Source organism: Ursus arctos, unplaced genomic scaffold (assembly GCF_023065955.2).
Source record: "Ursus arctos isolate Adak ecotype North America unplaced genomic scaffold, UrsArc2.0 scaffold_4, whole genome shotgun sequence".
Taxonomy (NCBI): domain Eukaryota; kingdom Metazoa; phylum Chordata; class Mammalia; order Carnivora; family Ursidae; genus Ursus; species Ursus arctos.
Genome location: NW_026623056.1, coordinates 79,746,364 through 79,870,897, shown reverse-complemented (window position 1 = coordinate 79,870,897; position 124,534 = coordinate 79,746,364). Strand labels below are relative to the sequence as shown.

Genomic DNA, 124,534 nt, shown 5'->3' with positions numbered 1-124,534 from the left:
GACCCTCAATCAATTACAATTACACCTTGCAGTAGAAGGTCTGGGAGATGCATTCTCATGGCTGCTTTATCAAGTTTCCAAAGTGTCTGAATACTATACAGTTACATCCTTTTTGTTCTCAGTGTTTCCCAGAAAAATCATGCAACTAGTCACCTATTTTTGGAGTACTTATGTGCAGCAATCCCTACGCTGAATGCCTCACATGTTTCTTGTCTTGTAGTCCTCGCAGTAGCCCTGTGAGGAAATGCTCTTACTCCCCTCCAGCGATGAAGAATCCAAGGCTTGGAGAAGTTAAAGAACTTCCTCATTAATACAAAGATATTTAGGGGTAATGCCAAGATTCAACTCAGGCACTCTGACTTCTGGTGCGACCGTCATACTGTAAACTATAACAATAGTACCAACTTTGGTATTAGATAAGGTCGACCTGAGAATTTAGTGAGCCAGGACATGTGAAGACCCTTAACACAGTGTCTGGCCAAGTAGGAAGAGCTCAAGGAATGTTGTTATTTGGTAGTTGAACCAGGACTCACATCCAGCTCTGATCGATGCTAACATCTGTACTCTTGGTCACTGACGCTGAACAGTCATCCGTGTAAATTCAGTGTTTCGATCAGATAGCATTAGGAACAGCCAAAAAAAAAAAAAAAGCCTTTATAAAAAGAAAAAGGAGGGCTAAACTTTCTTTTAAGAAATAATATCAGTCACACAGATAGAATTCAATGATAGGAGATATTAGAAATGTAAGTCATGCTTCCTTCAGTTCCCTAGGGAAGAAAGTCACACAGGTGTGGCCTGTTTACTGCCTATTCATAAAGAGAAATAGGTAAGATTTATGAGACTGCCAATGGGAAAAGGTTGAGACAAGTTGCTCTCTACATTCTTTTAGAAGAAAGCAGAAAGGGAGGAAAAAAAATGTTTGCAGGAAAAGACATCTGGAGTTCTGCTTATGACCAAGATGGAGTAAAGGAACAAGATTGATCCTCCCGCCAGAAACAGCCAAAAAATCAAAAACGATGTGAAACAATGGCTTTTAGACATTGGATTCTGACAACATAGGTCAGTGTTCCCTGAGAGAGGGGACACACATAAGCTGAGTCCTAGGAGTGCTCTAGACTAATGCCTGGAATGGGGGAACCCAGGGGCAGCCTGGCAGTCAACCTGAGTGGAGGAGTTGGAGATAGAGCAGACGCTGTTAGTCTAGAGAAACCAAGGCAGCTGGAATTCACAGAGCAGGATGCTGAAGAGAGGGAGCTACATAAAGAGAGAACTCCAGCAATCTGCAAAGGTCCTCAGTTTAATAATGATCAGTGCACGTCTGTGAGGAAAATGCTGGAGGATGGGGTAAGAACCACCCAAACGGAGCAGAAGGAGCAAACACCGGAGCTCATGAAGGCTGGGAATATTACAGGCTTCTACAAGCCAGAATGGAAAATTCTCATCACCCATGGGGTATTGGGTGGAATACGCAGAAGGTTATTACTTCAGTAGTGGGGCAAAATCGGCCCGAAACTAAAGGCTGCTCTGGTATCACTTAACAAAGCTTAAAAGCAAGCTTTGAAACAATCGTACTGTTTTCACAGCTGCATCTCAATAAAACTCAAGAATATTTATGAGAATAAAGAATATCCAGCACCCCAACAGGTGCAACTCACAGTGAATGACATCCAATCAAATATTACCAGGTACACAAAGAAACAGGAAAATATGACACCCCAAAATGAAAAGAAAAACCAATCAAAAGAAAAACATCCAGAACTTATAGGGATACAAATGATAGAATTAGTAGACAAGGACATTAAAACTGATACTGTAACTATATTCCATATGTCCAAGAAGGTAGAAGAAAAATTAGATGTTTCAAGTAGAGATGTGGCTTATTAATATGTCCCAAATCCAACTTCTAGGAAAAGAAAACATGATGTCTTAATGAAAATTCCATCAGTGGGATGGGATTAACATCAGATTGGACATTGTAGAAAAAACAAGTAGTTAATTTGAGGACACAGCAACAGAAGCAATCCAAAATGAAATGGAATAAACAACTGGGAAAAGAAATAAACAGAACATCAGTTAACTGTGGGACAACCTCAGCAGCCTAAGGTCCATGTAATTGGAGATCCCAAAGCAAAGGAAGGGAAAGAAAAAACAATTAAAGATATAATGGCTGGAAATTTTTCCAAATTTGATGAAAACCATAAACATACACATGCAAGAAACTCAAAAAATCTCAAGCATAAAAAAGGCATTTTAACTAACTATACAACCCAAACAAATTTAGAATGGACTGATTGCACAACCATAAATGTCAAAATAAGGAGACAATACCTAAAATCATATTCAAAACTATTAAGAGTTTTTATTCAGGAAGTCATGTGAAGTAAGAAAACTCCACCTAACCAATTCAAAAACATATGAGATTATATATAAGGAAGGAGCAATTAGAAATGTGAAAGATAAATGGCTTTTTAAGATTTTATTTATTTTTTTGTCAGAGAGAGAGAGAGAAAGAGCACAAGCAGGGGGAGCAGCAGGGAGAGGGAGAAGCAGGCTCCCTGCTGAGAAAGGAGCCGGATATAGGACTCAATTCCAGGACCCTGGGATCATGACCTGAGCCGAAGGCAGACGCTTAACCAACTGAGCCACCCAGGCATCCTGGTAAAGTTTACATTTATTAAATTGTAGAATGAAGACAAGATTAAATCCATAAAAAAGGATGACTTAAATATGTCATATGATAATGGTGAAAATATCACCATCCCTAAGCTATTGCTAAGCTTTAGATCTGTACTTTAGATGACCTCCTGGCATGTTCACGTTCTCGAAGTTTCCTAACTCGGTACTTCCATCTTATTATCATACTACCCACATCACCCCATCTTACTCCTCACTTCAAACTCCTCCACTGTTGATAATTCTATCTCCATTAATCAACTGCCTTCTTCCAGACTATCTTGTCCCATCTGTTACCTCTGGCTTCCTCAAAACGAATCACCAAACCCTATGGATTTTACCTCTGAAATATCCTTAATATCAAGTAGTCCCCCCACACACTGCCATGTCTATTCTCACTGCCTCAGGCCTTCATTAGTCCTTTAATTTTAATCTAATATAAACCTTTTACTGAAACAAAGCATACAAACAGAAAAATGCACAAATCATAAGTGGACAACTTAACATTTTAACAAAGTGAACATATACCTGTTTAACCACCATATAGATCAGTGTATAGAATTTTTCCATTCCCCAGATGACTCCCTGATACTGTCTCTCAATAATTACCCATTTCCCCCAAAAGATAACCACTGTTCTAAAACCTCACACAGAAAATTCGTTTTACCTGTTTTGTGAACTTTTATGTAAGTGGAATTATAGGGTCTATGATCTTGTATCTGGCTTCTTTAGCTCTGCATTATTTTTGCAAAATCCATCTGTTTTTAGGAGTAGCAATCATATGCAGATTCCACTGCCGTGTATGAAGAATGGACCACAGTGTATACATCCATTTTACTGTTGGTAGGCATGTGGGTTATTTCCAGTTTGGGGCTACTATGAATAAAGTTGTTATGAACATACCTGTAAATGTTTTCTGGTGAAATTACCCACACATTTGTAAGGTTATAAAACTAGGAGTGCGATTTCTAGGTCAAAGGTGTGCAGAGCTTCGGCCTTAGTAGATATTACCCAACAACTTTCCAAAATGAAAGTCGAGTTTACCTTCCTGCCACTGGTACAAGAGTTCCTATTGTTTCACGTCCACCAAAACCCTCGGCATCATCAATTTTTAGAGTTTTTCCATTCTGGTAGTGTGTAATATATCCTTGTGGTTTTAATTTGCATTTCCATGATGTTAAACCCTATTTCATAAATGTATCAACTGTTTCAAAATTCTGATATGTGAGGTTTTGATTGAGTCTTCTGCCATTTTCTATTGGATTGTATTTCCTTAATGAGTTCTAGGAAGATTTTTTAAAATATATATTCAGGATACATGTCCTTGTCAGTTTTCTCTCACCCTGTGGCTTGCCTTTTCAATCTCTCGGTTGGGTTTGGTTTCATTTAATCAACCTTCTAGTGATATAATTCATATACAATTAACTGCACAGATTTTAAGGGTATAGTTCTGTGAGTTGTGACAAATGTATACACATGTGTCTTCTTATTACAATCATATGAGGAATTGGATATCTTAACAATCTTGAATCTTCCAATGCACAAACATGATCTAGTTCATTATTTACTTAGACGTATTTCATTCTTTCTCTGCAGTGTTTTTGTAGTTTACAATACACTGAAGGTAATAGCCAGTTCAATAGGACAAGAAAAATAAATAAAAGGAATAATAAATGGATAGAACCAAAACTTTATATTAACAATTGATATGTCTTTTATGCAGAAAGCTATAAGAAAAAATTTAAACTTACAAGAATTAGTAAATGAATTTAATGAGGTCACAGAATACAAGATTAAGATACAAAAATCAACTGTCTTGCACACATTTTGTTACATTTATTCTTGCTATATTTTGATAGCTGGTGGCTATTATAAATGGTATCATTTTTACATTTTATTTTATAATTGTTTGTTACTAGTATTGAGAAAATTAACTCCTTGTTTTGCTACCTGCTATTATTTCACCCTCAAGAGCATCATGCCCAAAACCATCCATTTACCTCTACTTTGCTGATCACTTACTTTTAAAAACCAGCTCTAAAATCATCTCCTGATTGGAACTTTCCTCAACCTTCCCAGGAAAAATGAATGCTTTGTGCTACATGCTTCTGAGAATATCCAACATGAAAAATAAATTTTTAAAAAATTAGGAGATTTTTGTTAAAATGATGTTAACAGTTGCAATCTTTAGAAATTATATAATGATTGTGAGGGGCGCCTGGGTGGCACAGCGGTTAAGCGTCTGCCTTCGGCTCAGGGCGTGATCCTGGCATTATGGGATCGAGCCCCACATCAGGCTCTTCTGCTATGAGCCTGCTTCTTCCTCTCCCACTCCCCCTGCTTGTGTTCCCTCTCTCGCTGGCTGTCTCTATCTCTATTGAATAAATAAATAAAATCTTAAAAAAAAAAAAAGAAATTATATAATGATTGTTAGACGATTATGACATTCAACATAGAGTTTTAACTCTTTCAAAAACAGAAGCATTCAGCTGAGAAAATATAAATGATTAAGAGCAATAAAATAGTACTTTAAATTTTAGAAGGGAGATTCATCTTTTATGATTCTTTTATTTTCATGATAAAGTTGTTCACTCATGAACCTAGCATTAATTACCAAACTCTAATTTTATTACCTACTATGCTAAAAAATCTTAAGCTTTCACTGTATATTTAAAAATATTAACATTATAAAGATAATTTTTCAAACTTAAACTACAAATTTACCTCTAAGTAAGGTGAAATATATTTTAAATTTAATGGGCTGCCAGCTAAGTGACTAAATGTTTTAAGTGTTTAAAAAAGAAAAATGAGGGGCGCCTGGGTGGCGCAGCCGTTAGGCGGCTGCCTTCGGCTCAGGGCGTGATCCCGGCGTTATGGGATCGAGCCCCACATTGGGCTCCTCCCTGGGAGCCTGCTTCTTCCTCTCCCACTCCCCCTGCTTGTGTTCCCTCTCGCCGGCTGTCTCTCTCTGTCACATAAATAAATTAAAAAAAGAAAAAGAAAAATGAAATATAAAATAAAAAGAAATATTTTAATGAAGTATGAATGCTCTTCAAAGAACCATCAAGAGGAAGGAAGACATAAGTAATGTCATTTTATATTTCTCTCTCTCTTTTTCTTTTTGTTTTTGGTCCTACTTTCTGAATAAAATGTATTGCTGGTATGAATCATGGAACACTACATCAAAAACTAATGGTGTACTGTATGGTAACTAACACAACATAATAAAAAAAATTTTTTTAATTTAAAAATAAATGTATTGCTGGTGATTGCCCTCCTTTCTCTAGGTCTAGCTCTTCTAATTCTTCTAATTTAAATGAAGGGATGAATATAAAGTTCTCAGCACAATCTTTACTCCGGGTAAGTGCTCAAAAAACGGCAGCTATTATTCATTATATAAATAATTTCTAGAAATTAAGACTTCCAGTAAGACATGGCCATGAATAATTCAGAGGTTTTAACTGAAACAATCAATTCAAAAAAATGAGAATAAGAAAAACCTTTAGAAGTGGGGTGCCTGGGTGGCACAGTCAGTTAAAAGCGTCTGACTCTTGCTTTCAGCTCAGGTTGTAGTCTCAGGGGCGTGGGATTGAGCCCCAAGTCTGACTCCAGTGGGGAGTCTGCTTAAGACTGTCAGTCCTCTCCCTATACCCCTCTCCCCTACTCTCTCTCTTTCTTTAAAATAAATAAATCTTGGGGCGCCTGGCACAGCAGTTAAGCGTCTGCCTTCGGCTTAGGGCGTGATCCCGGCGTTATGGGATCGAGCCCCACATCAAGCTCCTCCACTATGAGCCTGCTTCTTCCTCTTCCACTCCCCCTGCTTGTGTTCCCGCTCTCGCTGGCTGTCTCTATCTCTGTCAAATAAATAAATAAAATCTTTAAAATAAAATAAAATAAAATAATAAAATAAATAAATTTTTTTAAAAACCTTCAGAAGTAGTCACTAAAAATATAAATTCAATAACTTGTAGTCATCCTAAATTTAAGTCTTTTGTTATTTTTTTAGTAACAGTTTTAATATACCTAAAGGAAAGCTACTTGTGGTTTAGTTAGATGTTAAATCTAAACCCTGTCATTTACATTACCTGGCGTATGAAAATTGCAAAACTCTTTGTCATATTGAGATATTTGAACAATGTTTATAGCATACAAACAGTGAAACATAACAAAGCAAAGGGTTATTTCAAAACAATTTATTTTTAACATGACCATTAAGGTGCTTAGTATGAAGAAAATAAATAACCACTGAAAGCATGGCTTTAAAGAACAATAACCAATTAACTTTGTATTAAGTATCTATTGCTGTAAACAAATTCCTGTAAACAATAGCAGCTCAAAATAACAATAAGCACTTGGGGTGCCTGGATGGCTCAGATGGTTAAGCTTCTGCCCTCCGCTCAGGTCGTCATCTCCCAGTCCTTGGACTGAAGCTCACATCGAGTCCCACAACCAGCCCCACGTGGGACTCTGGGCTCGGTGGGGAATCTGCCTCTCCCCCCTGCTCGTGCTCTCTCTCTCTGTCTCTTTCTCTCAAATGAATAAATAAAATCTTTGAAAAAAATTACAATAAGCACTTATTATCTTAAAGTTGCTTTGGTCAGAACATATCTTGTGTCGGTGTGTTCCTCTTAGTATATCCCTGAATATGTGAATTTTAAGAAGCACAATTTAAGAAACACAGTTACAAGCGGTGGGTATATCTTAGATTTACTTGAACAATCTTAATATCCATTTTTGGCACAAAATAATTTCACATTGTAAGTATTTTTAAACAACTGTTTCAAAAGGCTTTTTACCTACCACAAGTTTCTTTTGAAAAACAGGTGCTTTGTTATTGTTGAAATGTCATATTTACTTTGAAGGGACAAAGTAAGTGTGTGTATTTGTCAAAAATATGTGCTACATAGCATGGTTCTAATAGCCATTTATCTTTCCAAGAAAAGTGAGAAATTTGTCTTGTTTGTATTATGCATGCTATCTTTTAATACGTATTTTAACTATTTGGCTGAAATTAAGCCAGGAGCTTCTCTGCCTTACAAGATATTTTCATGATTTAATAGTTCCACCTCTGTGATTGCTCGCTAAGTAGACATAAACTCTGCCCATTCCTGCCATGTGATTTTGCAGAATTTCCCATCAAAAAGCAAAGTATTTTTCTCTAACCTTTGAAGCTGGGGTTGGCCATGTGACTTACTTTGGCCAATGGGATATTAGCAAAGATGATGCAAGCAAAGGCTTAAAAAGTGCTCGTGTGCTGGGCTTCCTCTCTCTTTCCTGCTCTTTGCTCTTCACTGATCACCAGATATAGAAACCCAGACTAATCTGCCAGAGGAGAGAGACCATGTGGAGCAGAGATGGGTCATCCCAGCTGAGCTGCCCCACTCCCCAGCCTGCCAGCTTGTAAGTGAAGGTATCCTAAACCATGCAACTCCGTATGAGTCAGCTCAGACCAGAAGAACCACTCAGCCCACCCACAGAATCATGAGAAAGAATAAAGATTGCTGTTTTAAACCACTAAGTTTTGAAGTGGTTTGTTATACAACAAAAGCTGCTAAATACACTCCATCTTCAATACAAAGTGTTACACATTCTATATTTGAAGGTCTTGTTTTTATAAATTAACACAAAAATGACTTCCCATAGCATGTAACTGATAATACGTCCCCCAATTCTCAAAAATAGACCAACGGTGGAAGGAACCTCTGTTGACCTTTCTTCCCTCCAGAAAGCACACATTCTCAGACTTACTGACCCATTGAAGACCCTGGTATTAATCTGTATATTATACACCAATAAAGCTTAGTTTATATTTTTAAGATTTTTTTTCAGTTTTAGTAAAATTAAATAGAAATAGAAACTCTATTATTTTCTTCATTCACCTCTATTTTGGAGCTCAGTGGTGTAGTGAATAGTGAATGTTAGATCTATTTTTCTGCTTTCTTTTCTTCTTCTTGTCTCTTGATATTGAGAAAGATAAGAAGGGTATGGTAATTTCTATTTTTCCTTTCACCAAATATCCGTCCCATTCATTTGATGCTATTGAATTAACATCTGATGCTGTTCGATATCCAGTTTTAACTCTCTTTTGGAGTTTTCACTGAAAGTAGAAAAATAATGTGCAAAATTGTGCTCACAGTTTTGTGAGAATTATGTTGAAAGTCATTTTTTCAGGTTCATCTTTAGTGACCTAGAGTGACCAACCCTTCCAGTTTTCCAGGGACTGTGGGAGTTCCTGGCACTTGAGACTTTGTAACTAAGCCAGGGAAAGTTCCAAGCAAACTGGGATGAGTTGGTCGCCCTCACTGATGACTGTTCAGCTGGCTTTCAAAGGACTTGAGTACTTCGGAATTTCCTTTGCCCAGTGACTTCTCAGTGCGAGAGCTCGCCGGAAACCGAGAAGGGCAGGGCAAAGTAGGGGAATGTTGCATAGTTTTCAGTTTTCTAAATGATTTGAGTAAGAAACATGCCATAACGCTTTACTGAAATAATACCTCAGTACTCTGAGCAGTAATTTCTTAAAGCTGTAAGGTAATTGGGATGATTTGAATGTTACTTGTTATGGGGAAATTTTCTCAGAGAGAAAGGTTGTATAAGGGCAAATAAAATTGGATGGCTTATTAAAATGACCTGGACAATTATGAATCTTCCCTTCCAAATGCAAAGACAATTATTTAGTTAAATGTTTAAATAAAATGTATAATTGCCATACTAATTTAGAGCAAATTTACATTGAAGTTACATTTTTATATACTATATATATTTTTGTAGCAAATTAAAGTTCCTTACATAATTACCTTTACGGTATATTTCTATTTGTTTTATTGGAGTTGAAGCATTAAATTGACTATTTCAAAAGGGAACATAGAAATTTTACTTACAGCTTTTCTTTTATGATGTTTTGGTTGGAGCTATGAATCATTTCATGATGAATCAGCAATATAAGCCCCAATTATATCATTAGTCCTATGAGAAAATACTGTTTTTAAATGGCGACATTTCTGAGAAAACGCTGCAAATAAAAGTGGGACTGTTTTTATATTATGATATTTCAAAATGCAGAGTCCATCTTTTCCATTTATATTCATATACTCAGTGTGCGTGTGCGTGTGAGAGAGAGAGAGAAAGAGAGAGAATGGGAGAGAGGGAAAGAGTGAATCCCGGGCACTAGCAACAGAAACGTGGTGTCTGCTGTTCAGTGCTTTTCAAACTTTTATGCGCACGTGAATCACCTAGGGAGCTTGTTAAAGCACGGTTCTGATTATGGGGTAGGTTTGGGGTCGTTCCTGAGATTCTGCCTTCCTAACCAACTCTCAAATGGCAGTGATGTTCCTAGGCTGCTGACAATGCTTTGAGCAGTGAGTTCTAGGAAGTCTACTGAAGCAGAATGTACCCCATAGCCACCTACAGTTTTATCCTGTCGTGCATAAGCTTGATTGATTGACTGATTTGAGAGAGAGAGAGAGAGCATGAGCAGGGGGAGAGGCAGAGGGAGAGAGAGAGAATCCACAAGCAGACTCCCCCTGAGCATGGACCCATGTGGGGCTTGATCCCGGGACCCTGAGATCATGACCTGAGCTGCAACCAAGAGTCAGCCGTTTAACCAACTGAGCCATCCAGGCGCCCCGTCCTGTGGTACCTTCTTAGTAACATGATTCCCCATCTGAACCATCCTATTTCTTTGTTTGGTGTATTGTCTATCTCAACCAGAGTCCATGAAGCCAGGGACACCTTTTGTCTTATTCACTCCTGTGTCCTCAGTGTCTACAACATGACGAGCTACTGCTTCTAAAGATCTATTGGTTAAATGATATCTTTGCCTGACGACACCGTGTATGTGTGGTGTGGATTACGGGATACACACCATGTATATATCAAGCAGGGTATTGCATGACTCGTAAGTGCACTGCCCAGCTGTGTGACACTGCCAAGTGACATAACATCTCCTGCTTCTCTGTCATCATCCATAAAGTAAGAGTAATAATAGTCACATTTACAGCACTGTTGGGGGGAAAGTGCCTGGCCGTAATAAACATTAGGTAAATATGAGCTCATGAGCTATAATGTTTTACCATGAATAGGTATTCGTATTTACAAAACCTAGAAGCTTCCGAAAGGCAGCAGGCATGTCCTATGTTCTATTTGAAAGAGATCAAGACTGGATGGATTATTTTTAAACCGTGCTTCTCAGAGAGGCAAGGGGTCCGTGTAAATCTCCAAAGTCTCTCCCTGAGGGATGGGTAGATTGAAAGGCACACAGAACCCAGCACTCAGGTTCTGCCCCCCCCCCATAACCATCATCATTCAAGCAAAGCAGCTCCAACCTCTCTTATTATATACTGACATTTCAAACAGGCTTCCCAAATAAAGGGATGTGTTGCTTTTTTAAAAAAAAGTAACTTGAGGGATTCCTGGGTGGTTCATTCAGTTAAGCATCTGCCTTCGGCTCAGGACATGATTCCAGGGTCCTGGGATCGAGCCCCACATCAGGTTCCTTGCTCAGCAGGGAGCCTGTTTCTCCCTCTCCCTCTGTTCCTCCCCACTCGTGTGCACTTTCTCTCTCTCTCTCGCTCTCTCTCTCTCAGATAAATAAATAAAATCTTCAAAAAATATAAAATAAAGTAAAATAAAAAAACTAACTTGAGAAGCACAGCACAAGGAAACCTCCAAATCTTTATTCTGCTCTATAATCTTATCAGATCCTAAATATCAATTCTTAAGTAGCACAACTTACGACTCACAGCACTGTTGGGAGATCTTCAGGTCCATCTTTGCTCTATTAAGATTTTTATCTATAAGGCATTGATTAGATTATGTTACTGTACTATTATATAATGTACTATGTATTGATTATATATTAATATCTATGAAATGAATTACTTATTGAGGCTCAGTAAGACCAGTTTCAGGAAGGTGGAGACCATGACTGCTGACTTGAGGTGGACTGAGAATGAGGAAACAGCCTCTACTCTTCAGGCAAGTGGCTCTGAGGCAAGAAGTTGGCCTCTCAAGTGGGGTCAAGTTCAAAGAAAGATTCTTTAGTGGAAGCTGGTCAGATGCGGGCATTGACTTTTTTTAAAGCCCTGATTACATAATTCATTTCAGCAAGTATTCATGTCCTGTTCAATTGGGTGCTCCTTCTTTTTCTTTAGACCAAAATCTCAGCCATGGCCGCCTAATAGAATCACCTGGGGAGTTTTCAAACAATACCAGTTCTCTGACCAACTGACACTCAACGCCTTGGGAGGGAATCCAAGGCAAGGGGCACTGAACCACTATCCACACTGCCTCAAACAAGGGCACGATCTCCTATTTGTCCATTCATATAGCTGGTGTGACATGGAACACTGTCTCCCTGTCCAAAAAGCTGTTTCCCACAGACCGAAATAATTCAGTCCAAGAAAATATAATACAATATTATTTTCATTTCATTAATGTTTTTCTTAAAATAACAAAAAGGTACATTTTTAAGGTCACACGCAAACATCCAATATCATCCCATATTACCTAGGTACAATTATCTCAGTAACTAACCTCTAGCATTTTTGAATGCTGCTTATTCTAATACTGGTTTTCCCTCTGGCCTAAGCAACTTGAATTCATGCTGAAACTCCTAATTTGAATGTTAAGTTTCCCAGAGCTTTTCTGGCTTCTCAGCACCTTTGTGTCCAAAGACCCAGCAAGCACTTCTGACTACCTTTGATCTCCTTTAAAAGTGTGATTTATAGCCAGACCCTATGATTTATGATGAAAAATATTCCTTCCAAGTTTCAAGTTTCTCTGCCTCCCTTCCTCTCCCTCCTCTTTTCCCTCTCTATCCCTTTCTCCCTCTCTCCCCCTCCTCCCCTCTCTGATTTGTCTCTCGTTTCTGGACCCAGTAAAATGAGAAATATTAACCAACACCATCACTGTTGACTTGAGTGAAACATAATCTTCCTCCAAGTTATGAGCTTCCTGACAGCTTTCTTCAAAGTCTTCACCAGTGTTTTCTATTGGAAAAATTCTGTACCTTTCTCTAGCCAATTTCTGAACAATGTCTCAAACATAATTCTCAGAGCGAGACCTTTAATATAGATTCCTTTCTGTCACTAATTCAGAAAATTCAGCCTACGATAGATTCTAATTCCTTAAAACCTATTTACTCAGAATACAGTAAAATCTAAGCAAAGATATGAGATTATATATACCCCATAATTATAATATTAAATTCTAATATAGAATACCTATATCATATGTTACAGCCAAAATCATTTGCAGCATAATTGTAGAAATCCAGCATTTTATAAAGCAATTCTTGTGAATTTTCTTAAGGAGCTGAGTAGACAATTGCTAATAGACCATCCCAAATCCTATGCCTTTTACTTTGGCTACTAAGTGGCCAGATGAAACTTGAGGCAATAATAAATATAAATCATTATTCTTTTTATAATTTTCATTATGATTTTTAATTACAATTTTCATTTTAATTTTAACTTTATAATAATTATGAAAGCTAACATGAAATGAAACCGTGTCCTGTGCATACGTCATTCTAACTGTTCACGTCTATTAACATTTACTCATTACAATAATCTAAACAGATGTCTGCTATATATTATTATCTCCAATTCACTGATTAAGAAATTGAAGGGAAGTAACTTGCCACACACACCTGCCTAAGGGTGGAGCCAGGAACCAGGCCCCAGCCCTCGGACTCCAGCTTCCTTACCCACCGGGCCACACTGCCTCAAGGAAGTGCCTCCCTTCACTCACTCATTAAACAAATATTTATTGAGTGCTACCTCCAAAGTCAGGGCCTCTGCTCTGATGCACAGTCCTGTAATTAGAAAAGAGTATAATAACACGATATGCACAACAAACAGGAGTGATACAGGAGCGAAAAATGCAGTGTCAAGCAGTGAGAAGGGATGTCTCAATTGGGTCCTAAATAACCAGTGGGAGGAAATCGGCAAAAAGAAGCTGTGGGGTGAAGATGAGCTTCCCAAGACAGAGAGAGTAACATGCAGAGGGCAGGAGGATCCGGAGAGAGAAAGATGTTGAGATAACTCTTAACTCAGCAGTGTGACCGGGACACGGACTGGGGGTAAAAGCAGATGAGAGGGGCCAGAGGGACAGGCAGGGGCCAGATCGTGCTTCCCAGATCTGATGGTGCCCTTGCAAGGTACGAAGCAGATATGATCAGATTTTCTCTTCAGAAGAAGATTGCTCTGGTTCAGTGTGTTAGAAGACTAGAAATTGAGAGCCCCGGAGACCAGACAGGAGGCTGTTCTGGTTGCTGGAGCAAGAGATTTTAATAGTCTGAACCCAGCTCATGGTGGCCGAAGTAGCCAAACGTTGCAGATCATTACTTTATAATACAAAACCACGATGTGCAAAACAATAAAGCACACATGCTAGATGTCTGATGAATGACACATATTACACACACACACACTGCAGGTATTTTAAAAAATAATTATTCAAAAGCACCCAAGAGAGAAACAGCCAAAAACCAAGGAACTATATTTACAAATGAACAAAAAAAGAGGATAAATCAGGAAGAAATCCTCGAGAATTCATTAATTGTAGTTACTGTAAATAATCATGTCCCACAGGAAATCTCCAGGGATAAGTTTTTCCTGCCAATGATAAAGTGAAGGAAATCTGGACAAAAACAAACAAGAGAAGATTGCACAATTTGCTACAATTAAAAAAAGGGAGATGATTGATTTGAGGTATGCAACAGGCAACATCACGTAGGCATAGCCTCCGGAAATAGGAAGGTGCAGGATAAACACGTGCCAGGAGGCTGCACCCACATTCCACCTCCTCCTATTACATGAATTTCTTCCACCTTCCCTTGGCTCATTCCAGCAGAAAGCAGGATTCCTGCGATCAGTCACGAGTCCTTGGTTCATCCCACCCTCTACCACCCATGTCTCTTCATGCCCCTTTTCTCCTAATCTTTGGAATTGTACTTTTCAGTACCAACTAAATCATTTGATGGGGGGGGGGGTCCCATGTTTGTGAATATCACTGCACAACCACACTTTGTATATAAATGGTCAAATTCCCTCAAAACAGGACTAGGTCTTAGCCCCTTTTCCTATGTGGTCCACACTCAGCCTTGCTTGAGTGTCTCAGTGTTGGTGAAATAATGACAGCTACAAAAAGAAGTGGAAGCACCACTTCCTGAACATCTCCAACACACTAGGCTTCAAGACAGATGTTCTTCCTATGTTATCTTACTGCTTCTATCATCAGATCCCATGAAAGAGGTGGTATCTCCATTTTTACCTGTAAGGCGCTGTTTCCAAAAGTACTCAGATCTTGAGTTGCAAAGCCAGGTTTAGAGCCTTGGCCTGATTCCAAAGTCTTACACTCTTCCTACTACATCACGTTCTAAAGTCCTCTGGTCTGAAGTCTTTGGGGAAAAAGAAGGATGATATTTTCTTCCTTCATCTTTTATAAGGACATCAGGAGAATGAAAGAGAAATTGAAAAGAAACCAACCCCAAGAAAAATGGCAAGATAGAAAATATTTTATGAAAGTCACTTCCTTTGGAAAATCCCAAGAACTCTGCTCTTTGTCCATGTGGCCATTTAAGTAAGAATGTATTTTTTAAACTTTCATTATGAATTTATTAAGGTGTTTACGAAGCTATAACCCAGATGCAAGAGCGTTGCCATTCTCGAACGGAGGCAGTGGTGGACCGAAGTGGCAATGGGCTCCACAGATAGACAGATCACCTGCAATCCTGACTTGGCAACTCATGAACGACATAATTTTGGGCAAGTGATTCAACCTCCCAGACCATCTGTGTCACCTGCTATCCTATGACCATACGTCAGAAATCATATATGACATTACTTCTGTGGGGTTTTTGATGATGAAAGCAGTCCCGAGTTCACCCAGATTCAAGGAGAGTGAACAGAAAACACAACTTTCAATGATTAAAGAGTCTCAGAGAATTTTCAAATACCTACATAGGTCTGACCTAATACCTAGTATGACAGGAAGTTAGAGACTCCAGCTAAAATGTCGGAAAGAGACAAGATACCCAGGAGGAAAGGAGCTGGTTGACATAGTGCAAGTGGGGAGGAAACAGGTATTGAGACCAAAATTCTGTGTGTATGCCGTATCACTCTGAGAATCCTCAAAAACAGCTTAAAGCAATTTTCCATATGCAAGAAGAACAGAAACTGAATGCTTATGTGAAGTCCAAGACAAAGAAATCTATCATTTTAAACATGACCTGTTGTCACATCTTGCCTTCCTCAGACTCAATTTCTTTTGAAACATTTAATAAGTAAGAATACATTTGACCCGAGTATCTTTTCAAAGCTAAAATAGAAGGACTGTATATCAAGTGAGAATTTCCATTTATAAAGAGCTTTAGAAATCTCGTTAGTACATAATCCTGCCAAAACACTGTAATGCACGAGGATAATTTACCCCTTCTCAACAATTCTTTAATAGGAGCTGTAGGAAAAGAGATGTCTCACTCGAGATCACAAAATGAACTTAATGAAAGCCTCGTATTTTAACATATGGCCCAAGGTTCCCAGGGCAGATGCTACCTAGAGAGCAATGGAAATTTCCTGAAAGAATATATCTTGTTAAAATACACTTTGAACAGAGCTTTACAACTAAAATAGGGAAAGCAAGTGATGGCATGCCCTCCCCTACAGCTGGGAGCGCCAATCTGTGGCGCTCTTTTTCCTAGAGAGATAATGCCTGTGAGTCATATCAGCTCCGGCTCTGGGAACAGTCCACAGACACTGGGAGCAGGTGGGCTTTTTGGCAGCAGGACACCTATTTCCTGTCAACCACAGGTGAGTAGTAGACTACCTTCTTAAATAAGCCACACCTGCTAGTTCAAGGACTAGCAGGTTACAAACGTGATATCCAACTCGTGACAGCATGCTGTATATATTTAAAGAAGGCGGACAGTCTTTGGGCTTTACTAAAGGAGTTTACACACATTTAAAAAGAGTAGCTAATCCATATATCAAAAATCATGCCAGTTTTCATAATTGTGTACTACCTAGAAAACAAACGGTGAGCCTTTCTTTCAGACAGGCAAACACTGCAAGTGCGAGGATAAGATTTTCAACTGTGGCGGTGGCAGAAAACAGTGTGCTGGGACGCCTGGGTGGCTCAGTCAGTTAAGTGTCTGCCTTCAGCTCAAGTCATGATCTCGGGGTCCTGGGACAGCAGGGAGTCTGATTCTCCCTCCCCACCCCACCACCCCCGCTTGTGCTCTCGTTCTATCAAGTAAATAAATAAAAAATCTTAAAAAAAGACACACACGACTACATGTTATATGATTCAATTTATATGAAATTTCTAGGGAAGACAACAGAGAGAGGCAGAAAATGGGCCAGTAGTTGCCTGAAGCTAGAAGTAGAAGAAAGAAAATGACTGTAAATGGGCAGCTGTGAATTTTTTGTTGTTTGAGAAAAGATTTTAAGTATCCAGGGTTTAATCAAAAATTACCAGTCATACCAAGAACGAAAGAGACCTCAAAGTGACTTAAAAAGGCCATCAATAAAACACTAACACGGAGTCTGAAGTTACTTAAAAATTTCAGTAATAACATACATTTTTACAGGAGAAATTTGATAGAAATGGTGGTTTGGTGGATTTAGAAATTAATCAATCACTTTGGATATATATCTCATTAACATCAAGCTCCTGCTGTGTAGTATTGATGTAAGGAAAGACCTATTTTACGCTTTCGTATTTATCCACGGGGAGTAAAAACACATGTCCACAAAGTACATGTATACAAATGCTCATAGCAGCTTTATTTGTGATACCCCAAAACTAGAAACCACCTAAATGTCCATGAAGAGGTGAACAGATAAATTATGATGAATCCATATGATAGGGCGCTACTTATAATAAAAAGGAACAAACTAATAAATGCAACAATGTGAATGAATCTGGAAAACATTACACTGAGCCAGAGAAGCTGGACATAAAAAAATGCACACAAGATGATTCTATGTATATGAAATTCTAGGACAGGAAAACTTATCTATAGTGATAAGAGAATATCAGTGGATGCCTGGGGCCACACAGGATGGGGGATGATTGCACAGAAGCTGGAAGACAATTTTTTTTCTTTTTTTTTCTTTATTTAAATTCAATTAGCTAACTTATACTATGTCATTAGTTTCAGATGTAGTGTCCAATAATTTATCAATTTCGTATAACACCCACAGCTCATCACATCACATGCCCTCCTTAATGACCATCACCCAATTACCCCATCCTTCCACCCACCTCCCCTCCAGCAACCCCCAGATTGTCTCCTAGAGTTAAGAGTCTCTCATGGTTTTTCTCCCTCCCTGATGATTTCCCATTCTGTTTTCCCTACCCTCCCCTATGGTCCTCTGCCCTGCTTCTTAGATTCCACATGAGTGAAATCATATGATAATTGTCTTTCTCTGACTTATTGCTCTCAGGATAATACCCTCCAGTTCCATACACATCGATGTAAATGGTAAATGTTCATCCCTTCCTGAAGGCTGAGCAACAGTCCACGGTATGTGTGTATATATATGTGTATATATATATATATACACACACACATGGGTATATATATATATATACACACACACACATGGGTGTATATATATATATATATACCACATCTTCTTTATCCATTCATCTGTTAATGGACATCTTGGCTTGTTTCACAGTTTGACTATTGTGGACTTTGTTCCTATAAACATTGGGGTACAGATGCCCCTTCTTTTCACTACAACTTATCTTTGGGGTAAAAACCCAGTAGTGAAATTGCTGGGTTGTAGGGTAGCTCTATTTTTAACTTCTTGAGGAACTTCCATACTGTTTTCCAGAGTGGCTGCACCAGCTTGCATTCCCACCAACAGTATAAGAGGGTTCCCTTCTGCATCCTCGCCAACATTTGTTGCTTCCTGTCTTGTTAATGTTAGCCATTCTGACCAGTGTGATGTGATATCCCATTGTGGTTTTGATTTGTATTTCCCTGATGACAAGTGATGTTGAGCATTTTTTCATGCATCTGTTGGCCATCTGTATGTCTTCTTTGGAGAAATATCTGTTCATGTTTTCTGCCCATTTCTTGACTGGATCATTTGGTTTTTGGGTGTTGAGTTTCGTAAGTTCTTTATAGATCCTGGATACTAGGTCTTTATCTGATATGTGGAAGATACTTTTTGATAGGGTGGAAATGCTCTGTATCTGACTGTGGTGGTGGCCATTACCTAGTTTGTGCGGAGGCCCAGTGGGTCTGCTTTGCATCTTGACTCCATCACTTACTTAGCCAGGTTATTTTTAACCTTCCTGGGCCTCAGCTCCTTCATCTGTGAAAGGGGTATAATAATAATAATACCTATTTCATAAAGTTGTGGTAATTGTTTTAAAAAATGAGTTAATAGGGGCCCCTGGGTGGCTTAGGAGGCTGAGCGTCTGACTCTTGATTTTGGCCCAGGTCATGATCTCAGGGTCGTGAGATCCAGTCCCACATAGGGCTCCACATTGGGTGTGCAGCCTACTTGAGATTCTTGCTCTCCCTCTGCCACCCTTCCCCCACTCTCTCTATTTCTCAAATAAATAAATAAGTCTTTAAAAAATGAATTAATAAATATGAAGATGTAAGAGAGGCTGAGAGATAGAAGTTTCTATATGTGTGATCCATTATTATTGTTAGCAAAGGACAAAGTTATAAACATGAGGATGTTTTTTAAAGATCTGGTTACAAAAGCAAAACTTGGCTTGCATAGGAGTGGAAACTACAAGGCCTTCATCTGATGGACTATTCTGTCGTAATTAACTGCATTGTGGAATCTTAGAGGATCTATTAGTATAACTTCTGGTATTAATAATTCACAAACAATCAGGTAAACATCACAATCAATGCAGAAATGACATAAAATCCAACATCCATCCCTGATACAAAGCAAAAAAGGTCGATTATTACATTTAATCACATCAAAAGCCAGCATCAAATTTGATGGTAAAACTTTCAATTTTCCATTCAAATTTACAAAAAAAATGGTGTTATGCACTACTGCTATAATTCATTGTTCTAGAAGTAAAAGCCAATGTAATCAAATAAGAAAACAAATAAGGAGTCTACATATTGGAAAGGAAGATGCATAATTGTCATTATTTGGAGACTGAATGATTGTATACAAGGATTAAATAAAGTAGCTAGTTAGAAAATATCATTTATGAAAATGAATAATTTTCCAACATACAAATCATAACAAAGGAGAAAATAAGCAAAATCTTACAATAGCAAAACAAAACAAATAATTAGGAATCATCTTAATGGTGAATATATAGAACAAACATGAATATAGTTTCCCAACTTTACTAAGAACACATAAAAGGAGAGTTGACTAAATGTTCCTGTATAGAAAAACTCAAAACTATAAATTTATCAACGCAACATTCCAAAAAAAATCAATTAAAAAAAGAATAAAACTTTGTGAGGTATTTGACAAAACTGTATGAAGTTCATCTGGAAGATCAAATATACCAGAATGCCAGGGGGAAAAAATCCAGATAAAATAAATTGAGAAAGGACTTTGTTTTATCAAATATTAGATCACATAAAACTATAAGAACTAAAACATTTTGTCACAGGACTAGTGTATTCATTATCTACTGTTGTATAACAAGTTTTCCCAAAACATTGGCTTAAACAACACAGGCATTTTACCTCATAGTTCTTTGGAGTCAGGAGTCTGGGTATGGTTTAGCTGGGTTTTCTGACCCCGGATGTCTCCCAAGGCTACCACCAAAGTACCAGCTAGGGCTACCGTCTTCTCAAGTCTCAACTAGGTATGACCTGCTTCCAAGCTCAAGTATTTGGTTGTTGGAAGGATTCAGTTCCTCACAGGTTGAAACCTAGAGATATCTTTCTTTCCTGGCCATATCCCCTCTTCATAGAGCAGCTCACAACATGGCAGCTCACAACATAGCAAACAAATGAGAGAAAAAGAGAGACAGAAAGAGAGAGAGAGAGAGAGTGAAAGATCCGAGTAAGAAGTAAGTCTAGAAGTCATAGATTTTGTAATCTAATTGCTGATGTGGCAGCCCATCACTTTTGCAGCAAGTCACCACATCTGGCCCACACTCAAGAGAAGGGTGTTACACAAAGGCACGAACACCAGGATCGATGGGGGCCATCTTACAACGGGGGTCATCTTACGCATGACCTGAGCTGAAACCAAGAGACGGACCCTCAACCAACTGAGCCACTGAGGGGCCCCATAAGTAAGGAAAATATTAACCCAGTAGAAAAGATGCCCACCTGAACTCATAATTAAAGACACGTAATGTCAAAGAGAAAATGAAATACCATGTTTACCTACAAAAATAGCAAAAATTTTGAAGTTATACAACCGACAGTTGGCAAAAAGTCCAGAGAGGATGTAAATTCAGGCTGTCTTTGGGATAACCATTTGGCAAATTCTTTCAAAATTAAAAGGTGTGTATAATCTTTGCTAATAAGCTATCCTGTGGAATTCATGAAAGCACAGAAAACCATCATTTGTATTGCAATCAGGGCTGTCAGGTCTTGTCTAGGTTGTGCCCTACACTGGGCATCTTGACAAAGTAGCAGGGAGTCAGGGAGTGGGGTTGGGGGGGTGGTGGCTGGTGGTAATCACCTACTCCAATCAACAAATCAAACATCCTGGTTTGGGGCTGTATCTGTTGAGAGAAGTGTATCAGTTAGCATCCTAGTAGGAAATAGTGGCACAATCCATTTGGATAATTTGAGCTCTACCTACTTACAAAGTGTAGAGAAGCTAGAGAGGATAGTGCAGTGTCCCAGGACTAGAAAGACAAGAGCAGCTATCAGAGGAGGGAAGTAGGAGCTTGAGAGAGAAAGTTTAGGGAGGAAACCCAGTCCTCAGCAGGCAGGCAGGAAAAGAACCCAGGGAGGAAATATCCCAAACTCTCCTCACTTTCCCCTTCCAACTTCGCGCAGCTGCTCGCATTGGCTGAACCCATATAAAAGGAAGAGTGTATTGATAGGATCCATATGCAGATCAGCTTCCCAGGGAACAGAGTGAGGCAGGAAATGGTGGAGAGGAAACTGGAGGGACTCGTAGAAGACATCCTTCATAGAAGAGTGTCATTTTCTAATCCGTACAAAGTCATCATGGAGTTGGCCGCCACCTTAGTGTCCACATTTAATCGTTGCATAAAAAAAGAAATAATTTAAATGTTCATTACTAGAGGACCATGTACCAAATTAATGTACATAATACAATGGAATGTTATTGAGTTTTTTTTTAAAAAGTGAGAAAAATGTATAGGAACTGGTCTGAAAAAGTAACCCCTAAGACATTTTATAAGTTAAAGTATGAATGATTCTCTCAGTGTATGGTGTGTACACAAACTTAGATAACATGTAATGTAGAAAATGTTACATTATGTAAGCATATGCTTTTATATGCCTGAGAATTTCTGGAAGGATAGTTGAGACTCTTAAAAGTGGTTATCTCTAGGGGCACCTGGGTAGCTTAGTCGTTAAGCATCTGCCTTTGGCTCAGATCATGATCCCAGGATGCTGGGATCGAGCCCCGCATTGGGCTCCCTGCTCAGCGGGAAGCCTGCTTCTCCCTCTCCCACTCCCCCTGCTTGTGTTCCCTCTCTTGCTGCTCTCTCTGTCAAATGAATAAATAAAATCTTAAAAAAAAAAAAAAAAGTGGTTATCTCTAAAGGGCAGGGGGAGGTAGTAGGAGGACCAGTTAAGAAACTTTAGGACCAGTTAGGAGACTTTATATTTTCATTTTATATTACTTTTATAATAAAATAAAAATAATTTAAAAGGTTACTTTCACAAACACTATTTTTAATATTCTCTACCAGAGATACAATAATACTATGGAAAATACATATAACATTAAGACATGGAAAAATTGCATATACAATATGATTTTTTTAAAGATTTTATTTATTTATTTGACAGAGACAGAGCACAAGCAGGGAGAGTGGCAGGCAGAGGGAGAGGGAGAAGCAGGCTCCCCACTGAGCAGGTAGCCCCACTCAGAGCTGGATCCCAGAACCCTGGGATCATGACCTGAGCCAAAGGTAGATGCTTAACCGACTGAGACAGCCAGGTGCCCCTTGCATATACAATCTAATTATAAAAATATTTGAAAAATATATGTAGGGAGAAAAGGGGCGGAAGGAAGCACCAGACATTATCAATAGTTGTGTATATGTGGATTTATTGGCATGTTTTAACACTTTTATATTTCCTAAATATTTTTAATGAGAATATGGTACTTTTTTAATGGAAAAGGAAATATTCTAAAGTGATGGCTCCAAACTTTCAAAGAAGTAGAAATCCTTTTCAAATAAATGCTTATGCAGAACCCCAATCATAAAGAAGACATTTAAATATTTTCTGGATGAATTTTGAACGTTTAAAGTTAAAAATAGTTGGAAATACCAAATATAACATAGTAAAACATCTTCATTCCCATTACATAAAAACTACAGGGAAGTGGATATTGTTGTCAGTAATCACTGATTTTTTTAAGGGAAGAGGGGGACAGAGGGAGAGAGAGAATCCCAAGCAGGCTCCACGCCCAGCATGGAACCCAACGTGGGGCTTGATCTCACAACCCTGAGATCCTGACCTGAGCCAAGATCAAGAGTCTGACATTCAACCGACTGAGCCACCCAGGCATACCTACTAATTTTTTTTTAATTTCAATAATTTCATTATTGGCACTGTCTTAAACCAAGTTCTGACTCCTGAGTTTTGTTCTTCATCGGACAAAAACTCAGATTACAGGAAAAACCTGAAAGCTGGAAATGTTGACTTTAACCATAAAAATAGGAATTTAGTCCTAGCTCAAGAAGAAGAGGGAGTTTAGTTCTAAAAACTCTCTCCATATAGCCTTCTTATCAGAAGAGGAGAAATGGACATAAATTATATGATTTCAAGAGCTTGGATGGAACCCTAGATTCCTAGAATCTGTAAGAGGAGAAGGACAAAGGAGCATTTGTCTTTTTCTTTAGTGATGCTGATTCCCACCCACTGTGCTCACCACACAGAAGGAAAGTCATGTTGTAAAAATTCTGTTTCTCATTTGCGACCAAATGAAGTATTGGAACACTTGCTGTACAATATAACTTTTAAGGGAAGGTTAGCCAATTTTCTTCTTGGAAGAAGAAATGAAATCATCCAAAAAAAGCACTTTGGGAACTATGAAGGAAATGGGGAAATAAGCTCTTCCTTTTGTGAATAAAAACTCAGTGTTACCGTATCTAATAGCGAATAAACTGAAAATAGCAAATGTGTAATAGAGATCTTAATGTCTGTTAAAATAAGAAAGAGAAGTCAAACAAAATTTGCTGACTACTCGGATTAGAAGTTCATGTGACCAAAAGACAAAATTTCTACTGGACAAAAAGCAACCATTCAAAAATACGCATCCTGCTTTTTGCTGAGTATTTACTCTAAGTAGCAAGAATCATTATAGCAAAGGGGAAATGGATGGATGAAATAACACCGGATAATTTCTTTCTTTTAATTAAGAAATGTAGAATTATAAGGAATTGAGATGTTGAGCATAAACCCAAGTTTTTCCATTGGAAAATGGTAAAACCCATATTCTTACCAGGGGTTAAATCAAAGTTCGTTGCCTACATATGCTCACTTACTTTTTGTCAGGATTTTTTTAAAGATGTATTTATTTATTTTAAAGTAGGAGAGAGAGATGGGGGGAGGGAATCTCAAGCAGACTCCTGACCAAAGGCAGAGCCGGATGCAGAGCTCAAACCCACAACCCTGAGATCATGACCTGAGCTGAAATCAAGAGTCAGATGCTTAACCAACTGACATTTAGTCACCCAGGTGCCAGGTGGACATTCTTCAGACCGATGAAAAAATATTTCCCATTTTGCAGCTTGTACAACCAATTTAAAAGATTTTAAATGTAAAATATGGATTTGATAATGATTTCCAGTGTTATTTCTTTTTTAAATGATTTTTAATAGACTTCATGTTTTTTAAGAACCGTTTTAGGTTCATAGCAATCGAGAGGCAGATGCAGATTTCCCATGTACTCCCTGCCCCAACTCATGCCTAGTCTTCCCCCTTTTCAACATCCCCCATCAGAGCCCTATATTTGTTACATTTGATGAACCTATAATTGGTACATCGTCACTCAAAGTCTATAGTTCACAATAGGGCTCACTCTTGGTGTTGCATATTTCCTGGGTTTGGACAAATGTATAATGACATGTATTCATCATGTATCATACAGAATAGTTTCACTGTCCTCAACATCCTCTGGGCTCCATCTTTTCATCTCCCCCAATCCCGGGCAACCACTGATTCTTTTACTGTCTCCATAGTTTTGCCTTTTCCAGAATGCCATACTGTTGGAATGATATATAGCCTTTCACGTTGTCTTCTTTCACTTAATGATAGGCATTTAAGTTTCTTCCATGTGTTTTCATGGCTCGATAACTTTTTTAAATGCGGAATCATATCCCATTGTCTGGATTTGCCAGTTTATTTATCCATTCACCTCCTGCAGGACATCTTTGTTGCTTTCCGATTTTGGCAATTATGAATAAAGCTTCTATAAACATTCGTGTGAAGGTTTTGGAACGGACAAGTTTTTAATTCCCTGGGGTAAATACCAAGGAACACAACTGCTGGATTGTGTGGTAAGAGTATGTTTAGTTTTGTAAGAAATCACCAAACTGTCTTCCAAGTGACTATACCATTTTACATTCCACCGGCCATGAACAAGACTTCCTTTTGTTCCATATCCTCGTCAGCATTTGGTGTTGTCAGTGTTCTGGAGTTTGGTCATTCTAGTAACTGTGTGGTAGTATTTCATAGCTGTTTTAATTAGCATTTCCCTGATTACATATGATGTGAAGCATCTTTTCATGTGCTTATTGGCCATCTGTACGTCTTTTTTGGTGAGGCGTTCAGTGTTATTTCTTGATGGGAAAAAATATTTCTGTAGAAGCATAGCCTTGAGAGTGGCCAACCTCAAGTTAATATTCCTGCATAAATTTTGCAAAGCTGCCAGGTAGAGGAACTTTTTCCCTTTGGAAGAGAACCAGGGGTTTGCTGAAACCAGCAAATGGCTCGAAATAAGAAAACCCGAGTTTCGGACTCTGCTCACTCTAAGCAGCTTTGGGCAATTGCTTCATCTGTAAAACATCAACAGGTCCCAGGTGGTGATAACACCCTATGATTCTCACCAGGCAACATTACGTACTTATTCTCACAAGTCCAAGTTCGAGTGAAGATTGCCTTACAGCCTTGCTGTGTTTTCTTTCAAGATACTTCCTGTCAAGATCACTACTTTAAACACTTTAGCTCATTCAAGATAATATCCTTCAATAAGCCTGTAAGAATATTACGTCTCTCCTAAGCAAACATTCTATTGAATGGATACCGTTTAGCTACCAAAGTGGCCAGTGCAGTCAGTTCTTATATTTGCTGAAATGTATTAAAGAGTATAGTCGACACATTCTTCTCAGCCGTTTTTCTCTTCATAATTATTAAAAAACATCAGATAAAATTGCGTGGTACATTTTCTCTTCCTGAAACCATTTCTCATGAATACAAACTTTGAATTAGGTAGGAATAACAAATTGTAGGCATATTCTTGGAACATTTCTCAAAATCATTTGCAAGTCACAGTATCATTATGTCTTTATAACATGCAACGACCCAGGTGCACAATGTAACCATTAGTAGTAGTATTCTTATCATAAAACTTGAGGAAATCAGTATCTACAAAAAAGCTCAAAACCTCAGGTTGAAAATAAAACATTTACAGAAATATATTTTTGTGCTTGGTTTTGCATTTGATTGCCACTGTATGGAATGAAAGAGTAAAGAATTCAAGGCTCCATCCCTGAGCCATTGATTTCTACCCTGGCTTGCTTCCTACAAAACGGTCACCATTTTAAAATGGCCCTCACGGTTTGGCGTGCAGAGAGTGGAAAACACGCACACAACTCCCACTTAACTCCGCTATCGGTGCCGGTGACACAAGAGGCTTGGTTCGTTTGCTCCAGGCCGCTTGATGGCTCTGAGAAAGAGCTGAGGAATGGCACTCAACCACCGAAATTCATTTTGTCGTAATGGTGGTGGAGGTGGTTGTGGTTTTGGTAGTTGTTTCTGCAGAGATGGGGCAGAGAGCTAGAAGTTCACTGACATTTATCTGACCAAGATCTGCTATAAGGTGAAAGTACGGAGCTTCTCAAGTTGCAAAAGTGAAACAGTTTACAGCTACTGCCGTCGGGTCAGGGCTATGCTTAGAACGGTGGATCTTTCTGTTGTTGACAGAAACCTATGCCCAAAATGAGTTCACCTTCTTCGGCTGCCAGGACTCATGCTCCTGTGGAGCAGGTCTGAGCTGTTTTTAGGAGCAGGGCCCGGGCAAGCTGTTGAGAAACGTGGCCTAGTGCGCATTGGTTTCCCGACATAGGTAATTAGAGCTGATGGTCCAGTTTCCAGAACTATCCAAAATTACAGAGGAGGCCCGTGTGGGGTCTGGGCTTGCCCGGCTCTGTCATCATTGTTTCCTGTCTCTCCAGTAAAGGCCTGAGGAGACATTTGCCAAGAAGCTCACATGGAGAGACCAGCTTACCCTGGTAGTTGGCGGATCAGAAACAGAAACTCAGTTGCCTGAGTTTTAATCTAGTGTATTTCCCAACCACACTAGGAGACAGTAAATAAACCATTACTATTTTAATCATTTGACTATGAAAATAACACTTCAGTCTTCCTCCGAGATAGAGGAATGCATCGAAATAGCACCCTTTGCCATACGTTCTGGTTTGCGTACAGACTGGCCACAGACGTCTTTTGGGGGCTACTAATTTACCTTTTTTTGATTTACCGGACACCCATGTGAAGGTTCCTGAGGAAAAGCATGTCAAAATATTTGAAATATCCTAGGCCTCCTCTTCCTAATCTTTAATTCACCATCTTCAACAAAGTTGATCTATATTTTTCAAAATGAAAATATAAGAACTCAATGTGGTTGTGAGTTCTGGAAACCATCGTTCCTGAAAGTCCTTACTTTTTTTTTCTCAAGTTTTTATTTAAATTCCATTTAGTTAACATACAGCGTAATACTAGTTTCAGGTGGAGAATTTAGTGATTCCTCACTTATATACAACAACACCCAGTGCTCATCACAAGTGCCCTCCATAATCCCCATCATCCAATTAACTCATCCCCCCCACACCTCCCCTCTCAGCAACCCTCAGTTTGTTCTCTATAGTTAAGAGTCTGTTTTATGGTTTGCTTCTTTCTTTTACCCCCTATATTCATCTGTTTTATTTCTTAAACTCCACATATGAGTGAAATCATATGATAATTGTCTTTCTCTGATTGACTTATACCTCCATCCATGTCATTGCAAATGGCAAGATTTCATTCTTTTTTTTTTTTTAAGATTTTATTTATTTATTTGACAGAGAGAGACAGCCAGCGAGAGAGGGAACACAAGCCGGGGGAGTGCGAGAGGAAGAAGTAGTCTCCCAGCGGAGAAGCCTGATGTGGGGCTCGATCCCAGAACACCGGGATCACGCCCTGAGCCGAAGGCAGACGCTTAATGACTGAGCCACCCAGGCACCCCCAAGATTTCATTCTTTTTGATGGGCGGTAATATTCCATTGTACAAATACACCACATCTTCTTTATTCTTTCATCAGTCGATGGACATTTGGACTCTTTCCATAATTTGGCTATTGTTGATAGTGCTGCTAGAAACATCGGGGAGCATGTATCCCTTCAAATCACTATGTTTGTATCCTTTGAGTAAATACCTGATTTTACAATTGCCACGTCATAGGGTAGCTCTATTTTTAACTTTTTGAGGAAACTCCATACTGTTTTCCAGAGTGACTGTACCAGTTTGCATTCCCCCCAGGAGTGTAAGAGGATTCCCCTTTCTCCACATCCTCCACCACTTTCTTATACCATATACAAAAATAAATTCAAAATGGATAAAAGATCTAAATGTGAGACAGAAATCCATCAATATCCTAGAGAACACAGGCAGCAACCTCTTAACTCAGCTGTAGCAACTTCTTATTAGACACATCTCCAGAGGCAAGGGAAACAAAAGCAAAAATAAATGCTTGGGACTTCTCTGAGATAAAAAGCTTCTGCACAGCAAAAGAAACAAACACAAAACTAAAGGCAACCTACAGAATGGGAGAAGATATTTGCAAATGACATATCCGATAAAAGGTTAGTATCCAAAATACGTAAAGGATTTATAAAATTCAACACTCAAAAAACAAATAATACAGTTAAAAAATGGGCAGAAGACATGAATAGACATTTTTCCAAAGACATACTGGTGGCTACCAGAGACATGAGAAGATGCTCAACATCACTCATCGTCAGGGAAATACAAAACAACTACAATGAAATACCACTTCGCATCTCTCCTAATGGCTAAAATTACCTTTTTGTGTGTGTACTTAAAATATTCAAAAATACTAATAAGCATAAAATCTGACTAACAAGTAAGGGGATTCTGCCCTTGTTTGTGCCACAATTTGTGCATTTCTCACTCTTTCGTACAATTTCTAATTGATTAAGAGAGGGGTCAATTGATGTTCCAGTTTTGTTTATTAACAAAGCACGAAAGAATTATTGCCATTAATGATGAATCCAAACCCTTAAAGAGATGGTGATTATGGGCAGAGACATCAAAAAAAATTTAAAAAGGGGGAAGAAATGGTTCCCTCCCACCTTCACAAGGTCACAATGACACATATGGAATGGAAACACATTATGTTAGAACAAGAAGGGACTTAGAAAATATCTACCCCCGCATTCCTCTTTTTATAGAGGAGAACACAAGGGGAAGCAGTTTGACCCATATCAGAAAGCCCTTGGGAACTGATATAGAACCAGAAGATAGATTTCCTGTCTCTTTCCATCAAACCAGACCTCCATCGCCTCAGTCGAGACAAGTTAATAGTGTTCTAGAAGAAAATCTGCATTCCATTCTACCTTTTTGTGACTAGCATCCAATCTTTGCTTCTGTTTCACAAGATAGGAAGAATAAAGGGGAGATCAAACAAGGGCTATGTAGGAACTATCAGGAAGGGGCTACTTCCTCACTGCAGTGGGTAGAAAAGTAAAACACAGAGTGTCTCGCCAAGTCAGGAAACACAGGATAAACTCATTTTCATCAATGTATCATTTATAGAGTCAAAACATACTCACTCTGTATTTCTTCAACTTTCAGACCCTTTTAAAAGTATCATAATTATACTATGTTCCCTCCTCTTCCAGAATTTTTGATCAGTAGTGTTTTCTTAAGTTTTTTTCCCCCCAGATTAGCAATTAGACCCATTGCTTTCAACAGCAAATTCACCTCACATGATAAGCATGTTGAGCCTATTATTCGAAAATGTAGCTAACATATTGTTTTAATTGAAGTTTATCCTGTGCTTCCTGGCTTTGCAAATACACTATAGAATGGAGACTGAAAGACAAACAGCAAGAAATTATTTGTCAAGAAATGCAGTAGATGGGGGCGCCTGGGTGGCGCAGTTGTTAAGCGTCTGCCTTTGGCTCAGGGCGTGATCCCAGCATTCTGGGATCGAGCCCCACATCAGTTTTCTCTGCTAGGAGCCTGTTTCTTCCTCTCCCACTCCCCCTGCTTGTGTTCCCTCTCTCGCTGGCTGTCTCTCTCTGTGAAATAAATAAATAAAATCTTTAAAAAAAAAAAAAAAAAACAAATGCAGTAGATGGGGGCACCTGGGTGGCTCAGTCGGTTAAGCATCTGCCTTAGGCTCAGGTCATGATCCCAGGGTCCTGGGATTGAGCCCTACATCAGGCTCCTTGCTCAGCCGGGGGCCTGCTTCACCCTCTGCCAGTGTCCTTTAGCTCCCCTCCCGCCCCCCCACCCCCAGTGCTCACTTTCTCACTCTCTCTCTCTCAAATAAATAAAATCTTTTAAAAAAAGAAATGCAGTAAATGAATAATGTAAGCTAACATAGACAAGTGCCTAAAGATTTCTTTTAAAAGATGTTTAATATAGAATCTATACTCTGATCCTTTTGAACTAATTAAGCCTTAAAAATTACCAAGCACATTTTTTAGATTGTGTTGTTTTAACACCTGATGCTGGAGTGTAATCTCCCCAAGAGGAGGCATACATATCAGTTTCATTCCCTGGGAGTCCCCAACACTTGGAAATGTGTCTGGCACATAGAAAGAATTCAATAAATTTTTTTTAAAATAAATGCTGCCGTATATGGATAGAGGATTAACTTGATTTGGTTAGCTAAGCAATCAACAACTCATCTGAACCTTGAGTGGTTGAGCAAAATCCCTAGTGTCTCTTGCTCAAGGATGGGTTGCATAATGAGGACCTCTCTGACCATGTAAGTTATCTGGGAATGATATCAAATATGTCAGCCTAACAAAGACACCTCAGTGAGTTATCTTGGGAATTCATCGTCTTCTGCACATCTAAGGAAATACAGCACATTTTGACAGAGAGCCACAATTCATGATTTCATGATATAATTGACATAATTGCAGCACTTAAAATAAATTTTCCTTGCTTTTGGGTAGATCTCGCCAACCTCTAACACACCGTGTATTTTTTTTTCAAAATGGGTTATAAACACTGAAGAGCAAATACATCATAATTATATAAAGTGTTAGCATGATTTTTTAGAGGAAAGCTTCCTCATTATAAGTATGTCATTATCAATATATTTATTTTGTATAACCCTAATTCTAAGAGACTACTCCTTGGGGCGGTAAGGTGGAAGAAAGGCACTAAGGGACATGATGATTCATCGAGAAACTGAGAAAATGGAAAATGTTGGGACTTCAGGGGCGACAGACGACTCAGGCTGTAGGTTTCAATGCTATCCATACCCACTGCTTTTCTGCTAAAGATGGAAACTCCACCTGCCTGTCACACTTTTGGAAAAGCTTAGGTTGAGGAGGGGTGGGAAGTATATGGTCAGGGGCACCAGAAAAAAAAAATTACAAAGTAAAAGAATTGTGCTCATTTTGAAACAAAACAGTGTGTAGGGCCGCCTGGGTGGCTCAGTCGTTAAGCGTCTGCCTTCGGCTCAGGGCATGATCCCGGCGTACCGGGATCCAGCCCCACATCAGGCTCCTCCGCTGGGAGTCTGCTTCTTCCTCTCCCACTCCCCCTGCTTGTGTTCCCTCTCTCGCTGGCTCTCTCTCTGTCAAATAAGTAAAATCTTAAAAAAAAAACCAAACAAACAAACACAGTGTGTAGGTGGCAGAAAAGCTAGAGTAGAGACGGGCACAGAACCGAAGCAACTTGACTGCAAAAATGCCAACCCCTCAAGCGTCCCCAAGGCAAGCCACTGACTCTTAAGGAAGGGAATTTTGTGCTCAGTCAACCTCTTTGGTGCATAAGTAGAACAATTTTACTTAACAATATCTTCTTTACAAACGTGAGCCATACAATCAGATAACCATTGTTCTCATCGGAGCTTCACCATGGGCCAACTGTGTGGCATTGGGCAAGTAGAAACTCTCTCTAGGCCTCAGCTCCACATCTCCAACATGGCGGGCAGAGTCCCACTTCTCGTTCCTGCAGAGTCCTTGGCACAGGGACCGACATACAGGAAAATATCAGTAAGAGGCAGCTATTATTTTTCATATTTTGCTTGCAGGGATATGAAAATTGCTTTTCATTTTCCTTTATTTTTCCCTTGGTATTTTTTTCCTCTGTTTTTCTTTCCTTTTTTTTTTTTTTTTTTAAAGTAGGCTCCATGCCCTGTGTGGAGCCCAATGCTGGGCCCAAAGCAGCCCCCAAACCAAGACCCTGAGATCAAGACCCAAGCTGAGATCAAGAGTTGGACACTTAACCAACTGAGCCACTCAGGCACCCCTTCCCTTAGTATTTTAAAAATTAACCAATCAACTGGGGCACCTGGGTGGCTGAATAAGTTAAGCATCTGCCTTCAGCTCAGGTTGTGATCCCAGGGTCCTGGGATATCCCCCTCCGCAGGAAGCCTACTTCTCCCTTTCCCTCTGCCTGCCACTCCCCCTGCTTGTGCTCACTCTCTCTTTGTCAAATAAATAAATAAAATCTTCAAAAAAAATTAACCAATCAACCAATTAGTTAAAATAGAGAAATGGATGCATTTGTCTCCATATCTCACTCTTCTGTCATCTTCTACTTCTTGAACCCGTCTTCGTGCTAAGACGCTCTGGTCTCTGCCTAGGCTGATTCCTGCATCTTCTGGCGTTGCGCCCAATCACAGTGATTTTGCAGCTGCAAGAGCACTGTTTCAGCGTCAGCCCAAAGAAGAGCAAAGTGGACTTGAGCAAAGTGGACTTTTGCTTACACTAAAGCCACCAAATGAAATGAAAAGATGAAATCAAACCAATGGAAACAACTCATAGGAAAGGAGATACAGTCTAAGGTAGGAATCAGTGAACTTCAAGGGAGTGAGATCAAAGCCAGACTTCATCTCAGAAAAAGAACATTGTATAAGGCTTCCCAAGTGTGAAAATCAAAGAGATCTTCTCTCTCTCTCCTTCATATGAAAACATTCAAGGATAGGAAAGGTAGATTTATGGGTCTGAGACTTCTGTTGAAAGCCTTGCCTTTCTCATGAAGTTACATGTCTGGCATGTCAGCCCAATATGATGGATTATGTTATTGTTCCCCACATTGGCTCTCTTCCCTGTAAGGTGATTGCACATCCCAGCCCATTTCCAGGTGACTTGTAGTGCTTCTCTGTGGGTGGAGTATACTGCTTTGCCACATTGTCAGGTTTGGCCGTATGACTTCTGTCTGAGCAAATGAAATGCAAGCAAAAGTGATAGTGTCCCAGTTTCAAGCAAACACTTAGAAGAACCACATTTTTTAGTCAATTCTCTATTTTCTCTCTGCCACAAAAATAGCATATCTCAGCTAAGTTCTGCTCTTTTGCTGATCCCTGAAAAGAGGAGACATTTGCAGCAGAATCGTAGCAACCGATTCACAGCTACTGCCGTACCATGCAAGGGAGACACTTGTTGGTGTGAGCCCCTGAGATTCGGAGACTGTGTGTTACTACAGCTAAGCGGACGAACACATCTGACACCACAAAGCAGCAACACTACTGCATTGGGATAAACATCCCATCTCTAAGGGCATCCCATTGCTTAAGGGGTTTGGATTTTAAGCTAAACATGAGCCAGAGATTAGCTAGGATTGGTTCAAGATCTATGTTATCTGTAGTCAGACGTACCGGGGATAAAGAGCACTTGTGCCATCCTGGAAGAGCTGGCTACTACAAGGTAAGCCATCATTATCCTAGGGAGTCGTAATTAACCATTTTACAATTCTGGGAGTGCCCATAACATAGCTCAGCCTTGAAGGAGTCGGTAAGCATGGGCTTATGCCTGTCCCACTGCAACCCATTTCTTGGAATCCAAAGCAAGTTAACTTGTCGTCCCTTCTTGGAGTCTGTGGAATTAATACACACAGGCAGGGCTATTAGAGAGAAACTGCTTCTTTGGGCTCCCAGTTCGGCAACGGTCTTCATGGTTCCACCTCTCCCTTTTAAGTTGTTTATTTATGGGCTGTTTGACAACTCCACTGCTCAGCCAGTGGCCTTGGGGTGCAATTACAAATACTTTAAATCTCAAAGTTAGCATGTTTTTCAAATCAATTAAAAGCATTTAAAAATATTTAGGGAAGAAGCCAAGAGCAACCAAAGTCCTAACCACCTGGACGGGCCCACAGGGACTTGCAGGGCCTGACAAACTCGGTCTTGCCAGGACTGGCAGGGAGGAAAGCACCGTGAGATTCAGAAAATGAGCTGGATGGCAAGAAAGCAGACTGAGCAGAGGGCATGTGTTCCTAGAATGCTGCTGCCTCATCCAGCAAGGCCAGACGGGGCTGGGAAGCAGACCTCAAGCATAGCTGTGGGAGCTACGCCCCAATCCTTGGCAAGCTTAGCTTGGTGGTGGGGTCCGGGCCTCCTGAAGAAAGCCAGCAGGAAGCTGACTGGTGCAATACAGATGATGTCTGCTGTCCCTGGAATGAATTATTCTTCAGAAGATTAGCAGCAAAGAAGATTCACTCTTTGGCTAGACCAACTGGAGGGGATGAGTCACCCTCTAGGCCTTAGGAGTCTGGGAAAAAGGATGAGCAGAAGGAACTCATGAAAGACAAAGCTTGACAGGACCCAAACAATGATGGTCCAAGGATGGGTTACCACAGAGCAGCCACAGCTGGAAGGGATATTGCAACCAGGTTCCCCTATCAGGCCAATGTCCTTCTTTTATAGATAAGGAAACGAAGTCCAGAGAGGTTAAAGGACCCACCTGAGGCCGCACAGCCAGTGAGCACATGGCAGAGGCAGGGCAGGGCTGGAGGCTGAATTTTCCATCTGCAGGGTGAGAGCGTTTCCATAGTCTCCATGCTGGCCTGTTCCAAAATAAATATAAGGGCCTGGCAGGAACCCCTAACGTCCAGTCCAGGTCAGCAGAAAGAAGGTGTGACTACAACAGCAAGGACTTCTGAATCTTGATACAATTACCAAGTGATCAGCCCAGGACATTTCTGCTCAAGGTTTCCATACGGAATAGAGGTATAAGATACTGTTGTATATGGGACGCCTGGGTGGCTCAGTCGTTAAGCGTCTGCCTTCAGCTCAGGGCATGATCCCGGCGTTCTGGGATCGAGCCCCACATCAGGCTCCTCCACTGGGAGCCTGCTTCTTCCTCTCCCGCTCCCCCTGCTTGTGTTCCCTCTCTCGCTGGTTGTCTCTCTCTCTGTCAAATAAATAAATAAAATCTTAAAAAAAAAAAAAGATACTGTTGTGTAGATATTATCTGCATGTGGGGGAGGAAAAAACAAACCATGCGATTTCCCCCAAACCACTGAAATTTCATCTTTGAAAATTCCACAAGTCAACCTTATTGTCAGTGGTAAGGATCCTCCCTAATGAGAATTGCGTAAAGCATGAGTAAGACTCATCACTCTCCCTTTGGGACTGGGGATTGGGAAGGCAGGTGGGTGGAGTGGAAGGGGCTCAGAAGAGGAAGGAAGAAGGGGGAAGTGCTTAACAAAAACACTTACTGACAAATAATGAAAACAAAGAACTTGGCCGGGAGAGTACGGCTAAATTAGGTTTTCATATGATAAGCAGAGTAAAGGACTCATTTAAAATGCTTGTAGGTAGACTGGACGTTCTTTCAAAACACTAGATTGACATAAGATCTTAGAAATACACAGAAAAGGCAAATTTCTGTAGATTTCCTTCCCCCTTGCCAGTTGTCATACTTTCGTTTCCTCCCAAAGCAGATCCTAAATACCTACTCAGCAAAATAGAGAACATGACATCGTCAACAGACACCCCAACTATCAGAAGAACAATGTAACTTCGTTCTGCAAATACTGTCAGTCTCCAGGGGAAGATATTCTTTCCACCATCACTCTGTTGCACTTGGGCTTCACAAAGTGATGAACTTCTCAGGAGGAAATGCTTCTTCAGCACTTGGTAGATTCGTTTTGTCTCTTCTGACAGTACCCATTTTTGTTACTTGGAGCAGACAATGGCCAGAATTTCTCTTTGCATAAACCACACGATAACCCAGACCTCGCTGGAAAAGCTTTCAGGGCTGACTGAGCTGTGACACAACTCAAACGGCAGTGTGAGTTAAAGGTTTCAAAGAATCATCGAGATGAACCGAACCCTACCGAAAGTGATTCTATCACCAGGTTATCTAGTTGGGATTAAAACCTGTCTAAAAATCAAGAGAGAAAGAAATTAGATGGGCACTGGGATTCCATGTAACTCGGGCTTTTCCTCTGCAGAGTAAGCCAAAGCAGACACAAGAGGGCACCTGAGCCCATACTCATGTTAGAAGCAAACTCCTTGTGACTCCCTCCAGCCTCCTACTCCCCCTACCTTGGGTCCCCAACCAAGACCACAAACCTGATCTATAAAGGAACTGAAGTCCACCTACAGAAGGGAAAATATTAAGTGGATTGATTTGAAGCTTCACACACTAATGCATGATGTATCAGAGTGATATTGGTGTCAGGACTGAGATCAGGATGGAAATTTGGTCTTTGCCCAGAGCAATAACCTAACAGCCAACTCCTGATCACCCAGCATGGTAAGGGTCACAGAGAGAGCATGACTCACGCAATCCAAAAGCCTTTCTAGTCCGTAGTTTCAAAATCACCCTTCCCCAAGAAGGGTGCGCAAAGCGGGTTCAGAGAAACCAAATAGGCCAGCTTGAGTTTCATTTCCCTCCATGCAGAAGGAATGATGAAACACCACAAAAGTAACTGCTTTAAAAACCACCTAGATTCCCCAGGTTCTTTTAGATTGCCTTATGGGAAATAGCAGAGCAGACAAATTTAAAACTCGACTCATTTTTTCACCTGCTAAGACCTCACGTAAGTATATGCTGTCGGCTGCATTGTGTCCCCCGCCACCCGCATCCCCAAAATTCATATGCTGAGTCTCCAGTACCTCAGAATGTGATTTGGGGGGGAGGTAAGGCTTTTAAAAAGGTGATTAAGATAAAATGAGATCATTAGAGTAGGTCCTAATCCAATATGACTGGTGTACCTTACAAGAAGATATTAGGACACGCATACACTCAGACGGAAGACAATGTGAGGACACAGGGAGAAGATGATCACCTACGAGCCAAAGTGAGAGGCGTGAACAGAAACCAACCCTTCCGACACCTTGATGTCAATTTCTGGTCCCCAAACTGTGAGGACATAAACTTCTATTGTTCTAACCACCCAGTCTTTTGTACTTCTGTCACAGCAGCCCTGGCAAACTAATACAGTATATTGATTTTTCCACACTAATCTATTCACATAACCCAGTGAATATATTAGTATATTAAAAATTTATCACTAGGGAGTGACTTAAAAACTAAATATAATCTGTCTCTCATAGTTAATGTTTTGTTAACACCCACATTTCATAGGAGACATGTCTGAATAACCAAAATAATGACCTGGTCAGCCTGGAAGTTTGAGCGCTCAAATGCATAATACTTGTTCCAGCCACATGAACATCAACATCCACAGTTCCTTCCTATCATTTCCATTTGACAGGTGGGAAAAATGAGGCCTCAAAAGGATGAACAATTAGTTGGAAGCAGGAAGGGCTTGGGTTTCAACCTAGTTAGCCTGAGTCGGAAATTGTGCTCTTCACAATCATGAGAGGCTACTCCCTGCAAGCAGGGAGCAGAGAGTGCGATATATTCTGAGCTTGAATGGCTGCCAGTGCTATCACTGGCAGAAACAGAGAAGATCCCAAAGTTTTGTTTTGAGGGAAAAACAAAAGTTGTTTGAGTTGGATCTTAGATCTGTAATCCAATGGAGAAACCTAAGTGGGAGGTGGAGAGCCAGGGCACAGGATGGGCAGGGAAAATGGGGCTCCACCGTGTAAGGCATGGAAGTAGATGAGACCTCAACATAGAAAATCCTAAAGAAACACGACAATGACAAGGACTTTGTTCAAGTAGAACCACAATTAAAATGAGAATGAGGGGAGAGGTCACGGTGAAGAAGCCAGAGAGGCAGAGTGGGACCAGAAAACACAGTGTTCTTGGGATCCAGGGTGCAATAATGTTAAGAATGTGGTGGTAAATCCGCGCGAGAGTACACTGCTGACTTGTGCTGTTGGCAAATTGAAATTAATGTTACATTGAACTATTTTGAGGGCAGGCAATTGGTTTGACTCAGCTTTTCATTGTTGGGGTATTTGGGTCACTATATGATAAAAATTAGCATTTAAAAAATTTTAATGTTCATTGTTTATTTAACTATGGGGGGAAATGTAAAGTACGTGAAACTGAAAACATGTTATTATTGGCTTTGCAAATAATTACAATGAACTGAGTGTGGAAAAAACGCCTGTAAAATGACTTTTTAAATTCAGAAAAATTAAGGACTTAATAAACCAACAGAGAGATAGCTACATTTTTTTTAATTTTATTTATTTGACAGAGAGAGAGACAGCCAGCAAGAAAGGGAACACAAGCAGGGGGAGTGGGAGAGGAAGAAGCAGGCTCCCAGCAGAGGAGCCTGATGTGGGACTCGATCCCAGAACGCCGGGATCATGCCCTGAGGTGAAGGCAGACGCTTAACAACTGAGCCACCCAGGAGCCCCGAGAGATAGCTACATTTTGACAAAATAATGGATATGAGTAATGCAAATGTCTAGCGGTACCTAACGTGAAACAAATTGAAAAAATAAAACTATAGTCTAATAAAAAAGAAGTCAAAACCCCATTTCTTGGCTAAATCATTAAAGAAGAAAGGTCTTTGGGGCACCTGGGTGTCTCAGTCAGTTAGGTGTCCAACTCTTGATATCAGCTCAGGTCATGATCTCAGGGTTACGGGACAGAGGCCGACTCCACACTCAGCAGGGAGTTGGCTGGAGATTCTCTCCCTCTTCCCCTCCCCCCCACTCACTCTCTCACTCTCTAAAATAAATAAATAGATCTTTAAAAAATAAAAATAGGGGCGCCTGGGTGGCACAGCGGTTGGGCGTCTGCCTTCGGCTCAGGGCGTGATCCCAGCGTTCAGGGATCGAGCCTCACATCGGGCTCCTCCACTGTGAGCCTGCTTCTTCCTCTCCCACTCCCCCTGCTTGTGTTCCCTCTCTCGCTGGCTGTCTCTATCTCTGTCGAATAAATAAATAAAATCTTTTAAAAAATAAAAAATAAAAATAAATAAAAAATAAAGATAAAAGGGAAGGTGTTTTAGTAAAATATTGTCATTCATGGAAATCACACACATTTATTACCATTTTTCAAAAAATTAGACTAAATCTTACTACTACTTACTCCATGAAATCTTTGAGTTGGAAAGGCCATTCAAGCTAAATCACCACACCATATACATAGGCAAGAATTCCCTCGGCAATATTCCTAACAGATGCTCATCAATAGTCCACACCACTGTCTCCATTAATTATAGAAAGTTCTTCTTAATATTGAGTTTACAGCTATCTCCCCACAGGATCAATCAAATTCTTCCCTTGGGACAGGATAAAATGAATCTGGACCAAAATAATTAGCCTGTCTCTCATTAATTATCTCTTCTGCACATTCCTAATTTTTCCATTGGCTCTCCAGGAATGTAGTGTTCAGACCCCCTCTGTTGACCCATCACTATTTATGTGCACTCCAGCTTAGCAACTGACCCTTAAAATGTGACAGTGACATTTCAGTACAATACTCCAGTTACATCTTGACTATCATAGCGGTTATTAAACAAACAGTCGTTGATCATCTATTAAGTGCAAGACACAGGGGATATAAAGAGGCATAAAACATCATGTCTAGAACTCAGATCTTATGGGAAATATCTGAAGAATAAGACTGTTAGGTTTTTGGCAGTCGTGTAGTATTTTGGTTTCACTGCAAATTCATAGTTCATTGATTTGTTCGTGTTTTATTTTTGGTGTCAAAAAACTGCTGTCAAAAAGGTTTGTATGTCATATCTTATCATTGTAAAACTGACCTTTTGAAGTTGACAATAGGGACTCACATATTTCTCGTCATTTCATAGCCGGTGGTCCAGCCTGGAGAGATCTTTCATCTTTTACCCCCAGCTTTATAAACTGTAAGCTTGTAAGTGTGGTAAACATGGCATTTATGTTTATGCCCAAGTCACTGATAAAAATTTTCACAGGAGGTGTGCCTGGGTGGCTCAGTCGGTTAACCGACCAACTTTTGGTCTCAGCTCAAGTCTTGATCTCAGGGTAATGAGTTCAAGCAAGCCTCCAAGCTGGGCATGGAGCTTACCAAAAAAAAAAAAAAAAATCACAGGAAAACTTCAAGAACAAAGAACTGTGGCATGCTTGGATGCCTGGAGAAATTTCCTTCCAGGTTGACCTCCCTTGATTTATATCCTTTCATGTGATTATCCAACTACCTGAAAAGTCATCAGTAGTATCAGCCATCCCACATGCCTCTATCTTGTTCATAAGATTATTTAGATAGGCTTTATCCAAGGCAAGACAATAATAAAGATTGAAGGGGGGATGGTTATTTGTGCTATTTATAGTTACTTCTATAGAAAAAAAAAAGAAAAAGAAGAACTGCACAGATAGCTAACTGATAAAAAGGCCAAAGGAGGAACCAATCACAAAGACAACAGCAGAAACTGTCTATAAAGAAACCACAGGGCTCCGATGAGGGGGCACACTACACTACCAAATCATGTGCCAATGGTCATGAGAATGCAGAAATCCTTATCCCCTTAGAAAACTCACATATTTCTAGGAAATGTGGCCCTTCAGTCCCCTGGGAATATCGTGGAATAATTTAGGATGTGTGAAAAGAGCACACTGTAGGAGTTTATTATAGGATGCAATAGACACAATGATCACAGACAGGAAGGATACCTGCCTGGGTCATGGAAGATAAAGTCTTCGTGGACTTGACTTGAGGTTTGGTAATTCTTCTTCTAGGTAATATTAAGCTAGTCCTTATTGGTTTATACAAATGAGTTTTAATTTGGAGTTGTTTCTTACTTTATCTTCTCCCATGTGGATTTTGGTCCAATGATGATAACTGGAGGTCCCAGAGCCAATAAGATATATGCTCGTCCGCTATTCTATGGTGATCATGCAATCTAGGAAATCTATGATCAGAGAAAATGAGAGTTTATTTTGACCTTTTCTCAGTAAATGTATGTCAGTCCCTACTGATTACTATCTTCTGTTCCAGGTGTGCATCAGCCATCCATCTAATAAAGAATTCTAGAATTTCTTAAATCTATTTTTTTAAATATTTGCATTGTCAGGCTTCCTTCACCTCTCCAATTCTCCAATGTCTCTGACAACAAATCCTGAAGACTTTTACACTCTGAGAAGTAATTTATCTAATCCTGAAGGCATGACCACATTTAAGATCTCTTGAGGCTCTCTTACTCTTTTTTCCAAATCCCGTGCTTGGTGAGAGAGTGGAAAGAGAATAACTTTGGATTCAGAAATCCATTTATCAAACTTATTCACCGTGTAACTTTGGGCAAATTACCAATGCTCTCAATCCTCATTATGTTCCTCTATAAATTGGGGATACTTCTTCATTCACAAGGTTACTGTAAGAACTAAATGAAAATATGCAAGTAAACAAAAAACAACAACAAAATATTAGCAACTAAAATCCAGCAACGTATGAAATAATTATACAATATGACCAAGTGGGGTTTATCCTGGAAATGCACATCTGAGTCAATCAGTGCAATCCATCATGTTGAGTGCCTGCAGGAGAAAAACCGCATGATCGTGTCAACCGCATGAAGCCTGCTTAAGATTCTTTCTCTTCCTCTCCCTTTGCCCCTCCCTTCCCTCTCACACTCTCTCGGGGAAAAAAAATAAAATAAAATCTAATACCACTTACAATAGCTCTAAAAATATAAAACACTTAGGTATAGATCTAACAAAACACACAGGTTATGTATGCTGAAAACTACAAAATATTGATGAAAATGATCAATGTGTATGGATTGAAAGACAATACTGTAAGTAAATTCTCCCTAATTGATCAATAGGTATGATAAATTCTCGAACTCCAGCAAGATTTTTGTAAATATACACAAACTGATTTTAAAATTGATATGGAATGCCGAAGGAATTGGAATAGCTAAATTATTTTGAAAAAGAAGAATAAAGTTGGAGGAGTTACACTATCTTTTTCATGCATTTACTATAAAGTTACAATAATCAAGACAATGTGGTACTAGCGAAAGTTTAGACATAACAATGGGTGGATTTGAATAGAGGGTCCAAAATCAGACCTACACAAATATGACCCATTAGTTTTGACAATGTTCCAAAGAAATTTAAATGAAAAAGGTAGTCTTTTCAATGAATGATATTGGAATAATTGGACATTCATATGCAAAAAATTGAACATCTTGCAAAGATGACGTGGATGGAACTAGAAGGTATTATACTAAGTGAAACAAGTCAATTGACAATTATCATATGATCTCACTCAGATGTGGAATTTAAGAAACAAAACAGAGCATCATAGGGGAAGGGACGGAAAAATAAAACAAGATAAAATCAGAGAGGGGGACAAACCATAAGAGACTCTTAATCATAGGAAACAAACCGAGGGTTTCAGGAGAGGAGGTCGGTGGGGGGATGGGGTAATTGGATGATGGACATCAAGGAGGGCACTTGATGTAATGAGCACTGGGTGTCATATAAGACTGATGAATCACTGAACTCTACCTCTGCAACTAATAATACACTACATGTTAATTAATTGAATTTAAATTAAAAAATAAAGGAACGATGATATAAAAAAATAAATGTAAAATAGACAGCTATAAAACTTTCACATGAAAACATTAGAGAAAATCTTCAGTATCAAGAATAGACGGTGTTCTTGGACATGGAAACAAAAGCAAATCCATTAGAGAAAAAAATAATAAATTGGACTACGTCAAAATTAAAACCTTTTACTCTTTCGAAGATACCGTTAAAAGAATGAAAAGATAAGCTATTGACTGGGAGAAAATACTTGAAAATCATACACTGGACACAGTACTTGGATCCAGACTGTGTAAGAATCTCTCAAAGTTCCACAGTAGAAAATCAAACAATTCAATTCAAAAATAGGCAAAAGACTTACACATCTCATCAAAGAGATAAGAGGATGTCAAGTAAACACTTGACAAAATTATTTGCCCTTAGAGATTTTAAATTAATTTTAAATTTAATTTTCATTTGCATAATTAAAACCAGGCTTCAAACACACTGATTACAATGGCCAAAATAAAAAATACCGACAATACCAAGTCCTAGTTCAGATGCAGCACACCTGGAACTTTCACATATCTGGTGCAACGCAAAATATAGAAACTGTGGAAAACAGTTGGATAGTTTTTTTCTAAAATGAAACATACATTTACCATATGACCTGGCAATCCCATACTTAGGTATTTGCCCCACAGAAATGAAAAGTTATGTTCACTCAAAAATCCTTACGTGGATGTTTAGAGCTGCTGTATCCACATTCACCCCAAACCAGAAAGAACCCAGATGTTCTTCAATAGACGAATGGTTAAACAAACTATGGTTGAACAAACACGAAAAGACAAAGTAGGGAACAATCAGTACATGTAACAACTTGGAGGAAAGTCAAAGGCCGTATATACCAAGTAAAAGAAGCCGATCCCAAAAGGTTACATAGTGTAAGATTCTATTTTCCAGAAAGATTACACTGTCACCACAGAGAAGAGATTTGTGGTTGTCAGAGATAGGAGTGGGGGCAGGTTGTGACTGCAAAATCATAGCTCTAAGAAACGTTAGAGGGTAAGAGAACCGTTTAGTATCCCTACTATTGTAGCGGTTACCTGAATCTAGACCAGTAGGAAACTCACAGAACTGTACACAAAAAGATAAAGTCAATTTTACCATATCCTAATTTAAAATTTCTTGGTGCTAATATAAAAAGACATACTCAAAGACACTTCATTTCTGCTTCCTTGTCTGTAAAATAGAAGTTTTAAACATACTTTATAGGACACAATAAAATAACTGACAGAAGTGTTTACCAATATGGTTTCTGCATTGAGTAGCCAAGCATCTTCAGGCATAAAGTATGACACAGAGATAAGAAGGGCATGTATTTATTTTAGTAATTTCATTAAAGATGCAGGCCCCCATGAGAACTGGCTTGGATTGAACCCCATTCTTTAAAAGGAGTCACTTTCCTGGACTGACTACCAGAATCTTATTCCTAAATGCCGATTGGGTCTACCCCAGGTGATTTTCTTCTGCTTTTATCTGGGTTCTATGTTACCCTTTGATTCCTTTAGGATCACATGCCAAGTCACGATGGTCAACCATGCACTGATTTACAGGTTTAGAAGGGGTTTTTCCACTAAAATATTAGTCACTTTGTTCCCCATTGTCAATGTTACCTGAATTTTAGAGGTTTTTTTTTAAGCTCTATTTGAAAATAGCCCAAAGTTAAGCTCGTAAAATAGAATTTGTAATATCTTCCGTCTATAGTTGCTGCAAGTGCACAAGTGGGTACCGACGCTTGAACTTGAGAAATTACACATCTAACAAAAGCCATAAAAATCTGCTTTTCTCCTTTTCCCACTGCCTTTGTGAGTACAGTCTGGGAGACATTCTGAGTCTCCCTGACTTTTGGAAAGAAGAGAATAACTTCTGAATTGGAAACTATCTCAGAAATATTCCAGAGTATTCTTGTGTTCCTTCCCTCTCTCTCTCTCTCCCCCTCACACACACACAGAGAGAGAGAGACAGACAGACAGACAGACAGACACAGAGATAGCATTTTTGGTTTTGTTTTTTGGGTTTTTTTTTTTTTTTCAGAAAAAGAAATTACTGTTTAAGGGGAGAAACGAAGCTGCTTTATAATAACTTTCCCCTAATATCTAGTAAGAGATACTACTTCTGAAGCTACAAAGAAAAAGTTTACCAGCAGATTCCAAACAAATGAAGGGATATGACCCAGTGTCATTAACTTTAATAAATAGAATTTTAAAAAGCAGATGTGTCTCACAGAGAAGAGTATGGCATAGCTCCTAATTTCACTCCTTCCCTTTCCTCAGAAGCCACATTGATCCATTAACAAAATCCTGAGAATTCTCACTAAAATACACTCAATTTGAGGGGCGCCTGGGTGGCTCAGTCGTTAAGCGTCTGCCTTCCGCTCAGGGTGTGATCCTGGGGTTCTGGGATCGAGCCCCACATCAGGCTCCTCCGCTGGGAGCCTACTTCTTCCTCTCCCACTCCCCCTGCTTGTGTTCCCTCTCTCGCTGGCTGTCTCTCTCTGTCAAATAAATAAATAAAATCTTTTTAAAAAAATACACTTAATTTGAAAAGAAGTATAGTATATTGCTTATCTTCTTTGTCTTCTGATTATGGAGGCAGTAAAGGAAAGCAAAAGGTGTAAACAACATAGCTGATTCTCTATGAAGAAGATAAAGTCTGTGAGATGCTTGTGAATTGAGGACCAATGTGAATCCAAGGTCTACACATGGAATGTATCCTGACCGGGTAGAGAGAATTCAGGTGCCTAACATTAGAGAGAGCCTCCAAAGTGAAAACAGAGTCCAAACACACACACACACACACACACACACACACACACACACGCACACACACACACACATTACCCTTAGGCTACACTGTACTTCTGGCTAGTGATGAATGGGGTAACAAATTAAAGCTAGGCTACACACAAAATCTAGTCCAGATTTGGGTACTGGTGAGAACCACTATTCAGAGTCTGTGTAAGTTACTGTCACTTATTTCACTATCAGCAAATCAGCAAAACGTGCAAAAATCGGGGTTTCAAGTGGGTGGGAGTATATCTCAATGCCTCCTTTTGCTCCTCAGAGTCATCTAACATCCAATGGTATCAGTATCTTAAAGAAAGAAAAGAATCTGCTGGTTAGCAGAGTAAAGAACCATGGCCGACCATAAAAGTGAATGAGATTTTAAAAAATAATAAATGGCATGACAACAGTGAAAAGAAACTATGGACAAATTGGAGAAGAAAGAAAATATAATATGTAACTAATAAAGAAACTAACATAGAAGAAAAACCAAACAAGAAACAAGGAAATTTTTCAGAAAAGCTTTGAGTAATAGGACAAGAGTCAACAACAACCATTTGACTTTGACAAAATAAGGGCACAATAATTAGAATATAAAGAACACCATAACATGAAAAGAGAAAATACAATTCTTAGAAAATGAAATGAGAAGCAAAACAATGTCATTAAAAATAAGCAAGTTAAGAACAATAAGAAACAAATAAACAAGACTGAAAGAGCAAAAAACAAAATCCACTTACTTAAATTTGGAAAAGGATTTTATGCACATCATAGTAATATAAATCAACATGAGTGCTTAAAGAATCACAGAGAAACCACTGCCAAAATAGGCCCCTGACAAATGCATAATTGGTGTCTAGAAGAAAAATAACAAATACAGAGATATATTATAAGAAAATATCCTTAAAATTAAAACATTAAATCTGCACAGTAAATGAACATGAAAATTTGGTATGGAACTCTTTACATTAATATATGTCCATGTGAAGTTAGTGAACTTCAAAAAATAATGAAGAAACAATCATTCAAGCATCAGAAAAAGCTAATCACCTCCAAGGAGAAAAACAATTATTGGACAGATCTCAGACTTCTGCAGAGCAACATTCCACGCTCAACTATAAATGGGAATAGTGTACAATGTGTCATCCAATATGACGGTCACTAGCTACATATGGCCTTTGAACACTTGAAACATGGCTAATTCAAACTGGGGTGTGTTGTAAGCATAAAGTACATGCTGGTTTTGATGATTTACTATGAAACAATAATTTAGCGGCGCCTGGGTGGCTCAGCTGGTTAAGTGTCCAACTTTAGATTTCGGCTCAGGTCATTATCTCAGATCAAGCCCCATGTTGACTCCTCGCTGGGGATGGAGCCTACTTAAAATTCTCTCTCTCCCTCTTCTCCTCCCTGTTCACACTCTCTCTCTGTCTCTCTAAAAATAATAATAATAATATTTGTAAATCTCATTAATAAAGTTTTATGTTGACTGTGTGTTAAAATGATATTTCAATACAATTGGGTTAAATAAAATATACTATTGAAATTAATTTTATCTGTTCTGCACAATATTTTTAATGTGGCTACTAGAATTACAGTTCTATCAGACTATTTTAACCTACATAGTTTTTTAGGAAAGAATAAAATAGCTACCTAAGATGTTTTAAAGTAATTTGCAGCAAGTATACATTTTTTAATGTAAAAAGAGAAATTCAGCTCTTATAACCTATTATTGAAGAAACTACCTGATGAAATCCAGAAAAGAATCAAAATAAAGAACTCAAAATTGAAGAAGGTATAGTAAAGAGGACTAGTGATGGGCACTGGATCCTTTTAAATATACCAAACACGCAGAACTGTGGTTGCAAAGGAGATATTATATATCTTGATAATATAAAAAGTAATGCTATAATAGGAGTCAATAAACTTTTCCTAAAAAGAGCAAGAGAGTAAATAACTTGGGCTTGCCAGCCCCATGGTCTCTGTCAAGATGATTTAATTTCACTGCTGTAGTTCAAAAGCAGGAATAGACCATACACACACCAAAGGATGTGGCTCTGTTAATACAAAAACTTTATTTACCAAAACAGGACCATGTTGTTCCCATCAGGACTACTCCTTTCACTGCTGTAACTCAAAAGCAAGAATAAATAAGACATAAACAAACGAGCATGGGCAATTGCACAAGTTAACAATAAAATTTTATCTACAAAAACAAGCAGCAGGCCAGATTTGGTTGTAGTTGCCTAACCCTATAACAGAGGGGAGGGAAAAGAAATGTATTATAATAAAATCCCCATCTTCTTAGTGGGTGTTTTAAAACTACTATCTAAAATTGAAATACACTGTTTTTAAAACACATAAAATCCCCTTTTTAAATGTTTTTTTTTAAGATTTTATTTATTTATTCAACAGAGATAGAGACAGCCAGCGAGAGAGGGAACACAAGCAGGGGGAGTGGGAGAGGAAGAAGCAGGCTCATAGTGGAAGAGCCTGATGTGGGGCTCGATCCCAGAACGCCAGGATCACGCCCTGAGCCAAAGGCAGACGCTTAACCGCTGTGCCACCCAAGCGCCCCTCCTTTTTAAATGTTTTTAACATATTTTCCTTTAAAGAGGACTTTTTACAGAAAATAATATCTTTGGGGATTAAGAAATCAGTCTAGGAATATTACACAGTCATAAAAAAGAATGAAATCCTGCCATTTGCAATGACATGGATGGAGCTAGAGAGTACTATGCTAAGTGAACTAACTCAGAAAAAGACAAATACCGTATAATTTCACTCATATGTGGAATTTAAGAAATAAAACAAATGAGCAAGGGGGGGGAAGGAGGCATAACAAAAAACAGACTCTTAAGTAGAAAGAACAAACTGGCGGTTATTGGAGGGGAGGTGGGGGGGTTACGTAGATGGCGGGTATTAAGGAGACCACTCGTGATGAGCACCGCGTGATGTATGAAAGTGTTGAGTCACTAAATTCTACTCCTGAAACTAATAGTACACTGTATGTTAACTAACTGGAATTTAAATTTAAAAACATAATAAAAAAATCAGTCTAAAATTCATTTATTTTCTGTTTCACCTGTTTATTTTCTCTATCAGTTCAATTCCAATAACAGTAAAAAAAAATTTTACATTTTTTTAAAACTTTTTTACTTTAAAAAACTACTCGATTTTTTTCTATGCTACAGATTCATATATTCCATCACTGTTGCTTTTTAACCCTTTTGTAACCACATACCCAAAAAAATGCGTATGACTGCATTTCTTTAAAATGGTCACTGAAACATACTCTTGCCCATCAATGTCACTTGGAACTGAAAAACTTCAGAGTACAAACTAAGTGACTTTGTTAGCATTTCTATCTTGTCATGTTAGGTTCAATATTCTCCAGATTTGACCGATCGGGCTTCTCTGCTTTTTCCCTGAATTACCTGCTATTTTTCTGTATCGTGTCAGCTCCACTTTAAAATTGGCCACTGTTTTTGTTTCTTCAGCTTATGCTCTTTGGTCAACTCAGGTCAACTATCCTGATACTGTGTGATCCCCTCTCATATCATCTGACCCTAAAAATACATCCTTGCAAAATCAAAGAATGTGTTTTTCTTTCCGAGTCATCTTGACAGGTATCCAGTTCCCAAAGTAAAGAATTATAACGAATTTCAGGCATGGAGAGCACTGGGGTGAGAAAATCCTTTCATGGAGGTCTCTGTGTCCAGCCACCGTGCACGCTCCAGCTTTTGTCCTTTAGCGAGAAAGGAGATCATCCAGTCTCTGCAGATGGGAGTGCTGTCCGTCGAACACAACTGAAGTCAAAAGGGACTTCCCAGTTCTCTGAGAAAAGCAACAACTGGAGCTTTATAAGAAAGTGCCAGTAACTCATAAACAACTCAGATATCTTTTACAGGGAGAGTATTTCTAAAACAATAAATCTTTTGCCTGATACTTGTTCAAACATGAACTCAAACCGCCTGAACCCTTTATCAGTTATTGTCTTTCGGTATGATTTCTTTCTTAATCCTTGAAAAATCATACTACAATTCTATGCATGGCCAGAACACCTTAACCAAGGTTGCCGATCATTAATTCAATGCCAGCCATTTAAATTTTAATACTTGTGATAGCTTCTACCATCTATTTGAACATTCATCTAAATACAGTAGTTCAGGCCTAAACAGAAGACAAGAAAAACTTTTCACCTGAATAATCCACATTACCTCTCATGAGTAATCTCATCTCAATACCCATCCATTTTCTGGAAATCACTGTCACTGTAATAGAGCCAGTTTCTTGAAGAAAAAGAAAAACGAAGTTCCTTGTACTGTACTGATTACATCTATTTTTCTGATCTCATCGTGGCTCTTAGGCTGTGTCATCTCGGTCTCTTTGGCTAATTTTTATGATAGATATATTTTACTCAAGGGCCATTCAAATATTTAAAAATAAATTTCTCTTGAAGAGAAAAATCTATTCTGGACTTCAGATAGGATAATTCTCCTGCACTCCTTAAATAGTAAGGTGCGTCATCAGAAGCGAAGCGCCAAACACTCAGGGTCCCTACAGAAATAGTCATTTTGTTTGTTCAGCTGCACATAACCTCACATATCTCAGCCCCATGCATGCTGGGTATTTTTAGTAACCGCTCAAGTTGCTTATCTCTCTTCAGCGTATTCTTTCATAACCCTAAGAAACTTCTGCCACTCTAAAAATTTATTACCATTTTGCTTATAGCCAGTGAAGAAGTCATCGCTTCTCCACAGATTTCCATTAAAGGAGTTTAGATAAGAGAATGAGATCCTATTAGCAACGCAGGAATTACATGCAGTCTTCATCCACAAGGATAAGCGTGGTGGTAACCAACCAAAGCCAATATGGCAGTGAGAATGGCTGGGCCAGTGAGGCATGTTGCTCTGCTGCAGAATGTCTTGATTCTTACATTGTGGTCAGTGGTAAGGACAAGAGTGAGTAAGGGCCATGGTGTACTTATATCGGTATATCCAAAATATTTAGGTGCTTTCTAGATTCAAAGAAAAAGGTTGTACTACTAAATAATTTTTCATCAAGCTTCAACTTTCATTCCAGAAACACGAGGAGAAGGTTGCTATATTTGTTCTTTTTTTTTTTTTCTCACCTATGAATAAGAAAGGCGGGTGTTTAAGCAGCAACATCTGAGATCTAAATTCAATTCTAGAAGGATTTTTAGACTGATCAGCTAAATATAAAGATAATTTACTGGGTGAGGTTGTAAGCTTCCTGCATAGCATGGTTTTAAGATCCTGAGCCATCATTAGAAAACAACTATTTACTTTGGACTTAAAAATAATTGCTTTAAAAAAATCTTGGATCCAGAAACTTCGACATGTCTCTTTCGTTGGTATTAACAGTCTGTCTAATGTTATAGTTACAAGCATGACCTCTGGAGCCACAGTACCTGAGAGCAAATCCTAGGATTGCCATTTATGAGCTTGGCTAAGTTATTTATGAGCTTGGCCAAGTTATTTATGAGCTTGGTCAAGTTAACCTTTTGGTGACTCAGTTTCCTGATCTGTAAAAGTATCTTGTCAAAAAATTGTTGTAAAAATTAGATGTGTGAATTTAATGCTCTTGGCATATGGTGAGCACTAACTGTGATTGCTGCTATTAGTCTCATTGCACATCTGACATTTTACTTCTTTTCGGGATAAAATGCTTTGTTTAAATTTGATTTTCTCAATGCCTTTACAGAAATAGGCTACTATGGAAACCGGCATAGAGGCAAAGACAGAGACACTATTAGATTATGTTATGCCTTACCCACTTACGTTATGTATTCATTCATTTATTCATCCATTCATCTGGCATGTATTGAACACGTATTACGGACCCTGTATAGCACAAGACCCTGGGGACACAAAGATAAATAAAATACAATCTTCAGAGAAGAAGAGAGAGTCCTATATGCTACTAAGCACATTGATGTCTCAGATTTTGGTAGAAGAATGAAGAGCACAGTGGAGGTGTGAGTGAGGGAAAGACAAATTTCACCCTGGAGAAGGGTTAGGAAAATCTCCACTGAGGGAGGGGTGCCTGAGCTGAGTACTGAAAGATGAGCAAAGTTCATCTGGGGTCTGAGTTAGTTTGAGGGCAGAACAGTACATGTAAAGGACACGAGGACAACTTCAGTAGGTAAAGCAGAGTCCCTCCAGCAACCTAGTGGACAAACTGATACGGGTTCTCCCACATGCTAGATAAAATAGCATAAGAAAAAAAAGCAAGCTTGAAAGAAGGAAAAGGAAAACAACCATAGTTTTAAGAAATGAAAGGGACAACCAAATGCAGAGTAGTAGATTGAACTGATGTAGCAACCTGCCAGGAGTTGTCAGCCCTTCTTAGAGAGAGGGCTGAGTGTTAATATCAGGCAGGAAAAAGAAAATAATACAGCCCACGTGAGGTAGATAGCTGGAACTGAGATCTCTGCACTTAGCCTGGCCCATCTAGGAAAAGGGAACTAGAATTATTCTCCCCACAAGACTAGAGAAGTAGCAAGAAAACTTGCCATCTGCCTGGAACTCAGGGTGGGGGAATAATTGAAAACCCCGCACCTAAGGCACATTTGCATGTAAGGGTCCAATTTATATTTTCCCCATCAAAATCCCAAGCTAAGACATTAACATAAAGCTGGTCTGAGACCCATGAAACCACTAGAAAACTGGCAAAACTGGTATTTTCACTACAGAGGACGCTACTCCCACAGGGGAAAAATCAACGCCTACTGAAGATGATCTCACAAGGAACTAAATTAAAACATCACACACACAAACACACACACACACACACACACACACACACACACACGGAAACAATCCACCATAATGAGAGAGAGTCAGTAAACATTGTAAATGGAAAATTCACATTACAAAAACTAGATATAATAGATATGAACAAGACTATAAAATAAGTAAAGTTTAAATAATAAAGGAGATAAAAGTGGGAATAGAGACAACAGCGAAAGAACAGGATGACGATGATGAAAAAAAGACAAAGAACAGAGGTTAAGGCAGCATAGTCCACTTAGATAATTACTTGGAGCTCAGCGTCTCTACCGTGGCAGGTGGGGTGGGGAAATGTGGGGAGAGAATGGAGAAGAGGCATCAAGAGATGAGTCCTGGGGTGCCTGAGTGACACAGTCGGTTAAGCATTGGACACTTTTCAGCTCAGGTCGTGATCTCAGGGTTGTGAGATCAAGCCCTGTGTCGGGGCTCTGCACTCAGTGCAGAGACTGCTTAAAACTCTCTCTCTCTCCTTCTGCCCCTCCACCCTGTTATTTCTCTGTCTCTGTCTCCCTCTCTCTCTCTCAAATAAGTAAATAAATTCTTTAAAAAAGAGAGAGAGAGATGTCCTGAAATGTAGACAGGATAAAGTTATGGAGGGTCCTGTGCCATCCTAAAAAGTTTAACTTTATCCCTCAGCAAGGAGAAGTCTTTAAAGAGTTTCAATCAAGAAAGTGATGAATAGATATTTGTTTTAAGATGCTCTCTTTTATAGTACTTGGAAAATGAGTGAAAGGAGACAAGAATGGAAAATGGAGACACCTTGAGATTTTTACAGTAGACCAGATGTCCTTAGTTTTAAGTTGCATTTATAGAGTAAGGAACATTCAACAGCTCTTATCAGGGTTCCAAACTTCGATTGCCCTACAAACAGCAGTAGAGCTCCAGAAGCTGCTGGACTGCATGGAGCATTTATGCTGTCAGATGGTGCAAATGTTGGGGATACAAAGGTGAACAAAACACAGGCTCTGTTTTCCTCTCCTCCAAGTGATCATAAACTAGCAGGAGAATCAGACATGTAAATAAATAATTATTACACAACATGATGTATATGAGACAGGAATGAACAGAATGGGGGAGGATGGGGCAGAGGAGTGTGGACAAAGGCATTACAGAGAAAGGAACATTTGAGTTGAAGTCTGAAGGAAGAGTGAGAACATTCAATGCAGCAAGAATTTTGTAACCTCAGTGACTCATGAATATAACACCAAAATGATGAAAATTCAGGAACCACTTTCCATGAACTTCACATCTTGATGATATTCTGACATGAGTCATCGTGTGGTAAAGTGAAGAATAAAACTTGAGCCTCAGAGAGCTTTTGATTTAATAATTCTTTTTTTTGGTATAACAGAATAATTTTACAAGTCTTACACACATTCTCTTCTCCCTACAATAACTCTGCAAGGTTGGTCTTATTCTACCCGTTTTGAGATGAAGAAATTTATTCATAGAAAAGTAATTAAAAACAAGACAAACTCACAAGAAATAACAAATGTTAGCAGCAGAGCAGAGTGTGTAATGATGGTAGTGGGTCCACATTTGTTCCATCTCACAGGGAAATTCCCAACTGTTCTGATCCATCTAGACCAGGACACCATAGTTTTCTTTCCCACTTCCTGCTTTGACAAGGTGAATGTATGGTGGCAGAATATGCCACCCCCAAATATGTCACTCTGGCATAAAGATTATTTTGAGTTAAGGGCAAATGAGAAGAAGCAGATATAAGAAAAGCTCTCTGCCCTTTCCTATTCGCCTAAAAGCAGGACATAAACTTACAAAGCACCCCCTCCTCCAAGAAGAACAAGAATTAATCACAGAGACAATTTTAGACCCTTATCAGCCTGGAGGTGGCACCAGAGGAAACTACATCACAAACCTTGCTTGAACTAGTGTTATCTACCATTAGTTTCCCATTTATCTGCATTCCCACAATTTGCTGCCATGAAAACTCAAAAGTCCTTTCTCTGTCTTGTCATTTTTCTAAAATTATATTGTTCCTTTGCTAAGATGCTATATAAGCCCAAGTTCTAACCAACCCTTTGAGTTACTCACCACTGAGTGCTCCCATTTGTAAGCATGATGCACGTGTTAATAAACTTCTGATTGTTTTCTTTTTTTAATATCAGACATGTTTTAATCAGAGAGGTAAAAGAAAATCTACTCATTTGAATTAAATAAACTGTTAAGCTGCTAGATGACTTTTACTGGTTTAACTATTACATACTTTGAGTTTTGTTCATTAAAAAAAAAAAAACAAGAATTTATATGGGCACCTGGCTGGCTCAGTTGGTTAAGCATCAGACTCTTGATCCTGGCTCAGGTCATGATCTCAGGATGGTGAGATCAAGCCCCACTTCCAGCTCTTTGTTGGGCCTGGAGCCTGCCTAAGATTCTCTCCCTTTGCCCCCCAACCCCCATGCTCTCCCTTTCTCTCTCTCTCTCTAAAAACAAAAACAAAAACAAAACCCACAAGGATTTATTTAAAGTTTTAAAATGTGCTAATATGAGGCTATACTAGTGTGTGCAAATATCGAATATAGAACTACAAAATTTTCTTCAAATGTTCTGTATACATACTTGATCGCAGTCCAGCCCACCACAACCATTCTTTAAGATATGCATGGCCACTTTGACCTGCTCTCAGGGAGCCTTTCCTGGCAAGGCACAAAAGACCTCCCCACCCCCCAAAATGAAACTCCTTTCAGTGAAAATGCTGGAGTTCACGGCCAATCCCAGACCAATGTAAAAGTCCTATTTTCCACACCCCTGGGCATTTCATTTGTTGCTGAAGAAGTTCTTGTGGATCACGAAACAGAGAAACCACTGATGCTGGAGGCAGGATTATGCAGTCTTTGAATATATAAGTTTAATATAGTCTCTCTTATGAAAAATGGCTGGAAGAGGTCAGAGATGACTTATTCACTCTCATTTCCTCAAAAATAATACTCTGTATTCTCGTTTAAAATTTTAAACCCCGGCAGAATAGTTCTGGCCCCAGTTGGAGGCCAGTCACACAGCTGCCCCTGCACCATACGGCCCTGGTCACTTCCCCTCACAGGCCCGCAGGGGCCATCCCCCTCTTGAGCTCACATGGCTAGCGACTTCGTCACTGTGCAGTAGGAAGTGAGAGCATCCAGGGCTGTGCTCTCTGCCTCCTCCCTAGGGGAGTGCTGGGGGGAAACCTAGCCCAGAACCTGCAACCCCCATGCCACCAAGACCAAGGGCTGTCCCCAAGCTACTTTTCTTTTATTAGTGTGTCTTTCATCTATCCAATTTATAGGACTTCAGCCTATATACTAGTAGGAAAGTACTAGGAAAAAATATTTGCTCTCCCTTGCAAGTACTCCACCTTTGTCCAGGGCACAAATAAAGGCCCAGTACTTTTAGACGGTGGGTTGTCCATGGGCAGTAACCATCAGTTCCTGAGAGCAAGTGGATCTCAAGCTGAATCCCCCCACATCTTGGTCTTTCCTTCCCTTCCCCGGCTCCATTTGGGCAAGTCTGTCCCTCCACACCTCCTTCTCATAGCCCTGTTGCCCTTCCACTGTGCTTCTCACAGCCTCAGCCCCAAACTTACGAAGTGATTATAAGTCAGCATCTGAAAATGCTTGCGTTGGTGTTTGATGAAAGTCTGGGGACTCCCCGGAGTTCAAGTGAAGGTAAGACACGGAAAGAAGGGGAACTACACAGAAACCAGATTAATATTCTAACTCTGCCATATGTTCTATAGCCTAAAGACTCGATTGGAGTTCAGAGAAGGAAAAGCTAATTTAAATGTAGGATATGTGCCAAAGCCAGAGCCAGGCTGGGATGGAAAAGAGGCATTTAGAGAGGAGGAAGAAGTTTATAAATTTGAGAACTGAATGGGATCCTAGAGATCCTGGAGTCTGTCCTCCTGCCACCCCCACAGTTTAATCTTGGCAGAGAGCCATATAAGCCAAGATCCAGCTTGGACCACATGGAGCTCTGTGAGAGACAAGCCTACCAGAGAACATCATTAATGTCAAGAAACGGTGGGAGAACAGGACGACGCAGAGAAACATAATCTGTGAATAATGAGCTTCCTCCGACAAGCAGAGCCAGTATTACAATTTTATTAAGTACATAATTCCTGCCCATTAAAAAGTCCATTGTCCACGGGGCGCCTGGGTGGCACAGCGGTTAAGCTTCTGCCTTCGGCTCAGGGCGTGATCCCGGCGTTATGGGATCGAGCCCCACATCAGGCTCCTCCACTATGAGCCTGCTTCTTCCTCTCCCACTCCCCCTGCTTGTGTTCCCTCTCTCGCTGGCTGTCTCTGTCTCTGTCAAATAAATAAATAAAATCTTTAAAAAATATATAAATAAATAAATAAATAAATAAATAAATAAAACAAAAAGTCCATTGTCTTGATGACCTGGGAGATACTACGGGAACAGATTATTCTTAAAAATGTACTATTTGCTTGATATTAATTGTTTCTTCCCACTCACAAGCACATTAGACCTAGTGGGACTTAAATTGCTTTCTCTTAGTGAGGAAGCTTCCTCTTGGTTGTAAATTATACATCTTTGCTTGGACATTAAATCTTTAGGCCACTAGCAAACTCCTGAGAAGATTATTTTCCACCATAATATACTCTCGTTCAAATATGTAAAAAAAAAAAAAAAAAAAAAAAAAAAAAAACCCTTGAGTTCTGGGGAAGAACAGCCACGTACAAATAAACTCTAAGCGTAGAATTCAGTGAGGTCAGTAAACCACTCTTACTTTAGTACGAGGGCTGGCAAACGATCCCTGAGGCCAAATCTGTGTGCCACTTGTTTTTGGAAATAAAGTTGCATTGGAGCACAGCCACACCCAATCATTTGTGTATTATCTACTTTCCTGCTATCATGGCCGACTTGACAAGTTGTGAAAGAGACCGGATGGTGTGCAAACTGTAAAATATTTACTATCTGGCCTTCTACCAAGAGTTTGCCAACTCCTGGTTAGACTTAGTTCTGTTACTGCAAACTGTGATTCAGAATACATCCCAATCCTGCCTAGTTCCCTCTCTCTCATAAACATTTATTGAGCAAGCTGTGTGCTAGGCACTAGAGTAGACATTGGGGGGGGGGGGGTACAAATGAGTCTTGACTAAGACGAGCCTCCTGCCAAGAAAGGGGTAATATGAGTAATTTCAAGGTGTGTTGAACACTGAGATAAAAGTGTGCTATGACACTGTGAAGCCAAAATAAGAGAACTTACCGGAAACTGGAGAAGGCGTTCTGGAGACATCAGACTTCAGCCGAGTGACGAAGACCAAGTAGCCGCTAGCCGATAGGAAGGGCTCAAAGGAAACTGGAGGACTTAAGAGCCTGTGCTGGCAGCCCAAAGCCGCCATCTGGCTCTTTCTCTTTGCATTTCTGCTGTAACAGTCTTAGTGGAGATAATGCACACAGCAGGCAGGGGAGACAGGGGTGTCTGGAACATTACAAAATCCCAACTCAAAGACTAACGAAGGAAACAATGAAAAGCTTTCATAGGAAACCTGTGTCAAATGAAGTTTCTGTCTCCAAGAAATTCTAGTCATATTTTTTAAAGCCACTTAAAACTTTCTGAGAAATAATTCCACTTGCAAAAAGCATAAATGCATTTTTTAACATGTAAAAATCTGGGGAATCGCCACTATGCAACAGGTGACGAAATAAAGCTTTTTCTGTCTCATTTTGGGCTGCACCCCCAAAACCAATTCAGTGAGTGACAGATAACCCCCTAGGAAAAATTCTTTGTAAGCTTGTCTAGGTGGCGTGAATTGAAGGGAACAGAGAAGGTCCTACGCTCCAGTGGTACCTTTTGCGCCAGCCCCCGTCCTGCCTTGCACAGTAGCCCTGGGAGGCGCGCCTATGGGTTAGCCCAGCTCATTGCCAAAGGCCATGGCCTGTTCAGGAGCGTACATTTGGTACCTGAAAGGTGTCACACATTAACGTCTTTCCTTTTACCGAGAACACTAGCGGGAATTATTTTTTCTGACTAGTTACTAAAAAGTAAAACCTAAAGGCCAGGACAAAAGCACCAATTCTGTCAGGTGTTGGGGGGCAGGAAAGATCCTGAGCATAAGAGACTGCGCTGGAAGATTTAAGTGGATTATACATTATAAAAAGAAGGCCAGAGGGGGGCCCAGTCCGTTGAGTGTTGGACTTTTGATTTTGGCTCAGGTCTTGATCTCAGGATGATGGGATTGAGCCCAGGGTGGGACTCTGTGCTCAGCACAGAGTCTGCTTGAAAGATTCTCTCCCTCTGCCCCTCGCCTCCCCTGCTCCGCCCCCTCACACGCACGTGCACACACACACACACACTCACACACATACACACACACACACACTCTCAAATAAATAAATCTTAAAAAAAAAAAAAAAGGCCAGAGAACAAACAAACAAGAAGCACAAAGATTGAAGACTTGTTTTTCCATACGTAGGATCTGCGAATGTGTGTCTGTGTTGGTGTATTTGTGTCTCTATGTTCGGCAGGGGCAGGGGTTTCAGAGGGAAGAAAAAGGTACTTTTTGGAAGTACCAGAAAGAGGAAAGCACAAGTGGGCAGAGGTTATCAGAGGTGAACTTTCCCACCTTCCCACTTTTGCTTAGCCATTTTTTGAAATCATCTCAATTCTATAGGTAAGGTGAAAATATATGCTAAGCATGGTGAAGGTCTTTCCCCATATTTGTGTATACGACGCGAACTATTTGGAGGTGATTCGTGGTCAACAGGAGATCAATACTGGTATTTTTCCATTTTGAGCATCATCCTCTGAGGATTAGAAAACGTTGTTTTTAATGTATTTATATTCCTTGCTTTTTATAAATCTTGTGCCTCCTAATTTTGAGGTGCTTCCACCAAATGCCAATGAATTCTCTCAGTTCAGTGAGGTGATCACCATACACTATATCTCAAGTCCTAAAGGGAAGCATTAGAACATCTGTGCGTGACGCTCTACGGGACTCAAAACTTACCTACGCCTCCTTCCAGCAGCTTCTATACAGCTGGAGTACGAACATTATCAAGGATGCCTTTGCATGTTGGTCTTGCCCCCCCAAGGGAGAGTGGGAGGAGGGCTTCTCTTTTTTTCTCAAACTGTCTCAGCTCAGGCTGCTATAACAAAAATACCATAGACTGCTTGGTTTAAACAACAGACATTGATTTCTCACAGTTTGGGAAGCTGTGAAGTCCAAGATCAAGTTGCCAGCCGGTTCAGCTCCTGATGAGAGCCCTCTTCCTGGATTTGTTATCACAGGCAAGTCCTCGCCTGTCTCTTCTTATAAGGGCTCCGTCCTCATGATCTAATCACCTCCCAAAGGCCCTACCTCTTAATACCATCACACTGGGGGTTGGGGCTTCAACATACGAGTTTGGGGGAAGACACATTTAGCACATAGCACATGCCAAATGGTTCTTCAATAGAACTGCTGTAGGGACTGGGGTGTCTGGCCAGAAGGAGTATGACATCTCCCCACCCCGATGCCCTCCCCGCCATCCCTCATCCCTAGACAGCTGGATGCCAGCTAAGTGGGAGCAACATCTGAGCCCCACAATGGCATGGGCCCTGAGTGGAGGTTCTTGGGGAAATCGGGCTGGAGTTTCCTGGATTTGTCAGGAAGGATATAGGCAAGGTGCCTGACTCCCACGCAGCAAAGTCTAACGAGAGCCTGGCTAGAGTTGCCTTGTAGGCAAAGTGAAGGGAGGCCCACCTCTTCAGACTGTCTGGAGCCAGGTGCTGAGCATTCTATGGGTTAAATGGGCACTATGCAAGGTAACCATCTCTAGAAGTCTTGAAAGGACCCTGTGGAAGGGGTCTACTTGACAGGCAAAGCCACCCTTGGAGAGGAAGCTGTGGGAGGTGCTCCATCAGAGGAAGTAGCTAAGCGGTCATCCAGGCACATAGCTTACTTCGTGATTAAAAGGGCTTTGATACTCAAAGCCAGGGAATGAGGCAGGAGGGGGGACCTTTGGTCATTCTCACAATCAGTCCATGAGAGAAAGTGTTGAGTGTACTTCGGGTACCTATCCCCAGAGGGCCCACAACACAAAATTACCCCAGTGGCAGCCAACTAAGACTCTGCCACTCCTCTAACACTTCCCACCCTCGTGCATCCTACCTTGGAGGCACAAGAATCAGCAGGTGGCTGGTGGCAGAGAAAGGAGTGCAGGGAAGAGCAGAGAAGCTGACCAGATACCCCTTCTCCACCGTAGACTTCCAGGCCCCCCAGACCCCACAGCCTTGAGCTATGGCAGATGGGAGAAGGTTTCCACTGAATGAGGGATTTGAAGTTTGGTAGTACTCTGGGCTGAACTTTCTGGTACCTGAAAACAACATCTGTGAGACAGATGGTATCTAGAGGAAGGAAAGGAGAGCTGACAGAGGGCTTGAAAGAGCACTGTTTTCTACTTTGCTCCCTAATACGTCCAGCCTGTTCAAAAATTGATTCTTTTTCTAAAGCGTATTTATCAAGTAATGAAACTGGTTTTCCTATGTGGTCTATAATCCAATCCTGAAGGAAAGACCCAACGAAAAGATGATATTTCAAGAAACACCATTAGCATTACATTTAAAATAAGGAAAGAGGTCACAGGGGGCTTCTTTGCAGGCCACCACCCATGCTGGTTCATCATCTCCAGCCTTTCCTGGCGGTGGTGGCAGGTAGGGAGCGTACACGTCTAAAAACTGGGTCCTTTATTTAGCCTGGTCTCAAATTTCAAATGCCAGTCAGAAAAGGATAAATCAAAAGACTTGATAAAGTCACTCAGAATTAATAGAAATAAGGGCGCCTGAGTGGCTCTGTCAGTTAAGCTGTCCAACTCTTGGTTTTAGTTCAAGTCATGATCTCATGGGTCGTGAGATTGAGCCCTACCTCCGGCTCCACACTCTGCAGAGAGTCTGCTCGAAGATTCTCTCCCTCTAGCCCTTCCTGGACTTGCACTCACATGAGTGCACTCTCTCTCTCTCTCTCTCAAATAAATAAATAAATCTTTTTTTAATGTAATAAAAATAAAAGGAGAAAATGACAGACCTACAGTACCAGCGGTGATTTCTCTTCACCGTGCGCAGGTTTTCCTTGGTCCTTTTTCTGTACACCAGTCAAGCCTGCCCCACAGACTGCAGATGTGAGGGTATCTTGGACTTTATGTCAAGCATTTCTATCACTTATGCAACATTGGCTAGAGGGCCACTTAATGTCGTTATTTTCAAGAGACTCTAAGCAATGGCATTGCAAATATTACAAAATTTGTTCTCATCTGAGGTACAAAACGGTTTTTTTCTAAATCCGTAAACTAGAAAATAACATTAAGAAATAGAAATATTGCTGTAAATGTTAAATTCACAATGGAAAGAAAATCTTCCTAGAGCTGAATTGTCTAACACAGTAGACACTGAGCACTGTAGCTTCTTATTCTTTTAAGATTTATTTATTTATTTATTTTAGAGAGAGAAAGAGAGACAGAGAGAGTGCGTGTGCATGGGAGGTGGGGTGCGGTGGCAGAGGGAGAAGGAGAGAGAATCTCAAGTAGATTCCCCACTGAGTGCAGAGCCCAATGCTGGGCTGGATCTCATGATCCTGAGATCATGACCTGAGCTAAAATCAAGAGGTGGATGCTTAACCAACTGAGCCACCCAGGTGCCTCCCACTGTAGCTATTTAAATTAAAATCAAAGTAAAAATAAATAAATTTTCAGTTTCTCTGTCATATTAGCCATGTTTCAAGAGTTCAAGAGCTGCATGTGGCTAGTGGCTACTACACTGGACTGTGTAAATAGGGAGCACTGTCATCATTACAGAAAGCAATATTGGACAACACTATTCTAGAGTTTCAGAGTCACTCATTTTTGACACTGAGGAAACAACTCCTGTTTTCTCTGCGTGATTAGATTCTTAATATTTTAATCCTCAGTGAATTTGAGCTTTTGTAAAGTAGGAAGATGTGTATATCAGAGGCTTGTAAGAACACAATATTATTCCTCATTTTAGAGACAGGCCAAGTTCCTTGCTAACTTTATTTTTAAACAGCCTTATTAGGGTCAAAGGACAGGCAAAAATCCAGAGTTGCAACACTTTTTCCTAGAAGCTTAATGCCTCTCAGATTTCTTGCAAACCAAAAAAATTCAGCACTGGGGAATTTAAAATGTTGAGTTAGTGACCTCATGCATTTAGCTGGTTGTCTGAAGCCTTCACGGTTTCTCTGCTAAACACAGAACACACTTCTTTGTATCACATTCTTTTCCCATATTTGCAATCCTCACTTCCTTTTTACATGATATGTGTTTTAAAATATTAACGTCACTCTCTTCACTGACATGAATAGATATGAGTGCAAGGGTTGAAGAAAAGAGAACTTTCAGGAACATTTTTGGAGTTCTGTGATCTTATAGGCTAATAAACCTAGAGACCTGGTGTTTGCTTGAAACAAGAACAATTAGGAGTTTTGAATGTTTTAGATTTCACTATACAGCTCTTCTTCCCCACAAAAGAACAAACTTGAGTAAATCTTTGTCAGAATTTAAATTTTCCTCTCACTGCTTTCTCTGGAAATACTTGGATGGGATCATCAAAACCTACATTCATTGTCTAATGAAAACATGGTCAAATCTCAGACATTTTAGCTAAAGTGAAGCCCAAATATATTATTTAATCTGCCATCAGTGGAAAAAAATTGGTATTTAACCTATAGATTCTCATTGAGATTTTTTTTTTTTTTTGAAGGAGAGAGAGAGTGTGTGTGTGTGCTCAGGGAGGGAGGGGCAGAGAAGAGGGAGAAAGAAACTCAAGCAGACTCTGTTTCAAGCGTGAAGCCTGACCAGGGCTCATCCCAGTATCCCCAGAACACGACCTGAGCCGAAATCAAGAGTCGACCACTTAACTGACTGAACTGCCCAGGTGCCCCTTGTATAATATTTATTATGGCTACCACTGCATGATTTGGAAAGTCAGACATCTGAAAATAAATTATGGTGAAAAAGAATGCTATTTTTAATATATGCAGAATTTATATTTTTAACTCTTAGGAACTTTTTTAAATGGAAGGAGATCATTAGTACATTCCCCCACCCTTTCCTACAATCAAAGAAAGACTTAGACCGACATTAGAAAACTAATTAATAGTGTTCAACAATTTAGGTAATGTTATTAATTTTCAAAAGTTTACTATGATCCTCATAGAATTTTCCCAGACCCAGCCATAATGTTAGATATAAAACAAACCACATAGGATAATAGATTCAGAGAAGAGAAAGAGAAACAAAAACTTGCGTAAAAATAATGGCAAAGATTTTGAATTTCCAGGAAGGGAAACATCCCAAGGAATTCTAAATGGGGTAGGCAGTGAAAGAAAGAAATAACAGGGGAAATGCTGTAATCAGTGCTTTTCAGACTTTAAAATGCATGGGAATCACATCTCATCCAAATTAAGCTTTTGATAAAATAAATCTAGATTAGGACCTGAGAATCTGCATCTCTAAGAGGCTTCCAGGTTTTAACAAAGCTGTGGTAGACTCAACTACTATCATCAGTACATAACTCACATTTACACTGATGCTTTGTTAGCTAAGACTGGCCCTCAACTGGTTGCCCTTATTTGATCATGAATGAATGAAATCAGATTCTGTGAAATATCTGGTCTTATACATCAGCTCGAATCTTCTACACCTGTCTCTCCCAAGCTGAATGGCATTAGGTATACCAGTAGTTCAAAGAATTTGGAAAGTGTTGAGTCAAACACAGACAAGTTTCTCTACTGTCAGACTCTCAGAGCCTTTAACACAATGTACATTATGAATCTTCAAGAGAAAATAAATAAATAAATAAATAAATAAATAAATAAATAAATAAAATAAAAAAAGAGAAAGAATTGACCACACACAATACTTTCTTCCTAGTTAACCTATTAATACCTCCCAGAGAAACTTGCCTACAGTGTGAATAGTGACGTATTGACAAGTTCTGAAATCTCAGTGGTTCTTAAGTTCACAGCTACTACTTTGGTCAATGTAATTGGTGACCGATACTTAAGGGTAAGTCACTGATAAAAGAGTTTTCAAAGATGATCAAGGCAACAGGTTAAAAATAATGATGACCTTTATACCAGTCAATCAGATAGAGCTAAGGAGAGAATATTAGTGTAGAAAACACTGGAAAGAGCACGATGCTGAGAATGTACAGAAGGCATGTTATAGAATTAGGATGTTTGAAAACCATCCTTTAACTTGGCACAGGAGAGCTGTAACCTTTAAAAAAAAATGATAGTGGTAAACAGGACAGACTAGTCCTGTGCGTACTGAACAGAAACAGAACGGCTCATCATAAGTAGGAGCAGAAGTGCCCCACCCAGGGACACAGTTTAAAGAGAAGTTTTCCAATCATGCCATACAGGGCCTTGTGCTCATTGCCTTTGCATGCAAGGAACGAGAGGAAATGTTTTCCAGCATAAGATCTGGGAAGACTCATCTCATCTCTGGCTGCCATGACAACTGGGAGAGATCTTCTAACAGTATAAAATATGTGAAACCCAAAGGTTCAAGAAATACTTTTCTGGCCTGTCTTTAAAATGGTTATGTTGAAATAAATAGTAGATTGAAGTTTTGCCTAGATCAAAGAAGCTTCAACCAAACTGACTTTCTCTTTTATACAAACATAGAATTGTATGCTTTCCAACTTCAAGAGGAAGTAGCAAATATACTCTTATGATAACAGAATCTCCCTGATATCAAAGACCCATCCCATGAACCTGGGATATAATGGTTCTCAAAATGTAATTGTATCGGTATCACCTGGAGAGCTTGTTAAAACACAGATTGTTGGGACCCACCCTGGAGTTTCTGTTTCAGCTGGACTGGGATGGAGCCTGATGATTTGTATTTCTAACAAGTTTTCAGGTGATGCTGCCATTGGCGGTCCAAGAGCCACACTTTAAAGAACAGTGGAATGGAAGGAGCCTAGTGATCACTTGGGCCATCCCCTTTCCCTCACAGATGAAGAGTCTGGGGCACATAAAAGAAATGATCCCCTAAGATGGGGTCATAAACAGCCCCCTTGACCACATGTCTGTGTGCCATTCCCATGCCGTTCCCGTGCTCTCCTCTCCACTCCTGTATCAGGAGTGAAAGACTTTGATGTGGGCAAAAAAAGATGACCTTATGTCCTGTTCATCCACCCTTCTAATTTATCTTTGCTTTCACTATCTCTCAACTATTTTACGACTCTGGCAGTGGTAGAAAACGGATCATAATGCAAATGATTATTTTCTGAAGAAATGCAAGTGACTAGGGATCTGTGAAATACAACTGGTTGTTGGGCTGTCAGTGCTAACAAAATATGCATCATATGTAAAACTAGACAGCATTCTCAATTGCCTGTGCTTGTGTGTGTGCGTGTGTGTGTGTGCGTGTGTTCTTTCAATACCCTCTTAAATTTCTAACATCTTACTGGGTCCCACATTAAGTAATGAGTTAAATAAAATCCTTGTTACATGCTTATTTAATATTTGTATTGATTTGAGTATCATGATTTTACCTTTTTTAAAAAAAAAATTCTCTTTTAAGCTCCTAAAAAAAAAAAAAGAGTGATTTTTGAATGGCAGAATAAGGACCTACAAAAATCTGCAATAAAGCTCGGGCAAAAGTCAAAATCAACTTTTTCCATATTCCAGACATTAACTAAAGAATTACAAAATTCCAAGTTGTGTCTATCCAGAAAGATGGCAGAATCTTGGTAAGAACCATCTTTCCCTCCCCAGCTTCATGGTAGCCTTGAGGACCAAAAGCTTCGTAACTGTAATAGCCATGCAAACCAGCAGTCTAACTGAAGAGGGTAGATGGGTTTGGAACTTCCCAAAAGCCCCATAACTGTCAACATTTGACCGGCTTATGGCAAGCTTATTGAAAATCCCCATTTTCAGGACGTGTCCTTATTTGACCTGACTCAGAACATGCTCTGTTAACAACATCCCTGATTCTAGGGAATTTGAAAGAAAAAAGAAAAAAATCAGTGGCAATTGTTTTAACATTGTAGCTGCCTAAGATGATGTGACTAAGAGAGGCTAATCAAAACACCTGAAAAGAATAGGGCGAGGTGAGGTCCATAAGGGACTTTGAAAAGCTCACATGCTTTCTTGGAAATCTAGTAGAAAGCATGCAGGGCTGTATGCCTACACAGAAAAGACTTAAGAAAGTCCTAATCTCTCATCTTTAGCTTGCCTTGACGCTCAAGGCAAAGTTGTGAACTGCTAGCAAGATCACTGCAGATATAGCCTAACGCACAAAGGCTGGGAGAGTTATTCGTTCAAAGCATTTATGGAAATCTCTGTCTAATCATTAGCTGACCACTAAGCTAACCAGGCAGAGACTTCAATGGCCACATAGGACAAAGAGCACAGGCTTTACAGAAAGAGCGCAGGAAAGTCACTAAACAAATGAATAAACAAACAGCAACAATATAACAAAAACAAAAAACAGCCACAACAACAAACTCTGGGGAAAGCATCTGATTTCGAGAGTTGCCACAATGTATTGTTTAAAACAGAAAAATACTAGACACATAAAAAAACAGGAATGTATAGCCATGCAAAAGAAAACAACCAGTCAGTTCTCCCTAACAAAGTCCAGACTTTGGACTTCTTAAATAAAGACTTTAAATCACCTCATGAACTAAAGGAAATTATGTTTAAAGAATTAAAGGAAAGCATGAGAATAATTCAAAAACACAATCAAGCTAAGCAAAATAAGTCAATCAGAGTGAAAGACAATTTTCATATGATCTCACTGATAGGTGGAATTTGAGAAACAAGGCAGATCATAGGGAAGAGAGGAGAAAATGAAACAAGATGAAACCAGAGAGGGAGACAAACCATAAGAGATTCTTAATTTCAGGAAACAAACTGAGGGTTGCTGGAGTGGAGGGGGGTGGAAGGGATGGGGTGGCTGGGTGATGGACATTGGGGAGGGTATGTGCTATGGTGAGCGCTGTGAATTGTGTAAGACTGATGGATTAGACCTGTACCCCTGAAAGAAAAAATACATTACATGTTAATAAAAAAAAAATACACAGAAGAAAATGACTTGAAATACTGAAAAATAATTGGCACTTGGTTTTTAATCTGGAAGTCTTTGACATTTAATAGCATCTGGTAAATATAAGCAAATGAATGAATGAATGGATAAGAAGCCAAATAAGTTTGCCTATTTTTTATGTGTTTAAATCAGATTTATTATTGAACATTATATTATTTTTAATAAAGTATTGAAATGCCATGGCAAAAAAAAATCAAGAAAACAATTCCATTTACAAAGGAAAAAAATTAGAAATAAATTTTTTAAAGCACAAGATTTATATACTGAAAACCTACAAAATGTCAGTGAAAGAAATTAAAGAATATCTAAACAAATGGAAAAACATCACATATTCATGGATCAAAAGGCACTATTATTGTTAAGATGGCAATATTCCACAAACTGATCTATGCATTCAACCCAAACCCTCTCAAAGTGTCAGCTGCTATTTTTTTTTTTTTTTTGCAGAATTTGACAGGTTGATCTTAAAATTTATATGGAAACAGAATATCCAAAGCAATCTTCAAAAATATTAAGGAACTTGTAGGGATTATTTTTTTCGAGAGAGAGAGTTCAAGCATGAGCAGGCCAGAGGAGGTGGGAAGATGTGGGGGGGGGGGGCGCAGGGGCAAAGGGTGAGGGAGAGAGAATCTTAAGCAGACTCCAGATCCAGTGCAGAGCCCAACACAGGGCTCCATTTCATAATCCTGAGATCATGACCTGAGCCAAAATCAAGAGTCAGATGCTTAGCCGACTGAGCCACCCAGGCATCCTGAAACTTGTGGGATTTAGACTGCCTAGCTTCAAAATTATTTATTACAAAGCTACAGTAATAAAGTAGTAAAGACAATTTGGTACTGGTGTATTTCAATGGATAAACAACAATCTTTTCATTCTCTTGGGTCCTCGCTTCCAAGATAAACAAGAAAAGTAGGAATAGTGGTCATGCCAGAAAGGGCTCTGGCCAAGTGCAGCCTGTTTGCTGCACCAACTCTGCCTTTTTTGTGCCAAAGGACAAGACCATTAAGAAGTTCATTATTCAGAACATAGTAGAGGCCACTGCCGTCAGGGACATTTCCAAAGCAAGTGTCTTCAATGCCTATATGCTTCCCAAGCTCTGTGTGAAACTACATCACATCACTGTGTGAGCTGTGCCATTCACAGAAAGGTAGTCAGGAATTGCTCTCATGAAGCACGGAAGGACCCAACACCCCCGCTCCAATTTGGACCCAAGGGTGCAACCCCATAACTTCCACCAAAGCCCATGTAAAGAGCTAAGTCCTTAAGGACTGAAGAAAAACTGTTCTCTGGAAAAAAAATAAAATGGAGGATATACTTTAAAAACACACACACAACAACAACAACAACAACAATAATCTTTTCAACAAACAGTGTTGGAACAACCAATGAAAAAGAATAAAATTGAACCCCTACCTCACACCATATATAAAATTAACTATATGGATAACAAATATTATCTCCCATTCTGCAGGCTGTCTTTTCATTCTGTTGAACATGTCCCTAGTAATCAAACTGGAAAGCCAAATGTGTCTTCCCCACAAAAACAATACTATATGTATGTCAGCCACATGGGGGTGGGATAGGCTTGGGTGAGCTAATCTAGGAGCAGTTTTAGAGGATGTGTAAGAAAAGGCAACTGCATTCCTACTTCCAAACAACTAGCTTATAAACAAATTTAGATCAGACCCATTCTTCTGCTCTTCAAAGATTTTTTTATGTGTGTCTTTTCTATTGCTGTTTTTGATCAAATCGATGCTATGTTCCTCCAGAGAACTCCTGAACATATGTTCTGAAATTTTACCTCCTGTCACCCAGGGTAGAGAGGAAGATGGAGCAGGGGTTTTCCTGAGCGTGTGGCAATCGTAATGACTCATGCTACTTCCTTATTCTAACCCTTTCTATGAGTGGGGTGGAGAAAGCTCACAGTCAGGCCTGGAGGAAACCATCTTTACTGAGAGGGTGTCCTTGGTGTAGTGATTGCTTTTTGTTTTCCTTTTGCCACAATAGAAAGCAAGGAAATAAAAATGCAGAGCAAGATAAAGAGGGTTTAGAACCGTAAGTACAGGACAACAAGAAAGAGTCATCTGTAAAATAAATGCAACATATATTAAAATGAATTCCTCAGTTTATGCCATCGAGAAAGTCAAACTCGGCATATTTCTTCGTGTGGTCAGGTGCTAAATGACTTTATAATCATACAAAGCCAATAAAGAGAACAGAGGTGAAGAAGAAGGGGAGGAAGAAAGACAAAGTGTGGGTAAGTGTGAACATCGTTTTCCGACGTGGGTAGTCCGATAGTGTCTCAGTTCCCCAAACACTGTTTGTTTTGTAATTTCATTGCATTACTCTTTCAGATGTTTTCTCTCTGAATGGCTAGAAGTCAACAGTTCCAGACTCTAAATCTGTCTGTTAAAGCAAAGCACTCAAGTCCTTTCCAATTCACTCATAAAAAGAGTAATAATTGAGGGTTTTATACCTTAAGAGATTTCTCGAAGCATTGCACAGAGATTAAGCATCAGCAATTATGTAAAGCTATTCATAACTTAAAACTGAGGGGAAAGAAGCCAAGTCGTTGAGGAAACCAGAGCCAAAAAAGGATTGCTGTTTAGTTCACTGAACCATGCTGCTTTTGAGATACTATAATTCAGATCATTCAGTGAGACTTGTTTGCTTAAAATTTCCTTTTCTTTTTTAAAAAAGAAGGACTTAGAGTAAGGAAGGCATGAACTGCTATTCCATAAAATAGGTATAATTATACCCCACTGTATGTGTTGGTATGAAAATTAAATTTAAAAATGTATAGGTAAAAGACCTAACACTGGCTCATGTTAAGGAATCAGTAGGACTTGGCTGCCATAGTTTTTATTATTATTGCTGGTATTAGCACGGCTATTACTATGGAGGTCGATCTGTGAGTGACAGGGAGGTTGCTGCTAGTTAGAGAACTGATCCAAATCATTCAGAACGCCTATATTGTATTTCATGGCCATATACAGAAAGTAGAATAATATTTCAGTTTTTGCATCATCGTATAACTAGTTAGTGCCTGATTCTCAAAAGAATCCTTAATTTTTATGCTATTGTTCAAGATGAATTTCAATGAAAAATTCCTGTGTGTGAGTCTTGGACCCAACAACTAATTTATTTACCAGTTAATTTCTAAATCTTGAGTTATTTATCATTATAAAGATGTCATATGCCCCAAAAGCACCCTTTAAAAAAATTTTTATTTATTTATTTGAGAGAGAGAGAGAGCACAAGCATGGGGTTGGGGAGGGTGACTCCCCACTGAGCAGGGAGCCTGATGTGGGGCTCAATCCCAGGACCCTAGAATCATGACCTGAGCTGAAGGCAGTTGCTTAACTGACTGAGCCACCCAGGCGTCCACCTTCCAAAAAAAAGCACCCTTTAAAGAAAGACTACATGAGAAAAAATGGGACAGACTAAATTTACTAGCATCATCTAGCTCATCCATCTGGGTTATCTATGCCTTTGTTTGCCTTTTAGAGACAGAAGTTAACTTGTGGAAAATTTATTGTAATGCAAACAATTCCTGTCCATAAAAATACAAATTGTATTCTTGTGGCTATTGACCAGTTTTACCAGTCTTGCATGTATTTGAGAATTCATGTCCCATTCTTTGACTATAATACGTGTGGTTCTCTTTTAAACGGGCTACAACAACTGTTGGTCCCTCATTAATTCCTGAGTTAAATAAAATCTTTGATACACGTTCATTTTATATTGTATGGAAGTCATAATTTTATCTTCATTTAAAATCTCTCCTTCAGCAAGCGTAAGCATCAAGTTTATATGACTTCCTGAGGAGCACATCTGAAATTCAAGCATAGAACCTTCCCCACGAATGTTCTAGTCAAGGCAGAATTACGCCCTTCTTCCTGTTGCTTCTGGACAGTCATTGTCAGAAAGTCAGTCAGTCAAAGACGGCTGTCAAAGCTTACCAAGTGAAGAAGCGTGTCCTGGGCATTTTTAAAGAGCTTTTTCTGTACAAGAAAAGCCTGCAAAGCTTCTAAGGCAATGTACAATGAGTTGCTGAGGGACAAATACGTTAAGTATTAACCCAGGGAAGTGAGATCCCTCTAGAGGGCTTCCTGGAGAGAAAATCTGAAAACCAGATTTGGGTTCAAAGAGGATTCAGCTCACAAGAATGTATTCAAAACTAACACTCTCTGAGGTTTTAAACTAGAATTTGGTTAATGTCTTATGAGAAAGCAAAGCATTGAAGAGCATTTTGTTTTCATATTTTATCATTATAGTTGTTTAAAATACAGGACTAGAGGGGCACTGGCTGGCTCAGTTGGAAGAGTGTGTGGCTCTTGATCTTGGGGTCATGAGTTCAAGTCCCACGTTGGGTGTAAAGATGACTTAAATAAATAAACTTTAAAAATAAAATTAAAAATAAATAAATAAATAAAAATAAAAATAAAAATAAAACATAGGAAAGAACCATTCAGATTTTCTCTAGGAAGTATGCTGCTAAAATTTCAGGGCTTTCTTGTTACTTTAATCTTACATAATTACAGAATTGAATATTTTACAACTATAATACCATTACACTTATGTAAGTAACATTTTATATAATTGAAATAATTATGTGGGAGGAATTTAGTCAACCCAAGTACGTAACCATTCACATAGGTTATAGAATTATAAAGACATTTAAGACATACTTCTATGTGAATGTGTAGTGTTTCTAACAAAAGTGGTATCAAACTATAATCATATAAGTAGCTAAAGATTATAAATAATGACCATTTAATGAATATGACTAATTATATTAGTGGGTGTGTAATAAAAAAAGAAGCAAGTATGAGAATGTAAGTATGTGTCATCAACGTGGAACATTTAATAAAAGATTACAAAAACCTAATGAGAGCCTTTTAGAAATAATACACTATGTTTTTAAAACTAGTAATACTTCTTTTATTGTGAGTATTCTCCACACATCGTCTATTATTAATCTGATTAGAAGATGAGAAAATTTTGTCAATCACTACTCAAGCATCACCTCCCCTACAAAGCCATTCTTGATGCCCATAAGACAGAATTAGAGGTTCTTTCCTTTCTATTCCCACAGGGTGTATGCCATAAGGCTCAATAATTGTTATTTATCCATGGATCTGTACTTATAGGTGTGATATAATGGAAACAATATAGACGTGAGAGCCAAATCAGATTCGAATTCAAAATAACTAAATTGCTACTTGAGTGATCACAGATGAGCGAACAAACATGAAACTCAGCAAGAGGCACGTAACAACATTTACAGTATGATTGTATATGCTTATATACACAGCAGCATTATAATGTTATTGCATATGTTTATATATGCACAGTAGCCTTACAGTAGTGTCGTGATTAAGAGTAAGGAAATTGTCGGGGTGCCTGGCTGGCTCGGTCCGTGGAATGTGCAACTCTTGATCCCAGGGTTATGAGTTCAAGCCCCACATTCGGTGTAGGGATTACTTTAAAAAATAAAATCTTAAAAAAAAGGGTAGGGGAAATTGTATATGTTGCCCCCTGGAGCATAGCAGGTGCTCGATAAAGGTTATATAAACGTTTCCACCTCTTACCTAGATGCTAAGTAAGCTTATTTATTAATTTCATTATATATTTACCATATAATCTAAATAAATACTGTAAGAGAAAAGTGGAAAGGCTAAATTATAAATACTTTCGAAGTTGTTAGTATTTCCCATCTTGTTTTGGTAAGTCATTGTTAATATTCACTTTCTCCTCGACTTGGCCAGAGATGCTGTTTTGACACCAGTGTTTGAAAAAATGCAAACGATTGAGCAATTTATGACCCTTGCAAAATGTCCCTGGTGCTTTTTCTTTATTATTGACAGGGACAGACTAATGTCCAGTGCTGCTCAACTGGGTAAAGATGAAACTTTTGCCCAGGCAGAAAGATCCTGCCCTGCCTGTTCATGAAGTCTAGCCAAGGCAAAGGGGCGGGGGTGCTGGGGATGCTGAGGCTCTGACACATCAGAGGTCACCAGACCCGGCCCAACCATCTAGCTGGATTTCTCACCACCCATTTCACACCTTCTCCCCGGTGGTGATGGCAGCCAGTCTCTGAAGCCTCCTGCCTCCACTGCATTTCTTCCACGCTTCGGCTCACATCCTTTGCAACTCATTTTGCCTAGAAAATGTTTTCTGAATCATCTTTCTCTTAGATCCCCATATCACCCCCTAAAATACAGAGGTAATATGATCTCTTATAGGCCATGTTCCTCTCTTTTAGGGTTGGTAAATTACAGGAGAACAAGTCACACCTTTATTTTAATAAACAATGCATAACTATTAGCATTAGTATGCCCCCAATATTCCATGAGATGTATATGGACTATTAGTGGTTTATCTGAAATTCAAATTTCCCTGGGCACCCTGTATTTTTTTTTACTAAATCTGGCACTCCTGCTCTCCTGTCTCGTACTACAGTATTGTATTATTTCACTTGTCTTGTGTCACAGCATGAGTCACAGCTGTGACCTAAGGCTCTCGGAGGCCAGGCAGAGTGTCCAATTGCTTTGTCTCACCCCCACTTCTACCTCAGTCTTCCTGATGCTCCGTCACCAAATGCCCAGCACAGGGCCTTAAGGGCCACTGAGACAGCAGCAGAAGGGAACCCATGCATTCGCTCCTTCTTTCAGTTAGCAACTCCTATACAGTGCCTGGCACTGAAGGATGTTCTGGGGATGGGACTTTAAACAAGACACAACCCTAGTCATAAAGGAACTTCCAGCTCCTTCAGGAAAACAGACGTGGCAGAAAGCAACCTCAATCAGTACAATATGTTCCAAAATCGGGCGAGTTGAGAACACGGGAGGAAGGCACGAAATCCAGTCTTGAGGGGTCAGAGGTGTCTTCTGGAAGGAAAAGCAGCTAGGTGGAGACCTAGTAATGAGCAGGCGTGAACCAGGTAGTGGCAGAGAGAGAAGGCATTTCAGGTCCAGGCAGAGAGAAAGGTGTAAACAAAGGCCTAAGTTAAGAAAGACCCTGGCATTCATGCTTAACTGTTTAATCAAATCTGCCTTTTAGTTCAAGCTTGTTTGACCCACGGATGCCACTGTCTTTTAAGCCTCAGGCTTCTTCTGAATAGTTTTTTTTCTCAAGGAATTCAGCGATGACAGCTCTTTTTCCTCTCTTATCACCTGCGTCTTCTCCAAGCTGCAGGCTGGTTTCTCTCTCCTTGGTATGATCTGAGCATCTTCTTCAAGAATGTAGAGCCGGGGGCATCTGGGCGGCTCATTCGGTTAAGCATCTGCCTTCGGCTCAGATCATGTTCCCAGGGTCCTGGGATCGAGGCCCACTTTGAGCTCCCTGCTTAGCGAGGAGCCTGCTTCTCCCTCTGCCCCTCCTCCCGGCTCATGCCCTCTCTCTCTCTCTCTCTCTCTCTCTCTCACACACACACACACACACACACTATCTCTCTCAAATAAATAAATAAAATATTTTTAAAAAATAGAAGTAGAGCTGACCATGACCAGCCCACCTGGGCTGACCTCACACCTCTCCCCCCTCCAGCCTCCCCCTCTCTGCTCCTTCCCACATTCTTTCCTATTTCCCCTCAGCTTACTCCTTCCAACTCTTGTTGCCCCGTGGTGATGGATGCCCAGACCCAGAGCTACTCTCTCATCCACTTTGAGTTGTTCACCCTCATTCTGTGTGTCCTCCCTAACCCAGCCTATTCCACACAGCAGCGGTGCTGACCCTCACTCGGTTCCAGCCCTAAAAGGACAATCATGAGAGAAAATAAGTCACGTCCCTGGTAAGACAGCTAACAAGTGAAAGAAGGAAGTTCGTAGGTAAAACCCACTCAAACAAGGCTTCTTCCTCACCGATATTCTTTGTATGAATCAGCTCTTTTTGGTTATTTTCTCTTCCCTGGCTTGTGCTTCGCGCTCAGTAAACTGTTGATGTAGGAATTTACCTTTTGTTCTCATTAACTCTTCAGTTATGGCCAGGCGGTAGAAGGAACAAATAGAATGTTAGCTTCCTCCACTACGTGCGAAGCCAGGAATTTTAAGTGCTATACAGAATTTGTGGCGATAGGGTATCCGTGATGGTTGACTTCATGTGACCCCGGGGGGGGGGGGGGGGGGGAGGGGCGGATATGTGGTCAAACATTAGCTTGGATGCTCCCATAGGGGTGTTTTGGGATGAGATTAACTGTTGAACTGATAGACTGAATGAAGCAGATTGCCCTTTCCAAGGTGGGTAGGCCTCACCCTGCAGCCAAGGCTTGAATGGAACAGAAAGGAGGACGCCCTCCCGAGTAAAAGGGATTCTTCCTTCTGAAAGCCAGCTCCTCTAGGTCTCCAACGGGCCTGCCCTCAGGCAGGAACCACACCACTGGCTCTCCTGGTTCCCAGGCCTTCAGACTCCGACCGGAAATACACTGCCCCCTAGCCTGAGTCTCCAGCTTACTGACTTGCCCTGGAGATTTGGGAACTTGCCTGCCTTTGTCATTGCCTGAGCCAGTTCCTTGGACTGGTTTTGTGTCTCTGGAGAGCCCTGACGCTTACAGTAGCACAGGAGAGAAAGCAATCAGAAGCTACTTTGATTAGAATATGTGCCTTTCATTTGCCTTATAAGTCTTCCGCGATCCAGGTATATCCCATCTCCCTGGGAAATCAGTTCACGCTTCACTACATGTGGATGATGAGATTCGTATGAGTCATTTTTCCATATTAAATGCCAAGGGCCTTTGTCAAATATTCCTAGTTTATTTGATAGGAATCAATCCCCTTCATACACACAGCCCCACGAATGTTCTCCACGTGTGTATACATGGTGAGAAAGCAGCTCAGGATACGGCCTCATACTAGAGGCAGTCAGAAGACAGGGAAATGTCTGTGAGTCCTGCTGGTCAGGAAAGGGAAAAAATCTTAAACTAATTAATGTTTTCTCTTTAGACCCGCTCATTTCCGATAACGTTATACAAAGTAAAGATTTGGGAAGAAAGAGAAGATTCGAGGGCATGGAGGGAGAGGATAAAGTGGGAGCTTTGTGGAGACTTCCAGGACATCACAGTGATAATCATGCAACGCTCAGAGGGGCTGGCTTCATAGATGTGCCACCCGTACAGTTGCCCAGGATCCACACTCAGAAGGGCCCTGTGCTGGCTCTACCTGCTCTACCATCAGTGTCTTGAGATTCTTAATTTTTGAACCAAGGAGCCCCAAATTTTCATTTCATACTTGGTCCTACAAATTATTCAATTAGTCCTGACGCTACATAAAGCTTTAAGTTTGGTAACCAATTACAAATTAAAAGTAAGTATTTATTCGACTTTCCACCTAGTGATTATTCCGATGGTCCTATACTAGGATCCCAGGATAATAGCAAACCAAACAGATCTCATACCCCTGTTTCTCTCCCAGGGATGGAAAAACGAGGAGGCAAGAAATGACAACAACCCTCAGGAGTTATGTACAATTGATCTTTGTACAAAGCTTGGGAAGAGATGCATGTTCTTATTAGCAGTTCTTACAAGAGCTTGGATAACTGCTCTGAAAATCAAGCACTAGACCTCTAATAATGGGGTAACACCTTCACCCAGCCAGTGAAGTGGCTTCAAAATCCCCAACCTATGACCCAGCATTCGCACTACTAGGTATTCATCCAAAGGATGCAAACACAGTGATTCAAAGGGGCACCTGCTCCCCAATGTTTATAGCCTCAATGTCCACAGTAGCCAAACTACGGAAAGAGCCCAGATATCCATCGACTGATGAATGAATAAAGAAGAGGTGGTATATATACAGTGGAATATTACTTGGTCATCAAAAAGAATGAAATCTTGCCATTTGCAATGACGTGGATGGAACTAGAGGGTATTACGCTAAGGAAAATAAGTCAGTCAGAGAAAGACAAATACCATATGATTTCACTCATGTGTGGAACTTAAGAAACAAAACAGATGAATGTAGGGGAAGGGAAGGAAAAATAAAATAAGACGAAAATTGAGAGGGAGGCAAATCATAAGGGATGCTGAACTCTAGGAAACAACCTGAAGGTTGCTGGAAGGGAGGGGGATAGGGGGATGGGTAACTGGGTGATGGGCATTATGGAGTGCACTTGATGGAATGAGCACTGGATGTTGTATGCAACTGATGAATCACTAAATTTTACCCCTGAAACTAATAAAAAAAAATCCCCAATCTAGGAACTGAATAATTTGTCATCATTGTCAAAACCTTTTGTCATCCATTCTTCACCCTTGACAGTTACCTGGTGTAAGAAAAAGAAAATGCCAAAAAACAGGGGTGTATTACTCACTATACAAAAGTAATCACCCTTACTTCCATTTCAGGCATTAAAACAGACCAAATACCCTATTTCCATGTTTTATACACATATATTCATATCCATACAAATGTGCATCATGGCACAAAGTGACAGAGCTTTCTATTTGTAGAGATATTTGTATTTAACATACTCTGGATAGATATTTAAAATGAAGGAATGTGGATATGATTCATATTTTCCAGGGACTTTGAGCTGGTAGGACAGAGGAAGATCCTGCTGCCCAAATTCATACGTGGAGAGCCTGACCTGCTGATACGGCCGTGCTCTTGGTCAGCTCCCCAAATAAAAGACTGCACCCCCATCACTGCTGACGCACACATACCCTGAAGGGTTTCAGTTTCCTTCCTGTGGCAGAATCTTCTGCTTACACCCCCACACATTTCACTCCATATACTTGCTCTTTTTCTTCCATATTAAGTTCCAGACAATGGGATTGGATTAGTCAGCATTCCCCAGAGAAAGCGAACCAACAGGAGATGGGGGGGGGGGGGTTATTATAAGGTATTGGCTCCTGTGATTATGGAGGCTGACAAGTCCCCAGATTTGTCATCTGTAAGTTAGAGTCCCAGGAAAGCCAATGGTGCAATTTCCATCTGAAGGCCAGCAGGCTTGAGAGCCAGAAAGAGCCAATGTTTCTGTTCTGGTCTAAATGCAGGAATGAGCCAATATCCTCACTCAAGGCAGGGAGGCAGGAGAGGGATTTCTCTCTCACTCAGAGCTTTTATGTTCTATTCAACCGATTGGATGAAGTCCTCCCACATTAGGGAGGACAATCTGCTTTACTCAGTTTACTAATTTAAAAGTAAATCTCATGTGAAAACATTCTCACAGACACACCCAGAATAATGTTTGAGCAAATATCCGGGCACCCTGTGGCCCAGAAGCATCTTGTGGCAACTTCCAGGATAGCCAGCCCACCCTGCCGGCCCCTCCTCTTCTTCCTTTTTTTCTTTTTTTTTTTTCTTACTAATTTTTTAAAGATTTTATTTATTTATTTGACAGAGAGAGAGACATCTAGTGAGAAAGGGAACATAAGCAGGGGGAGTGGGTGAGGAAGAAGCAGGCTCCCAGGGGAGCAGGGAGCCCGATGCAGGGCTCCATCCCAGGACTCCAGGATCACTTCCTGAGCCGAAGGCAGATGCTTAACGACTGAGCTCCTCAGTCTCCCCCGGCCCCTCCTCTTCCTCGCTGTAGCCATCTCAAACCATAATAATGAGCTGCTGCCATCTCAGGCCATAATAATGAGGAACATCCCTCAATAACAGCAGAGAAATTTGAGGCTCTGAAGATTTTATGAAGCCGATCAACCCAGGACTCTACTTCCCCAATTTTTCACATCCTAGAAGAAAAAGATCTTTCCACTGTTTTATTTGGTGGTGGTGGCTGGGGTGGGGGGTAAGCATGAAATCTGTCCTTCCAAGCGGATTCTTTTTTTTTTTTTTTTTTACTCAATTAATGAACATATAGTGTATTATTAGTTTCAGAGGTAGAGTTTAGTGATTCATCAGTTGCATACAACACCCAGTGCTCATAACCTCAGGTATCCTCCTTAATGCCCACCACCCAATTACCCCTTCCCCCTACCCACCTCCCCTCCAAAAACCCTCAGTTTGTTTCCTAGAGTTAAGAGTCTCTTAAGGTTTGCCTCCCTCTCTGATTTTGTCTTATTTTAATTTCCCTCCCTTTCCCTATGTTCATCTGTTTTGTTTCTTAAATTCCACATATAAGTGAAATCATGTGGTATGTCTTTCTCCGACTGACTTATTCTGCAGCTCATTCTAATCCTAACTGACGCGCCTCCCTTTTTCTCCCATTGCACACTACGAAATAGGATTATGGGTTGGACAAATTAACTAAAATTCTTAGCACTAGAAAGAAAGAAAACCATAAGACCGGTGTAGCCCACCAACTCTACAGCGAGGGTAATAATAAAACTTCATTCAACGCTGTAATCTTTTGTGCGTCTTTCACAACATTTCATTTCTTTTCAAAAATAACCTTGTGAAGCAGAGAAAGCTGGTATTTCTATCCTCATTCTTCTCTCTGAAAAATCCAGGATTGCCCCTGCTTGGATGATAATTTGGTTTTAATTGATTCCTCATTTTAAATTAAGCAAAACCATGGCATATCAAGTGGACAATCTAATATCTTATTAAATAGAATGCTATCACTTTGCAAACATTTATGGGGAGCTTTAAAACCTCTTTATAAATGCAAATAAAGCCTTAAGGCAAGATTTTGAGATACTGCGTGATGGACATCACAATGACTGCTAAATTTATTTATTTATTTATTTGTTTGTTTATTTATTTATTTATTTATTTTTAATATTTTATTTATTTATTTGACAGACAGAGAGACAGCCAGAGAGAGAGGGAACACAAGCAGGGGGAGTGGGAGAGGAAGAAGCAGGCTCCCAGCCGAGCAGGGAGCCCAATGCGGGGCTGGGTTCCATCCCAGGACCCTGAGATCACGCCCTGAGCCGAAGGCAGATGCTTAACGACCCAGGCGCCCCGAAATGACTGCTAAATTTAAACTGCATTTCAGTGGAAACCTCTGGTCACTGTGGAACAGAAGGATCTTGGGCCTGTCATTTGTTTGTTATACTGGGTTTTCAATAAAGCAAGTAAACACTCTTGTTGGGGTCACAGTGCACAGTAGCATTAAAGGCCAGGAGACAGGAGCCTGGCTGGTTCAGTCAATGGAGCACACGGCTCCTGATGTTGGGGTTGTGCGTTCAAGCCCTATGTTGGGTGTAGAGATTACTTTAAAATCTATGGGACACCTGCGGGGCTCAGTCAGTGAAACATCTGTCTTCAGCTCAGGTCATGCTCTCAGGGTCCTGGGATCAAGACCCGCATCGGGGTCCTTGCTCAGCGGAGAGCCTGATTCCCTCTCTGCCTGCTGCTCCCCCTGCTTGTGCTCTCTCTCTTTGACAAATAAATAGGATCTTTAAAAATAAATGAATACAAATAAAATAAAACCTATAAATAAATAAATACATACATACATACATACAGGCCAGGAGAAAGCCGAAAGCTGGGAGAACTCTAACTTTAACCCAGTGTAACTCTAACTTATTTGACCATGAAACAGTGTTTTCTTCTCCTTTTTTTTTTAAATGCTTCGCATTTCAAACACTGATGTTGCAAGAGCATGGTTTCAGAAATCCTGTACCACATTTCTACTTCCAGAGCACTTTCTTCTAAACAAATGGTAGTTAAGGACAAGGGTGGGAGGGGGCAGGGTACGCTCACGGAGCCATCGCCACACAACCCTCCCTAATTCGCATTGCCAGATTTATCCAATAAAAATATGAAGTTCTCAGTTAAAACTGAACTGCAGATAAACAGCTCTTTTTTTTTTTAATGCAATGTTTGGGACATACTTATGCTATATATATTTATCCATCCATTCATTGTTTATCTGCTTTCTGAAGTTCAGTGTTAACTAAGCCTCTTGTACTTTGTCTGGCAACCCTGCCCCTGATCCATCCTCAGGGAGGAGGAGCTGAGGGTCCTCTTGGTTCATATTCCTGGATACCGAATGGGGCTCTACAAACTAGGAAGGACGCTGGGTGAAAATCACAAGCCTGGCCATCCTGCTTTTTTTTATTTGCTTCTGAGGTATTTCTACCTTTTTAGCTTGTGGGTCATCTGTGCAAAAGACCTTCCATGGGCCCCTGCAGATCCACTGTCCTGGCTTTTCCACCCTGCTATGTCTACCCCACCCCCCCCAGGCCCTTCCCCCCCCTCCCCCCCCCCCCCCCCCCCCCCCCCGCCCCTGGAGCCTGGCTATCTGGACCACAGCAACAAAGTTTCGCTTTGCCCTCTGACATGTGATTGGGTTTGTCCTTTGGGGGTAACCAGCAGAAAAGGGAAGGATGAGAATTTCTCCCCCAGGCCCCTCCCTGCTAGCCCTGGGTAGGCTGTGGCCTCCCACCCCCACCAAAACACAAGTTCTTGCAAATGTGATGGGGTGAAGCCTCTCCTCCAGACACAGTCTCTGCCAGGTCCTAGTCCTGCTTCTTCCCCCCGTCATTTTCGAAGGCCTAGGAGAGAATTTCCTGAGGCTGCCAGTCCCCAGGGCTTCACCAGCCCACCCCATTTCCCTTAACCCTGCCCCCAACTTTGTAAATATTCCCTTCTTAGGTCTCTTTTATTGGCTCCTTTTGAATGTATTCCATAGCAGGACATTGATTATAAAGGTAGACTGAGATTTGGGGGATACATAAATTCCTCACCTGCACCTTAATCCTAAATCTCAAACTGAAACCAGGTTTGCAGAAACTCCTGCTTTGGGGGTTTTAGCACCACTAAGCAAGTTTCCTTGCTTCCCATTTCTGGATCAGGGAGCTAAAAATCAGTGAATGCCACTCAGTAAGCTTTATAGTTATTGCTATGTCAACCACTATTATTATAATCCACACCCTAAATATCTGTATTTATAATATTGCAATGGTCATGTAACAGTTTGGGGATGCGGGTCAGTGTCTTCAAATGCCACCAACACTCATCTCTCTCTCTGAAAAGAAGAACGTATAACCAAATAGAGATTTGCATGTAGACTGCAGTGACTCCTGGTAAGTCTTGAGCCTTGCTTCTTGCCTGGAATCTGAGATCTGAACCACTGTGTTCACCGTGTTAGTTCCCAGAAACCACAAAACCCTAAAATTTGGTTGGGAAACCAGATGTCAGGATACTTAGGGTTTGACACAATTATAAGTTAAATGAAAAACGAACCAAAAAAAAACCAAAAAAAGGCAAGAAAAGAAAGAAACCATCCCAACTTACCCATGGCCGATTTCTTGCTTTTTCCCAGCTATTTTTAAATTATCAAATCACCATAGTATCTATGGCATTCTGCAGATTTCAGAGTTTGTGAGTCATATCCTTATTTACAGGAATGATGGGGAAAGTCAGTATGTTCAGTATTTACTCTGTTTTTGAGAAGTGGGCTGGGAGGGGGGCAGGGGGGACAGTCTGTTTCACACATCATTTTACCTTGTCCTGTTATCTCTTTATCTTTCCCTTTCCAAGACTCAGATCTGAGGGAACAGCCACTGTCCAGACATGTTCTGTGACAGACAAAATCGGTTCAGAGAGGCCGATCGCAAATGCCAATTCTTCCTCTCATTGCACTGTTCAAAAACTTGGTTCCTCCTTTATTCACCCTGGCTCGGTCCTTCCACTCAGAATTCTTGTCCTGAATGCCTTAGTCCAAAAGCAACCAATAAAAAGTTTTTAAAAGACAAACTCCAGAGGGAGCAACTGTGTTTTCTGGCTTATGTGACTCAGGCCACCCCCTCCCCATCATTATCATATTATCTACACTCGCAAAAGCCGCCCACACACAAGGACTGACTAGGAAGAAAGGTTTTCAAGGTTTCCGAGAGCAAAATGAAACAGATATGATTTTAACACTGTAACTCAAAACCTTTTTGAGCATAAGACATTTCTTTTTCAGGGAGCATCTGTTGGTAACCGTGAGAAATAATACATTCTGTCTACAATATAATACAGACAGTTAGAACTGGAAGGGTATTCAAAGACTCTAATGGTTCATATCAGCTTAATGGTTATTTCATCTCGGCCTATGTGCATTTCGAGTTTCTATGTTCACGTGTGATATAATTTCACTCTCGGTTCTGACTATTATTGTTCTTTAAAATAACAAGATGTGTGAAAAATATTGTCTTAGAAGTTCTAATCGCTGAAGAGTATACTCTTGTCAGTTCTAGGTCTGGCAACTTTGCAACACAAACATTTTTTAAAAGGTGGGTGGTAGAAATATTCATTGAAAAGTAGGATTATTAGCGTCACCCAATTAAATATATTAATGGTGACTGTGAAGGTAGACTCAGTCTGTCTTTTATTCTGCCAGGCCACGTGATACTATTAAGAGTTTGTTATTGTCTAAGCAGAAAAATATTCATTAAAATGACTTATCAAGTAAAATGTATGTAATAATCCTATATAACTAACCCTATCATCAGTCTTTCTGGCCAGCTAGCTGATTATATATACAGCATAAATAACATTATATAGCACTCCCAACAACTGAAAGTGAAGTAGCTTAAAAAAGAAAAACCCTTAAAACATGTCACTGTAGAAGATGATGTGTTCACATGGTGCCCCCTGTGCTTAAAATTCAGTGGCTTCCTATTGCCTTCGGGATTAGGGCCAAAATTCTTAATGTGATCTTCAAGTTTCTGCCCTGTTCTACAACTTCATCTCGTATCACGCTCTCTTTACATCTTCATGCTTAGCCATAATGGCTTCCTTCAAGGCTTTGAACATGCCACAGGGCCTTTGCACGTGTTTTTATTCTGTCTAGATGCCTTCCTCCACCTGCCTCCTTTGCTTCTTTAGCTCTTACCCATCCACCAGATCTTAGTTCAGTAGTCACCACCTTAAGGAAACCATCCCTGATGCCTTATCTCAGTTAGATTCTCTTTCTTTTGTATATTCATAAACTGTGTTTCTTTTCTGCTTGCACTTGCTTACCTCGTCTATATGGTCTATCTGTTATCTATTGCTGCATGACAAATCACCTTGAAATTTAGTGGTTTAGAACAACAAAGATTTATTATCTCTTGGTTCCTACTAATCAGGAACCAGGAGCAGCCCAGTTGGGTGGCTCTGGCTCAGAGTCTCATGATGTTGCATCAAGATGTCGGCCAGGGGGTGCCTGAGGGGCTCAGTCGCTTAAGCATCTGACTCTTGATTTTGGCTCAGATCCTGATCTGAGGGTTGTGAGATCGAGACCCTCATTGGGCTCCATGCCAGGTGTGGAGACTGCTTAAGATTCTCTCCCTCTCCCTCTGTCCCTCCTCACCTCCCTCTCTTTAAAAAAAAAAAAAAAAGAGGAAAGAAAGAGAGAAAGAGAGGAAGGAAGGAGGGAAGGGAGGGAGGGGAAGGGAGGGGAGGGGAGGGGAGGAGAGTGGAGGGGAGAAAAAAAGATGATGTCAGTCAGCTGCAGCCATTTGAAGTCTTGCCTGACGCTGGAGGGTCTGCTTCCAAGTTCACTGGTGTGGCCTCAGTCCTCCTTACCATGTGGACTTCTCAATGGCCTGCTTGAGTCTCTTCAGAACATGGCAGCTGGCTCACCCCAGAGCAAGTAATCCAAGAGAACAGAAGAGAAGAAAGCTGCTATGTCTTTTATGACCTAGTCTTAGAAATCATATATTTCTACTTCTCTATTCTGTTTTTTAGAAACAAGTCTTCAAGTCCAGCTCACACTAAAAGGCAGAGAAATTAGGCTCTACATTTAATAGGGATTTTTTGATACTTTTTAAGACTAACCCAAGACTACATTTGGGTAAATGTCTACCTCCCTGACTAGACCAAAGGTATCTTGAGAGACCCATGTTTCTCTCATTCACTGTTGTGTCCCTGGCATCTTCGGAATGCCTGGCAAAGTACAAGTATTCAGGAAATAGTTAAAAGAATGAATTAAATGAAAAAGGAACAAAACTTTGTATTTCAATCCCAGTGCTAGGGAACTCTGGAAAAATTCTGCGACATTAGTCACTGGTTTTGGAGAATGGGGTTAATTCGAGCTACCTCTCAGGTTGTTATAAGAATTAAACAATACAGCCTGTATAAAGCACCCAGCATCATCTGGCACAGAGGGGCTCATTAAATGTTACTTCTTATCTTCTTTGCTTCTATTGCATACGCAATCCATCCCAGGCCACACAGATTCTACTTCTCACATGCCTCCATCCCTCCCCACATGACTCCACTTCAATTGCTGCCTCTCTCCTTCTTGCTCCCGCCTTTCTACTGCCCTTCGGACGATTCCTCATGCCTCTGGTCTCTGTCTCATGTGATCCATCCATGCAGCGCAACCATCTGAATTATCTTCAAACCCTCCATGTTTCAAGACATTTTTGCCCAAACTCCCCCCACAACCAGAGCCCAGTGGAACTGCCTGACTGAACTGTCCACTACCCCCCCATATATACTCTACAGGAGGACGACTTACTCTCCCAAAGGTGGGGCCCTCACTCTGTGCTTCCCAAGCACTGTTCTTCTGCTCGTGCCGTTCTTTTCTTCTTTGAGAAACTACTATAAACTTCATTTATCTTATTGCATTTATGTTTATTCATGTGTTCCAGGAGCTAGAACGTGTATGCTATTTCTGTTACTAAATTGGAAGCATATCGAAGGCTGGGACTATGTCACGCATTCTTACATCCTCTGTGGTTGTTTCTCTGCCCTGCACTAGGAAAGTGTATAGGAAACTTTTGTTGAATTGAATTTGAATTCCAGATGGCTTTTATTTCCTTATTTGTACTGACTTAATGATACATCTCAGCCCAGGTACCAGAGTGTGATAGAGCAACTGTTCTGCCCATACCGATGATGAGAGATCTGATTTCTAGCCACATACGACCACATTCTTTTCATGTCTACATAAACTAAATGACCGACAAATAGCAAATCTTTAGTAGAGCAATTGCAGGAAGTACTATGGGTTACATTTTCCTTTCATTCTGGTTCTAATGCAAGAATCTTCACCTTAATATTAATATGACCTCTCTGCTCATTTTTAATGCTCTGTGACATTTTCACTATTGCTAGTAGCAAGAATACGGTAAATGTATTTGAAGATAGAAAATTCTTAAATGATTCTGTGTTGTATCAGTAGTATGCAGCAGTAAGTAAGATTGGGGGATATTTGCCAAATGAAGGAATAGATGAGGCTGGCCATGTAAGAAATTTCACGTGTAGATTGCTCTGGTAATGCTTCAAAAGTAGATGATGTTTTCATATTTTCAATGAATGAAAGTCTGCTTAAAACACACACACACACCTAGGGAAATTCTCGCTTTTGAGTCATGAATAGATACCGTTTGGAAACACACGGTGAAATTTCAGGCTGAGACTGGTACAGACATGAAAACTATTTTTTCAGTGTCTCCTTAGTATATTACCAGTGGTGTTCAAAGATTTTGACCCTGCAACATTATTTTCATTCTGATAGAGCAAAGATATTTTGGAACTATATTTCCCTGCCCCACCCCCCCAGATTATCTATAAGGGGCCATGACTGCTTGAATTCTGTAAATATATGTAACTCTCTTCAGATGGGCAGTGACCAAAAACTAATTCTTGTGTCTAAACATTGGTAATGCACTCTTCATCCTCCCAGTCTATTCATTCTGGATTTATAGAAACTTAGTGGACAATCCCTCCTTTATATTAGTATTTATAAGCCTTGGGGTTACTAAAGAAGAAGGTTCTACCAGGATAATAGGGACTTTCATCTTTGGTCAAATGTTAAAGCAGCTTCAGGGCAAATAGGCACATGTAACATTAAAAACTTTGAGATCTATCTAAAAGCTTTATTTTACAAATGAGGAAACTGAGGGTCAGGAGATCGAAGGACCTCACGGACTCTGCACCACATGGTAAGAAACTTGTGACCCTGCAACGTGCTTCCCCTTGGCATTTGTCCACCTGCACAGTGACTCGTCTGTCCTGGGTGTATCAGACTTGTCACCATTGGCGCATTGGGCCAGACAACTCTCTGTAGTTGCGGTGTTGTCCTTGCATCTCCGACCTCGAGTCTCTAGATGCCAGTAGTATCTCTTCATCCTGGTCATGACAACAACAACAAAATGCCTCTAGACGTTGCCACATGTCCCCCCAGGGGTAAAACCACCCCCTGCCCATAACAGCTGGTCTAGCCCAAGCCGTAATCAACTATTCCCTTTTGTGTTTTCTGGCAAAATACCTTAAGACACTGATGCATCCTATTGAGTATTACAACTCTGAATGGTTTCCAAGAAAAGGGACTTCCCTGCTTTATTTCACACATACAGTCTTTCAAACTAAGTACACAGCCCGACCCAGGGTAGCCAACCCCAACTGATTTTTAGCCCAAAGGAAGCTCAGAAAGGGACAAAACACAGACTGACAGTTTTGATTCATGTTTAATGAAAAAGAAGTTACATGAATAGAAATGGACATAAAACAAAGAGATCGATCGGGGAAATATGGTGATAGGTGGAACGAGGGAAAAATCATCTTATTCCTGAATTTATTCATATGTTCCTATCTGTTATTACTGATCCAAAATATCTCCTTAAATCCAAAGCAAAGTCATAGTTAGAGAGTTACTGATGTTTTCATGGGAGCTCACCAAAGTAATGTCCAAACAACACTTTCCCATCCCCCCCCATGCCCCCAGAGCGCACACAAGCAAAGGCAGAGATGTTTACTGGCTGGTAACGTGGCGTGAAAGACATGCGGTCTTATCAGCTTTTTATTACAACAGCAAGTTAGCACTGGTAGATGTGCTTTTGGCACAAACACGCTTTCTGCTAATATTTTCCTGAGAAAGCTTTTATGATATGCAACCATTTATTCTCAGGACAATCAGTCATTGAGGGATTAAACCTAACTCTGGTGAACATAAATATGGGTGCAGACGTTTCTGACTGCGGGCTGAGCACAGCTGAAATAGTCAAGACGTGAAATTTAAAAATACACAGATATGAAAGTGCAGTGAGCCTCTCACTAGTTTGTTTCATGGCTCAATTCTGTTCATGATTCTTGGCCGAGTCAGTCAATATTCTATTTTTATCGTTTTCTACCCTGAAGTACAGTATGATCACATCTTTCTCAAGAAGGAAAAAAAAAAATCTTTGGCAATGAATTATTGATCTCGGAAAACATAGATTGGCAATAGGTTTGCTTTGATCATCTTATTGAAAATAAAATACCCCTTCTCTCAAACTGGATCTGGCAAGCATTAAATTCATGATAGACGTTTGCCACATGGGTAATAAAAAGAAACCATAAAATCTTACACACTATCCCTTTAAAATAAAAATCTTTGGGCCAGCACACAGCAGTCACCAACCTTCTACGCTCACATTGAATCGCTTCAAGTTAGGATGAGCCCTGTCTCTTCTGATACTGTATTCTAAGCTTTTCCAGCTGCTCCACACACTGGGACTGAGCCAACTTCAACGCCCGGTTCTCCTCCATCAGCACCTCGAATTCGCGAGCCAGCTGCGCGGCATCCCCCTTCTCCTTCTCTGCCTGGTCCAGCTTGGCGATGAGCTCCTTTCTGAAGATTCAGGGGGCAGGTGAGGAAAAAAGCACACAATTTAATGCAAGCAAACTAAAGGATGCAGTAACAGCATAATGGAAACAGAATGTTTCCTTCTGCTTTTCTGAATTTCACCATCTCTACTGACTTCCAATGCCTTACTTTCAGCTTTTCCGGCTTTGCGAGTTTTAGCCACTTTATTTTATTCCAGCACCTCTACCAACATGTCCAAAATACTAAATATAGAGCAAAAAAGCTCAAGGAGTCCTTCGACGATCAAAAAAAAAAAAAGTGATTTTTTTTTTTAAAGAGTACAACAAATTGTAAAAGTTATAACTAGTTGGGGGGGGGGGGACCCAGAAACTCAGTTTATAATTTAAGATCGGATCTATTGTCTTATGGGTAAAACTATAGTTTGTCCTTTACCTTGTCTTTGTCTTCCAAATTCAATTACTGTCTTCCTTTGTTTTCTCCTTCAGGGCTTAACAAATCTCATTTCGGCTTCTTTGAACTAAAAAATCCAACTCCTTCCTGCAAATATTATTTTCCATGTCCTTCCCTACTGCTTATGTATATCTTGCAGCCCTATTTAACAAAACAATGTATCTACTTTTCGTGCTGGCCCGACGCTAGAATTCAGGAGGTAGGGTAAGGTTATTGGAAGGGAACTTGTAGTGATTAGGTCTTAAACAAATTCAGTTCTCAGTAATTACATGTAAATAATGCACTGATATAAATACACATAATAAGGAGCTGAAGATTCCCAGTCCAGGTTTAGATTTACTGAACATGACAACTCAAAACAGGTCCACTCCCTTTATGTGAGTCGGGAATCCTAAACTAGATCTAACCAAATTCTTTGCCTATAAGCATGTGTCAGATTTCTTTCTCTGTAGGCAAAAGCCTAAGACACCTGGAAGTCCGCTTTAACCAAGTGATCAACCTTGACACCACCAGTAAGAAGATAAATAGGTATCGCCGGCACCAAGGACACATCCTTTTTCTGGTATTCCTGCCAAAAGTGCATACACTAGACAACCTCAAATTGAGGGAAATTCTACAAAATTGCTAGCCTGTACTCTTCAAATTGCTAGCCTGAACTGTTCCATATTTAAGGAAACTAAAGAAAAATGACAACAAAGTGCAATGTGCAATTCCGGACTGGAAAAAAATTGCTGTGAAGGACATTGTTCAGAAATTGATGCAATTTAAATGTGGATTGTGAAATAATAGTACGGCTTCAACGCTGAAATTCTTGATTTGTAATTATCGTACTGGGGTTAAATGAGAGAATGTGCTTATTCTTAGAAAATACTGAAGTACTGAAGTATTTAGAGCAATGGGGCATAGATAGATAGATAGATAGATAGATAGATATAGATAGATAGATAGATAGATAGATAGATGCCTCATCTCCCTGAAAGAGGGAGAGAGAAGCCCAGTAGTGTGCAGTGTTGATGGAGGGAGAATAAAGCACAACCAGAGAAGTGTTTAATAATTAGTGAATCCAGCAAAGGATATATGGGAGTTCTTTATACAATTTTTGCAACTTTTCTAAGTTTGAAACCATCAAAAATAAAAAGTTACCCCAGGGCACCTGGGTGGCTCAGTTGGTTAAGCAACTGCCTTTGGCTCAGATCATGATCTTGGAGTCCCAGGATCAAATCCCAAATCAGGCTCCCTGCTCAGCAGGGAGTCTGCTTCTCCCTCTGACACCCCCCCCATGCTCGCTCTCTCTCTCTCTCTCTCTCTCAAATAAAAAAATAAAATCTTTAACAAAAAATTTACCCCAGGAAAAAGACAAAACACAAATCAGAATTGAAGTTCTAGTATATTTTTCCTTCACCCAATGTACTGCTTTGTGCACCTGCTTTGATGACCACTGAGCAAAACCAGGCATTGGAAAAAAAAAATGCCCAAAGGGGACAAAGGGAAGATAAGCTGGAACACTGCTATACATATACACAAGGTTCCTTTGGGCTCTTATTGATCTTTGGATTTTCCATGGTATCGAGAATATAAAGGTTCCCAATAAATACTTGCTGAATGAATAATTAAAGAGTAAGATACCTCAGAGACAAATCACATGTGTTCTAAAGATGAGGAAATAGAAATGCAAAGTGCTTAACTTAGTGGAAAAAGTCACCCAACTAATAAGAGCGAGCCAGAAATCAAACCTATCCTTCTGATTAAATGTTTAGGGTTCTTTGCCTCTAAGCATAGTTTAAGCAATAAATGTCAATAATTAAATATTAGTAAAGTTCCTTATGTAACTGTCCTAAAGAAATTGATTAGCAAAACGTAAAACTCAAACGAACTGTGTCACACGCATAATTCACATGGAAATAGAGTTTTGCTTTCAAATCATGGCCTGGAAATTGGCAGTACCCGGTATAAGGATAGCTATTGTCCTGATTCCATATATGAACTCGCTTAAAACTCCTGAGGACATCTGTTACGCGTTTTGACTGGTAAGAAAAGATAAATCACACAATCACATATTTTACAACTAAAAGGAATGATCATGATGGTCTAGTCTGGTTTTCTTGTGTTGGAGAAAGTCAATAACAATTTCTTCCGTACTGGAATCAAGAGGACTCCAATGATAAGTTTCTAAATTAGCTTGGTGTATCTGATAAGCAATTACACAGACATTCAATGAACACTGTCAAAATGTGTGTTGTCTTCTGCCCAAGACCTATTTATGTAGATGTGTTTATGTTCGTCCATTAGCAATTCATAATTAAACCTGGCACATCAAGTTATGGAGACAATCTTATAAATAGATGATCTGAGGAACAAATCAATAACTATAATTGGCGAAAATGTGGTCCTGCCTTTGATTTTGTGTTTATCATTTCTAGCATTCCCTTCAGCGTCATGTGATAAGGGGGTAGAAGACCATCATTACAGGAATGCTATTTCTGAAATCAAGAACCTATAAGATAGTTTCCAACATGATGTACTTCAACAGTGTACTTCATGACCTTGGGTCCATCATAGATCATCTGCCATCCCCATCCTAAGCCATATGCCTGGAGAAGTTTTTATTTGCTATAACAAATGGGGGAAGGGAAAGCGCAAGTGAAGAGAACTTTGAAACTTTGTGGAAACTAATGCCGAAATTAAGGAGATTCTTTATGTTGCAGGAGGTTGGGACATGAATTCATCATTAGGACAAATATTTCTGTTTCTGGAAAGATCACTACCATTATTCTGGGGACTTTCAAAGTTGACTAAGTCTTTTACTTGGAAAAGACAAAATCTTAGATGTTTTGGCCATAATGAGCTAAAGAGTTTTGGGTAATAATGTGATAAAATACAGTCTTCATCATGGGGAGAAGTTTATTCTAAATAATGATTTGGACTGCACTATTGGTGGTTCTTAAAAGACATGTGCTCTAGGACAAGCCTTGATACACAGGAAAGAAGGACAAGCCTTGATACACAGGAAAGAAGCAGCAGATGCTTCAAGATGGCAAAAAAGGATGTGAAAGTCTACCTTCATCGTATGTGGGTGGGGGAACAATCAATGGTATTGAAATGGAATTGCAAAGCACAGTCTAGACTGTGGTAATTGGAGCCCTACAAATGAATAATCCATAAGGAATAAATATATCTCATCATTTGCGAGGCAAAGGACAACACTTTTTGCAGAAAGAAGTGAGATTTGCTCTAGAGTTTCTCTTGGCACAATCAATCTTTTGGGCCAGACAACTCTTTGCTACTGGAGGCTGCCATATTCACTGGCATCATAGAAGGCTTAGCAGCCTCCCCAGCCTCTATTCACTAAATACCAGTAGCATCTTCCCCCACCCCCAATTATTAGAACGAAAAATGTCTCCAGACATTGCCAATATCCAGGTCTTGGGGACTGAGGAATTGGCTCAGTTAAGAACCACCTACTCCAAAGGAAATGGAGATTTCCACTATCAATCACGCCACAAAGAGTTAATCCTAGAATAGGAATAGATGAAAAACAAAACGTTGCCTCATTCTGCTCCCCTAAAGATTGGAGCCTCTTTCCTTAGCAAGGGAGACCTACTTAAAGGCACTCTCATTGAGAAGTGGTAAATATTCTGTCCCTCTTAATACGGTTCCAGGCAGAGATTAGATGGAGAGATACTAAGGAATGAGATTCCAGTTAGAAGACTGAACAGCAGATAATTAGATGGCGTAAGAGGCCCAAATCATTATGACTGGAGCATGAAAGGAAAGTGTAATCTCAAAGCCTGGAGAAGTTTGGAACAATGGGATTTCACACAAAACTAAATCCTAAAAGGGAAAAATGCCCTCGCCTATACCTCTGGAGCAGAGTGAAGAGCCAAGACAGTTCTTTGGTTCTATTCATCCACTCAATTAGTTCTTGAAATCCTATTGCAAACCAGGCACTTTCCTCGATTCCTGCTAGTGACGTTGCTCTCAGGAAGCATATCTCCACCGTCAGAAAATGAACGCAAGTCTTATACCCTATACAGAGGCATCTTACCCGTATCAGGATGCCTTAGGGAAGAGGAGAGGACTCCCCCCCATCTTACTGCTTACGCTGCAAACACTTACGGAGAAATCTCTCCATTTGCTATTGCTTTATGACAATAAATTTGCTAATTTCTGGGGGCTGTGTAAATTTGTTTAAAGAATTTTTTTAAAAGCCTGGAATATAAAAGTGAGATTTGGTTTTCAATATCTTCTAGCTATGATACCATTTTTCAAGGAAAATCTCACCCTGAAGTGAAGCAAATAAAACCAACCAAATAGGACTTTCTCTGATTGGTCTTTGGACACTCCCTTGCCTGACACCCCCTTCATCCCCAATCTTTGAAAGGTTCCCCAGAACACAACTTAAAAAAATCTGTTCCTTCAGGAATGTCCTAAAGAAATAAATATTTCTGGTTAAACATAAAAATCTATTGTTATTGGAAAATTCAGAACAAATTAAATGCCATGACTGAAAACAAATCAGAACAGGGCTATTTTTTGACTACGCTGTTACAAATTACATATGCTCCCTTTCCCCCATCCTGATAAGTTCCCCTCAATAAGATGTTGTTCCTTCAATTATCATTTTATGTATTTTTAAAAGATCTGAAGATAGGGGTGCCTGGGTGGCTCGATCGATCTGTTAAGCGTCGGACTCTTGGTTTCAGTCAGGTCATGATCTCATGGTTCTGGGATCAAGCCCCACATCAGGATCCCCACTGAGTGGAGAATCTGCTTGTCTCCCTTTCCCTCTGCACCAGCCCTTCTCCATTCATGTGCTCTCTCTCTCTCTCTGAAATAAGTAAATAAATCTTTAAAAAAAAAAGATCTGAAGATATAGGTCTGATATTTTTGTGTTATCCCCATATGAACATCCTTTTCTAATGTTTTGCCTGAACCCACAAAAATTATATAACATTTTTTCAATTCTATAATCAAAAGAGAAATAACCCAACTGAAAAATGGGCAAAGGATCTGAATGGACATTTCTCCAAGAAGACATAAAAAGTGCCAAAAAACACATGAAAAGGTGCTCACCGTGTTCAGCTGTGAGGGAAGTCTCAATCGAAACTACAATGAGACATCATTTTGCAGCCACTAGCATGGCTTTAACCAAAAAGACATAAGAGTCGGCAAAGATATGGAGAAGTCAGAACCTTCATACGTGTCTGGTGGGACTATAAAATGGTGCAGCCACTTTAGAAACAGTCTGGCAGTTCCTCCAGAGGTTGCACATTGAGTTATCACAGGACCCAGCCGTTCTACTCTTAGGCACATACCCAAGTGAACTGAAAACATATGTCCACACGAAAACTTATACTCGAATGTTCATAATTAACCAAAGAGCAAACAACCCAAATGTCCATAACTGATGGATGGATAAATAAAACACAGACTAGGCAACAATGGAATATTATTCAGCCATGAAAAGGAATGAAGTACTGACACAAGCTACGACATAGGTGAACCTTGAAAACATCATGCCGAGCGAAAGTAGCCAGTCAAAAAAGACCGTATACTGTATGATTCCATTTATATGACGTATCCAGAATAGGCAAATCCATAGAGAGAAGGTAGATGAGTGGGGGTCGGTGGCTGATGGGGAGAGGGAGGAAGGGGTACAAGGTTTGTTTCCTGGGGCATGAAAATGCTCTAAAACTATGATGATGGCGGCACAACTCTGTGAACATACCGAAAACCAGAGTTATTTTTTTTAATTATGTAACACTTTTCATCCTGATTTTTCTAAGAGTTTATCTCTGTTTCTGACATTCTAAGTCAATCTTTGAAACACCACAGCATCTGGCACGATGTCTCACACATACAGAAGACAACTGGTGTCTCCTCTGAACAAGATCAAATACCCTATCTGGAGCAAAGCAACCTCTACTAATTGTAAATCTAATTGTAGATCTAATGGTAGCTTAATCTATACTTTAATTTGCTGTCAAAATATTGGTGATAAATTTCAGAAGTCATAAAATGTCTACCTCTCACTTTCTCCCATTACATCCACAGAAAAAACTGTGTTATATTTTAAATTTTACAATATTTATTGAGAAAAGCATGTACACATTTGATTTTATTATAGATCCAATTCTATAAAAATATCGGTTCACATTCAAAAGGCCTAAAAAGAGGCAGAAATAATAGTAGGAATTCTGGACGGATGTCAGAATTCTTGGTAAGTTTTTAAAGCCTTCAATAAAATTGTCATTTTTTTCAATTGAGAAGAAAAAAAAATCTAATAAAAGTAAGAATAAGCTTTTCATACAGCAAATAAGCCAGAAGTGATTCTTTAAATTAAATTCACTGCATGCTGAGTTTATAGTCCTAGGAAATGTTTGACTCTCTTTATCTATCTAATAGACATGATTTTAAATAATAGTTACAATCAACTCTTCTCTCTCCTCCGCACAGTCTCCCAAACTTGATCCAGGGTGACCCCCTCTGGAGATGAGAGAGAAGTTCAGCTTCACCTGTGCCCACAAGGCTTCACTAAAGAAAACCTCTTTTAAAATACCTGAGTTAGCATCTCTCTTTGTCTCTAACTCACGCTAGCCAATCACCAGAGACAACTTAATCGCCTGCACTTTATGAAATGATGGGAAACAAGTTCTTATCCAAATCATCAAAACACAGAGAGCTAATGACTTGGGTCAGATTCATTTGACCTAATTTATCTTGCTTGAACGCAGAGAATGTCCCGGAAAATATATGCTACATAATGAATTTCTGCTTCAGTAAAGTATTAATGCAAACAATGATCACCAGTAACCCCTGGAGGACCAGTCTCATTTATTTGTAGATATAAGATATATCATACTTCCTATTTGAACACCTTATCTCAGCAATTCCTTATTGCTGATATCGACTCTGTATTTTAAATAGGGACCATACAAATTACAAATGACACATCTGTTACACCATTTGTATACACAGAGGGTATGACCATGTCTTATAATCAGTCACTCGAAATCACCCTCACTCATGTTTGACCTAAGCTCGGTGGTTGGGACACAAAGAGATGTTAAAAGGTGTCCACATTTGTAGGGGATTATGCCCAGTCAGAAAGTCAGGACATAAAGTTAAACAGATAACTATTGATAACACCAGCCCACAAATATGCCAAAAGAATCATTCCGGGGGCTCCTGGGTGGCTCAGTCAATTATATTTCTGACTCTTGATTTTGGCTCAGGTCAGGATCTCAGGGTCATGAGATCCAGCCCCACCTCCGGCTCCGGCTCTGCGCTCCGCGAGGAGTCTGCCAAAGATTCTCTCTCCTTCTGCCTTTGCTCCTCCCCCTGTTTGTTCACGCACACATGCTCTCACTCTCTCAAATAAATAAATAAATCTTAAAAAAAAAAAAAAAAAGAATCATTCCAGTGTTTTTTCTTTTACCCAGGAGGAGAGATGACCCCCGTGGAATGGTTGGGCAGGTATATTGGCTAAGCTGGCAGAGAAGGACCCAGCACTCTAGAGCTTGGTGTGTGAGCAAGGGCACAGAGGCAGGAAGAGTGGATAGGCCAACATAGCTGAAGACGAAGGATGAGGTAGAACATTCTACAGGGGTGCTAAGGCCATCGTGAGCTAGAGCTTGCAATGCAGTCCAAGAACTTGGTGTCCTTTTCCAGCAATGTGAAACCATAGGCAGGGACACCAGTTATAATATAACATTGACTAGGATTTGAAGCAGCAAGTCTGGATCCCAAATAGCAAGAGCAGGAATGGAGAAAAAAGAATCTGAGAGACTTTCTAAAAAAGAAAGGAAAAAAGATAACAAAAGAATCTGGCCTTTCCCCTGCATCTAGCCAATTATTTAAGAAGAAAGTGGGGGGAGGGGAGGGAGATAACATCATAGTGTCAAGAAAATCCAAAGTTCAAACAGGCTTAGGGAACAAATAAGATTAGTTATGCAGAAATAGCAGGGATGTTTTCAATAAAAGGCCGCATGAGTCACTATTGCATCGTTATCCTATTTTTTAATGAAACACACAAAAATATAAACTTACAAAACATACGGTTTAGTGGGTGAGCTCGCATTGCCAAAAAAAAGGCCACCCGTGAGTTAACTGAAGTAAGCAAAGTCCTCCAATACTTTCAATCTGAAGAGTTTACAAATAAATACATAATTACCTGTTTTTTCTGTCTCAACAGCACAGTCCACACACATACATACACACACACACACACGTGCACACACGAGGAGATACATTTATAGGCTACTGATGATACAAGTCCTCCTTTAACTTCCCCGTGGGTATTATTAATAAGCTTCTACAGCTCCTTTAAGAAGGTTTTTTCAGGACTCAGATTGTGTGCAAATGTGTAATCTGAGCATTCCAACCAATTTATGAGAACTCTCAGACCAAAAACAAAGTCTCAGATTAATGAGGGGAAGTTGTGTTTTTTTGATCTCCTCATAAATATCTTCTCATCCCCTTTAGCCATCAGTCCAGGTATGATTTTATGTTTGAAGCACAACACAGCAAGGAAGTAAGAAAAGGTTTGTTAACCGAGGTCGTACAGTAAATGCAAAGTCTGACCCTACAACCCATACTGCTCCCCACCATGTTATTCTGTCCAACCATCATTCTGGAGAGTGGGGGGGTGGGGGGCAGTCTTCAAAGAGCCCCAAGAATTTTATAAATTTCTCAGAACGTATTTCACTTGCTTTGATTTAAAAACTAAATAATAAGTACATACCATCTATCACTCAGGAAGAGGAAGTGGGAAAAAAAGTAGAAAGTTAAAGAATCAAAACATGTTTGGATCACGTGTCACACACTCAACAAAACTCATTCAGCATCAACATCCCATGTACTGGGCTCGGCTTCAGAAATACGGTGCAAAGCGACACCCGACTCTCCCTGCTTTCAGGGATTAAAAGCACTTAGTCGTTACCATGTAGAAGGAGATGCAAATATTAATCAAAAGATCTCACTAATAAATGCATAAACAGGGTCTACACAATGCTAGGGCAGAAAGGGGTCTGAGGCTTTGAAAGTATGAAAGAACGGGGATCCCTGGGGTAGACACTGGTAGAACCGAGTGCGATTAAAAAGGAGGAGAATTCTGCTAGAAAAAGCTAAGTGTGAGTAAAATTAGAATGCTTTAATTAATTAATTTAATTAATAGAACTCTATAATTCCCTCCAGCAGAACTGGAATGGTAATGGAAGCTATCAAGATTACAAAAAAAAAAAAACCTCCTCGGGCTATTGGCCTATAAAACGCAGTTAGTCAACTAATACATTTACATTAAGCCAAAGATCCATCCCACTGGCTTCTGGACTTGACGCAGGAACTCCACCATTAAGCATTAATCAAAATTCACTTCAAGCCAAAGTGCTCTGGGGCCTTTGGGCACATCCGCAGGGAACAGAGTGTGACTCTGGGTGGTATTCTGGCATTTTTAATTTCCTGAACAAAAAATGCTTATTAAAAAAATTAAGTTTCAGGTAGGAAGTCCTCCTGCTGTTCTTCTCAGTACTCCATAAAGCAAAGCATTTTGTCTTCAGCAGTTCAATTTGGATCTTTTCTATTATCAGACATGATACACACAGTGGCCTAGTAACCTCTGAACCACAGAACGTCACTTGCCCCCATCCCTCCCTCTCACCCTCACCCTCGCCCATTCCTTCCCTGCTTCCCCTGGTCCATGACCAGTAGACAGTACTAAGAGGCGAGAGAGCTCAGGGGGACGGTACTTACTTCCTTTCCTCAAGCAGAGCGATCTCCTTTTTGACCTCATTGTATTCCTCCGCTATTTGGCAGTGCTGTCTGAACACCTGCATGGATTCCGGCGAGTCATGACAAGGCGGCAGAGGCTTCACAAACAACAAGAAGAAGAAATCAGTCCATTTCTTCGCATCAGAAAACATTACCAAAGATGTCGATCTACTGATGTCCTTTAGAGGGAGATTTTTTGCATGAGAATAGCACTGTCGGTCAACATTGGACAGAGTTTGGCTGATTCTACTTGACCGAAAACACTGAGGTGGGCTGACAAATTTCCCCACATCATTCATGGGCATTGTCCGGCCTGAGCCAGAACTGCGAGGCCCATGACATGATCATTATTGGCCAAGCATTGGAGTGAAAATAGGTCTTCTACTAATTCTCTACTTCTCTCCCGAAGTCTTAAATTCTGCTTTGGAGAAGGGCTGCGGTGGGGAAATAGTTCAGTTGTCTGCTTTAATGACCCCTTGCTTTCTGCACCTGTAGCCCAGAGGCATAATCTCATCTTGGGGAATGGAGTAGCCCTCCAAGAAAGGCTCTCTTCTGAGAAATGCAAACAAACTGAAGAAATGATGCTGGGCTGGAAATAAAGCTTGCAAGGATTAACAAACCCCATGAAAGACCAAACCCCAAGTAAAACGATGCTTGTCACACGTGAGGCCGAAAAGAACATGGATTCTTATCTTTGTTTCTCTCCCATCCACAAGGAAAACAAAGGCCAGCAGGGCAAGTCTTTAGACCCTGACATGTTGAAAATCTTACTCCTTTCTAGAAATTATATTTTAAAGAACAAGCTTTCCTTGAGTTTATAATTCTAATTTCTAGTTAGTAACAGATTATTAAAAACATTACCTTAAGAAGCACTAGCTAATAGTCTTTTAAAGAGTGTTTTAATCACCCCACTCAATTATTTATAGAAAATGGTATATAGGGGCGCCTGGGTGGCACAGCGGTTAAGCTTCTGCCTTCGGCTCAGGGCGTGATCCCAGCGTTATGGGATCGAGCCCCACATCAGGCTCTTCCGCTATGAGCCTGCTTCTTCCTCTCCCACTCCCCCTGCTTGTGTTCCCTCTCTCGCTGGCTGTCTCTATCTCTGTTAAATAAATAAATAAAATCTTTAAAAAAAAAAGAAAATGGTATATAATATCTGAGAAATCAATTTCATTGTTAAGTGCGCTCTTTGGTCTAATCCTTTTCTCGCTAGAGTCTATATATGTGAGTATGTGTCTGACTAGGTCATATTCTCACTAATTTTGTATTCAGAAATTAGGAGCTATGCGTTTCTTCCTGCTTGCTCCTCCCTTTGTATTCTTAGAGGACAGAGATTTCTTTGGGTGTTGTATTCAGCAAACCCACCCAGGACGTAATAGAAATTCTGTAAAGTTCTATAAAATCCTATGAATTCTGATTGATAGATAAGATGACCCCTCCTATTTATCATGAGGCCTCCGATTAGAGGTTTTCTAAAAGAAATAAAATTTGAAATAGATTTGCATGGAATTTACCTTTATATGGAACATCTCATGTCCATATTCATGGAAAATCTAATAATAATTGCATTATGGAGCATCCTTCCCTACTGCCCCATGATCACATTCATAGCATAAACTCAGCCTGCTGGAACCATTACCATCTTTCTTTGTAGAAATAAAATGAAAAGTACTGTCCAGTAGTATTACAGTATAATGCACCCCATGAGACAAAGCTCTTGCCAAAGGAATTCAGAACTCCCGGCTCCTCTGGTCTATGTCCTAGAAATCACCACCCCCTCATCAATTTTCACCTGTTACCCTGGCAAATTACCAGGTATAACAGTAAGGAGAATGAAAACAATTTACTCCAGGCACCCTAGCCAAGTTGCTATTAAATCATCTGTGCCCCATGTCCTCACTGGAAGGCCCTGAGACTCTTCACATCCTATTTCCTGTCCTTATGAACATCACATAAACTATACCCAGCTCGTTCCATAACTTGCCACTACTTGTAGGTACCTGGAGTCACAAAATTAGCATAGTCACCTATGTGACAGCCAAAAGATTCTAGGATTCCATGCAAAGGGTTTATGTCCTTAAGGAAATAAATGAACATAGCCATGTACAGGAAGACATACGCTTTGTGGCTATAATCAAAAGGGAAAACTGAAAGTTACATATGTGTGTGTGTGTGTGTACACGTGTACATATAACAACATGTAATAAAGTTACATATAGAATTTTTTTTAATTTATGTATATAATTTTCTTAAGAAGAGAATATACATTTACATATATAATTTTCTTAAGAAGTGGAGGGTCTTTTCCTCCCCCTTAGCTTGCCACCTTGCAATCCTTTTTATTACATGGAAAGTTTTTTCATCTCTTCTGTTTTATTGGCACTTGTTATTTGTGGGAAATTTGAAGATCTTATGTGTGGGTAGTGTGATCGTGCCTCTAAGGGCATATGGGGACAGGGAGAATTTCAGGATATATTCAGTACCCTCACATGCTCTTAGCAGGACAGTCATGCTACTTACACATAACACTATTTTCAAGATTTCCCACAATTAAAAAGTAGTGCCAATTAAAAAAGGAAAAGCCAAAAATACTTAGTGTTCAGAGTCTCAGGGAATAAAAGGATGCTAGGTGTCACTTCAAGCCTCCAGCTCTCACAAGCTCTGTCTTCTCCCAACCTGGCATATAACTTGGCACCATTTCCAGTTCTCCCAATTTGTAGGAAAGCATTAAAGAGCAATAGAGTAGATTTTTTTAAGCAAGGAGAGAAGTTATATTGCATAACCCACCACAATATTGTAAAGTCATTTCATTAGTTGCCAGGGGCCAGGGAATGAGGGAAGAGGGGAAAATGAGGAGCTGTTTAATGGGTATAGAGTTTCAGTTTTGCAAGATGTAAAAGTTCCAGACATTAGTTGCACAATAATGTGAATAGACTTAACATTAGTCAACTATACTCTTAAATATCACCAAGATGGTAAAATTTGTTATGTGTTTTCCCCGCGATTTTTTAAAAAGTTAATGCAAAAAAAGAAAATTGTCATTAGAGCTTTCTGCTGCCCCCACTCATCTTCTAAGAATTGCTGCAAGGATTTACCATCTGAGGCTCACTTCATATGCACCTAAATGCTCTCTCCTTCCCAAATTTCTCCCCAAGGAACTTAAAATTTCTCACCCTTTTGTATCTAGAGCCATTCGCCACAAACCCTAAATGTCATTAGACAAAACAAAGTGCCCCTGACAGCAGGACACGCTGTCTTTAGAAGGCCTTTGACGTTTATCCCAACCAAAGAAACTCGTCAGAGGATTTTTTAAATACATCTGGTTTGCATTCCAATAAGAATTCTGGTGAAGAAGAGTATTAAGATATTTAGGTTTGTACCCCCAAAAAAGTAGAACCGTAGGTCATGAGGTGTTGTTCTGTACAATATAGAACACTGTTGTTGCTTTGTGATCCCGTGTGTGTGTGTGTGTGTGTGTTTGTGTGTGTGTGTTTGTGTGTGTGTCTGTGTGTTTGTGTGTGTGTGTGCGTGTGTGTTTGTGTGTGTGCGTGTGTGTGTTTGTGTGTATGTGCGTGTGCGTGTGTGTGTGTGTGTGTGTGTGTGTAGCATCCTAAGGTTTTCACGGAGGGTGACTCTCTTACATTCTTATAACCCTGCAAAATAAGAGATAATATATGACCAACAGCATTCATTGAATAAAATGAAAGTGTTTGCCTGAGGAAACGGATTCCCAAAATTCAGGCACAATAATCAGGTTTCCAGTGTAAAAATGGAGCTATCGATAGGTTTATATCATGTGACGTTTGAAATGTTGAAACTCATGAATTAATCAGTCATGCATGGGTTAACAATAGCATTTAACACATGTTCCCATTGAAAACTAGAAAATAATAGAAAACAATACTTGTGGTAACCAAATGAAAAAAATCTATCAGCTTCTTGGAATAAAAATTAACAATATTTTGGGGCGCCTGGGTGGCTCAGTCGTTAAGCGTCTGCCTTCGGCTCAGGGCGTGATCCCGGCGTTCTGGGATCAAGCCCCACATCAGGCTCCTCTGCTGGAAGCCTGCTTCTTCCTCTCCCACTCCCCCTGCTTGTGTTCCCTCTCTCGCTGGCTGTCTCTCTCCCTGTCAAATAAAAAAATAAAATCTTTAAAAAAAAATTAACAATATTTTTGCTTTAATTCTCATTGCTTTGTTTTGACTATTCTCGTCCAAGGGGCTTTCGTAGTCATCGTTCCGTGCTGGGAACAGGCGAGCGATAAATAGACTCTTCATGTTGACACTGAATTTCTTTCCACATCAGGAGAAAAAAATTTTCCTTATTTTCTCCATAATTACGCTACGACTTCCCACACTCTGGATGCATTTCTCCCACACTCTTGCCTAAAGTATGAACTACTGCATTCCAAAGACAAGGAATCCAAAGATGCTTGATTTGAAAGTGAAAAGGTAAAGGAGTCCTGCGGGATCACGGAAACAACCCTTCCAATTCACTCAACACCTTGGTATCTGGCCCACTCACAATAGAGCCAGTTCTAAGAAGGTTAGTCAAGATAGTCTGCTAACAGCGACTCAAGCCAACTTTGAAACACATTTTTCCAAGACCCAGATTGGGGTTGGGATGAGGTCAGAGCCCAGCAGGGGGCCCTTGCTCCTCACCCCCTTTCCTCCCTCTCTGCCCCATCCCGCGGCTCCCTGCGGATGGAGCTTATAAGGGCTTTAAATTACACACAGCGTGAGCGAGTCGCTACTACCCCTGGTATCCACCCCAATCATCAGGACAGATTTAACAAGATGAAGTAAGAGAGAAACCGCAGGTTCCTGTTCCAAGAATGCCGGCTTGAGCCACACCATCCAGTCTCTGCTCTCTGCCCGGGGTTTATAGCAAGCTCCTCCTGAAATGGACTCCCGTCCTCTGGAAAGCGCCCCGTGGGAAAGGACCCAGCCAAGCATCTCTCTGCAAGGGGCAAAGCCAACTTAAGTGCTTCCGTTTTCTACTTGGCTTCTTCAAATACTACTGGCCCCATCCACTTCAAAAAATGTAAGAATTTAATTTTCCTCTCCCAGCTTCCCACACAGAAGATTATATTTAGGAAGCTAAATATTCTACAGTTGCTGAGCGGACTTTTTATTTATTCCTTGAATCTCGGTGTTATCTTTATATGGGGGGGGAGGATGGAGGTATCTGGTTTAAATTTATGTTTTATTTTAATGTCCCCAAATTAACAGGCACAATTTGTTAAAACTAAATAGAAAAAAAATATCATCAGGACTAATTGCAATATTTGAAAGCTCTGTTGTCTTAAGGTTTAAAACACTTTTGAAAATATTTTAAGAATTGTTGGATGGCTACTGGGGTTCCCCCCACCGAAAAAAAAAAAAAAAAGGTAAGGCGCTGTAGTAAAGCTCCAAGGTATCTGTGTATATTTCCCATGTGGTCACAGCAGCCAACAAATGATAAGATACTTTTCAACATACGTATGAGAGAGAAAATGCAGACATTTTCAGTGTTTTCTATGGGATTATGTCCTAATTACATTTCCCGATGGATGTTCAAGACAGTGTAGCAGAACCCCAGAATGCTAAGACTTCCCCATTTTCTATCATTTTCCTTTCCAAGACATCAAGCAATACACTGATGTAAGACCTGAAAGAAATTTCTGGAGAGACTGCTCGGATAACAAGATATTACAGCACACAACTGAAGCTAGGAAATTGTTTATTTGTGGAGGTGACATCAGTTTCTGGACTTACTAGACTCTGTCTGAGAAAAGGCAAGTTCAATGTGTACCACAGAGACACCTGTCACTGTCTTCTCAGATTAGATGGGAGGACTTTAGGAAGGACTGAAGCTATTGCTCAATTTGGCTTAAAAAAAAAAAAAGTCATATTGTTTTCAAAGTACCTTAGCTTAATGAAAAGAAGAGAGGGTCAGAACCTCTATCCCTAACTCAAATATCCAAAGAGATGCTTCTCTTGTCATTTTACACATACAAAGATAAATTACTGGCTCTTAAATACTTCATTCAAAAAACTATTTCACTAGAGAAGGAAAGTAACGTTAAATGAGCAATTATTTTGCCAAGCACTGTGCTGGATCTACTCATTATCACATTTAACTCCCACAATAACAATGTGAGATCAATACTGTTGTCTCCACTTTGCAGTTCAGAAAAGTGAGGTTTAGAGAAAGTAAACAATATGCCCCAAATCGCAAAACTGGTAGATATGGAGCTGAGATCCAAATTCAGGCCAATCTTATGCCAGTGCCCATGTTCCAGTCATTGTAATTCCTGTTAGGAACTTTGTTACAATTTACTATTACCATATTCTCTACCTGATTATAAAAACATATTCTTCACTGCAATGCAATTAAAACCACATTACAGCTTAGCTTTGGAGCATCTGTAGGTCAAACGAAGATCTCCAAAACAAAGCAACATGGTTAAATTTTAAGACAAACGTGGTGCCGACTCAGACCATTCTTTGGAACAAAGAGGGAGGTTGGGCATGACCTCCTTTTCCAATAGAAGGAAACTGAGCCTAACGAAAAATAGTGATTTTTCAGTCATTCTTAGAAGTGGACATAGAACTGAGCTCCCTTCTTTGGAGTGTGTTTGCAAAACCAGCTCTACCCAACTCCTGCCTCTAATAGGCAGAGAGAATTTAGAAACCAAGTTCCAGGAAAGGGATCTGCATAAAATAGAATTAACCTACCCATTGCCCCCGGGCTGAGGCCTATGGCCCACAAACGAATGTTATAAAGAGATGCTCCTTTTAACACCTACCTTACCCCAAAGTCTCTTGCCCAACCTTTTGCATTAATAGAGACATCAAGAGAAATGTTTGTCACGGCTATTCTTGCACAGGGCTTTTTTGAGCTTCTGTGAAAATAGAAGCACCACGAATTACATGCTGCAACATGTCCACATTCTTGGCAAAGCAACAGAAAAATCTAGGGGGTCAAGTTGGTGAGAGAGTATCCACCGAAGAGCTACTTCTAGCTGCATTTTATAAACAGCACAAGAATGTGTAATGGATAGCAGAAAGCCAGAACCGGTTTTACAAGGCTGTTCTATCGCCCCATGATGGCAACCTCACGAACCAGAAACTAAAAAAAAAAAAAAAAAAAAAAAAAAAAAAAAAAAAAAAAACCTCTACCTATGGAAGTAATTTAAGCAGTCCCTAGGTTTCCCGAAAGCTGTAAGGGAAAGATAGCGACCGAGATGTGGAGTCCAAGATCGAGGCGGAAACAGCAAATGTACTCGGACCACAATTTGACCTCAGGTTTCTCATCCCTGAAGTGGAGACGTAGTAGTTAGCTTACACAGTTATGGCGAGGCCCGAATGAGATTATTTGCAGGGAAGCGTCACTTGCCTAGCAATACTCAGTGTACACGGTGGGATTTAAATCTGAGGCTATGCAGAGAGTAGGGCGGGCAATAATCACCTGGCATCATTTGTTTTTCATCTGGCACGTTTTTAAGGCTCCTGTAGAGATAATCAAGAGTCAGTTTATCCTCGAGCAAATAGTGACAACCACAAGGCACTTCGCGTGCCTTTGTAACCTAACTTTTATTCTTCCGTAGAGGATTATGATGGTCGGTAAAATTCCAAGAGCCATTACTATGTGATGAAAGCACATGACACTGACTGTGAAGATGGCCTGCTCCCCAGAATGGATTGCTCCTTTCCTACATAAAGCATTTTCATTGCTTTCAATACAGAGACTTCCTGCTGCAGAATGGCTTAAATGTATACGCTTACGCTAAACATGGAAAGAAGAATCCACTTTTAGATGTCATTTTCTGTGTTAGCTTTCCCCTCTCACCGTATTGTTTTTGAGCCCTTCATGCTCTGGAGGACAGAATAAAGGTAGCAGACCGCAGCCCCAGACGGGGCGACCCTAACCAAATGGTTAGGACATGGACCACTGGTAAATGTTTATAACAAACTTGATCATATCCTTCACCCAAAAATCAGGCACTCGCTTAAGTGATTTAAGGTGGGAAGCTGGGAATGTTCCCTCCATTCATGAAGATGTAAAGCGATACCATATTTTAAGGGTAGAGGATGGGGGGGTTCAAAACCCATGAGCCAGAAAGCAGCCTCTCAATGGCTTATCTCGCTAAGGATCAATGAAGATGAAATAGTCTCATTGGATTCAAGTAATTAAATAGACCTAATTTCTAATACATATGTCAAATGGAATTAAAACCATAAAATCCAAATGCATCTTGCGATGCTCTAATAGAAAAATTGTCTGGAGAATTGTAAAGAAAGATCCGTGAATCAGGGAAGACCATTAATGTTCCCAAAGGCAAAAAAAAAAAAAAAAAAAAATTGCCAATACCAAAAAAGTAGAATTAACCATCCATCATTTGACAGAGGAACCAGAACCTAGATATGTTTTTACTGTTTTATTTCCAAAACATGTATATTCCTTATTTTCCTCTAACTCCCATGATAATAAAACAACTCTGAGGTGACAGTAAAATAAAGGAAAAAAAACAACTGGGACTGGCGGGGGAGAGAATCTAGTTTTTCTCTAAAATCCCAATTATACCACCAGCAGCGGTGCATCTTCCCTTCTGTGAGGACAGAATCGAAGCGGGAAAGTTGTGTGTGTGACGGAGCACACCAGGCGGGAAAGCAGACGGAGAGCGGACTCGTTCCCCATGGTGACAGAAAGCAATACTCAGGGTATGTTAGTTATCGGGCACTGGGGGAGCTGGGCTGGAGACCCTGCGGGGGGGGGGGGGGCAAGAGAAGGTGGAGATAAGATAGCTGAGAGCTGCAGAGGAAATTTTAGAGGAGAACAGAGCTGTCCTTTGACATCTGTGGTGATCAGCATAACCCTCCCACCTGCTGCCCACCCTTCAGGCATCTCTGCATAAGAGATACCAGTCTGTTGAGGGGGCTCTCTGTTGGAGGGTTGTGACGGCACCCAGGACCGTGGCAGAGGTAAGAAGGAGGACTCCTCCAAGAAACCTAGTCACACCTGAGTCATACTGGGTTGAATTTTTTTAGAGACCACTCCAGTACTAGAACACCAGCTCTTCAGATCTGACCTGGCTACTTCCAGGTTTTTTTAACTCAGCTGTGCCAGGTACTGAGATCAGAACCGGAACCAACCAAAAAGGACATTGTCTTGGGTTGCACATGGGCTCATTCTTGGTTCTTCCCACCTCTGTTGAGGGCTATTCAGGACCAGGGGTCCCAAATGTGAAAGACTTCAGGATACCAGTCACACCCGCCAATGGGAAAAGCTTCTGGGTGTAAGACAATGGCGGACATCAGACCTAATAGGACGTAGAGGTTATAGACCCCACCTAAAGTTTTTCAAAATCAAAACATAGAGAGGAAAAAAAAAAAAGTAGTGACTAAGTAAATGTCCACGTGCAGGATTCAAGACCCCTGTTAGATTTGTCTAAGTGTGACTACAAAGTGAGGTATTCAAGAGCACATCTGACCCATGGCTAGTATCCAGGTCTTTGGGCAGAAACTCTTCCTAAACCCATCTTTGCCTGGAATCAACATATGTCATCTAAAGAAAGTTGAAATGTCATAAGTCAGTTCCTTTAGAATGATTCTGGCGTACTAAAATGGGATCTCTTTGATAGATCATCCGTAAGCTCTGCACATGAAATAGTTTTCTCATGGGTCAAACCAGACAGTATCGGAACGTTTAAGTTAAAATCGTTATATTCTATTGAAAGTTGTCGTCAGAGGACTGGGGAGGAGTTGGGGGTGGAGGAGAGAAAGGAAGATTATTCTGGAGCCTCCTCTCCACCCCTAGCCCCGCCCATGACAAGTCACCTCTGCACGGTTTATCACTAAATCACTAATTCGAAATGGGCCACCAGTGCAATGGCACAGAGACATTCCCTGCAAAGGAGGGCAGGGACCAGCCCTGTTCCCAGGCTCCAGAAGTCCTTAAAAGGAGGAGGTTGCTTACGCTGTAAATTTTTTATATTCTCGTGCAGTCGCCGGATACCCAGACAGGGACGTTACATGTGAGTTGCATGACTTTGGAGCTCTAGAAGTGGAAGGCTTGATGACTTGAAAATTCCCCGCTTTGTCTCCAAGTCAGTCTTTTCTCAATGAGGCCACTTGTCCATTCACTGTATCTCATGAAACTAAGGAGGAAAAAGGAAAGACTCTGGATATATCCTTACCTGTAGCTGCTGGTCTAATTCTGGAAAGACCAGAGGAATGGCGTCTTCAGGAGGTGTTTCATCTAGAACATGAAAATAAAAGGATTCTTCATTATAGAGCTCTTTCTCTCTTGGGAGGTGTCCTGCTCCCACCATCTTTGGACTTCTACGATTAAATCATCAATATATACTGTTTCAAGTATTCTTATCGCTCGTTCCCACCACAGGTGAGGACACAAAGAATGCAGAAGGCAATCTTGTTCATTTTTGGTATAACCAGAAGCCTGGAGAGCATAGCTGGCCTGGCCAAAATTTTGCAAACAAATATCCGAACCCTCAACTGTTCGGTCTGGCAGCTCCACAATTCAGAAGCACTGCTTGTCCTCCATATTCTGATGGTAGCCACAACCAGATTTCCTGGTATGCAGGAAAGTGCTTTAACAAAGCGCTAATGAGGTGAGCAGAACAACCTCAATGGGACAGGAGAATGTGTTAGTGAAAAATAGAAGTTCTCCTCTGAGTGACTTCAACGTGGCAAGCTTTGATGTCCTTACCACAAACCACCACCACCGGCAGTTACCCAGAGCCTCGTTCCGGGTTCCCGCGGGTAACAGGCAGCAACCCAGTCACAGTGGTCCTTCCCCGCACGGCAGGCAGCAGTCCCCACCTGAGGCCCAGCGCACTGCCTTGACGTGGGCGAGCCTGAGCAAAGAGAGCCCTGGCCACTCTGTCCTCAACTGCCTCAAACTGACTGGCAATAGGCAGGTGTTGCTGGATCAAAAGATGTTCTCAGAAGCATCCGAGGAAACCTGAGAGGAGTTTGGCCTACAATATCCAGATCCCCCAAATGTCTTCGAGAACATACTGTGACCCAGCCGCACTGCTAGAGGACAGCCCTTTGTCAGCAAAGCCTGGTGTGCCCAGGCAGACTCTGGCCCTGCCGGGCCATTCATTCCCATCCCTCCCATGTGGACAACACCTACCCCGGGACAGATGACTATGAGAATAAGACAGAAGAGTATAAAAGAATCGTTTAAAAACTGAATCTGTTCTACATCGTAACAAAGAAGGGAAAGTTCATGGCTTTTATGTTCTCACTATCATGACCAAACCTGTTTATAAAAATGTGCTGTTCTGTTTGAACAAGAGCACGTGCTATGGGCCATACCCAACTCAGAACCAAGTGCCCTCGCCCTACTCACCGATAGCATAGCCCGGAATAAAACGCAGCACGAAGGGGCTGCTGGCTTCTAAGCATTACAATTCTTTGAAGGCATCGAAGATCAATTACCAGAAAGATAATTCAACCCAGGACAGTACTTGCCTCTGCCAAACGCCTCAAGGGCCACAGCAGTTAGCAGCCTCTGGCGTATTTTAGTCAAGAGTCATGTAATAATACGCCCGTGTAAAAGTGGCTTAAGGCAATGATAAGGCATCACCAAATTTGAATCCGCTTTTTCTGGTGCCTATGCCAGACGATGGATGCCCACGGGTTCACCAACACTGTCCAGCCTCACAGAGCAAGTAGAAATGGGGAAGTCTTCCCGAGACCCTTGCTGTCGGCTGGAGGACTGAATCAAGAGGACACAAGGAGATCTAATCGCCCTCTGGCTGCTCTCTTCCTACCCAGAATGACAACTTCTGCCAGATACTGTGGCTTTCCAAGTCCCCCTTCGTCTGCAAAGACCTGGACAAAAGACAGAAATATTCACGTGTTGCTACTGACCCTTTACAGGTAGCCTTCATTATGAAACCGACAGTTCGTAAAATGGATGTGGGTCTAAGGCACATTTCAATTTACTTCAATAAACTATCGATAACCCAGACATCATGATTATGTCAGTTCATTGAGTTCAAGGCCAGAACAACTTGGCACGGGTAAATGGGAACATATTATACTTCGACATCCCAACCCTAATAGTCATAGACGAACAGGCACTTGTTAGAAGGAGAAACCACTTCTGTAAAGTACCAGAATAGACAGTGCCTTCCAGAATCCTCAAAGACAGCCAGGAAGGGAGCTCGAGGCTTCCTGGGATTTAAGCCACCTTGCTGCCTGTGAAGTCACACTCCTTCCTGCTTAATTATAAAAAAGAAGAAGCAAGTTATTCAATTGCTTGACTATAGTAAAGTAAACAGCCAATACTGGTATGACCCGGAATTAATGAAGTACGTTATAGAAATCTACATCATCATCTATCGTCAAACCTTATAGGTAAGCATGCTGATAATTTTGAGGACAAAGTTTAGTATTGGATTTCTTGAATTAAAAAAAAAAAAGTCTAACTCACTGACATAGAAACACGCAACGGATGTGGTCATGACAACCAAAAGAAAGACAAGACTTTGGTTAAAGAATGGTTCGTGTTGGATTAATCCAAGTGGGAAATGGCAGCGGAAATAAGAAAACCAAAGACAGATGTAAGGAGACTACCGAGTCTGAAAGCCAGTCCTGCATTTCACTGCCTGATGCCATCTGGTTCCACTGGCATCCCTGCCGGCCAGAAATTGCAGGGCTTGCAAAGCTGCTTACAAATCTGCTCTGAGTTGATGTGCGGTGTGTTTACTTTTAAACAGTGGCTGCCTTCTTTGACTGGTTTTAAAAATAGGCAAGTATTCTAAAAGCAGAATGATGAATCACAGGATCGGGCCAAAAGGAAAGAAGGAAAATGATTCAGGCAGACTAGTAGCACAGCTGTTCCACCAACATTTGGCCAAATCGTTGTAAAACATTTTGACAGTGACATTGGATCAGAGTTCCTGAGAGCCGTTAGGTTTGTTTTGACAATTCAGAAGCACAAAGTGGATTGTACAGTAGCTTTGCAAGAGACCCTCTTTCTGGGAAATTTGGCTTTTTTTTTAAAGGAGAGAAGTTAGTAGGTATGCTTATAATATGACAAAATCAGAATGCAAGTACATTTTTATTAAAATATATTTATTTGCCAAATAGTCATTGAATGCCTATGATGTGCGAGGCAGGGACTCAGGCTCTTGCTAAATTGCCAAATCACTTTATCGTGTTTTTTAACATATTAATATGTTAAAAAATAATTCATCGGCTTCATTTTTCAAAATGCCCCTGTGGGCTTTAATGGACCAAGCAAAATGTTTGCTAAGGAATTTTTAAAGAATGAAATATAAAGAAAAGAATTTAAAGGGCTTTTTTTTTTTTTTTGATTAGCAGATGTTCACTGCCTGTTTTGCCAAACAACGTGACTAAGTCAATGGTACTTAAGATAGAACTTTCTTATTGGTATCCCGACCATTATGACATGCCATAGTACATTTCATGATGGGCTCGTCTCAGCATCTACGGAGCAGCTGTTGAGTTGCTTTTGTGGTTATTCTGTTTCAGATTTCCTTACGTTGTCTTCTCTGTGTTTCTCCATGAATCAGATAAGTGGGACCCACCGAGTCTGTAATCCAAAACTTCACTGTTATTTAGCAATGAGAGCTATGTGGTCAGAGTTTTCAGAGAATGTCGCAGCTGGACGGGGCTGAGCCATCATCTGGTCCAGGACTCATTGTAGAGCAAAGGACAAGGGCCCCAACAAAGGAAAGGCGTCTCATAAGACTCAGGGGTGTACCCTGCCCTTCTTCACTTTCTGGTCCATGGGCTTCCTGACTTTTGTATTTCATGAGTCAGTGAAATATTCCTCAGAACATTGGGAATCATGCTTTAGTGTGTCCAACTTTTTATTCAGCTAGTGAAGATGACTCAAAACTACTACCATGTATCGTTAGTATCTCTTTATGACAGAACATTTTAGCCCCCAAATCTTAAGACAAACATAATCATAGAAGAGTTGTCCATTATAATGGATAAATTTAGCTTTAGAAACAAAAGCAAACACACACCAAGAAAACCTCACTGCCATGCCCATTTGAGAACCACTGTTCTAGTCAACGTCTTGACTGGACTTTGGGATCCGTTATCTCCCCCTTCCACTGGGCTATCCAACCCGCGCATACGTGGGGGCAAATCCTTGGTGGGAAGAGTTTAGGTTTCTACAAAGATAATGACAGAGATAAGCCATGCTCAGAAGACATTCCCAAGCCCCACCCCACTCCCCAACCAGAAACTCAACAGGCAGCCCTGCCCAGAATCCATTCCATCTGACTGCATTTTCTGCTGTCAGAGCTGGCCCCATGGGCATGTGTCTGCGCAGACACACAGAGCCCTTCCCCCAGGTGGGCCTTGCTCCTGGTGTAATGCTCCAGCGAGAGTACTTGAAATTCTTGGACAAGTAGCCCTGGGTTTTTGTACTGTGACTCCACAAATTATGTAGCTGTCCTGCCCACTGGTGTCCTGGAGACCATCGTTCAGGGCACCAGGAACAGACTGACACTCAGGAGGTGGATGGGTTTGGGCAATGGCTACAGTGCCAAGGTTCATGCAAAAATGTTCCTGAAACTGTGCAGCTCCTAACCACTCAAGACACGGTGGGTTAGTCCACATTCTATAGGGCTCAGGTCAGCCACTTTTTAATGTGGACGATCAACATCATCTCTTTGAGACTTGGTTTCTCCTCTCCTGTTTCAAAACTTATTAGTAAAGGAATGCATATGTCAATTCATTCAGCCTAAAGCCTGGTGCCCAGGAAATAATCAGGGATAATAACAAATGCTTAATATAACTGAGCTTACTTTCCATTCCTTTTCAGCGTAAACCCAACTGAAGGGGTAATGGGGGGCAAGCACTTGCGTGAGGATGTGTGCACATGAGAGTATGTGTACGATGGTGGGGGTTGGAGGTATTATTCCTCATCTAAGTAATACAGACAGTAGGCAGGGTGAGAATCACTGTTTCTGGTTACTTTGTCTCCCCATGCCGGTTATGAGAGATTTCCCTGGTGCAGCCACAACCTCAGGTCTCCTGGGTTTTCTCTCTTCATTTAAATCTGAATTTAAGAAGGGTTTCCCTTTTACTTCCCTATCAAAGCAAACACTTTCTATATGAAATATTGCAAAAAAATTTTTTTAATTTATGCATGAAAGGTCTTTGGGTATTTCATTTTAAATCTAAATCAAGATTCATATTTTATTTTTAGAAATAAGTGATCTAAGGCTCCCGACTCACATTACAAATATATCGAAAAACCTTTTTAAAAATATCTGTATACTTTGGTTCTTGTTAGAGCATCACAGCATTTCGAGACACATCAAAAGCTTTTTGAAACTTTGCTTCCTGCTTGTTAAACACTGGACATGTGAACCTTTAATACACATTGGATTTTCAGGGCCCATCAAATTAAAAGTACAGACATGGATATGGATACAGACAGCGATTCCGTATGACACCTCGCAGATTGCCAGTTCTTTATAATTAATAGTAGTCATCATGTCACCTCAGCCAGTACCTACAAACAAGATCATACATCGAGGGACGCCTGGGCGGCTCAGTCAGTTAAGCGTCTGCCTTCAGGTCAGGTCATGATCCCAGGATCCTGGGATCGAGTCCCACATCGGGCTCCTTGCCCAACAGGGAGCCTGCTTCTCCCTCTGCCTGCTGCTGCCCCTGCTTGTACTCTCTCTCTCTATGACAAATAAATAAATAAAATCTTAAAAAAAAAAAAAAGATCGTACATGAAACAGACTGAATGACGTTTCTCCACACAGAGAGACCTGATTCAGTTTAAGGACAGTTTTTTTTGTTTGTTTGTTTGTTTGTTTGTTTTTAAAGATTTTATTTATTTATTTAACACAGATAGAGACAGCCAGCGAGAGAGGGAACACAAGCAGGGGGAGTAGGAGAGGACGAAGCAGGCTCATAGCGGAGGAGCCTGATGTGGGGCTCGATCCCGCAACGCCAGGATCACGCCCTGAGCCGAAGGCAGACGCTTAACCACTGTGCCACCCAGGCGCCCCTAAGGACAGTTTTTATGCTTCTCAGAAACATTCCTCTAGCCACTGTTATTATAGCTATGAGTTTCTAAATCTTACCAATGTATTCTTTTGTAAGAATATTTTTACTTATTTAGCTTATAACATATTTGCCCAGAAACATTTGCTCCAAAAAGAGTCAGTTGGAGGTATATTTACTTCTCAGCATACCACCAAATAAAACTTACTTCTACTTTTCCTCTTTCCTGCTCTATAAAAACATATCAGAACTAACCCATCTCCACCATTTCCCATGACGATTGTGGAAGCTCTTTGCCGTCAGAAACAATCATGCCTCTCTCTCATTACATGGCCCCTACCTTCAAATGGGTCATCAAGCAAAAACAGCCCCAGGGGCCCAGCTTTGAATCCTTTCCTACTACTTCTTAACTGCTTGATTTGAGGCAAGTTCCTTAACCTCCCATAGCCAGTGGTCCACATCTATAAAATGGGTATAATGACATCTTCCTGCAGAGTTGTTGCCAGTCTAAACTGATGAGATAAGTAAAAGCATTTAGTCATAAACAATCACTTCCCTTCCAGCCCTGTGGCCTTAAGCGACAGATATCAACAAGTAAGTCCAGCTGTATCTCAAAGAACCTTCATCTAATATCGGAATAACAAACTCAAAGTGGTTACAGATATTGTATTATTGATTTTATAGTATTTGATGATTACGTTTCTACTATGGTTCTCAACTCGATGCTTTGTAAAAGATGTAAATATAGGAGACCCCTCCCCCACACTCCCACTGGACCTATGAGGGATTTTGACCGCTTGTTGTCCCAGCATGCTGAGACAGCTTTGGAGGTAGGGTCAGAGTTAGGAAAGGTGACTTGAAAGAGCTCAAAAAGGCTCCCCAAACCCCTATTCTCCCAAAGGCCATCCTCACCCTTCACTGGCTGGCAAAATTCCAGGGGAATCTTTAACCCTTGACTTCCTACCATTTTCTCTGTGGATACGCAAAAAACAAAAACAAAAGCAAAAAACAAAAAACAGCCTGAGAGATTTTTTTTTTAAAAGTAAACCTCAATATACATTCATTTAATGCTTAGTGTAGATGAGGTTTTCCAGAATCTTTCCAGAGAACAAGGATTCAGAGCATGGAGTGAAGAGAAGACAGGAACATTAGTGCCCTGAGGAGGGAGAGGGAAATAATACCCAAAGGTACCAAAGGTAGAAAAAGTTGAAGGAAAGCAACAATGACAAGAGACACTTCACCTGCGTCATGATTTGGCTGAGAACCGTCTGCGCACGTGCACACTCGACACTCACACAAAGCCCAGGGATATTAGATTCAACGCTATTTCAGCTGCTTCCTGTGATTCCCACTGCCACACAAACACCCTGGTATGTGAGGAGAACAGTAGTACTTGGAAGTGACATCGACAGAACAGGTCTTGGATTTTTTTTAACTAAATGTCATATGATTAGCTCATGCCCAGATATGAAAAATTCCAATAGCTTGAAAGAATTTTTTAAAAACAAATTTTGAAAGCTACCAGCTTGGGCTGATACTACTAGCATCCTTGTCTCCTTCTAAAAAAAAAAAAAAAAAAAACCTAAAAACTTAACAACACCAACAACAAAAAGAACCCCAAAGCCAAGGTCTAAATTCACACTTGAGTGTGGCAGATTTTATAGCTTGACTGAAATAAAGAAAACTCTCAAGTAATGAACATGAAATCCTCATGTCAGTCCAACTCTAAATTCTCTCCAACTGGAGAAGAGCCAGTGATTCTCTAATAACCCAAGAGATGGGATTCATGTTTCTCTTCTGCATATTTTCTATTGGGAAAACTAACTCCACGAATGTCCCAATTTAGAAAGTTAACTCTTTGGAATTCCCAGTTTAGAAGTAAGGTCATCACATCATTAGTTTATTAAAAATAGTCATTGCTGCCTCCAGGAACTGTGGTTAGCTCAGTGTTACTTAATCAAGGGTTCTGATGATAGTCTAGAAGAAGTGATTGTCTTTTAAAGGCCTTTCTCTCCCCCCCCTAAAAACTTGCTTCCTGTATTTAAGCCCCTGGAGGTCCACGGTCTATTTGGAGTCCTGTGGCACATTCTGCTATCAATAAACCATGATCAATTCCCCATCCAGAGCCAGTCTGTCACCGAGTCCTTTCAACCCTCCCTTCATAATGTACTCTGAATTCAGGCCTTCCATCCTGTCGTCTGATCCAGGTACTCAGTATGTTGTCTCTGTGCCGTTACAAAAAGCCTCTTCCACTCTCTCATCTCTACACATTCCAGGCTATTCTACCAATCGAACATTTACCATTTTCATCCTATCACTCCCTTGTTCAAGAACTTTTGACACTTGATTGTGATCAAATCCAAACTCGGTTGTTAAACTTTTAAGATTATATTGTTAATGCTAGTCCATTGCTATGTACACAGAGAGTCAAGGTAGAGCCCAAAGCAGAGCTCATTAAATGATATGCCACTCTTCCACCCTTCAGACCTCTGCTCCAGTTGACAAGAATTTTACTATTTCATGAATATATCATGCTCTTCCTCTTAGGTTTTGCTCAATCTTTCTGTTTGGAAGGAAAAGGAAGAATTGTTAAAAATTGTATAGCCCCCATTTTTGTGCCTGGTACCCAGAGATGACACCTTTGTTACACTACCTTTCAATACCCAACCCGTCTTCAAGAGCAAGCTGATCATCCCATCTCCCAAGAAGCTGTTCCCATCTGCTCTGGGTGACACAGAATTTTTCCCCAACTCTCTCATGAAACCCATAGGAGGGATCGTGCCATACTTCACGTTTGCACATCTCACCCACCTTTGGTAGAGTGCTAAAGCATAGAAACTAAGTTCAGCTAATTAGTAAGAGGAGAGGCAGGGATACCCAAAATCTGTCAATTGCATAACCAGTCTCTAAATAATCTCAGGCCAGTTATACTGTAAACTCTCTCTTGACATTAAGTAGATGTGGGAGATGTAGGTGGGACATAAAACTGCTTAAGATGTTTATGTTTTCCTTAATATGCCAGAATCAATTATCGTAAGTACAAGGACCAGTCAAGTCCTTAATTTGTGTCAAGCACTATGCTAAATGCTTTACCTGTATAGTCTTATTTAACTCTTACCACCACTGTGTGAATTATCACTATTTACATCTTGTGGGAAACTGAAGTTTAGCAAAATTGAGTGACTTACCCAAGATAACACAAATAGTGATGAAGATGGGTCTAGAAACCACGTCTTGAGGACTCTAAAGCCCTATGTCCGTGACCTCTACACCAAATCATCTCAGAAAAATATGCAAAAAAAAAAAAAAAAACCCTAATAACAGGCAATGATGTCTCTTTTCTCATGGACTCTGCTTACCTCTCAACAATAAGTCCATAAATATGGAATTACTTCCCAAAATTCCATCTTAGTTGCCCTGTTTGCTATGGAAATCTAGGATGTTTGCCTTTGTTTTCCCCCTAAATGTGTGGTCTAGAATGCACTGGAATTCAAAAGGCATGCACAGTGTGCGTGATGGCAAGTGTTGCTCAGTGTGACACTCCACAGGCTCCTTACTCAAGAATTCAGAGGGAGTGTCTCCAAATATCTGCAAAGCATCTTTCTGCACACTCACAACTTCGTATGCATGCAGAAATACAGATTGTGGGGCCTCCATCTGTCCCTGCTGCCCCAGAATACACAGGAGTAGGGCCTTGGAAAGTGTATTTTTGGTGAGTGCTCTCAGGTCATTATTTTAAGAAAGGTTGAGAAACACAGAAACCCACTCCTGCCTTGGATTCTCTAGTTAGATGCCTTTGTAGAGCTATGAGGACACATAGATCATAGGAAAAAATTTTTTTTAATTTTAGCAGTTTCTTTATAAATCTTCCCAAGCATCTTTTTGTGGAACTAGAGAGTAGGAATTACTTGAAATAAATGACAACCCCTTTTTGAAGCCATCGTATTAAAAAACATGAATTTCAAAAGTGGACATTCTTGGGATATTTGAAAGAGTAGAATGAATCAATCTAAATTGACTGATTAAAAAAACATACAAGAGCTCCTAGTCAGGGCCCGATATCATTCAAAGGATGGTGGCAAATTGATGACAAGTTGCATATCTTGTATTTCAAGGAAGAATCTACTTATGCAGTCCAAAGATCAAGATCCACCTCTCCATGGCTCTTCTTTGTATATAAATTAAATTCTGTTAAAATAAAGACGAGGAGGGTTGCTGGGTGGCTCAGATGGTTAAGCGTCTTTGGCTCAGGTCATGATCCCAGGGTCCTTGGATGGAATCCTGCATCGGGCTCCCTGGTCAGTGGGGAGTCTGCTTCTCCTTCTGCCCCTCCCCCCTGCTCATGCAAGTTTCCTCCTTCTCTCTCTCTCACAAAAATAAATACAACCTTAATTAATTAATTGAAGAAAGAAAGGAAACAGTACATTTATTTGTCTCATCCAAAATTATAATAATATTGCTTGGAATAAATAAGCTTTATATACTGAAATTGTAAGACTGCTGATCATAACAAGACTTGTTCTGCTCAAGTGGGACATGATCACAGGTAGTAAATTATACTTCTTTCTCCTTAGATTTAGAGGCTTACATGTATCCGTCTTGAAATCTAGCCATTCAAGTGTGAACTATTCCTCAAAATCTTACATTTATGAAATTCATAAGAGCGGGAGGGGCTTTCCTTTTTCTTTTTAGAATAGTGATATAGATTAATAGAGTTCAGATTCATCAGTCTAGAAACCTGCATTTAAATCATAACTCTGTTACCTACTAACAGCGCAGTCTCTGGACCTCAAGCTCTGTGTCTTCATATTGGCAATACCAATGTCTGCACTGCCTTGTTGTTTCTTTTAATATTTACTTACTTATTTAAGTAATCTTTACACCCAACGTGGGACTCCAACTCATGACCCCAAGATCGAGAGTTGCATGCTCTACCCACTGAGCCAGCCAGGCGCCCCTACATTGCATGATTAAAGATTTGAAATAATACATATGAATGCCTAATACAAAAGAGAAATGCAATTAATGTTAGTTGTCATTTCTTTGTTGGGATAGATTGGTTTGCCTTTTGGGAGGATTTCCCTTCCCCATGGTGTTTCAAGGCAACCCCTGAGTGGACATACAGGATAACAGCAGGCCATGGGAAAAGAGTTGAAAGAACAGATGATGAAAAGGCAAGGCTTCACCTCTTCTTACTCTAGAACATTCCTCCACTGGGGGCTACACAGTCCAAGAAAACGGGCACAGATGTGCCACCACCATAATCACTTGGTAGAGTAAAGCCGGAACTGGCTGTGTAATGTCAATCTTCACAGAGCCCAGATCCTTGCTTTGCATTATTTTAGGGATAAACTTGCTTCTTTTCAATTATTACTTCTTAAAACATTACCTCTACATGGGCAGAGTAGGAAGAAAAATAGATGACTGACTGATTGATAGATAGGCACACAGAATTAGCCCTCAAAAGACGCAAGGTTGAAACGGTAATGTTGTTTGAGCATGTGATTACGGATTTTAACAGATGACAGACTGAGAGCCAAGGCTGATGCCAGTGAAAGAGACCCAAGCATTCCCTCCCTCACGTCTGTGACCTCACACCACCTGAGGTCCCCATCATAGGTGGTGTAATTCAATATGTGTGTTAAGAGGTCACTGAAGGGAGTCATGACAAAGGGCTCTAAGTATGGCAGCCTCACCTCAGACCTTACTATTTCAAGAGGGTCTGCCTCACCTGTCCTGTTCATCACTCTGGCTGAACACTGTGCAGCCGGAAGTGTGGGAGCACCAGTGAGAAACCAGCATTTGGAACTCAGGCTCCAGGAAATGCTGCTGGAACCGGGACAGTGATATTTTTACATCACCTAACCAACTGCCAGCACTTTAATAAACGTCTCCTCACACAGTTTCAATGATGACATACATTGGAATCGTTAGAAATTGTTACAGCTCCAGGAATTTTATAATAAAAGAAAGTTAAATGGGGAAAGTAAAAAGGAAGGAGAAATGTGCTAAGACAACCAGAGGATGGGAGGTGGGGGAAGCATCACCAGAGGCAATTCTGGAAGCTACCCTCCAGCAATGCTTGATGAAAAATCACACGCCCCATCATTAGGTCATGCCAGGCATGCATTTTTAAACAGCCTGTGTGGAGCAGGAAAACATGACGGTAAAGCAGTGATGGGCAGGGAGGTGGCCCTCTCCCCGGGTGCAGAGCGTACCTGAGGCATTATCAAGGCTGAAGGCAATGCGTACTGGCTTATCCGCAGGTACCCTGGCTGTGCTGATCATGTGGGCACCTGAGCCTTGGTCTTCCCCTGGGTCTTCCAGCTGCAAGGACAAGAGAGAGCCACTGTCACTTACCCAAGTCATCCCTCAAATACTCAGAGGATCTTGGAAATTGGAGGGAAAGTTAGTAACCATTACTTTCTTATTTTGAAGATACTCCCAGTTCCTAGCTTTCTTTCCCTACATGGAAAGTATTCACCTGCCCCATTTAAAATTCTTTTTCTGGCTTATAAAAAAAAACTTGTTTTGGAAATATATATCCAAAATAAAATATACAAGATGGAGCAAAATCTCCACCCACTTCCCTTTTTTAGTATCCCTGCACACTGACTGGTCCAACCCTGGCCCTTCAAGGTCTTATATAGTGTTTTATTTTTAATTGAGGCAGATAAAGATGTCCTAATGGGACATCGGACAGCTTCGTATTAAGTTAACTTGTCACTCTCAAAAGCCAAAATTGGACCTGAATTATTGATCTGAATTATTGAATGATAAAGAATAAGCGATAAAGAATGAGTATCAGGGACCACTTCAAGAATACCAAAGACTATTGTAAAATATCCCACAGTTATATTACGAATATCATGTGCATTAAATATCTAATTAACTACTTGTAAATCTATCAAACATTTATCAGGTCGTACATCTTAACAATGTATGATACAAGCAAAAGACAGAACTTAAAAACATCCTATTGACGTTCTAATGTATCTGTACCATATAATTAATAAACTAAGAGCGAATGAATGGAAAAACATCCTACAGATGAGTTGGGATGGGCAAAAATACATGCATATTTCCTTGTTATAATAGAATTTAGCCCAAATACATTTTAACCAAGATATTTGATAATTTTTGTTCAATGGGACTAAGGAAAAGATATTGTTATAAATACATGATATCTTCATTATTTAAATACATACGTGCAACTTTTCTATTTTTAATCATGCATCCCTAAACTCTCTACTTTCCCTCTCATGTAGACAGTAAACCAAAAGCTCTGAGTGATATTTTTAGGAAAACATCTCTAAAAATGGCAAAATATAAATCATCTCTTCAAGCATCCTCAGCAAGTTTCTGGGAACTGTTTAGAAGGACGTTTTCTCAGAGCAAGGTTTCCGACTCTTTCCCATAACTTCTTTGTATCTAAAAATAGTGTCTAGAACACTGAATTTTGTTTTTACACTTATTTATAGAGCAAACTCGAATGCATACACACACACACACACACGTATATTTAGACATACATACATATGGAATCATCCAATTGGTACATGGAAAGAGAACAAGCTTATATTAAACACCTAGTATAGCTTTGGAGAAAACCCAGCAGCTGTTTATTCACCCAATTAGAATCATATTTGGCCCATTCATTTAAAACCACAAATAGCAATGAACCATAAAGCACTCCGAGTCATGTCCTTCTAAGTTAGAAAAAAAGTAATAACATGAAACATTCAACTTAAGAAAAGGGTAATATAAAATTGCTGTTACTTGACTCAGGGTTTGTTTTATCTTAGCTCTGACATACATTTCTGTGTAGTCTCCTCTGCTTAGAATCAACCATCTTGTTAGCCACCTGTTCCTAGGGAATAGAACAGACTGTCTCAAATTTAACAAAACAAACAATTTTTTTAAAAAACCCTTAAAGTTGTAGCTAAGAGAAAAATTCTCATTGTTACGCACTGTCCCATCACCAACCCATTTTATCCTAACATCTAAGGATGAAAAGCGCTCCTCTCTTGGCTTAATCTCCCAATGCTTTCCTGCACCAAGAAGTAAAGCGCAAGAGGTGGAAATTTGCCTCAAGGTTTCCAGCCCGGGGAAATGAAATTGATAAACACAGCTCATTAGAGCCCCTCCCCTCCGCACCACCGAGAACATCTGTCTCGGAAAGGATGACAGCAGCCAAGTGGGGTGGATTTTGAGCTCCACACAGTGTCGGCCAGGAGAGCCCCTAAACCAACTTGCCTTTTCATCACACCGCCTGGGGAAATGGACCACTGATTCCTCCTCTCGGCTGTAACAGAGCTGCCGTTAAGTTGCTGGTGCCCCGAGCGTTTAGTTCGGTTTTCACACCTGTCGCCTTACCTCACTTAGTTGAGTGTCTGCACTTGTGTAATCCAGGGCCAGCCACTGCCTTGGCCAGTCGTTGCCTCTGTGGAGTGAAGACCTAGGAGGAGAGCAGGCTGCACCTGCCGCATAGCAGCCAGTGACAGTCTGAGGAGCAATGACAGCTGTCAGGGCAGCTCCCTGCTACCTGCTCTCCCCCAGACCCCCGCGTCCCACGGGCCTCCCTGTTCCGCTTCCCTCCACAACCCCTCTCTCCTTTCCTTGCCTCTCCACCCGCCAGGATGTTGTCATGCTTCTAGAAAAAGCAAGTGCAAAAGAAAACCCTCCTCCTGTCAGAGGCATTGATAAACAGCAAGTCGTGGAGAGTCCAAATGTTTTAATTCATTAGTCCTGGCAAACCTAAAATACAAACAGACTTGCTTCACAAGACAGGAATGTCTTCAGCGTGACCCAATCAGTGTCTGTGTCTATTCCAGCAAACTGGCAAAGATAGCATGACTCCAGTCAGCAAAAATGCCGGCAGCTCCAATCAGCTCAGCAAGACCCGGCCAACTCGGACAGACCGCAGGCTGACTCTCAGTTGATAGCAGCAAGGATCCCGGTTAAGAACATGAGGTTTGAGATGGAGCCGCTGATGGGCTTGATGACTTGATCCCATCTACGAACGCACCCAACTGCAAAGCCAGTCAGTGGTGAAAAGGAATGGAGCATTCGACTTGTTCGTCCTCTTTAATACCAAAAACCTGTAGGTCAGTAGTACTTTGAGGTGGAGGAAGATGTGGAGGTTAAATAATTAAAGATAAACAAGGATTAAGAGAACGCAAAGACAAGCCGTAGATGGGAAGGGGAGTCTTTGCAAACTAAGTAACCAGATAAA

General features: G+C 40.4%; 1 protein-coding gene and 1 pseudogene across 3 annotated transcripts; one reads left to right on the top strand and one right to left on the bottom strand.

Moving 5' to 3' along the window:
- Window positions 1-58,234: 58,234 nt before the first annotated feature.
- Window positions 58,235-68,909, top strand: LOC113256886 (40S ribosomal protein S26-like; annotated as a pseudogene).
- Window positions 68,910-87,341: 18,432 nt separating this feature from the next.
- Window positions 87,342-123,916, bottom strand: MAP3K7CL (MAP3K7 C-terminal like). 3 transcript variants are annotated; one of them, XM_026515580.4, is made up of 7 exons: window positions 123,676-123,916; window positions 123,116-123,169; window positions 121,518-121,626; window positions 109,458-109,519; window positions 99,260-99,375; window positions 88,874-89,083; window positions 87,342-87,603 (listed from the first exon to the last, which is right to left on the bottom strand). In XM_026515580.4, the coding sequence occupies exons 2-6, from the start codon at window positions 123,149-123,151 to the stop codon at window positions 88,903-88,905; spliced, it is 504 nt and encodes a 167-aa protein (XP_026371365.1). In that variant the 5' UTR covers window positions 123,152-123,169; window positions 123,676-123,916; the 3' UTR covers window positions 87,342-87,603; window positions 88,874-88,902. The 3 variants fall into 3 exon arrangements, with proteins under 3 accessions (XP_026371365.1, XP_026371296.1, XP_048071152.1); XM_026515511.4 differs by lacking the exon at window positions 87,342-87,603 and having other exon boundaries at window positions 87,923-89,083; XM_048215195.2 differs by lacking the exons at window positions 87,342-87,603; window positions 109,458-109,519; window positions 121,518-121,626; window positions 123,116-123,169; window positions 123,676-123,916 and adding an exon at window positions 106,730-106,771 and having other exon boundaries at window positions 87,923-89,083.
- Between the last annotated feature and the right edge of the window lie 618 nt (window positions 123,917-124,534).

Excerpts from the sequence above, each read along its gene's own strand:
- MAP3K7CL (XM_026515580.4), bottom strand. The coding sequence starts at position 123,151 with ATGGTTGATTCTAAGCAGAGGAGACTACACAGAAAT. Across the intron at positions 121,627-123,115 it reads AGAGGAGACTACACAGAAAT|CTGGAAGACCCAGGGGAAGA; the intron begins GTATGTCAGAGC and ends TTGTCCTTGCAG. Across the intron at positions 89,084-99,259 it reads GCTCTGCTTGAGGAAAGGAA|AAAGGAGCTCATCGCCAAGC; the intron begins GTAAGTACCGTC and ends CTGAATCTTCAG.